Here is a 142,895-nt window from a genome sequence, read left to right as displayed (position 1 = left end):
CTTAAGAAGTGTAAAATGAGCTCCAGTACTTCTCCGCCCTTCCGCTGACCAGTTCCCGAGTCCCAAGGGATTTGATGTGAGCCTCGGCCGAAGTTGACTACGGGCTTGAAATCGGAAGCCCGTAGCCATCTATCGGCGGAATCATCCGCCTTCAGCCAACCCCGGACGGGTTATCACGTTCACCCATCGCTCTCTCGTCTCTCAGCTCCGGCTTAAATATTAATCAACGAAGGACACACCGCCGACCACTTGCCGGAAAGGAGAGTCGATTTCATCCTCTACGATATGTAAAACGACCGGTTTCGCGGGGGGATTTTAACGGAGTTGGATTAATCCCGAGATCCTGATTCTCTGGATGTTCTGATTGCTTCTTTGGCAATTTGTCGTACAGTGATTGAAATTAAAAATTTTATATTTGATCAAGTAAGACGGCTAATAAAATGTGAAATAAAAAATTCTATGAAAATTTTAGGATTTTAGCATCAATTTTTTATTTCTTCCATCAACGGACTGCGAATCTCTTGTAATTTGATAAATTTTACCGTTTTGTCACAAATTTCAAGAAACACTTTATCTTCTACAATTTACATTTCAAGTTTGTAAAAAGCAAGTGGCTGTAATGATTTCAGAACTTTCGAGGAAATATTCATTGATTGAGCGGTATATTTTCCGAGAATTCCACGATTTGCACATTTTTCAAGTTACTAAAAATTTTTCTCAATGATGTTAAACCAATCGTGTATTTCGAATGATGAAGCCACCCAATTATTGAAATAATAACAACTATAGAAAAGTGTCACATTATTGTAATTTATTTTCTTGATAAACTGAAAGCACAGTGTTAGTTAAATTTTTTATAAATAACAGCAAGCATTTTTTACTCGTATCACTAGAGACCACTTTCTTCGTTATAAATCATTAAATTTTTATTTTTATTTTTTTTCGAACGATAATTGTTTTCGATCTACTGGGTTTCATAGTTACAAGGAAAAAAAAAATTATGGACCGAATGAGAAATTAAATCACAAAAAATTACGCAGAGTTTTTCACGTTTGTTAGTTGTGAAAAGTTATTGAGGCAGTATTTAAAATCGAATTGATAACTACTCTCGGCTTTATGCGTATAATACGTATAACATACGCGTGTGTAATGTGTTATACAGACTGCCCTGAGCAGGAAAATCAGATTGACCAAATTGCTTTATTCTCTGTGGAGAAAAGAATGTAGAGAACTAAGTGGCGCTTTGGGTGTAACGATTCTCTGCAAATTTCATCCCTGTTAGTAACATACTTTATCAAATTGAATCATGTTTTCACATCACGTTTGAATTTCAATTATCTATACACGAATTATACAATCATTATATACGTACTTGAAAAACTTTGATTTCATTTTGCTTCGTCACGACTTACACTGAATATCACAGAAAAACCGTAACGTTGCAGAATAATGATTTTCATAGACGCATAAAATTCCTATACAAAGTAAACTCGATTCAGTTCTGATTTTTCAATGACTCGCCAGTTTTTTGGAATCAAAACTGGAAAGAGTTTCCTTTATAACCAAATTTTACGTGCCAGTGACCAGCGATGCAAGTGACAGGAGAAACAAACGACACGTTGATCATAGATACTCAAAATTTCTACATAAAGAAAGCTCGTTTCAGTTTTGATTAAAAAAAAAAAAAATAGTAAGTCACGGGTATCCTATTAACGAACAATGCTGTGCAATAAAATGTACAAATGCCTTAACCTTCCGTCTAACTTGTTTGCGGTCCGAAACAAGACGCAAGTTCGATTCTGTATAAATTATGTGACAATGACCAGTGAAAATGGAATGCATTGTCACATAATTGGTATGAAATCGAACTCGCGTTTTGTTTTGTATCAAAAACAAGTAAACTAAAGTTTTTGTGCGAAGAGAATTATTTTAATCACAGATAGTGATAGTTGGCAAGACCCAGAATAACCGAATTCACGGCTAGTGGAGAGATGATGAACGAGAAGCCCGAACGAACCGAATTTCTAATTTTTTCATAAAATGTGTTATAAAAATTAGAAATCAAGAATAAAATAAACAAAACATACATATGATTGAATAAAATTTTGTTTCCCTCAATTTGAAATAAAATCCCTATGGTCTCAAATTTTTCATTCCAAAAAGTTGGTCATGGACGTTAATCGGCTGTTACAATTAGAAACGTCGACTTAAACTGCAGAGTTTCCTCTTCGTGAGGATATTTCCTTCTAACAAACCTCAAGTTTTAAGCGATAAGAGAGGATGAAAAATCGAAATTGTATTTTTTATTTATTTTTTATTATTTTGTTTTTTGTTTTTTGTGACACTCTAGTGTACATATTGTACTCTCAACGGTAGCTCCGAACTTGTCTGCACGGGGATTGTTAAAACGAGAATCTTCGAGTCCTGCGTTTTAAATGCAGCACAGCAAAGCGCAAAGAAAACAAAAAAGAAAAAAAAAAAGAAAAACCGAAGATCTCACTGCAAAATAAATGCAAGCACGGACAACGGACACACCCACACATACCTTCCCAGGCTAGGTATAATACCTTCAGGAGCATCATGGATCAGGGTAGAAACACATGTACGTCATATCTCGCAGCTTATGAGCTATTCTATCCTACAGCAGCGTCTTGAAAACGGTACGAATCGCATGGTTGAATGCCGCCAGGGTGCCCGAATACTCAAGGCTCAAAGCTGAAGGCTGAAGGCTGAGGTCCTGCGCATGCGCGTCGTTTCTCTATTGATCATGGGCTCCGCGATTCAGTCTGGTTCAGACCACCGAGCCGGACAGATATCTGTGATCAGTTATTTTTCTACAGGCACGTGCCCGTCGAACCCCTGCAGTTTCATCCCTTGTGCAAAATAATATATCGCAATAGAGAAATACACACCAGGGAGAAATAGGCTTGAGAAATTTTTGGCCGTAGTTGTTACTCTGCAGTCCTTGAATATTTTTGAAATAGCCAAACGAATTATCTGACTTTTTTGATTCCTTAAGAAATTGTTTTTTGACACAATTCTGTAGAATCACATATCTGACACACCGGGGTCAATTGTAACCCAATGACAAAAACAGTTACGAAAAATTAACTATTACACATTTTCCCTTGAGAGTTCTTAAAGGGTTACTTTTTGAAACTATACATGTATAACAAAATATCAAAATACCAGATGGCGCAACAAACCCGATTTTTTTAGATTCGGGTACTTTATATTTACAAAGAAAAGGCGCGGGGTCGTTTATACCCAAGGGTGTCAGATAAGGGTTAAAATCCTAACTAATAGTGCCGATTTTAATATCGAATTACAGATAGAGCTCAGAATCGAGAATGAATCGGCGGTCAAAAATAAGTTTATGAATCGTTCAATCTTCATGGAATCAAGAACGTGGGAGAACAAAAATCTTTCTTCTCATTCTCGTTTCATACAGCAAAAAAATTTCTTGAACAATTGAAAAACTCGTAACTTTTCCTTGATTTCCCTGACTATTTTTCAAATTCCCTGACCAATCGTTAGTACTCGTATGTTTTTTTTTAGCCAGAACTGAAAAATATAGTTACGGATTTAAAATGAAACTGCCTTTTGTAGCGAAGAAATCTAGTACGCCTTACTATTTTATTTATTTATTTATTATTTTTTTTTTTATCACAGTCACTCGTACCATATTTTCCTGTTACTATGTATATATTGCGATAGTAAACTAAACGAATAGATTTAATCGTTACGGAAAAACTATAAAATTCAGTATTCAAAACTGTAATCGCACAACATAATTACTAATCGTAGTTCATTTCCTTGTGATTTCAACAATATTTAACCCGCTATAGTAACGATACTCATTTTACTAAAATTTTTCAGTAACCATAGGGAATAAAAAAAAAATTTTCTCAGTGTGATCCGGAATAACAATTCTTACAGAACTTGACACTGTTTTGATCAGTACAATTTTTTTTGCGACAAAACTTGATCGATCAAAACTTCAAGTACTTACGAATTTTTTCGACAAACGATTTTTACTTTCACGAATAACTCAGAAGTGGCTCAACAAATTTACTCAAAATCGGACCAGTTTTCGATTAATCGAAGCCAAATCGATAGACCAATTTCGAGATTGCAAATTTTCCAGACATCTCATGAATCCCACTATTTAAGCTTGACGAAATTTTCTGCACTATTACGATTTTCACGATACCGCAAAGTTTTGCGAGTTGTATCAAGGCATCGTGAATTAGGCACCGATTAAAAAGAATTCGCACTATTTTCTGTAACTTATCAAATCGATTAGAAAGCTTGACATATTTTTATTTTTTTTTTCACAAATAAGAAAAATCTGGTTAGAACTCAATTACCTAATCACGTATTACGATTTTGTAAATTTATCTGCGGTTATACAAACACTGTAATTAAAAGCAGATTTTTTATACGATTAACGCATGTAATAACAGAGAGAATTTCAAACCCATGATTAAACGTTCAAATGTATGGGAATGATCCCATCAAATTTTTAAATAAAATGAATAAAAATAATGATGAAAAATATTAATGTTATATGAATTTCATAATTTCCCAATAAAATTTTACATCCTTAACGGATTTTATATACTAATATTTGTCGTAAGATTTTTTTACCGAGATATAATTAATCAATAAATGTTGATGGTAATAAAAATGATTAGATTAATCTTCTTGATCAATTTAAGGTTAAACTAACATCGTGTATGTATGATATAACATTCCTGAGAAAAAATAATTAAACTCGCGAATACTTTTAATTATCCATCGCCAAGAATTTGTCAAGCATGCGTTATGACGCAATCGTTACAAAATTCAAAGCACCGCAAACAAGTCATTCAAGTTTCACCTGAGAAAAAAGAAACACACGTCTCCAACCCGACGTAGGTTAAGGAAAACTTATAGGTTGTAGAAAAAAAAGTATAAAAATAACCTAAGCGAACAAACTACGTAAAAAAGAAAAACCCAAAAAAAAAAAAAACAGAATAGCAGCAGCAGAGTGTAAAATAAGAAAAAAAAAAAAAAAATTCAAAGCTGTCGGTAATACGAGCACTCGGCCAACGCTAATGAATTTATTAATGCCTAATGATGAAAACGACAAGAGTAAAGCACAGCTCGTAAGTTTTCTTTCCTTTTTTTCTTCCTTACGTAACGTACCTACGCAGGCACCGCGTTGTGTGAAAAGTAATTATGGATTTAAGGGAAAACGCGTTGCTGAATATTTTACGCTTGCAACGTAAAAAAGCAAGCCAAACCTTTTGAAGTTATCCAAGTCTCCTTCTTTTTTTTTTTTTTTTTTTTTGGGGGGGGGAGGGTTAGATTTACAATTTCCAACTTTCACCGCAAGGTGACGAAAACGAGAAAAAAATAAAAATTTCAAGCACATTCTCGACATCGCCGTATTATACGGATACATACGCCGAAATGTAAGATTCGATTCAAAGTTACTTGATTTCACGTATAATTCCGTCGCGAGAATAATTTTGCAGAGATTTTGCTGAGAACAACGGAAACGCCTTCGAAAATATTGTCAACTGATCGCAATACAGTGAAGAACAGGGAAAATAAATTGAGACAAATGAATAAAAATTAATCTTTAAATAAACAAAAAAAAAAAAAAAAAAATACGGCATGAATCTAAAATTATTGTACATATGTTATGCCGCATGTACATGCAATAAGTAATCAGTTACAGTGTTAACCACACGACCAAAAACGCAGAGAGATTCTTAATGATAATACGATGTACGTAATATAAATTGTAAATAAATAAATTATTGCCATGCTGTAGCAACTTTTTACTAAAAAAAAGGTGCTTGCATAGTGGAATTACATATATTACACAGTATTACGTTTAATAATTACTAAACAAATTTGCTGGAGTCAAAAATTAATTGACTAATACGGTTTTCTGGCGGTTGAAATGGTTGACAAAAAAAAAAAATCCTATATATTTTAGTGTTTTCGCTGTTAAACTACGAAGGAGAGTGAATTTTTTTACACGAGTTCAAATTCAAGTTTGATTAACTATTGAAAGAGTTTACTTATCAAAAAATCACAAGAGACCTAAATTTGTAGATCATTAAATTCCCTACAAAAGCATGTGACGGAAATTTATGTTAAATCGCCTCGTTAACGAGCTAAAAAATTCAAAAATAACAAAAATTATTTTCTCGTGTTAATTAAATAGAAAATTGCTTTCAATAACCACTAAATATTAATATTAAGGGCTGAAATTATAACAGGCGTGTCATTTCCGCTTCCTACAACTAATATTAAACACTCCGCATTGAAAAAAAAAAGTCGTTTTATTTTTTGTACGAATCTAAATACACATACATTCAAATGTATAAATAAACATACGGAGAACAATTATTTTCTCGTAAAATTTTTCTTCCGTTTTAATTATAAAATGTAACATTTCTTCATTTGTCCTCGTTCCAATTTTTTTTTTCTTTTTCTTTTCTTTTTTTCCTTTCTCTCTCTCTCTCTCTCTCTCTCTCTCTCTCTTCTCATTATCTCATATTTTTACCATCGGTTTGTCGTGTTACTAAACTATTTTGTTTTTGTTTTTTTTTTCGTCTTTTTTTTCCGAAAGCACCTCACGTATATACAATGTTGTACATATTTACAACGTCCGCTAATTCCAGCACGACTTTGTCACGGTTCAACTCCTCCCCCGCTTCCTCTCCGCACCCTCCGATGAAAAATGGGCCAGGGGTGAAAAGGGGTTGATGGTTTTACCCCCGCGTCAATGAACAAAAAGAATACACGCACACAAGCAGAGAGAGAGAGAGAGAGAGAGAGAGAGACGTATAATATAGTAGAAGTCCTGAACCTCTGCAACCATACAGGATATATATATATATATATATATATAAATACATACGCAGGAAGGAGGAAAAAGCAACCCAACGACGGTGGCTCCAACTTTTTTATCACCCTGTCAGCCCCCCGCCCCTTTAGTAGCAAAAGCTTGGCGCATTTTAACCTGACAATTTTCATTCAAACACTGTACTAAAACGCCCGGCTAACATCTTTTGTCATTCGTCGAGCGTTAAAGCGCAAAGAAAAGAGTGGAAAAAAATTAATAAATTATGAACAATTGGAAAGAAAAACACACGGAAGGGAAGAAAAAAAAATTATTGGAAAGGTAATCAGCCTTTCCTTTATTTTTAGTTTTTTTTTTTTCCCCCTCTCCGCGTCAAAAGCATTCGCGTTACAATTAATATAAAGTCGCGGCATCGGAAGGAGAAAGAAATAGAAAAAGCGTCGCAGTGATGATTATACGTTTCAACTCGTAAGTAGGAATTATATGATCGATAAATAAATTAATCAGCATCAATGATGCGGAAAAAAAAAAAAAAAAGTCATACGCCAAAATATTTCGCGAGTCCCTTACAGATTGTTAGTTTCTGTTTCTTTGACTTAGTTTTTTTTTTTTTTTCTTCGTTTATTCGTCGGCGGTGAAAAATCTGTGTTATACAAACATTTTGCTATAAACCATTTATTTACAGCTATTGCACAAGTCGATTATAGATATGTTAATTATTAAACCCGTAAAATACGTTCAATGAAGAAAGTAGAAAATATCTCTAAAAAACAAAAATCTACCCAAGTACAATAATTTTGACTGCAGGGTTTCGATTTGCGGATGAAAATTGACGGAGGGTAGAGAGAGAGAAAAAACAGGAAAAAAAAATATGCGGAGAATTACGGAAAAAACCGGAATTCGGATCCGCAACTTTTCGTAACTTGAATTTTCGAAATCTTGCATTCCGGAACTTTGACCCGCCGTCTTTCCGACCGTTCGAAACTTTGTTGTTTCTTCAAAGTTTGATTTCTTTACTTCGAGTTTCAACGGAACATAATTCGGAATCGATCATTTTTTCCGAACTTTTAAAATTCGGAACTTCAACCCGACCCAAAGATTTATTTTGAAAACAAAGAAAAAAAAAACGGCACTCACGGCCTTTTTAATTTTTCCTTTTCAACTGATCGGAGAAATGGAGAGAGCGCAAAGGCTGACGGAGTCTTACACGCTCTATCGTAATGGAATAACCGCGCCAAGGAGCGTTAGAACGCACCCTTTACAAGCCTCCTTTCATCTTCCCCATATAGCTTGCAAGGAGCTTGCAAGGAGAATCTCGCTACGTGTTTCCCGGGCTGCTACAAGCGCCTTATACACCCAAGGTATGTACACCCCGTCCGAAGGACATTCACGCGTTTTCAAACCCTCGAGAAATTCGCTTCCGTGTACCTTCCATAACCAACCCCTACGGGAGTCTCTCCCCTCTTTGCCTATCGGGATATATGGGCCATTCCATCACGATTCGCGATCATGTTTACACCTTCGATTCGGAGCGGAGAAACCTTCTCCTTTTTTTCTTTTTTTTTTTCTCTCAAACCGTCCGGTTCTTTTATCGAGACACGAAAATTCAAACCGTTTCGCTGTTTTTCGATAATTTAACAAATTTTCAAAAATCACCCGTGCCTTTTTTGTTTTTTTTTGGTTTCTCAACAGTTTCAATAATTTTGCCATCGGCTTTACGTTCTGGTCACATTTTTCATCCCTTACAAAGCTACGTTGAAAGTTTTTTTTTTTTTGAACGATTCGGAAATATGAATTCTATTCGCTATTGCGAGAACAAAACTGAAAAAAATTATTAAATTTTTTCCGCGTTGATTATGACTGAAACGCGTTTCAATCTGATGAAAGAAGGTGAAATTGATTTCTAGAATTGTAAAATTTCTTGGAAATACGATGAGAAAAATATTATACAAATTAATTTTATCCTCGAACATAGTAAGTAATTTTCACACGTTTTCTGTAGAGTAAAAAAATCTGAGAACATGTTGTTTTTTTCCAACTTCAAAACGCATGTGTATCAATTTTTTCTGAACGCAAAGTTCTCAAAGGACAAAAAAGAACTGGAAAAATTTCGCCGTCACATAACCGATTTTTCTTTAAATTATCGAAAGGTTGATTAAAGATTTGTAGGAATTTTTTGAGAGTTTGGAATTAGTAAAAACGGGAAAAAAAAAAAAAACCAACAACGTTAATAATATTTGAATATTAGTACCTCTACGACAGTCGCGGATAAAAAAAATTGTGTGAATTTTAGAAGCGTAATAATCAACTGAAAAAATTTCACCCAAATCGAAAAATTGTGGAATCAAAATCTGATCGATTTTTCATGGAATACACCATATATGGCACACAACACGGCATATAACATATGACGGTGTTTAACTTGGAAGCTAAGAAAAGCTTCTTTTGCACGCTTCTTCGAACCGCCGGCTCACGGAACAATTACTACATATTTCCTTTTCCCGTTCTCGTTACATTTTTTCTACCCTTTTTCTACCTTATTCCTTTTCTTAACACCCTTAGACATTTCGATCCGCTTAGGATTTTTTTCTCAAAGAAATGAGATAAAAATTTCAAAGTTTCCAACTTTTTTGCTATTTTTTTTATTTTAATTTATTTATTTTTTTTTTTTTGTTATTGGAAAATTCTGCATGAAAATAATCAACAGCATTCACCTAATAACCATATAATTTACTTAAACACCAAATTACACGCTTAATCTTCGTATCTCGATTGCAGGAGTTATTTTTTTTATTGCTAATTAGTGCGAGATATTAAAAATTTCACAACACGGATATCAACGTTCGAAAAATCAGCCTTACAGATTTCGTTTCTCTGATTTTCTACCGCGTACACGTGGAAGATGAAAAGCAGGACAAAAATTCCTTCGGCAAAGATATCATACAAACATATAATATTTTGATCATTGCCCAACAGAAGCAAGAATACAAGCCTTGATGAAAACAAAAAAAAAAAAAAAAAAAAACAAATAACGAGAAACAAGTCGCATTTGTTCCACGAAAATGTGTCTGGAACGAAGAACGAGAAAAAAAAAAGAAAAAAAATTTGCCAATTTTCGATCGAACAAGTAAAATTAATTCAATCTCTATTCCCCTTAAAATTAATGTTACACAATAACGCGTGTAATTTTCCTCGACATTGGTGGAAAATTTAAACGGATAAAGGTCGGACCTCGGCGTTTTTCTAATTAGTGAAATCAATATGGAGAAGGGAGTCGAGTTCTGCAAAGGCACGATATCAGTTAATTAATACAATCTGAGGCACCCCGGGGATCACCCATATATAGGTGTGTTTGTGCGCGGGTAGAACGGATGCGGCATTATCGGAGGAACAGAAGGTGAGCCGAACCGTTGTTGTAACGAACCAACGACCCGAGGGACTCGTCTGAAACGCCATAATGTTGTCTTAACCACCTTCCGGCAAGGGCTGCCGTGCTTATCCGACTCCGGTTCGATTAACGGGGCAGGGCTTAATTTTCATTAATTTTCATTCACTCGGGTTATAATTCATTGTTGAATTCATTACCGACTGTTCAATCAACTGCTTTGCAGCACACCGAGAGAAATTTCATTTTCTTATCATCTCTTCTCGTCTACATCGTTACAGAGTGAATTCGTAACGACCGCATGGTCCGTCGTCTACAATCGTAAAATAACTATTTGTCAGGGTGACCAACCGTCTCTAACCTCAAAAGTTTTCACAGTTTTCGGTTGCAGTTGTGCTCAATTTACGGCTGTCAAAATTTTTGACTTTAGAGACGATATTAGTGCGTGCGGATTAAACTTTAGAAGACGATGGACCATGCAGTCGTTAGGAATTCACTCTATATATAAAACTCAACGTCTCTCTCTCTCTCTCTCCGTCTGTCTGTCATTAATCATCGCGTGTTCGCTTATAATTCCAGAACTACCGGACCGATGTGATTTTTTATTTTTTTTTCTTTCTGTGGATAGCTACAAAGTCCGATCAGATTTAAGACTATACTTCGTTACAACCGTATCAACATGTTTTGAGATATAACGATATTTGTAAGCCAAGTCGTTACTACAATTTAAAAAAAAAAAAATTGACAATTAGAAGGAAAAAAAAAAAAAAAACCTACGCATATTTACAATTTTGTGCGAAATAATACGAAATGTTCTGTATCTTCTGTAAAAATTCGTAGTATTAGAAATTTTCACCAGGATAGACGGGCTGCTGATACTTTATAACATACGATAAAACTGAACGCACGTACAAATCGAGAATGAAATTCCACTCACGGTGTTTGAACATTCATTTCTCAAGATTAAAATATCCCAGAATTATATAATATGAAACGTGAAAATTCTACAGTCATTTTCGCTATTCCTCTGATCACTGATCCCGTCACATACATCTCGTTTATCTCATTCGCTCATCTTACTTTTTCACAACGGTAAATTGTATAATATTTAACAGAATTCAGAAATTCATAGGAGTAACATTTCAATGGAATACAATGTGTGAGAAGAAGAAGTATGGTGGTGGTCGTTTGGTTGAAATCTCGAAGGAGACGTACCTTTTCCTTCCGGGTCGAGCGAGAAAGGAGAGAGAGAGAGAGAGAGAGAGAGAGAGAGAGAGAGAGAGAGAGAGAGAAGAGAGAGAAATCGAGAGAGGAGGTCGGGGGGGAGCGAGGCCCGCGGCCTTTCAGACAAATTAATGGATTCGAGTAGAATTTACGAGGGTGGGCGGTGGTTAATAAAGTGACATTAAATTACCGGTGATGTATCTGTCTGCCGTGCAGTTTGAATACGTGGAGTGTCGAAGAGAGTGATGAAACTTTTGTACAAGGTTTCGGAAAACCGTAACCTGCAGGGGAGAAAAAAAAAAAAAACCTGCACTTCGCCCGTGTCAAGCTTTTTACAACTTGTATCATCCGCGAACGTCTATTTGAAAATATACGTTAAATACGATATTTTATTTATTTATTTTATTTTATTTCTGGTACAAAAAAATTCTATAGAGATGCAGAAGCATCTGTACATAGAACCAGAAGTACATCTAGTTTAGAAAATGAACATTATGAAAATACAAAAAAAAAAAAAATTTGGAGTGAGATGATTTTTTGTCAACAATTTCAAAACACCGGAACCCTCCTTTTTGTTCGTTAGTATCGGTAAAGTTCTTTGTTGTGTTTTTTTTTTTTTTTTTTTTTTTACTTCACCTTTGTTGAAATTCATTAGCGAAATGTAAAGAGACGAACATTGCAGTAAATTCGGCAGTCAGAAATTACGTCACGTTACTGTCTCGCGTTGTCAGACAGTTCGAAGAGGTTCGTTTTTGCTAGAGTATCGTGGAAAAAATTTCATCGCTTTTGTACACTTTTGAAAAATGAAGAATGAATGAAAACCGATGAGAAAATGGTTTATTTCAACGTTTTCAATGTATTCAATAAATATCTGTCTGCGAAGGTTCCACTGACTTGAGATATATCGAAAAAGCAAAAATTCGACTCGAAAAATGTCGCAAAATCGACGAAAATGTTTTTTTTTTTTTTTTGTAGTTTTCGAATTACTTACGGGTTCGAAAATTCATCGAATCGAAAACGTTTAACTTGTGAAGGTTGTCGCAGAATTTTTTTTTTTAATTGTACTCTTTTCTAGACTCTCACATATATACGTAATGTACATAATTTCATCGTCGGTTTTTTAGAATCGGTTTTGACAAGTTTAAGAAAAAAACTGTCACCCTCGAAATGACAAAAAAATCGAAAAGCGTGAATTTTGATCGAAATAGTTCTGTAACTGATGAATTGAGATCGTTAAATTATCGATCGTCTTCTCTTAATGACAGATCCATATAATTTGTCCAATTTTATTGTACGACAAGTTATTTCGTTCGTAAGTAAATTCTATGCAAATTATCTGACACAAGTTTTTCGATAGCACGAAATATTTTTCGAATTAGTTCATTATTATATACATTTATAAATGCAATCTGCAGTATTAATTTTACACGATCCGTTTGTTCAGTCAATTAAAGAAGAGTTAATTAAAAATTCAAGTTCAGGAGACTCGAAGATGAAATCAATTAACTGAACACAAAATGAGCGACGATTTACTGAAACTGGATAAGCGAATACTTTTATTATTCTTTTTTCCACTCGCATCGAGCGGAGGCTATTAGATTTTTTGTTTCGTTCATTCTTTCGATCGGACGTTGATTTTTTTGTTTTTCATCTGAAACCCCTATGCAAATTATAAACAACGCCGAAGGCAAAGAAGCTCGAACATTTACCAGACAGTTCAATTAGCCCTGCAACCATCCTCGACAAATGGATGAAATCTAATTTACAAACTGAAGACTAAAACTTGACTAAGAAGGGTTCGCACCCTCCATTCGCAGGGCTCGTTGAATATAATTCGATGCACCATCGCGAGGAAAGTTCGTCAGTTTAATTTTGGGGAAATCTTGAAAGATCCTTTCTTCTGATGAGACAGGGTAATGGGGTTGAAATTCCAAATTTGAAAAGTTCCGAAAGCGCCAAATTCCCAATTTTTTGATGGATTTTGATGGAAACTTGAAGCAAGGAAGTCAAACTTTCGAATGGTCAAAATAAGTCAAAAAGTTCGAATGGTCTGAAACCCGTCACTCAAAGTTCAGAAAGTGCGAAAATTAGCAAAATTAAAAAATCTGAAACATCGACATTCCGAATGATCGAAAATTTTCAGTTTCGTGAATTTCTGACTCGGTGAAACTTCGCCATAAATTGGTATAAATTGGTTCGGGATAGGAACCAAAAATTGAAATCACTCCATAAAATAGAAGGGTGAAAACATCGAAATTCCAAAGAACCAAAAATCCGTTTCACAGAACTTCGTCATACGCATAAAAAGACGAACGAGGGAAATGTCAAAATGTATACAATACTCAGAAATCTGACGATTTTTTACTTTGGTTTTCTTTACTTCATAGCTTCTGCATTTAGAATTTTCTGTACTTCAACATCGTACGTCTTAAAATTGCAGCAAACTTCTTAATTGCTAAAACTCGTAAGAAAAAACAGATATTTCAATACTTTGGTTGTAATCGATGAGTCTGGATTCAATTAACACTAAGTTAATTAAAATATAATCAGATACATACCCGAGCTATTATCGTCATTATTATTGTACGCTCGTTAATGTAAAACTTTCCTTCGCTACGGAGAAATTGTATCGATGAAAATAGTTTGAGAAACGTCTGATAACAATTTTCACCTTTTACATTAATTGCAAATATTTTGAATGTAAATTTTTTGAACGCTGGCAAAAAAAAAAAAACGTCATCGAAACAGAAAGAGGAATAAAATTATAAAACAAACATAACAAAGCAGGTTGAATTCATTGAGAAAAAACAAATCGCATTAAGTATTTTAACAAAAACCATAACTGTTATAATATCAAACAAGACCCTTAATTTGGTTCTTTTTTTCTGTTTTTTTTTTTTTAATGTGTTTTATTTTTCATGTGTTTTTTAGATACATCTTAATACTTAGTGATTATCTTATTTCTGGCTTTTCGAATTCTATCTCATTCATTGTGTTTTTCTTCTTCTTCTTCTTCTTTTATAATATTATATATTTTTTTCTTCAATCTCTTTTTTCTCTCGCTCATTCTTCTTCAACGAATAATCGTTAATGTATAATATTCTTCAATTGTACATATTTATCTATATTATATGTATATGTACGTATATATATATATATATATTAGTTTTTAATAAATAAACGAATCTAATCGTCGAGCGTATAATAATTCAATATGAGTCGTTCACGGTAAAATCTTGCTCGCATTATATTATAATATATTGTATGACGTATATTATTATTATTATTATTATTGTTGTTGTTGTTGTTGTTGTTGTTGTTGTTCTTGTTGTTGTTGTTGTTGTTATTTTTATCATTATTATTATTTAACTGTTTATTTCGTACACCCGTATATATCATTATTCGAATTAGTATTACATTTGCTCATAAAATTTCATCGTCATCGGTTATTTCGCTCGGGAGTAAAACGTCTTCGGTGTCGAATTTGAACAAAAACACTCGCATCCCGTGATAACGTAATAAATCGTTCGATCTACACATCGTAAAATATATTATAATTATATCGTACCATTCGCGTATACGACGCAACGTATGTACGTACCGTATTATTATTATTATTATTATTATTATTTAAATTGCAACTTTCGCACAAGAAATAATTCAATGTCGACATGAAACACTATCGCAATAATAACGACTGGTCGCGATTTTCAATAATCAAACGAAAAGTAGAGACAAAAACGAGAAAAGAAAAAAAAAAACACATACTCGCGTTATGTTTTTTTTTTTTTTTTTAATACACTTCGATTCGTCGAAATAAAAACGCAATTATCCGTTTGTTTCTCGCACGCGTTCTCTACGTATATGTATAAAGAAACGACCGAACTCTCTAACATACCTTACACGTATATGCGTAACAGTGTGCACAGTAATATTCTCACCACATCAAGTAATTGTATGCGTTAATCTATCAATGTGACAAATGATATTTATAATAATAGTCTTATGTATGTCTGTTTATCTTATAGATTTTATTATTATCATTATTATTAAGGTTCTGTTTTCTTTTTTTTTTTTTTTTTTTTTTCTCTCTTTTTCTTTCCATCAATTAATTGTTTAAGAAACTGGAAGCTCCATGCTCTCTTCTTAACATCGCACACAACATGGTCGTTAATTCTTTTACATTACACTCCGTTGAACGGATAATGTATAAATACACAATAAAGGTGTATTCATATCTGTATATATAATTATATTTATTTATAAGTGATTTATGATCGTATAATATTTATTCATACTTCTCTTACGGATGTAATATATATATATGTGTGTGTGGGTATGCGTGTTCTATTTTTTTTTGTGTTTCTTTTTTCAAATTTTTTCATACCATCGTATAATTTATTATCAATTATGAAGCTGTACTGTTGTTTTATAATTTCTTCTTCTCATTTTTGTTTTTTCTTCCTTTTTTATTATACTATATACATATACAATACTATACGTTCGATAATATATAATATTATATCCATGATTATACACAATTTTCACATACACGTGTTATTATATACCTATACCTATACCGTGTGTATATATAATATTTATACCTAATATAATATATATATATTTTTATAACGTCAAGTCAAATCCACGATATATCTCGGTTTTAAACCAATTTATAATACGCGCCAAGTTGTGTGTAATGCAAATCAATGGGGGTCGAGAAGTTTTGGAAGATTTTTTTTGAAACCATATCGAAACTCATCCTTCCTTCTTATAATATTTTTTTCCTTCCTTTTTCTCGTTTTATTATTGTATGGTAAAAATGCGAGAATCGAATTTTGAAAATATAACAATAGATAAATAACACGTGCCTGTTTCAAATTCGAAATAAATTTCTCGTTACAAGGTTTTTACTTTCTGTTATTTATATATTTTTTTTCAACATTTATCGATTAAGCCTCGCTTCGTGTACCTGAATTAATTTTTTTTCGCGACCCCCACGGTTCCTGATAAAAACACGCAGGGTGGTACGAAAAATCATGATGACGTGTGCGATTATTAAATTTACACTCGTAAATTGCCAATCAATTTGGATTGGTCGGAAAATTTATCCACGAACGATAATTTGGAAAGGTAACACAACGAATTCGGAATACAAAATTAGACTGACTTCGAAATAAATGAACTCAACTTTCCATGTCACTTGAATTTATGATCTTGAAATTTGTTCAACCGCGTTGCAACTAATTTATTTTGATTACGTGGGGCGAAAGATGAAAATATAAAATGAAATGAAAAAAAATAATAAAAAAACAACAACAAAACAAAAGAAGGTGAAACGGATTGGTTTGCTAATCGGTTAATGGGATTCTGGTAGAATCGGGTTACAAGTGTGTAAATTGTCTTGAATACAGTTCGGATTTCAAGATGAGGCGGAAAGCATTTCCTTTCCTCCCTCTCGCTATCTCTGCAAGGGTGCAAAGGAAAAGAGCCAGAGTCCCTGATCCGCGATGCCCGGTTCTTATATACTTGACCCAGAAACTATTCCAATATTAAATTGCACCTCGGCGTGAGTATATATCTAAAGCTAAAGCTAAAGCTAGAGCTAAAGCTGAAGCGTAAGACCGGAGTTGGAGGTGAATTTGATTGGACTTTTTCAAAACTCTACCGTCAGCAATAAATGAATGATAAAATTGGCAAAAAAACCAAAATTTGGTCCTGTCAACGAAATTTCAAGGTTAATACATAATAAGTCAAATTAAAGGTTAATAACATTCGACCAAATATTATTTTCATACAACCAAAAATTTTGGGTCATTTTATAGTGAGCAAAAAGCGAAATTATTTAGTAGTGTCTCAGTAAAGAGGTTTGGCACCACAATCCCGTAGATTATGTTGCGATTTAGAAATCCGATCTACGCGGTGAAATCATTTTGTGAAGATTGATAGGATGATTGTTTAATTGTTGGAAGCTGACAAAATCATCGTGCGATTTTCATTTAAGCTACATAAATTATATGCCACGTCGAAGAACGACCAAGAAACATGCCATTGTGAACTGACAGGCTGATTCAATGGTGTCGGACCATAAATGATCAAGTTTTACCGATTGGACCGGACAAATACCTGGAGTCCCTACCGACAACTGCTCGTCTTATTTCTCTCGCGAGAAAGAATTTTCAACGCGTTACAGAGACTATTTTGCCATTTCGATCAAATTTTTTGTAAATTTACGATGTAACATATTATTTGATGGCGATAATCAATTGGTAGCTCCCATGATTTCGTAAATTTGACTAATCTTTATCCACCGAATAGATTTAGCGAACAGTATGAAACGATTTAGTTGAATCTACCAGAGGATGTTCAATATTTTGATAATACCGTGAAAAAAGTATTATTTAATTAAATTGTCTGAATTAAAATCGAGATTTCGTACCTATTTATAAGTATATTTTATGCAACTAAGTTTTTTTAAAATTTTTAAGCAATCGTTCAATTAATTTTGGTATTTACAACAAAATATTGTGTTCCCACGAGAAAATTCTCTACGAAATGCATCTACAAATTGATTTCTTTGAAAAAGCAACGAGTTTTCGTCGAGCGCAGAAAAAAGTGTAGAAATGGTGTACAAATAGTACGAACGTTGATCCGATATTCAGAAGGAAAAAAAATTAACGCAAAGAAAGAAAACTGCCCGAAGTGTTATAAACTTGGGATTGCAAAAATTATTGAAAACAAATTACCAGCAGCTACAGGCAGTAATTGGTATCAAAAATTCGATCCACCGCGATGATGAAAATTATCGAATAGAAATCCCAGCCTGACAATGAGTAAAAAGTATGCGAACGAGAAAAAAACCGTTTATAAAATCATGAGCAATTTTATTTGCGTCAATGACGACGATCGAGAAACGAACAACAACTCTGTTAGATATGATAGAAATGAATTGGAACAAATTTGAATAACAAAAGCTAATATATCTATAAGATAATTATTTCAAAAAAGGTTTTATAATTAATAACGTTACCGATGCGCTTTTAATGTTTTTTGCGTAATGAAGATGTTGTTTCATTCGCGTCTACTTTCATTGCTCAAGATCTTTTTTTTACAGTTTTTTTTTCTCATTTCCTAACTTTTTATACATACTGTGGTTCTCATTGACCCTTAATTTTGCAACCCTCATCAATCATGTTATTCCCTTTATTCTCTGAGCTTACGTTGAAGATTTTTTTCCTTTACTTTTTTCTATCGATCATTCAAAATCAAGGTAAATGAATTAAGAAACGAACTCTCTCTTTCGGAGTGAAATAAAAAATTAACGTATGGCCAACTCAACTCGCTTCGAGGTTTGTGATTAATTTTAGATTTTATTCCGCATCGTAGACGTTGTGTTTTTTTTTTTTTTCTTTTTACATTCTTTTTCGTCCGTTTTTTCTCCATCCCGATTTCATAAATCTTGAAAATCACTCGGCCGTGATATTCCGACGACCGCATCGTCCCATTGCATGATAAAAAAGCCTGAAAACTTTACGAATATTCGTGTGTCACGGTATATTGCGCGCAAGCGGCAAGGAGATGTTTTTGTTTTTTCTTTTATTTTTCTTTTTTTTCCTTTTTCTATTTCTATTTCCAGTCGGAATACGCGTATCTAAGAAAAGTAGAACAAGTACGCAAGAGACGAATGCACGAGAGAATTGAAGAAAGGGTCGATGAAAGTATGGAAAAGAAAACTTTAAAAAAAAAAAAAAAACGTACGAAAAGATTAGAAAAAATAAAAACCTTTTTCACATCCACCAGAAGACAGAAAAATAGAACATGAACAAAAAAAAAAAAAAACAAAAATTTCACTACGCAATTTCGAATATGTTATTTTGATCAGAAGTTTTGTTTCTTTTTTCCCCATATAACGCGCGTGTGTGTGTACATATATACATATATAAATAGTTTTACATTATGTATAATAACTTGACTAGTTTCAGGATAAAAATATCATAAATGGTTGTTATTTAAATATTACAATATTGGTCCGAATCGAGAATGCAGGTTGTGCTTCTTTTTTTTTTTTTTTTCTTTTCTTTTCTTTTCTTAGCGTTGCTTTGCTTCTTTGCATTGGTTTTTGGAGATATATATGAGATTTGGTTTCAGGTCTCGATTATACAATATCCTAATTCTATGCCGGGTGTAGGTACATGGATCAAGTAAAGTAATATAGGTGTAACTATTTCACTATTTTACTATTTGAACATTGAAATCTCGAGTCACCTCGAAACGATCCGTGAGATTGCGTATATTAAATTTAATAATTTCATGTATCACTCTATGTATAGTGTATACATTACATATAATAATATACTATATTTTACATATATATATATATTTCATTTTCGTTTATCTCCGAACTGTTTTTTTTTTTTTTTTTTTTTTTCATTTTAACCTAGAAACGAAAAAAACACAAGTTTCGACCCGAGGAAAATTAAGTTTTCTCTTATCGATAATCAAATGTAACGATGACTGTTCCATACCGAAAAAACCGAGAAAAACAAGAGAAAAAAAAACAGCAAAAGAAAGAAATCACTCCGAGTTGCGGCATCGGTATTATATTAATGTTCGAAACTATCGATTGGTTGGAGAAAAAAAAAAATTGATAATATCGTTCGCATGTTTGTAACAAACGTGTTGAAGGTACGTGTTTTTCATTTATTTTTGTTTTTTAATTTTTCATGTTTCGTCAATGGTATAACGGGCGCTAAAAACAGTCCCGTTAAAATTGTTTCGTTTTTCCTCTTTATCTCGAATTTTCATTTCGTTCGATACACAATACGCAAAAGATTGTACACGGAAGTTATTCAAAATTTCAACGGTTCCAGTTTCTCGACTTTATCCCACAGCAAATACCACGATAATAACTTTTTTGGTCCAAGCAGTCAAATTTCGGCTTTAAATTGTCTCACTCTCTCTCTTTCAATCGCTTTTATCTCGTCCTCTTGCAAAATTTATATCGATGATAATAATAATAATAATCACAATAACAATAATAGTAAATAATAGTAAATCAAAGTATCCCCATCCACACAATAACAGTTGATTTAAATTCAAGATTAATTTTTATCTTCCTTTACTAATTCATATAGTATATATATGTATTGTACTGATACAGATCAATACATTACGCTTATACATATTATTTTTATCATAATTATATTACTGTATTAATATCCACATATATTTTATATATGTATATTTGTGTGTAATTATGTATCTTCGATTTTCTCGCAGATTTTCTTTCTTACGGCAATATTCGTTATTGCTGATTTGATTCAAAGTATTTTTTCTTCTCTCTCTTTCGCCGATTGTCTCTCATTTTGTAATTTCTTTTTCCATAAATGATCGGTAAGAAAAATGATCGACGCAACAGATATCTCGTGTGTTTTATCGTATCACTGTAAAATAATTTTTGCATCGTCGATTCGAAAACAAATCGCTCAATCTCTTCGTTAATAGCCCGTTGATTTCCCTCGCCCAATTGATAGGAGATTTCCACCTCGCCGATACGGGTTCAGCTATTCCGCCATATAATCACACTTAATTCCGTCTCAATCCCACTTCCGACGGATTGTAGACCGTTGCAGAAAGAAAGAAAGGAAGGAAGGATCTTCTTCGCGATCGCGCGAATTTAACAGGCATGCAACAGCTGATCGACGCACGAACAGCCAGGAACGTATAATACAAAGGAACCAAAAAAGAAGTTTCCAGGATTTTCAATCCATTTTCATGGATGAAACAGAACACGACGAACAACAGTTTTTATCACACTTTCAAACGAGGACGAACGGATGTTGTTCATCCTGACCTTCGCCAATGAGAATTAGGACGTAGGTATAACCTTCGTGATCCATTCCATGTAACAGTTTTGAAGACCTTGTTTCATCTCACATGCAAGATCTTCGAGAGATTCCGACGATGATCGAAGCGTACCTTCACAAATTCAAGTTCATCGTTGGAGATTCGGATGTCAAAAATCATGAATTAACACGCAAGAGCGTACAAAAACGAAAAGGAACTTTCCAGGATTTTCTATCCATTTTCGACGAAACAAAACACGACGAACAACAGTTTTTATCACACTTTCAAACGAGGACGAACGGATGTCCCTCATCCTGACCCTTGCCAATGAGAATTAGGACATAGGTATAACCTTCATGATCCATTCCATGCAACAGTTTTGAAAACCTTGTTTCATCTCACATGCAAGATCTTCAAGAGGTTCCGACGAGGATCAAAGGGTATCTTCGCAAGTTCAAGTTCAAGTTTATCGTTGGAGATTCGGATATCGAAAATCAGGGATTACCTCACGGTAATCTCCAACATATCGGTCACGTGATAACAAGTCTTTGGATAACGAGATTGCAGATTTCAAGGCCTACTCGCGTACGAATACAAACTCGTTGTAATGGTTCCACCGATTCTCCTCGGCATCAACACCAGGTTTAAGTTGTTCGGTACTACCACCAGCAGTGCCGGATCCGCAGCTACCGGCAAGCCGAAATCCCTGTTCCTGAAGCATGTCGAAAGCCTGTTCAATGAAATTGTGTTTAAGAAAGAACCTCGACGTGTACCTATCGGACATTCCGTGATCAGGATCGCGGCTCTCGTTAAGAGTCTCGCCGAAGACGTCGCGGCAAAGAGCGACTCGTCCGCAGACGAGGATCCTGGAGAGTTTGCGGAACTTGACATCGGCCAGTCCGTCCCGACCAAAGGCGAAGCTTCCACGATACCCAACGGTTATGTAACCGGGTGGCCGTTTGCCGATCGCCGGCGATTCCGCGTGCTCTATGACCGCTTTCTCGAGTCCCGGAAGTCCGAAGAACTTGGCCTCCTGTCGAAGCCGTTCCCGCTCCCTGAAACCCTCGGGCAATACGAGAGCCTTGTTCCGCAGGAAGTCGAGAACGTAACGGAAAAGCACTCCGTCCCGATCCAGAAAGTACTTCCCCTTCGCGTCTCGCTCGACCGACGATTTCTCACCGAACATACCGGCCAGGTTAGAATCTCCCTCACCCGTCAAGGTCGATAACGACGTAGTGTAAAACACGCCGCCCACGTTCAATTCGACGACACTTCGAACGGTTGCACCACCGACATCCTGGGCCGCCTCCATGCTCCTTTAACGAGCCTCGCGTGGACTGCGGTGACTTAAAGGACCCTCGATATCACCTACGCGTTACGAACACTTCTTCCGCCTCTTCTTATTCCTCTCGACTTGTCACTCGACCCAAACTCGTTCCTTCCGATTCATGCACCGTCGTTGCGTTGTGCGTTTTATTGACCGTCTACAGAAGAGTGTCCTTTGTCGGTGTGTCAAATTTTCGTAAAAAGACTCTTGTATTCCTGACGTTACCAAGGCGGTACGTATTACACCGTAACACTTCTTTCCTTCAGCTCTCTGTGTGACGACGATGATCCGAGAACGCGGAAAACGCGCGTAAAATACAAGTTTTCTTGTTATCCCTTTGAAAATTTCGTCGACTAGCTCGCAAAGGCGGACTGGAACTGACTGATTGTTAGTCGGTCACGGTGCCCCAGTTACGGGTTCGACGTCGCCCTCCTCCCGGCTCCTGATGCTGATGCTCTGGTGCTGGTGTACGTTCTGCACGAGCAAAACGGCCAACGAACAAACCCGCGGGCGCAGGACGCCTGGAAACCAGCCGCCGTCCGGGGGAAACGCGCGCAGCATCCATCCAACCCCGCGTTCAACGTACATGTAATACCGTGGCTGTGTCGTTGTGTGTGTGTAGGTGCCTACGTATTTATATACCTCAACCTACCTGCCAGCTATTCCACGGAGGGCGACTGGCTAGGGGATTCGATACCGCGGTCACAGAGACTGCGGAGCATTTCCAAAAACTAGTGCCTGACAAGTGTCGCCTTGTCACGTTTCGAAATTCTCAATACTCGGACCGATCGAATGAACTTCGTTCTAGTTTTAACGGTCAAAACTCCGGTTAGATATCAAGTTTTCCCCATAACCGAAAAAAAAATTTCTCTTCGATGACCAAAATTTTGTCCTGGGAACGATATTTCAGGGTTAACATACGTCCGACCGAATATTATTTGCATACAACCAAAAATTTTGAGTCATTTTGTAGTGAGCAAAAAACGAAATTATTTAGCAGTGTCTTAGTAAAGAGGTTTGGCACCACAATCCCGTAGATTATGTTGCGATTTAGAAATCCGATCTACGCGGTGAAATCATTTTGTGAAGATTGATAGGATGATTGTTTAATTGTTGGAAGCTGAAAAAATCATCGTGCGATTTTCATTTAAGCTACATGAATTATATGCCACGTCGAAGAATGACCAAGAAACATGCCATTGTGAACCGACAGGCTGATTCAATGGTGTCGGACCATAAATGATCAAGTTTTACCGATTGGACCGGACAAATACCTGGATTCCCTACCGATAACTGCTCGTCTTACTTCTCTCGCGAAAAAGAATTTTCAACGCGTTACAGAGACTATTTTGCCATTTCGATTAAATTTTTTGTAAATTTACGATGTAACATATTATTTGATGGCGATAATCAATTGGTAGCTCCCATGATTTCGTAAATTTGACTAATCTTTATCCACCGAATAGATTTAGCGAACAGTATGAAACGATTTAGTTGAATCTACCAGAGGATGTTCAATATTTTGATAATACCGTGAAAAAAGTATTATTTAATTAAATTGTCTGAATTAAAATCGAGATTTCGTACCTATTTATAAGTATATTTTATGCAACTAAGTTTTTTTGAAATTTTTAAGCAATCGTTCAATCAATTTTGGTATTTACAACAAAATATTGTGTTCCCACGAGAAAATTCTCTACAAAATGCATCTACAGATTGATTTCTATGAAAAAGCAACAAGTTTTCTGTCAGCGCATTCTGGGTTTTAACTATTCGAGATTTGAAGAAATCGGAACAACACATTTCGAATGATCAACAGTTTCGACGATAAAATGACTATTCAGGTTTTCCACACTTCCACGAACACGACAGTTCGGAATTACTTACTATTCGAGAATTGAATGGTTGGAAACGAGGACATTAAATTTAAACAATCGGTATGAACTTTTTGTTCGACAACATACGGAATTGAATAAGGTGTACAGGCTGAATATGCATACGGAAGTGCAACAAATTTTAGTACACGGTCCATGATTATTTTCTACCTGCGTGTATGTACATTAACCCTGAAATATTGTTGCCAGGACAAAATTTTGGTCATTGAAGCGAAATTTTTTTTCGGGTTTGTGGAAAACTTGATACCTAACCGGCGTTTTGACCGTTCAAACTAGGACGAGGTTAATTCGATCAGTCCGAGCTTTAAGAATTTCGATTTTCGACCCATGGGGTATGAAATCATAGATCATCCCTTTTGATTCGTTGACATATGAGGAGATCTGAGCTTCATTCAAGAGGCCATCATTCGAGAAAGCCATAAGTTTAATAGTTGAAGAGCAAATTGTAAATCAAAGAAACTTTAATCACCGAAATATTCATTGACGTAACAAGGAATTAATCGAGATAAATCAAATGATTGTAAGTACGGAAATCAGTATATATGTCTTGTGGTAAACGCCAAATGGTTTAAATTTATTAGCATTCTGTGAATTTCTATCTCATTGTGTACTTTTGTCAATTTCTACTTTACCAAGCGATTTTCACTGATTTACAAATCCTTATTAACATTCTAGGTGATTTCCTGCGATTCTGTCAAATTCGGAAAACACTGAAATTTACCAAAAACACGCGGAAATCATTTACAGAAATTTCTTGATAAATTGGAAATCAATGAAAACCACGCGATGAGTTAGAAATCAATAGAAATTGCTCAAAATCAATTTGACGAATTGGGCTTATTCATTTCATTTCAAAACGAACTCTTGAATTACGGTGAACACGGGTATTAATAATAGATCCAGCCCCATGAATTATCCTGCAAAGTCCTTCGGAATCCCATTAAGCCTTCAAAGTTTTAAATACATGTACGAAATCTTTTCCAAGTTCGTAAAAATCCCATTATTTGTTAAAATCCCATGAATTCAACGAAATCCGTTCAAATCTTTCAACTATAATAAAGTTTTTTAATATCAAGTCCTCCATCAACTCCAATAAATTATCCCATTTATGCAGTCTCTCAAATCCTTGGTGTCTTATGTTAAGTACCGTACGCGATTTAATGAACTCCCACAAACTCTCATGATGTCCCATTAGATTTTACGAAATACCATACATTTCGGTAAAGGTACTGCTTCGCTCCGATTTCACTTAAAGTTTCTAAACGTCATACGATATTTGGAATCGATGAAAAATTAACAACTCGGATTCAAATCAACATGATGTTACTCATTTTTTACAATCAACAACAGTGATGGAAATTAATTTTACATGTTCTCTGTAAGAAACTGATTTTTATTTTAGTTTATTCTACTTCTTCTTCTTTCTATACTCATACTGATCTCCATAGAACTGAAACTAATCGTAAGTTTCAACAAATTTTGCCACTGCGTTTTAAATATGTAACGATAAATCAAGTATCGAATTGACAGATGTTATTTTTTTTTTTTTGCACAACTCATCTATAAATGACATTAAGAGTGAACCATTGATATTATAGATTACGATCAGCATAAGATCAAGAGTGGTGATTTTTGACGATATCGTTCTCACGTTTTTTCTCACCTCCTCACAGATATCTGATGCTTCATTTCTGACTAATTTGCATTCTTGTTGTTATTATTGTTCTTGCTACTATTATTTTCGGTATGTTATTGGATAAACAATTATTTAACGGATTACCATCGAGGATTAGGCATTACATGTATTCACCCTCGTTGGTGGTGTAGGGATGATTTATCGACTGAACGACTACACACCGTATCAGGGGTGATGAAATATATCTTATGATGCTTATAAATGTACCCAAGCAGGGTCATTTTTTTCTACCGACCCTCTGACCCCACTATCTGTTGCTTCTAGCTTATTAAAAAAGGTGTGAAAATTTACGAGGGGTGCATCGATCGACTAAAGTAGAGGATTAACCATTTCAGTAAGACAAACCGTTACATCAAGACTGAGAGTCACATTTTTTTTTTTCAATATTTGAACCATGTGCGAATCTTTTTAAACTATTTTCCGACCTTTAACTAGGCTTTCGAAATTTACAAACATTTAAATACAATATCTGTTCAACAATATAATACCAGAACATTACTTTATGAAATTTTTCATCATCTCATTTGGCAATATCACAATATATTTTTGTAAAAAGCAGTATTGAATTCTTCTCTATTCGGCAATAAAAACAATTTCCGGTCGAGTTTCAATACTTGGTCGAATATTATACTCATACAATGACCGCAACATTTCATTCGGAACAATTTAATCGGAGAAAACAGATACGATAATTCTTAAATCTCTTGTTCGAGATTTTTTGGTACAAAAATGTCAGCTATTGGTTTACAAAAAAAAAAAAAAAATACAAAATGTATCCCGATGTCTCAATACAAATCATAAGTACGCACAAATATAGGGCAGCATAATCAGCGTTGAAAAGGATTAATCTCGACTTTTTCTTCCTTTGTCTGTCTTTCCTGAATTTGCTTCAAAGTGAATTAAACTCACAAAATGCAATTGAATATGCAAATATACATTGCGAGGAGAATTTCAACAGCAATATCATACAAATCAATATCCACCTTGGGTTAATATTGCAACCATCAATTCAATACGACTTTCTTTTACCAAATTGGTGAAAATTATCTATGCAACCTAATTCGAAAACTGAACAGCATATTTACAATGCCATAAAAAATCACGGACATGTTACTTTTTATCATTCCTCTTCACTCTTTCACTCCCTCTCCACGTCGACTGCCGACACTAATTTGCGTGCTACGAATACCGGTAAGAGTCAGTTAGGTAGAGTCGATAGTGCAGAAAACTCGCACGTTTCAGTGTTAATTTCACTTTTCACATTTCCCACCATCCGAGCATTGTGATTAGGTTGCAAGGTTTAATCAACCAATCAGAATGTTTGGATGGTGGAAAATGTGAAAAGTAAAACTACATAATCGACCCATTGGTGTAACATCCGACCGTAATGTTCGTATATTTTATTCTTTATTACCATCACTGAACACCAACGAATCTATTTCGAAGTCTGTTGAACCTGTTGAAAGCTGGTTATCAAAATTTTCTCAGGAGTAACAATCTGGATGAATTTCGAACATACCGAAACCAGAGAGCCGAAACTAGCTCCCAGTGCTGTCAACAATCTACCTCTGTCCTAGGGAATTTTTAGCGCTGCCAGATAATTTCGGAACGCAGCCCAAGTATACCGTGCGATTCCCGCGTTAATTTGAAATGGTCCGATTAATCTCGAATTTCGAAATTTTTGTTCAACTCTTTCTTGCTTGTATTTCGATATGTAATTCTAGAAAATACAGCTGTATCTATGAAAAATGTTTTACAACCAGAGTTAATGGAAATTTGGAAATTAACCGTCCGAAAATGATTCGAATACATGATAACCTACTCCGATGTCCTTTCACAAACGCAAATAATATAATTTACTCGGTTCTATTGTTCAACTACATAATTCACAAATCCTACAGGCCATACTAACGACAGCGCAGTCTGCCTGTGAGGCCCCGAATTATTTACCTCGGCCGCCAAGTTTAGACATGGCATATGCCTGATATGAATTGTGTCCGTGCGCACTATCGCACACACTATCGGTGCTTTCACGTTGCTGAAAAAACAACTGTATGCATAGTAAACGCCTACATAGATAGAGAGAGGGAAGGACGAAGTGAATAGTGTGTCTCGAGGTCGCGTGGGTGTCGGTTGATCGCGATAATTTCGTAACGTAATCTCGAGGAGAAAATGCTGTGGCGATGATCGAGTAGACGAGTGTATTTTTGTGTCAGTCCGTATGGTACCTCGCGGTGAATAAGAGTTTTAAAATCTAGAAAATATATTAAAAATAAATCACCGCTGGATGAACGTAGGGACAACAATCCTCCGCGCGATATAATCGCCCTGGTTCATCTCGGCTGGCCCGCTGCGTCTGCTGTCGTTCACCAACCGCGGGCATCTAGTACCAGGAAAATGGCGGAGGGGTTGACAACGTCGGCGACGACGTCTTCTCGAGAGAAGAAAAAAAACAACACAACGGGCAGCAACAACGTTTTGCGAAACAACAGTTGGAGCCACGGTGATGACAGCGGGGATGACAGCGACTTGCTGAACGGGAATGAAAATGATCAGCCGAGGTTGGATCGAATTCTATTATTTTCCCCACTTTCTTTTGTTTCGTGAAAACGACCGCGCGACAAAGAAAACAAAAACAAAAGACGTTGGTGTTTCTGTTTCGTTCCTAATTTCAGTACAGACGAAAACCGCCAATTTTATCGTACTTGAAATATGGAACGTTAATTTACGTGGAGAAACTACGAACAATATAACCGTCGAGCTATTCGCGATAGAACAAAGAGAATGACAAGCTTGAAGTTAGTAACCTTATCGTAACGGAACATTGGGAAAAAATAATTTTTTTATTTTTACAATGATTTTGATGCAACTAAGACTGCAGAATATGAGTGCGTGTTTTCTGTTATTATATGAATTTCAAACAGTTCCAAAATTGCAAGATAAAACTTTCACCTCGGCATGAATCATTGCAATAACGTTACTAACTTCAACATGATTGAGAATGAGATTCAAATATGCTTCTCCGGTATAACGATTGCCTTATATTCTTTAATTTTCTTCATTGCCCCCCAAAACTTTGATAGTTCAGACAAACGAATTTTGTGTTCATATTTCATTGCTTAAAATGTCACGATATTGGATTATTTTTATCAAAACTACATCTTTTATGTTGTATAGTTTTGTTTAAAAGCGATCAAAGAGAAATAATGAAAGAGTTATTTCAATTTTGTCAATAAGAAATGTCTCACTTTGTTGTATAATTTCATGAGGATTTCTTTTTGCAGGGCCATGCAATCGAGTCCGCGACCGAGTCACCACTTCTATAGTTCGATGACTGCGGCGGAGAATATAATGCGACGCAAGCTGAGATTCTTCTTCATGAATCCTATAGAGAAGTGGCATGCCAAGCGTAGGATACCGTACAAATTTATTATCCAAGTGATCAAACTAATACTGGTCACGGTACAGCTATGCCTTTTCGCTCACAACAATTACATGCACGTCAATTACACATGGGATAACCGAATTGCATTTTCACACCTGTTTCTAAAGGGATGGGACAACACTCAGGAGGTGTGTGAAAATTAAAATCAGGAAAATTGGTACGAGTCGATGCAATGCCAGAGCCATTTTTATCAAACTGAGACTGTCCTTACAGTTTTTATAATTTGCGGTAATCAAGGATTAGACCATTGCTATGTGATCATCACTGATTAACGATAAGGAAAATAGAAACCCCCAATATTCGTTTACAACACTATTTTTATTTTCATTTTATTAAATTCGCAACTATGACCGACTGTGTATTTGCGCTGTTCATTTAAGTCAACTCGTACTGATCCCTTACAATAGAATTACTAAAAAATCAATGCAAATAAAACTCATCCGCACGATTCTTTTTTCCAGGTTGCCGCCTATCCGCCGGCAATTGGCCCACTTGCGCTGTACAGACAAGATGAATTTTTTCAGACGATAGATTACGCCTTGAAAGGTTACAACAACCTAAGCAACGCGATAGGCCCTTATTCTTATGTAGCTGAAGATAACTCGATAGTACCAGTTCAACTGTGTCTTCACCGTTACAAAGTGGGAAAGATATTTGGCTTCAACGAGAGCTACGTCTTCAACAGCGAAATCGTAGAGAAATGCTTCAATGTGACACACAATCTATCCAAAAGTTTTGAGTCCCGTAAATTTTTCCAAGAAAAACAAGAGCCCATCGATTTCCCTGCGTTAGTGAGGGCGTATTTGAAGTTTGCCATTAAAACTGTCAACTTCAAAGCAGCTGGAGCAATTACACCGCCTGATTGCTATCTGTTCAACATTACGATTGATTTTGACAATCGAGATCACGATGGACAAATGCTTTTGTCTTTGGACGCGGATCCGATAAGACTGCGTTGCAAGGAAGATGCAACTTACATAATGGATAATGAGATTGAAATGAAGCTGGGAACACTTCTGAATATGCTGGTAATCATTGTTTGCACGATATCGCTGATTCTCTGTTCGAGAGCAATATGCAAAGCACAGCTACTCAAGTATGAAACTGTAAGTTTCTTCCAAAACACGTATGGCAAAAAGCTGAGTGTTGAAGGCAGGCTTGAGTTCCTCAATTTATGGTACATCATGATAATCATCAACGATCTATTGATCATAATGGGATCCGCTATCAAGGAGCAAATTGAGAGAACACACTACGGAGGCGATCAGTGGAATACCTGCAGTGTTTTTCTCGGTACCGGTAATCTTTTGGTGTGGTTCGGAGTCCTAAGGTATTTGGGATTCTTTAAAACGTACAACGTCGTTATACTGACGTTGAAAAAGGCTGCACCCAAAGTAGCCAGGTTTTTAATTTGTGCAATATTGATATACGCTGGTTTCACTTTCTGCGGCTGGCTAATCCTTGGCCCGTATCACCTGAAGTTCCGCTCTTTAGCTACAACGTCGGAATGCCTCTTTGCCCTGATAAACGGTGACGATATGTTTGCAACATTTTCAATAATGTCGTTCAAATCGCCCATGCTCTGGTGGTACTCAAGGATATACCTATACACGTTTATTTCACTCTACATTTACGTGGTTCTAAGTCTTTTCATATCCGTGATAATGGATGCTTACGACACGATAAAACTCTACTATCGCGACGGTTTCCCAAAGAGCGATTTGCAATCCTTTGTCGCCAGTTGTACAGACGAGGCGTCGAGCGGTGCATACATGTCAGAGAACGAAGAATCTGAGAATATCACAGAATTGTTCGACAGATTTTTTTGTTGTCGTAAGAAACCGTATTCCAGTTTTGACGAATCGAGCACAGGCAGCAGTTCTGCCAAGTCAGAAACAGTTTGCAACACAGCTATCTGTATATAGTAAATTAATAAATTTTCAAAGATTGTGCAGAAAATACGGATCGTTGCCAGAAACTAAATTCTAGCAATCACGGTATTCGAAATTAATAGACGACATTTACTTCAACTCTAAACATACTCCGCAGATTTTGCTCATGATATATTATCGCATTTACCAATGCACTGTACGTAGATAATAGTTAGTAACAATTGGTACAGTGGACGGGTGCTATATCAATGTTATACATTTATTATCATACCAAATTATTACCAACGATTTGATGTGTATACAGCATACGTTATAATTGTATACACTTAACAGATTTATGTATACGTTTTTTATTCTGTAGTTTGTTATTGAAAGCTTTTTACAGTTTATAATTCGCGTTGCTCAAGTTTCCGTTTACTTAACAATCCCCAATATCGATAACATTCATTGAATAGAATGTTCGCCGAATCAAATCGCACAATTGATTCCACTTGTTATGGTTGCTACCATTTATTATTATGGATTAACAAACAAGTGCCTCGCTCACTTTGTGTACAATTTGTAAAGAATAAATCAGTGGCTGTATTTGTATTTTAAGACTTGTATATAAATTAATCTACTTAGTTGGAGACGGAAAGCATTCTCTTCATTTTGTATTTCGATACGAAATCAAGAAAAGATATCTTTGCAAAGTATTCGTTTTAAGCGTGTAAATAATATAACTGATATTGTAGCATTAAAATTTCAGAAACTAAAAAGGGTATAAAAGTCTGTATAATTTATAAATAAATAAATAAAAACGCCTAGCTATAACAAACGCACGATTAATTCATAGCTGGCTAAGTTGTGATACTGATGATCGTGTTTTGCAAAGGCAAAAGAATGGATTCAAAACTAGTTCGCCCTAGCTAAAAATGTAGATTGCTTGAAAAAAACTCAAACCGTTAATCTAACATTGTACACCCTATACTATACTATATTTGCTATAAATATATCAATATGTATCATATGTAAGTAGAGCAATGTCAACTATTGTCAATGACGGTAAAAATAATTCATTAAACATACACTGAAGAGGAAAACTTCCAGCGAAATTACCTTCAGAATGAAATTACTTTATAAAAAAATACACCAACTTCGAAAAAGTTGCTTCTTCACTAATTGCTTGAGTTAAACAATGAAATTTTAAATTCATGCGATTTCTTGTATAAACCCTATTAACAACTTTTTACTAGCTAATAGTTTGTAACTATTAATATTTCACAAGATGCATCTAAGGTGATTCATTTTTTTAATCGTAAATTTTTTTTTTTTTTTTATATATCAAAAGTCTTATTCTAAAATAGTACTTGAGATATTGATACTTCATTGCGCATCTAAAGAAATTAATAACCACTCCCAGTGCGATTAATTGGTGATCGTTCAATTTCACAAATAGCCACGAATCTTCAGACCTAATCCCAAATATATTATAATCAAGTAATTATGCGATACGCCTATTTTAATTTTTATTCCCTCCAGAATTCGTTTATGAACGCTTTATGCATTAGCTTGAATCGGTATTTAATTAACCATTAATCTAATAACGCCAATCAATTGCGCAGTTAATTCACTTTTCCAATACCCGCAGCAGTTTAGATAATACCTAATATTGCTGATTGTAATTATTTTGCCACGTTATTATACACATGTACCCAAGCAGCTAGTTGGCATTCATGAATTGTGAAGATAAAAACCAAACTGTAGGAATGTTTATCTTCATCATATACATATATACTTACACGCAAGTGATAAACTCATGACAATAATAATTATATCACCGTTATGGTTATTATTATCTAATATCTTTATTTGCATTGTTTGCTGACTTCTAAGTTCTCAATAATTCAGCATTTTCACCAGCATTCGTTCAGCAACAGTGACGTGAAAATCTTGGAAATCAGAAAAATTCTGTCTTCCTATTACGAAATGACGGTCACGATAGCCGTTGTCTGATTTTCAGGGTATTTATATTGTTGTCAATTTTTATGGACAAATGTTCCCACCCTGCTTCCACTTTTTTTTTTTTTTTTTTTGCTAATAAAGCAGTTCGTATCATGTCAGATAAGGCAAAAACCATATATGTTTAAATATAAACACCATAAATGTGCCAAAGAAATTGTTTTCTATTACGTTACCCATGTATTTGTAAAGTTATTACTGAATTAAAAAGTGTGCGTGAATTATACTGATTGAAATCTCATTTATCACCTTCTCCCTCTTATTACATAATTTCAATTAGCAAGAAGATAAGAGACAAATCAACTGTAATGATTCGAATCCTTTGTTTTAAATATGAATCCAGTCCACGATGCTGATGAAATTTGAAAATCGAAACAGCTGTAAGTTTGTTATTTTTCAATCTTCATTAAGGAGCCAACAAAATCTACAGAAAAATTCACATGTTGTCTCGATCAATTTCAGTGATGATTGAACAAAAATTGCGTTCTTATGCACCCAAATTAGATATCTTCAATCAACAAACTTGGCGAAAAAGAAAATAACAAGTATGTTAAAAATGTCCATCAATCTACCTATAGTTAGAAATCGGGTCATTGTACAGATTATTAAACAACCTAGTATTACTGAAAAATTTCATGAATTTGCATCAGCCGAAAACACTGTAAAATGGGATAACTTTTTGAAAATTGTGCCAAATTCGTTTCACGTTCAAATTTCCCGGGCAAAAGAAAATCCTATTTTTTGCGGAGGTTTGACGCATGCGCAATAAAATACGATGGCGTCAATTTGGGGGTTAAAAATTCGCGATCTATAGTGTCAAACGAGCATTAACAACGCGGCTGTCAAATTAAAGCAGAAGCAAATTGACAGCGTAACATCACCGTTGACCGTGATTTTAACAGAATGAAACCGGGCTACTGATATAAAATAACTTTTTTGAAAATTGTGCCAAATTCGTTTCACATTCAAATTTCCCGGGCAAAAGAAAATCCTATTATTGGCGGAGGTTTGACGCATGCGCAATAAAATACGATGGCGTCAATTTGGGGGTTAAAAATTCGCGATCTGTAGTGTCAAACGAGCATTGTTTACAACGCGGCTGTCAAATTAAAGTAGAAACAAAAAAACAGCGTAACATCACCGTTGAGTGTGATTTTGACAGAACGAAATGAAGCAAGCCCGCCCGATATTCGAAACTGATAATTAAGTCTGGGAAAAATATCGGAGATTATTTTAAACACGTGCAGCGACGATTACCTCGTTGTGTTTTTTGTTGGTTTGTTTTAATCGCGAGTTTTTTTAATTAGAAAATCCGCAATAATGCCGACAGCCCGTTCGAACAAAGGCGATCCGGAGATCCGTTTGAACAAAGCCGATACGGAAATCCGTTTTTCACAAAGAGAAGCATCGACGAGTGAGCAGAGCATATCCAGCATTGTGTCAAGCATTTCGATATCACAGGATGAAAACTTCCGGGTTCTCAAACATGCCGAGAATAGCCTCAAAGTTATGGATTCTTACTTCCAGAAGCAACAGCTCACCGATGTCACTTTGGTGGCAGGTAAGCCTGATGATCAGGCAAAGGAGATAACGCTCTTTATGTTGTTTTTTTTTCAGGCTGTATGTTTCAGCACTTCGCTTCTATCACAATACGAATGACGAATAAGTGTTAAAAAGCACACGTGAAAAACTCTGACCAATGTTGAAAATTAAAGAAAGAACTACACGTTCATTCAGCAACAGTGATGCAGGAAACCTTGAAAAGAAGAAAAAATTGTATCTAATCTATTTCAAGAAACTACTTTCTGAATGACGGAGAAGCGAAAAAAAATCATCCAGAAAATTCATTACACAAAGGAAATTTCAAATTTAGTTTCAAATATAAGCTAAACTAAAAGTTTTTCATATCTTTACATCAATTGTAAAGATAGATAAAAAATATAAACACAGAATAACCAGAAAAATCATGTTGCAAGGAGACTTGCAAACTCAACTGTCTCATGGTTTCATTTCACAATGTTAAATAGACAATTGCAGCCTACAACATAAACTATGCCAAAGTATAAACCAATGGAATAAAAACAAAAACATTAATAACGGTTTCCTCAATATCTGTCCGATAAAAGTTCATTACGATACAAATTTTAAATGCATCTTCACGATTTAGAGGACATCAGAAAAAAATTATGTAACAAATTGTATAGGAAAACGTACCAAATACATTGTTCCATGGAAACTTTCAATATTTGTCTTTGTAATATTTCCAGGCAACAGACGAATTCCTGCGCATCGTCTTGTTCTGAGCGCTGGCTCAGAATATTTTGCAGCAATGTTTACAAGCACCCTGAGAGAATCGGCACAGCATGAAATCGAGCTGATGGGAGTTGATGGAGATGCGCTCTTGGCACTCGTCCAGTACTGTTATACCGGTAATGAAAATTTAATTTGTATACGAGCGGAGTAAGGTCAAAAAGACTTGAACAGAGTTAATCTTAGAATCGTTGAGCCAGCAATCTAAAAATGGTACAATTTCCTCATAAGTTTCCCAATGTTGCAAGTTTATCAAAGATATTAATTGAATTTTATTTATTTCTAACAGGATGCATAGAACTGCGAGAAGATAGCGTCGAAACACTACTCGGAACTGCATGTCTGCTACAATTGAATCCGGTGGTGAAAGCCTGCTGTCACTTTTTAATAAAACAACTTCACCCAAGTAATTGTCTCGGTATAAGAATGTTCGCCGATACTCAAGGCTGCGCGCATTTATTAAGCGTCGCGCACGCCTACACGACAGAACATTTCATGGAAGTAATAAGCAATCAAGAATTTTTATCCCTATCCGGTAACGAAGTCGCTAAACTTTTGGAATCCGAGGATGTAAACGTTCCGTCGGAGGAAACGATTTTTCACGTACGATTAAAAAATACAAATACACTTTTATCTACATAATTTTTAAAAGTCCTTTACCTTTAATAAAAATATTTCCTTTTTTTTTTCTTTCAGGCTCTAATGACATGGTTGCAACATGATCCTGATAATCGGTGCAAGGATGCAAGCAAGTTACTAAGCTATGTTAAACTGCCGCTACTATCGCCTGCTGTAAGTTCAAATAAATTGATATTGCCCGCCCTTCAAATTTGAATGAGAAACTTTGAATTACTTCTGTCGTTTGCAATGCCAATAAATTTTTGGTGTTTAGTAAACGGTCTAATCCGTACCATACAAAACTCTCTTCCACTTTTATTGTATTTAACTGTGGAAGCTACCGATCACTGATGGATGATTTCTTCGGAATTTTAAGTCACTGCATTTAAAGAGGCTATCAACACAAGTCGAGACGCACCGTTCATTAAAAAATTGCCTCTTTCAAAATCACATGCATCTTATATCGTCCTTTACGCATCGCCTAGAACTCACTACTTACAGTAATCTCCTTTAATTATACCCTCAGTTCATAACCGACAACATTGAAAGCAACGAAGTATTCAGAGACCAAAGAGCTGCTCAAGATTTAGTCATGGAGGCTTTGAAGTACCATCTACTACCTGAACGCAGACCCTTATTGCAATCCGGTCGTACCAGACCTCGAAAAGCGACTGTAGGTTTATTGCTGGCCGTAGGAGGAATGGACGCTAACAAAGGTATCAATACCCGTATCGATAATTGTTGCAAAAATGATTTTACATCGACTTAATCTAATTTCTCTATGTATATCAAGGTGCTACATCTATTGATGCATTCTCACTGAGAGACAACGCGTGGAAAAACTTGGCAAACATGAGCGGAAGACGTTTGCAATTTGGTGCTGCAGTTGTTGAAAAAAAATTACTAGTCGTCGGAGGAAGGGATGGTCTCAAAACTTTGAACACCGTTGAGTGTTTCGACTTTTCTAGTTTAATTTGGAACACTTTGCCACCAATGAATACGCATCGACATGGATTAGGTATGACATACAGACTTTTTGCCAACTGGCTTCAAAGGAACGGCAAAGAGAAATTTGCAACGAATACTGAAACAATTTATATGAATAACTCTAGAGTTCTCTCAGAAATCATTTTCAATATAGATTGAGAAGAAATTTTGTTCTAAGAAAAATTATCCGACAATAACGAATGACAACTATTTCTTCCTGATCAAGGAGTCGCGGTATTAGAAGGACCTTTGTATGCTGTCGGAGGACATGATGGTTGGAGTTTTCTAAATACAGTAGAAAGGTGGGATCCAGCAGCGCGCCAATGGAGTTACATTGCCCCCATGTCGACGCAACGATCGACGGTTGGCGTAGCAGTGCTGAATAACAAGTGAGTGAAGTTAATCGACTCTTCTCGCGATTGTTAATTCTGATTTCCCAACGAAATGTTAATCATAATCGTCATTCCTACTGTTTTGTACCTTTCAGGCTATACGCTGTAGGTGGCAGAGATGGTAGCTCGTGTTTAAGAACAGTGGAATGCTACGATCCCCATACAAATAAATGGACACCATGCGCTCCAATGTCAAAACGCCGAGGAGGAGTTGGCGTAGGTGTTGTTAACGGTTATCTTTACGCTTTAGGAGGACACGACGCACCTGCAAGCAACCCCAGTGCGAGTCGATTCGACTGCGTTGAGAGGTGAAAATAAATCAGAAGTTATGAGCAATTGTTTATTAACTGCAAAGACCACTTTTTGGATTTATCCCGACCAGCGCCACTATTCGGCAAGTTCAAAAGCTTTTAAAAAAAGTAAAACTGTATTGTCAAATAGGTACGATCCTAAAACCGACACGTGGACGATGGTGGCAGCAATGAGCGTAGCCAGAGACGCAGTTGGCGTTTGTGTACTCGGCGACAGGCTTTTAGCTGTCGGTGGATACGATGGTCAACAATATCTTACTCTGGTTGAAGCTTACGATCCTCATCTAAACGAATGGCAAGAGGTAAATGTATGGTCCTTTTTCTTTCTCTCTACGTGTTACACTTCATTCAGCTTATTTCATACATGGGGGAATGGATTCTGACATGGCCAACTTTTTTGACAAGTCAGCTACGTTAACAAGGCAGATTCAGGGTGGAGTGCCACGGTCGGGCCAGCTGCTTCAGGCTGAACTGCATTGCCGACGTAGCTGTCTTGTCGAAAAAGTTAGACACCTCAGAATCCATTTTCCCCACATATAAACTATTCGTTGCAGTCATTCTGAGAAATATGTCAAATTCGAAATAATTATATTACCGATATGATTGATTTTTAGGTTTCACCATTAAAAATGGGCAGAGCAGGACCCTGTGTTGTTGTCAAAAATCTAATTGGAAAAACTTAAAAAATGTTCAATGTGAGAAGAGGTCAAATGGTATGCTTTATACGGGAAGATAGTAAAATTAGTATAATTTCAAATCAGTATTCAAAACATCACTCAATTATAGAACTGATACGATCTGACGCAGCTGTAAATTAAAATTAATTTATGAATCTGATAAAATACGTTTGGTGATAGAAATGAATCGATAATTAGAGATGTCTTATCGATTTGAATATGCACTGTATTCACGTTGAAGAAATTGTATCATATGCGTGATAAAACACACAATACGCTAAAATATCATGAAGTGAAAGAATTTCGGAGATTTGACGCTATTATATTTGGTAACTTTCAAAAGCCTGATAAGCACCAATAAAATTGAATCCTGCGTCAATTTTTCAGTGTTCAAAAAGCGCTGTGTTATAATTTGGTAGCTGTAATGGCAATTTTCGCTAATGTAGTTTTTAAATGATTAATAGTAACGAAGTCTGGATGATAATCATGTGTAAAAGATAATTCAGAATCCCGATTACCGTGTTTTCTTAGATCTTTTCAAATATCGAAATTATTCTGAGCTGAGTATTAATGTCAGTTTTAAGATTTTTCTAAACATATTTCCGTATTTTTGTAATTCCAGATATTATCACATAGAGTATTTTAAACTAGAGACTGCTTCTAAAGAGGATCAGTTCTGCGTATTATGATAGTTGCTAGTCTATTTGAATTATAAGGAAGAACTGAGCAATTTTTCTCGGTAGGATACTGTTAAGGTAAATCATTACAAGTTTAGTTCATAGACAATAAGAAATTACATCACTTCAATCTCTAAACAGTTAATTATTTCCATACGATTAACAATCCTAGGTGTAAAGGAAAATTAGAAATTTTTTGTTTGCTATAAATTTTCTCAAAGTATTCTAAACAAAGCTATTTTATTTATGAATTGTTCAATCAAATAACGAAAAGGTATCTAGTACTGAAACTGTAACCTTTTGAGAATATGCATTCACCCACACGTGTCACAAGAGCTTCAGCTCTGTTTTTCAATAGTGGAATAATTGAAAAATAGTTGTAAGATTTATTGATGTTATAACGATTTATTGTACTGTGAGTTTTTTTAAAAACATTTCAAGAGCTTTTCTCTCGTTTTTATACTTTTCATACTTTACTTTTAAATCATGACAATTTTTTATTGAGTTTAGTCAATTACTTTACGCATACTTGCGTTAGAAAGAAACTGAAATAAGTAAATGAGTTGCTATTTACAATCAATGATCGATAATAATTTAATCCCTACGACGACTAAAGATATCGAATCATTAATTGGCTTTACTGCCTGCCAACTCAGTATTCTATTGATGAAGTTTATAAAAATTTTAGAATAATTTCAAATATGTGTGCATGTGTGCATACACAGCGGCCAAAAAAACATTCCTGTTCGTTATTATCCTTGTAGTCGATTGTATAGAAACAATTTGTATCGATTAAGAAGGCCTTCTCTGTGTATATGCATAATATATGGAAGATGTATGTAAGATGTGTTTGAAATAACAGTGGATTTTTAATAAAACGTTTTTTCATTCATCTCTGGGAACGCTGTTTTTATTTCTACCTCATTCACATGATAACTATATTCCTGTCATTGCTGAGAATTCCCCGATATTTCCATTATCGCAAAAAAATAAATAAAACAAACCCCTCCCAAAGATTCGAGCAATTACCTTGTTATTCGTTGGATGTGAAACGCTACATACGTAGAATACTTGCATTTCTCTTCGTACAGGAAATTCTAACTCAACTTGTAGAAATATTTGACAGATCTCTCTGCTGAATAACAAAAAGTGTTTGCGATCTAACAAGATGGAAAATTTGATTGAGGTCTCGCTTGGACTCATAAGCCATTCATAAAAAATTAAAAACTTTTATAATCAAGTCGACGAATCTCTTTGTGATACTTACTAACATCTGCACGACGCTTTCGTGTTGAGAGTAAAAACTGGGAAGTTATCGTGTCGCCGCATACACGTTTATAATTCGAACCTAACTCGACTGTGTTTTACTTTACTCACGCGTATATCGCATACGAAACGCGGTTGCCAAGCAACGCGGTTAGAGAGAGAGAGAAGACCTGTGCTTACTTAGGCCAGATTTTCACGGGCAGCAAAATGCTTCGGCAGACAGATTTCGCCGTTTCGTAGAAATATTGAAAAAATGAAGGTCGCTTTCAAAAAAGTTACATCGTCAACGACCTCCAGTTGGGTTTAACAAAGAAAATTAAAGTTTTGAGTATGGTTATGCTATTGTTGTCAATATAAAGAGTAAAGTGAAGATTCTTACCTTATATTAAGTCGTCAATTCCGGGGCTCTCTGTAGCAATAGCAGTGAACGTAACTAGTTCCGTAATATTGTCATTCTTCACTTCTTGCAATAAACAAAACACCATCACCTTCAACACTGTCACCCGAATTTTTTTTGTTATTGTTTTATACGGAAGCGAAGAACGAAAGATCGCAACATTAAAAATTTACATTTGGAAGTTTTCCATTGCAACTTACGTGCCTGACGAATTCACTCTACGATCTTACAATGTCCTTGAATCCAAAATCCAATGCAAGGTGAACATACGTAGCACGAAGCACGTTCAGATTCGATGATATTGTAATATCATCAGTATTAAACTCCGCACACATTTCACACGTTTATTTCGTTTCAGAAAATTAAAAATTACGCCAAACAATCGACACGTCATAAATATGAAATAACAAATTCTATAATCTCGATTATTAACATCGGTATTTTTCGATTTGTCACTGTTTTGGAGCACACCTGTTATCTTTAAATCAATTTCAGTGCCAAAATGAAACAAGGTTTGATTATAAATATCCGAATAACTCGACACACCGTAATTATTACGATTTAAATAACGCGACGTTCCATCACATGGCTCCCCGCGCGCTTGCCATACGCGAATAACGCTTGTTCCGACCTGTAATCGGGTTGCACACACTCGGGCATGCGCAATATTAGAAAACATCAGACGTGAACTTGAAACGTGGTTTACCTTGCCGTATTGGCCCCATGGACAAAGAATATAAGATGTAATGCTTCTACGTAGCCATCTCTAAGAACAAATTGAAGTATATTGGAATCAATACGGGTCGATTATGACAAGAATAAACGTACTATATTATTATATAGCGAACGGTACAATACGACAAAGCGAAGTTAGCGTAGAGAAAAATTCTGTTTGCTGCCTCTGCTTTCGCGCCGTAGAGATACCCGCTCTAGGTTGCGTTGTGCTATCTGGTGCCTCAACTACGGAACTACGACACCAACTTCAAGGTGGACAGTCGCCATCTTTTTTTTTTTGGCAGCAGGCCACTTTTTAGCGGAAAATTTGAACGATCTAGTGGCGAATAGTTCGTACATCACATTAGTAAGTCAACGGTAAGTTTCTAAGATTGATAACTAAATGCTGTGACATATGGAGGGTTAAGAATGCAGCCAGTGGCATAAACAAGGCAGTATCGCATATTTCCAAAATGGCTTTCAAATAGAGCACGAGCAAATGATTATGATCTGCGCTTCTGCGTTGCAGAATGGGACGAAAATGCGTCCGCTGGAGGAGTACACTTGTATCTCTTCTTTGACTTGCATCGTGATTGGACCACCAAAGCAGGCGGCAAACGTTCAATTTCAACAACACGTGATCAACTATCGAAGGACAGGAACGCTTAAAAATAATGATAGATAATCATATCTTGCGGCCGGACGAATGTTGCCGCTTAAATACACGGTTCGCTGTTAAAATTGCAGTAAAGGAATAAAAGCAACAGTATCATCATTGCCGTCGTTGATTTAGGTTATGTAACAGTACTTAGACTTTTTTTCTTCCCCTTCATATATGACGGAGTTGATGTTTGTACCACTCTCTTATCTCTTTGTTAGTCGCTGTGACGTTCAATCTTACGAAAACAATACGACGCGAAGAACATATTGAGATAATTCTAATCAATTGGCATCATGTTTCGTAGAGTTTATTACTGTAAAAATTTGGTCAATGTCGCGTTTTTATCAACAGAAACGGCGACAGTGGTAAAGCAACAAACGTCGGTAAATATTAGGGTGAAAAAAAAAAGAAAAAATTACCTGCGATTAATCTCTAAAAATGTTTTGATTGATTTAATTCTTTGTTATTCCACTTTTTCAGATTCAAAAATTCAGGGAACGACTGAAGAACGACACAAGTCGCGGTATATTGACTGATACTTTTGGAAGACATCACACTTACCTCAGAATATCGTTAACTGAACGATGCAACTTGAGATGTAAGTCGAGGTGTTTACCTAATCTATTACCCAGTCCCAAATTGGAAACCTGTATTTAATTTCCACTTACATTTTTTAATGGTTTTACATATCTTTTTTTTACAGGCACGTACTGCATGCCTGCCGAAGGTGTTTCATTGACAAAGAGAGACGGCATTTTAACTACAGACGAAATTGTTCACATTGCAAGTCTCTTTGTCAAGGAAGGTGTCCAAAAAATACGTCTTACTGGCGGCGAGCCTACAGTTCGTCAGGATTTAGTAGAAATAGTTGGTAAGATACCGAATCACACTAACTTCTGATATAATACATCGATGTTAGTGATTAAAAGTTCATTTGAAATAAACAAGAATGTTGAATCATGATTTTACTCTTTTCACAGGTCGTCTGAAAGAGTTAGAAGGTTTGGAACAAGTAGCGATAACAACAAACGGGTTGACATTGACGCGGCAGCTATCGACGCTCCAAAGAGCTGGTCTTGACGGACTCAACATTTCCTTGGACACTCTCAAAGAAGATCGTTTTGAAAAGTTCACTAGAAGAAAAGGGTGGCCTAGAGTCATGGCAGCTATTGACTTAGCCGTTCAGCTAGGATACGATCCAGTCAAAGTGAGATGAATTATTACTGCTAACAATGTGATAATTTTTTGAGTTTAGTTATCTATACCTATGTGCGTCATTTTTCTTGTTTTTTCAATTTATAGATAAACTGTGTTATCATGAGGAATTACAACGACGATGAGCTGGTCGATTTTGTCACATTTACCAAGGACAGACCTATAGATGTACGCTTCATCGAATACATGCCGTTTTCAGGCAATAAATGGCAGCAGAATAAAATGGTTTCGTTTCAAGATATGAAGGAAATGATAAGAAAAGTGTACCCTGAGTTTAGAGCTCTTGAAAATGGTCCCAATGATACATCGAAGGTGAACTAGATGTGTTAAAAAACCTTTGATTATTCACTTTTAGTTACTAGTCTTTCAAAATACGAACTGAAGTAAAATACAACTTGAAATTTATTTAACATTCAAACTGGTGAACCAGAATTCGATATTTCACATTCGAAACACCTTTCTTTTATGATCATTAAACTTGAGCAAGTCATGTTTTCTGCACAGGCATACAAAGTACCCGGATTTGTGGGTCAAGTGGGTTTCATTACATCGATGAGTGAGCATTTTTGCAGCTCATGTAACCGATTACGCATCACTGCAGATGGCAACTTGAAAGTATGTCTATTTGAAGGAAAAGGCGAAGTTTCATTGAGAGATGCACTTAGGAGTGGAGCTTCTGAAGAATATTTGCGCGAAATTATAAGCGGGGCAGTATTGAGAAAAAAGAAACAACACGCAGGTGTGTTCACTTCAGAAAATATAGAAAATGCGAATTTAATCTGAACTCCCTTGGTATAATCACCGTTTATTTCACTCAGTACGAAAGAAAACCTAAAATTTTTTCTCTATTTTGCTCTCAGATTCTCGTAATACTAATCTAGCGATAACGGTCACGTTAATATCACTTGTGTTACAGGAATGTTCAATCTTTCCCAGATGGAGAATAGACCTATGATTCTGATCGGCGGTTAACGCGAGGCAAGTGAAATAGCTGGTCTCTACCCTATTTCCCACAAGAGACGTTATCGCTAAATTATGAACATGTTTAATAAACAATACAAAAATACCAAGCTACACACAGCTAATCACAACATCATCAATTTTCACGGATTCATTTTTAAATCCACATATCAATTACAGATCACCTTGAAGAACACGTGTATTCGGAGAGGCATAATAATCGCAATTGGAGTTCAAAGTACAAGGGCAATATCCACGCAAGAGAAAGAAGCACAACAAAACTTTCTGCAATTCGACAGTTTTCCACACTGACTCACGTAGATACGAAAAGTGGAAAAGCCAGCATGGTGGATGTGGGTGAAAAACAAATTAGCAATCGAATAGCCAAGGCTAAAGGATCAATTTGTGTGGGGGAAACTATTTGCAGATTAATAAAAGAGAATAGTTTGCAAAAGGGAGATGTTTTGACAGTCGCACAATTGGCAGGAATAATGGCTGCTAAACGCACTTCAGATTTGATACCTCTTTGTCATCCATTAGCTTTAAATTACGTTGATGTGCGCCTGACATTGAACGAGACGCTGAACGTAGTAGAAATTGAGTCGGAAGTACGATGTACAGGAAAAACGGGAGTTGAAATGGAAGCGTTAACGGCTGTTAGTGTAGCCGCACTAACGATATACGACATGTGCAAGTCTGTAACTCCCCGATATTCTATGGTTATATCTGATATTTGTCTGCTTTCAAAAACTGGAGGGAGTAAAGGCAATTTTAACAGATGAGATCTCGAAATCGATGGTTCAGATTGAAGTTTACAAACTGATCGAAGAAAATCCACATTCTCTGTATACTTGTTTATTATCATTGTTATTCCTTAGCTGCTGTTATTCTAAGGAGTACGATTAACTTACCTTAAATTAAAATTTAATTTACGAGTGCACTAATATTATCATCATCAAAGAATACAGTTATAAGTCAATTTATTTTTTCTGGACTGAAACAGGTATCGAATTATCGCAATTGCTTCACGCAAAATATGATCTACTTTCTGTAGTAATTTGGAAATGCATTTACGATATAGTAAAAATATGAACATAATGTTTTAAATTGAACTAGCTCTTGAGTATTACGAGGAAAACAAACGAATCAAATTGTTTTTGCTGGCAGAGATCAATATTGATTTGTTAATAAATAAAAAAAAAGATTTATTTAGTTGATAAAAATTCACGAAAATTGTTGTTGCATTATTTAAGCTGATATACACCTATACGTATATCATTGTCAAGTTATATATATTTTATATATTTTTATACTCCAATGTTATACTTTATATTGAAACGTTACTAGAAAATATACTATTATATATATATTTTAATAATGGCATACTAAATTTGTTTTGAAGTCACGAGCGTCTATCGTTTCATAATTATTTCAATACCTAGCTCCACACATTCTTCTCCCTCATTTTCTAGCCTGCTTGCAACACATTGAATGCAAGTTCTCTTGCCGGAGGAGACACAATGAATACTTACTTTTGGAATCTATTCCAGCGCAGTATCTGTCATCTTCTGCTCTAATTTATCTCAAGTATTTTGCACAGATCAAGGTAATTTCCGTTTTGTAGGTTCCTCGTGCACTCGAACTTGAAGAGTCGAACGAGGTCCACACTTCCACACATTCCCAGCTTTATCCAGAATACTCGCACTGGCAGTCACTTGATATTGTCCGCCACCGCTTCCGCTTGTGCTGCCTCCACAAACAGCAGCTGCCGCCCCAGGACTTCCTAAAGAGAGTAGAAACTCACAGGCGAAGAAGTCACGGTGAGGTATCACTGTTTGCTGCAGTTCGTTCATATTCGTATCCTGTAAACAACAAGCAATATACAATCATCGTCCCGATTTCACTAATCAGGTAAAATTTGGAGTAAACAAAATCGTACCTTTTGATCTATGTTGATTTTTGATGGAGGGGCAGTGGATATGGAAATGCAGACTGCAGCGACGGACCGAAACAGAGATGCACGTCTGCCGTGTCTCAGTACACCCTCAACTTTGAGGGCAAGCTGGCTCCCTTGAGGTAGAGAAACGGGCTCACCAAGAACACGAGGTTGTGGAGAAACGGAGAGCTTCACGCTGGTGGCCTGCAGTGCTTGGAAAAAGTAACGGGGCAATGGAAGCCTGACTTTACCCCCAGCCAGCAGCGTCACCTGCGCTATTAAACACCCGACTCTTACGTGACTAATCGCCCCTCCTTCTCCGTCGCCTTCTCTACCACAGCTCGGCGCCAATCTGTACACTTCTGTGCAACAGCGTGCCAGTTGTCTCATCTCAACGGATTCACCAAAATTGAATTCAGTTTCGTTAGGCTGACACATCGCTGCTCCGACACCCCCACAGACTCGTTCTACGCTATTTGCCATCAAACGACACATTTCTTGCAAACTGTAGCGTTTTCATTGAGGAATTTTAACAAAAAAACCCGATTGTTGAATCAGGCAGGATTGATAACCAATATCTTCCCTTACTTTTATTCCTTTTTCAAATTCAAGGACTACTTTTTGTTTTTCTTTTTTGACGAAAAGTCATATTTTTTAAAGCAATCGTCTTACGTGACTGTGAAACTTTATTCATTTTTGTAAGCGATGATTTACTGATTGCAAATGAATACTGAAATTTCATACACTTTCAAATAACTATAATAAATAGGATTTTTAAATCAGAAAGGTCATTGTTTTCACTTGCGTAAGCAAGATTTCCGGCTACTAGGCTTGTTAACGCGATTTTCATATAAAAAGGATACGCTCTGATGTTTGCTAATGATCCTGGATCAGCGTCAAAAGCAGATTGATAAAGCGTTTGGTAATTCTCTGCGCAATTCCTCAACTCTTTTGCAGACTTTCTCAGCTGGTTGAAGGGGAAAAATACGTTTCTTATTAGGCAAGATAAATTTTTTTTACCAAAAATAATGCGATTGATATTCACCTGTTGAGTAACACGTCCAAAACGTTGCAAGTCATCTCTAGTGGCTAAAACAACTGTGGCTGCAATTGCTGGTGGTGGAGCAGTACACAGAGACCTGCGACCAACAGAGATATACTGAGTCAATATCTAAATTAATCCATGTTGGCAATAAATTACGTGTCACAAAATGCGTCTTTGCCACAGCGTAAGATTTTGACAGAATGCAACATTGACCTGCAGGAATGTAGAAGCTGCACCATACACTGAAGAAATTCACATCGCAATTTTGAATACTCGCTAGCGAATTGTAGACTCCGTAATGGTGTGCTGGCTGCTTTAAGGGATGCACATGCGCTAGCATACCGGGCAATTGCTCCATTTAATCTTTCAACTGTGCCCAGTTTTTTCTTGACTCCGTCGCTCTCTTTTGGGTCGTCCCTGAATTATAGTAAGCCACAAACAGTCAGTTCCGTTGTAATTTAGAGAATAAACGAAAAAATGGAAATTTGTCAATTGTTAATTGATACTTACAACAGATGACTCTCTGCGCTGGTGACCAAGTAAAGACCGGACAGCCAAAAGTGTAACTGTTCAGAAGCGACGGTTTCCTTAAGGCTTTGAAATATTTTTGTAGACACACTATGGTGGCCGTACCTCGCAGCTCCACGAGCGATGCGGTATTTTGCCCATCCGTCAACGCTAACAACGACTTTCTCGATCGCTTTCAAACACTCTGCGTTCCACTCGTAACCACCTGCCACAGTTTGGAACAGTAGAGTGCACAGCATCACCTAACAAGCAAAAGATGTTCATTTCGAAATTCTAACAATGCTACTGCACTTAAGGGGAAATCTACGAGCAGAAATCCAAAAAAGTGGGTGAATTTGGGAATTTATTTGGAATTTGTTTTAATTAAGAGCATGTAGATTTGATTGATTTAAATTATTTTTTTTTAATTACAATCAAATGGAAGCATTGTTATTGACAATAACATCAACCATTTCGCTTAATGACATCTTTTGCAGTGCCGATAATATTGCAAAAACGGCTGATCCGATGTATCATAAATTTCGAGCCAGCATTCTTGGATAATTTATCCTTTTTGCTATAACTGTAAATTTATTTTTTCCTTTGTTTAACAAAACGTCAACCTTTCGTAATTGAAATTCGATTTTTCGTAGAAAATTTCAAACTTTTTTTGTAATCAACAAATAAATATGATGATTATAAAACAAGTTGGATCGTAACAGAGAGAATAAACTATCCAAGAATACTATCCCCAATCTTGAAGTAAATCGGTTCAGTCATTTCTGAGATATAGTCGCTAATTGTTCGTCGACACTGCAAAACATATCAAGGAGCATAATTGTTCACACTATCGTCAATAAAAATGCTTTCTATTACTTGATTTTAGTACAATAAATATTTAAATAAAGCTCGATCTACATATTTTTCAACAAAAAAAACCTCAATTCAATGAAATCATTTTCAGCAGCTTACTCGTATACCCTCTCAATTAAAATATCCATACACCCGGAACTTTTTGCTACCTTTGTGTGAACGTGAGAAGTTTGTTCAAGCTTTAACAGAATGTCAGGAAGGAGCGGAAGCAACGCATTTTCACTCAAACTGCCTATAGCCCCCAATGCTTCGCACAGTGCCACAGTTTGACCCTTGTCTTGCCCTCCTTCAGTGTTAGCATTTATCAGAGTTGATCCAATGGCGTCAACGAATATAGGGCAATGTTTCGGATTAGCCTCACACAGCTTCACCGTTGATCGCAGGCATACTTTTAACTGGCGCAGATGACCCTCGTCCAACGCCAACAAAACGATCAGCGACTCAAGGCAAGACACCACGTCAGCATCTCCATACGCCGGCAAACCTTCTTCGTAACTAGTTGAATGTAAAATCGTTATTAATCACAGTTTAAGCATTTACGGGATTTCCTAATAGAGAGATAAAGTGTTTGTTTACCAGTAGCAAGCTACTCTAGCCAGGATTGTAACTGCTTTAACAGCAACGAGAAGATCAGGTGAGTAACATGCATTGACACACAGACAGAGTAGCGGGCTATCTTTCTCCATATTCGCGTCACAGGTTACCGCACTTTGACTAAGTACCTGTAATTTTTGAAAATTAGTTTTGAGCCTTACAATTGATTTCACTTGAACTTTTTTTGGAACTAACTTTCTTTGCAAATGTTCAAAAAATATGAAAAACATTACATCACCTCAATTACATCCAAAGTTCTAATTAGAAGACCAGAGTTAACGGTTCCATCTTGTAACAGTGTTGTTGTGCTATCTTTAACAGGAAATAAATATATCAGACTTATTGGCTAAACTTAAACCCATAGAATTTAGAATCTCCATAAATGTCAGTTTTAAAATTACATTACTTCTCATCTACATCCAGACTAGTCCACACGTAAATCGAAGATAAAATTTACTGCCTTGTTTACTTCTTCATTTGCTCGATCATCTTTAATAATCCTGAATCACTTCTGTCACGAAATATAATTTGCAAAAATTTATCGACTAACATACCGATCAGACTTGTGAGTGCTCCCTGTGGCCAGAGATGCGCACCTCTCCTAGCCAAAGAGTGCAGAAGATCGAGAGCATGGCGTTTAATGAATGCTCTTGGGTCGTCGTGTAAGTAGCGTAATAGCAACGCAACTTGTTCTGGGACGTCTACTAAAGTGGCAGAGGCCAGCGTGGTCAAAGCGCTTAATGTTACCCTTACAAATTCCACCGCTGGATAACTTCCCAGTAATTCCATGCACAAGTCGTTTACCTGTGTGTCAATGAAAACAGAGGAAATAAACGATTATTGGACAAAATATTTTGGATACAAAATTTTGCCCATCAACTATTCTGATGTGAAAACAAGAACGATGTAAGATTATTAGTACCATCGAAGCGGTTGACGTATCGTGATGCATGTATTGCAAAATTGGTATCAACTGTAACTTCATTGTAGCAGGAGTAGCTTGTCCTCTAATCATGTCCGATATCTTACTGCACATTGAAACTGCAAAGAGCTTCGATTGGGCGGCAAACATCTGGGCAGCATAAATTGCAGCTTCAACTTCGACGGAGTCGTGAGAATCGAGCGATCTTCTTATACTGTGATGCACCTTGACAGAATTGACAATAAATTATTTATTTATTTAGATCAACGAGCATTAAATGTCTTTTAAGAAAGATAGAATATACAAAATATTAAGATAGGTGAGGCATTTACAAGGAAACTTAGATAAGGAATAATAAGTAAAGGTCGCTAACTTTAACAAACGTTTAAACGTAGTATTATCAAAGTAATTATGATTTCGTAAAATAGATGAAAATAAAAAGTTTACAGATTTTGGTTTAAATTTAGGACTAATAGGTAACATTTTGGCTATCAAAAAATCTTTAAGGCTTCACACAAAACGTTTTTTCCACTATTTTAATTGAATTAAATTTAATAAGGTAATGTTTAATTTTCTCTACTCTTTGTTATAAATAACTCTACATAATTGGACATGCATATTAAAATTTGTTGTATGTTTTTACATTTTTTATAGCACAATTTTTTATACTTTAATGGAAGTCGTACTCGTATATAATAGATAAGTGAATGAATGACAGTTGCATAATTACCTGTTGTCTTTCTGGTATGATCCCGGCAACACTGCCTAAGGTACGCAGAGTAAGCGCTCTTGCAACTGGATCGTTGGAATGAATAACGCTAAAAATTCGTCTGACAAATTCATCAACATTAAGAATTTTGTCCAAGTGTTTTTCACTTTGTTGGCAAACCCTCAATACCCAGACGCGCAGAAAGTTGCTGCCTATCCGAAAGACGTCAGCCAACTTGAGCAGCGAAGAGTTTATCAGGATTGGAAAAGGATATTTTTCGAATAGGCGGGGAAATCGTACGATAGCTTCGCACTGCTCCCCTATCTTGTTCGACCGAAGACCTAAAACATTAAAACTTTGTCACAGGATGTCCAGATTTCCCGAATAGTTTAGAAATTTGAATTTTTAATCATCCAGTCATTCGGCCCGTTAAAGGGTTAAGATTTTTTCATCTGTAAACACAAGCTGTTACTCTCATCACTATCAAGTGTTCGACAATTTATTACTGACTTGTTTGAAAATTTCAATCAACTTTAGCATTAAATTTGGATGCTATAGAGTTTTATCTATGTTGAATAAAAATTCCGATACGAATTGTTCTGTAATAACACCGAATATTTGTTTGAAAACCAGAAATGCATAAGCTAACCTCAAATTCAATAACACGTCATATCCCGGCGAAGATTCTAACATTTTTGAGCATTCGAGTAGTCCTACAGGAAGTAAGATTGAGGAGAATATTAAGACTACGAAGATGCTGCAAATTTAGTTAATCTTCTGCCTTACCATCGAAATTCAACGTGGTAGCTTTGACAATCAAAGTAGTTAACCTACAATTTTGATTTTGCAATTACCTTTATCCAGCTCGATTAGAGCTGAATTTGCATCTTGCTCCGGCTCTCCTAAACCTGTATCGTTGAATGCGTTCATCCTCATGCCGATCATCTTACAAAATGATGTATTTTATTTCAGTTTTATAGAAATTGAAAACGTTTGCTCTTTTCCGGCACTATCCAAATATGTTTACTTCTGCAGTGAGTACAAAATATAATTACTACCCGTAAGGTCCCTAGGCAATTTTCAGTTTATCGATATGGCTCGAAGTTTGAATCTCCAGAAGAAGTGACATTTCCATATAGTGTAAATATTATGTTTGCCATTATCTGACGATCCTAATTAACTAATTGCTTTCGATATTCCGTTTTCAAAGAAACAATTCAATCGAATTTAATTGTTCGCTGATAACGAAATAAAATTATTCTTTTCAAATGGCTGCAGGGCTGTCTCACTGGTGCCTGGCAGAGAGAATCCTGAGAGAGCCCACCGTGCACGTCTTTTGTGTTCTCTATTTTGTAGCGCTATCAATCACGAGATAGGTATTTGGAACAAATCTTCGAGGTGCATGTTCAGTAATCGAATGTCGGTAAGCGATTAGCATTCTACCGTATTTAGAATCACGGGGGCCGTAAATGTTTGTAAATTGTTCAGTTTCGTCCGTTTCGTCTACGACCGGGTATCAGGGTGTTCTATATCTTATGCTGACAACGGCAGAGTTCAGTCCACGGCAGAGTATTGGTCACCTACTGACACATGCTTACCGACCGATCACCGTGGAAATTAGTCCTAAAAATGAATTTCTCATAGAGGGCGCTATGATATCAGGGACACGAAAAATGCTAGTGTAGGCCATCTCAGGCTCCTCGCTGCAGCTGGCTTTGAAGAAAATGGGGGAAAGCAACTAGTTATAACATGTCAAAAACTAGTGTGGCGGCGATGTTAAAGGTTAGTTGTCATTAAATAACCGCAAATAATAGGTAAACGGTGAAGGGATTTTGCTAATGACGGAGAAAATATCAATCACCAACAACTGAGTAGACCCAAATTTTGGGCGAACGAATTCCCATGATACTCGAGCTATTCGACTGAAAATGACTCATCTGGCATTGAAAATCAAATTCGATCACTGAACAAACCGCCGATATTGAGTGAATTGCGACTAAGCTGATACTATTCATCACGAAATATTCAAAATTTCTCACCTGCGTGCCTACTGATCTCGTTTTTCATCGTCTATTTATGCAGGACCGGAATCAGTTTAGCTTCGCAGGAAAATGGCCATGCATGCGCCCAGTAATATTGAAATTACTGAAACAAGAAGCTGTTACACAAGGGGAATGGCAGGATCTATTTTATTCAGTTCACTTGGTCTGCCTATGGGACGACAAAGGTCCTCCCAAATTAAGGGACACTCTCAAAGTGGACATAATGGATTTCATACAACAAGCACAGCAGGTAATCAATGTTGTAATTAGCATTTTCCCTCTCGGAATCTGCGAGTGACTCGCTTCCAATTTATGTATGTTATAATCCTTGCCTTACGTTGATTCAGAGAGTATTGGCGCATCAGGAAGAGCAGGCGTTGCTTAAAGCCTACATAACTGAATGGCGCAAATTTTTTACCCAATGTAATTATTTGCCAACACCGTTTAGGCAACTGGAAACTTCGCTTGCTGGAAAGACTACTACACAGAAAAGGAATCAAGCGGAGGAAAGTATAGTTAGAAAGGTAATACTCATTCCTTATTTTTGATGGATTTCTGCTGCTAGATTTATTAATCAAGTCAATATTTATTTCTGAGCAATAGTTGATGCTGGACAGTTGGAACCAGAGTATATTTGGAGACATAAAACAAAGGCTACAGGATTCAGCCATGAAGCTGGTGCGGGCGGAAAGAAATGGGGAGGCGTTTGATTCGCAGTTGGTCATTGGTGTTAGAGAATCTTATGGTGAGGCCTATGCAAGTGAAAGAGGAGTTTTCAGTAAAAACAAATGGGAATTAAAAAGAAAATTTCACAATTAATTCAATCAAACACATTATTGATTCAACAATAGTTATTGTAAGAATAATATTGTCTCAAACAAAACTTGAACTATGATCTGAAGTGGAAAACTTGATGTAGAACGTTTTATAGGATGTCTTGTTAAAATAAATCCTGACTTATATTTCAAGAAATTAAAAGTAAAGTTGAAGATTAATTGTTAATTTCACTTTTATCTCTTACAGTTAATCTGTGTTCAAATACAATGGACAAGCTGCAAATATACAGAGATAATTTTGAGGCATCGTACATAAAAGCCACGGAAGAATTTTACAAAATAAAAGCTCCTGAGCAACTTTCTCTGCATGGAGTAGAGACTTACATGCGATATGCAGAGGTAAAGTTGAGAGAAGAAGAATTGAGAGCTCAAAAATATTTGGAGCCAAATAGTGCAAGTGTACAGTTGTTGACGGATTGCTGTGTTTCTGTACTTGTCGCTACCTTCAAGTCAGCCATCCTTGCCGAATGTCCTCGCATGATTCAGCATCATGAAACAGAAAGTAATTTGAGAAAGAGACTAATAATCTTAGACAATATAAACTTTGCTAACATTAAATACATTACAAATTTTTCACACAATTTTTATTTACAGAGCTCAGACTCATGCTCAAGTTGATGGATCGCGTACCAGATGGAGTGAGTCCAATGTTAAAAGACCTGGAAGATCACATAGCGAGTGCCGGTCTTGCCGATATGATGGCAGCAGTCGATGTGATAACCCAAGACTCTGAAAAATACGTAGAAAGATTGTTGGATCTCTTTAGACGATTTTCTACTCTGGTTAAGGAGGCGTTTGACGACGATCCGCGATTCCTCACAGCCAGAGACAAGGCATATAAATTAGTTGTCAATGATTCAACTGTATTCAGACTTGAACTGCCTGTTAGACAAGGTACCGGTGTAACTGCTCCAGTCATCCCAACTAAACCTGTAAACAGCAATAATGGACAGCCAGAATCCAAGTGTCCTGAACTACTGGCAAATTACTGCGATATGTTGCTCAGAAAAACACCGTTAAGTAAGAAACTTACTTCGGATGAAATCGAGAGCAAACTTCGGGACGTGGTGAGCTCAGTTGTGTTTCATATATTTCCAGGGGATGTTTAAGTGCTATTGGCTAAGTGCTTTGTGATAATTGAAGTGAAATGTAAACATCACAATATTCAAATTTTATTCTAGCTGCTCGTGCTAAAGTACGTTCAAAACAAAGACGTATTCATGAGATACCATAAGGCTCACCTCACTCGGAGATTGATTCTGGATACTTCAGCAGATTCTGAGAAGGAAGAAAATATGGTGGAGTGGTTACGAGAAGTCGGCATGCCTGCGGACTATGTAAATAAATTAGCACGCATGTTCCAAGACGTCAAAATTTCCCAAGATCTCAATCAACAATTCAAAGAACAGTGCCGCGCTACCATTGCCGACAGCATTAATATAAAGGTGAAGCAAATCAAGTCGTTGTTTTTTTTTTTTTTATTATAGGAGTCGTACTTTCGTTTCTCCACTATTCACCCTGTTCACTGTCTTACATTATACAAAATATATTTATCAATTATTTATATGCATTTTGCAATAGATATTGAATGCTGGCGCATGGGCAAGAGGCAGCGAGCGTGTCACTGTCAGTTTACCCCTTCAATTAGAAGATTACATCCCCGAAGTTGAAGAGTTTTACAAAAAGAAGCACAGTGGCCGTAAACTGCAATGGTATCATCACATGTCAAATGGAACGGTAAATGCATTTACATTTATAAGAAGTTGATTTAAAAACTTTTCTTAGCACTATGTGCGAATTACAATCCAGTTTGTAGTCTAAGTAAACATCAATACTGCACAATCTCAAAGATTCAAACAGGCAATAACATAAAATGAGTTTACAGATAACATTTTGCAATAAAATGGGGCGATTTGATGTTGACGTGACAACATTTCAAATGGCTGTTCTATTTGCTTGGAATCAACGACCTTTCGAAAAGATTTCATACGAAAATCTTCGATTAGCAACCGAGTTACCAGATACAGAATTAAGGCGTACACTGTGGTCGTTGTGCGCTTTTCCTAAACTTAGACGTCAACTCCTTCTAGTCGAACCTAGCACTTACAGCCCGAAAGAATTCGCGCATGACACTCGTTTCTGGGTGAATCACGAGTTTGCTATTGTGTGAGTAAAAATAAATGAGTGAAATCTCCGAATAATCAGACGGAAATAATGTGTACTTATTCCTAATCGAAATAAATTATCATTTGTTAGAAAAAATGGAAAGTTGCAGAAGAGGGGGAAGATTAATTTGATTGGTCGGTTACAACTGTCAACTGAGCGAAGCAAAGAAGAGGACAACCAATCTATCGTACAGCTAAGGATATTGCGAGTACAGGTATGATTTTTCTAATGTCGAACAAAAAAAAGAGAGTGAAAAGAACATTTCGATGTTTAGATTGTTCTCGAATTAATTCGTTTTAATATTTTACAGGAAGCTATCATTAAAATTTTGAAAATGCGAAAGACGATAAATAACGCCCAATTGCAGACGGAATTGGTCGATATATTGAAAAATATGTTCCTGCCGAGTAAAAAGATGATCAAAGAACAAATTGAGTGGCTAATAGAGCACAAATATATTCGGAGGCATGAGGATGACATCAATACTTTTGTCTACATGGCGTAACCAATAACCAACACATGTGCAAACAGAATTTTTTAAGTATTCAGTACTATATTTTTATATAGAGTTCAGTTTTCCTCGGTTAGATGTGTATGCTGACGAATATAACCATGCGATATGACTATGGTCCGTGTATCTGGAAGTAAATAATCAACTGATTAGGAAAGAGTCACATACCATAGCAGTCCAGTTAACGTATCGTAGAATCAAATTAAACACTGCAATGTATCTAGTGGTATAATCGTTGCATACGTATCAGATTTAGGTAAGCGTCAAGTCAACGAATGAATTTTTTTCTTTTTCCCCGTTTGACTTCGTCAACGTATCGACAGCACTAGTAATTACTTATACAGAACGGAGGTTGACGGTAATCTCAGTTTTACTGTTTAAACTAAAATATTCGGACTAATTTCTAAGAACTGTTTGTTCTACGATCGACCGGGCTATTATATTTGCATAGTGTATATAAGGACATTATATTTGCTAGCCGGTTAAGTCTCAGCGACGAACGTATTGTTGTCAAATCCGAGTATCCACCTATTTTTTCTCCTATTTTCATATCTAAGTATAGGTATGTATATTGTCAGCGACATAATGACGTACAACGCTATCCAAGTTCCACCGATTTTTATTTCTTTTTTCTTTTTTTTCTTCTTTTTTACTGGAAGGTGGAATATAAAATACGATGTTAATGGTATTTTAGAGAAAATCTTTGAGTTTCATGCGTGTAAACTAGTGACGAAGAAAAAAATGTATTCTACGTAAGCTGCATCGATTCAAATCTGCATATTGTATAAAGCCTTGGTAATATTTTAAAAAATTATACCAGATTGTAAAATATAGAACTTGTGATTCCCCATGAATTGGAAGCGAAAAAAAAAATGGCATTTTTCAAGACAAACTTGTGGCATATATCACGTGGTAAATGATATTACATTTACCAAATCTTTACTCATTGAGCATACTATTGTTTGACATATCAAATGAAAATAAAAATTGCAATTCATGATAATAAAGAAAGTCCTACTTCCGTTTGAATAATAAATCGCTTCAAAACATACACAAGCACTTCTTGTAAATTCGTTCCAATCTGTGACAAAAAGGATTCATTTAACTGAAAGTAAGACTGTATGAAAATTAATAATTCCCCGAACCATATGGACTATCTCTTCAAATATAAATTGACATGTTGACGATAGATTTTACTATGCAACTATCTTATATGTATGTCATTCGGCTCAATTGCAATTCTTACATTGTTTAGAAAAGAAAAAAAAAAAAGAAAATGATTTGACACACATTTATCGCCCTTTATTATGAATATGATTTAATTATTAATTTTTCGCGCAAAATTTTTTATGCATATTTCGTATTGAAATATACAATCTTTTTACAGGAACTATAAAATTTCTTTTCTCCATCACGATATTAATCTGCGTAGCTTACAATCGTGTTCAGATATACATATGTGAGTAAAAATAATTTTTATTTTTTTTGTCAGCTCTAATTTCCAGCAGATATTAGCAGAGTTTATTTTTATCATTTATTTCATCAACAGTCAACTGTTCTAATTGCCTATTAAATACATAGTTCGATGACTGATTTCCTAACGAGTAAGCTTTTTAATATTATAGATATAATATCTGAGACCGATTTATAAATGCGGTACATATTTCTTTGTAACTATAAAATAATACAAACACAGCTGGCGGTAATCGAGAGAAAAATCTTTGTTTTTATGAACTTTATTTTCACGAATTCAATCTTAAACATTAAGAGGCCGTGTTTAGATTAATTTTTTTTCTTTTTCTTTTTTCTTTTCAACAACAATCCGTCTGAATGGATCCCTAAATATTTTAAATACAACTTAATGCATAATTGATCTTAAGTAATAACTATATGCAGAAAAAGTGACGTAATATATCAAGTATTTTAAAAGAAACGTGTTCAGTTTGATATATCATTGTATAATGATAAGCAAATGTTAAAACGAATTAATGGAAGGAACGTGTATAGAGTTGGTAAAAAAAAAATTCGACAATCAAAGATCAGATTGCTAATATAGATTTAATGAGTGTATAGGTATAGCGTAATTTGGAATTCTGTCGAATACAATATTTGAATCTCTTTTTTTTCAAGAGAAATGATTTCCACTTCTATCGCTTTATCTAAAACAAAAACATTTTCGCTAACGATACCGTGAACTTTTGCGAAATTGATTGTTTCAAACTGAACAAGTTTTTTTCGTTTCACCTGATATGTATCATGTAGATAATTGTATATATATACAATAGATTTAAAACATACAAGAAGACATTCACACACTCATTTCAACATCAAAATGCAACATCTCCAAAGTTACATTGAATACGAGGAGAAGCCACTTGGCTGTTTAAATTTTTTCGTCTATTCTCTTTGTAACTCAAGTTACAAATACCTCATAAACAAGCTCGATTTGATGACTCAACCACCGTAGTGGTGCACTTTATTAGGACAGGTATATAGACCGAAAATTCCCAATTTCTCAGCAATATAATTTGGTTTCTCACTTTGCCTTTTGAGCTGTTATCCATTTATCCAAGAAAAAGCATAGTTGAAATAGACCTAATCGGTTTCATCCACCCGCCTCTAGAGTTTTCTTATATTGGAATTACTATCCAGATTAATGACACAAAATATTTTTGAAAATTTTTTTTGTAATACCTAACTGTGAGATTTAAACACGTAGTAAGACCTGGCCTAGCTTTGCGGAACTGTTCTAAGTATGTACCTAGTAATACATATGAATTTTCTCCGAACGTTGTAATTAACGTTTAATAATTGAAATCTTCCGACTAATAATGATTATTAGAATTTCAATAGTCAACACTGAAATATAGAAAAAATTTTCGGCTTCGCGTAGCTTTTACACATTAACAAAAATAATGTTAATCGTAACAACAAATGTCATCACTGTTAATGACGTCGAGACAATTAACGATTATTATTAAAGGATTTCGGGGCGGGGGGGGCAATGCAATGCTAAGCCATATTTTGTCATGGTGCTAACTAGAACCAGTAATTTACCGTACCCTAAGTTACATGCAACTTTCGAATGATCATCCAGGTTAACTATGTTTTCGCGAAATTCGAACAGACGAAAGATCAATATTTCAGTATTTTAGATATTTCAATTCTTCCTAACCGGAAATGGAAGGAATATACTTAAAGAAATCGACAAAATACGTGCTTTCGTAACGAACAAGAAAAAAAATTTAGCATTATTATACAAATTAAATTTATGCATAATATCAATTTTCTTTAACGAGAAAGTCCTATTTTACATTACTCAAGATTTATAATAAATACTCAATGAACGACCTCATGGCAACGCATGTTTGGTGCACCATTTGAAAATTGCGATAAATAACAATTTTAAATTACCTATTTTTTCTCTTTATTTACAGATTTGTTAAAGCTTTTATTGTAAACACCATATATTATCTGTTGCAAAACATGACTTCGCTATGCGATAATTTATGATTATGAATTATCTTCTCGCCGTTTGGATGGAGTAAGCAATTCAATATCGTCTAGTGGACGATCAATAAAAATAAGAAATAAAAGTTTTACGGAAAGTTAATACTCTGGACAACGTGTGTGCTGTATACGAGGACCACTTTTCATAGGATTCGTTGTCTCACAGACGTGGACAACTATACCAGGTTGACCAGATCCGCCTGGATGGAGTTCGTGGGTCGCACCTGAAACAAATACGTTGATAAATTCAAGCCAATATAAAACATTTTATGCTGAGTAAGGAACAATGATGCTTTTCATTGTAAAGCGTAAGTAAATCTGAGACCTGGTGATAGGTTGGCAATTGCTGCGAGTAAGTCATGGTTCACGAGCGGCTCGCCTTCTTCCCGAGGCTCCCAACCAACTGGCGGTGATGCCGGAGGTGAAATTAGGAACTGTTTAGTTGGTGCTGGCGGGTGGAGATGCTGATCTTCCATATCTAAAATCGAATCATTAATTCATTATTTGCAGAAGAGTTATCAGATTTTAGAAGTCCTAACAACTCAATTTCTGGTCAAAATAGAAGCTAAAGTAAAAATTAGTTACTAAGCAAAAGACTGAATTGACAACAACTTCATCAATAATATTGGATTTAATGATTTTTAAAATTTTTAAACACTCTTTATCCAATAATTACTTGTAAAATGAAGAAGTGGACAAAATGTTGTTTCATAAATAGGCAGAGAATGTTGCATAAATATTTCAGGCTAAGTGACAGAGCAGTTAAAAATATTCTGAGACTCAAGTTTTAGTCATTAAATTTGAAAAATAAACATGTTTTTTCTCTTTACTAAATGGTCTCTGTGTTAAATAAAACTTTTTTATTATGAACCTTGTGCATAACAAATATCGCTGCAGGTGAGAAGGCATAGAAAAAAAGTTGGAAAAAAGGTTAAATATTTGATGGCACAAGGAAAGTCTTTTCCAAATACAGAAGTGTTTTCTCGGAATTGAAAAACTTGATTTCTAAATTGGTCGATGTGCTTGGGATGCTTCCTTGCTACTTCAAAAACTTTATGCAAAGAAACTCATGAATACGTCAAGCAGGATTACTGCATACTCAATTGGTTTAGGTACTAAAAGCTGTAACGCTTCTAATTTTAACCTTGTTAGTAAATTGGTTTAAAAACTTTTTGAAGCTTGTACCAAAATGCATAACGTTTTCAAGCAAAATTTGTCAAATATTACTGAGCGATTGAAATTCTGGATAAATCACATAAATAAAAAATGAGTGGATAATATTAGGAACTGTGAACCTATTGGCGTGACAGGTTGAGCAAAGTAGCAGTTGATATCCGTCTCTCCATAACGTGTTTGGTGCAGCTGTATCCTGGCATGAGCAGCGGCGCTGGGCGAACTGTAGTTGACCCTCATTCGTCTAAAAGATCTGAAGTACTGAAAAGTGGCGTTTTCTCCGAACTGTTTGAATAGTGTTTCTATGCCACTCTGTGAATAAAAAAAACAGATTTAAGTTGAGAAAACTTGAGCGATAGATCCTTGGATTTTGAAGATTTTTATCAAAGAATAGTCACCATTATCTGAGGATCTTTGAAAACTCTGGGGTCTACATTGGTGACAATTACTGAAGTTGGGAGATCTTCGTCTCTGACTAATTCGTCTATCGTTCTCATGTTCGCGTCTCCGCGATCCTGGTCAGCTTCCAATTCTAGTTCAAGCTGTTGGTAATTGGGATGCAAGTTTGGCAGGCCGTCGACCTCGTTAATTATTATATTCTCCGTATTCTCCGAGGACCCATGCTCACTATCGAGGTTCGCCTCTCGTTTATCCTCCATTTTTACCCCCTGGAGTAGAACTGTGAATGAAGAAAAGCAATCGTGACAAAAGGGGATACACCTGTACAATGTGGTACAAAATTTTCTTACGGATTCCACGCCAGTTATTTTCCAAGTGGCAAAGATTACCACTGACACAGACGAGAGGCTAGTTAGCTTGAATTTTACAGTGGCATTTTATCTATAATCTTTCATATATATAAAAGAATTCAGGTCTTAACGACAAAATTTTCAACCAGGGAATTGAACGGATGGAGAGTAAATTGAAAGAAGCTAACTGGGAAATTTTGCCCTGAATTCACGGCGACGAAACGCGGTGATGACAGATGAAAACACATTCAATGATGATTACGAGTAGAATTATTGTTGTTGCATGCGGGCTGTTTTACGATTGTTTTCGAATTTTACGAGGCGAATTATCGGGGCGATAACATCGTCGTCAATTGATATCGATCAAGATTCAAAAAATTGTTGTTAATTATCATTGTGTACAAAGAATAGTCGGATATAATTTATTTCCCTGTAATTTACCTGTCTTCAGACGTTGTGTCCGCGTAACGAATGCAGTTTCAGTCCGACTTCTCTTCTCTTTCGAGAAGAAATCACACAACAATCTGTCAATTCGTCCGAGCGAACTGCCGACCGTCTGCTAATTAACACACTGCTCGTGTTTACACGGCTGTACGAACCTCCTATTCGATTATTTCAGGACGCTTTTGCCCTTTCAAATTTGTCAATGTATTTATATTATTTTTATTGTTGTTGAATCTAGACCGATCAGCGGTAGATTACCCATTGAGCCTACAGACACGAAGGTAGCATCCTAATGTCGTATGCCAGAGTCCAGGGTTACCAGATAAGTAGTACCACAAGCCGCCACAAGAAGCGCACAGGTAGCCAAATATGGCCAATCTCCCAGCCAAATAACCCGTAGTAACAAAGAATTTTGCTACCACGCGTCTCGAATCAAAGTATTAGGGGAGACGATGACTGGATTAATGATATCGGCCCCTTATAATCTTCTTTTTTTATGTCCAGGCTCTACCCATTTCAGAACGTTCCGAAATATCGCCTGTGCGCAAACACATTTCAAAATACGCTCATTCATCCTTATCCCTATGCATATTACCGACGTACATGTTTTGTTTTTTTTTAGCTTGCAGGGTGAAAAAAGATAAGAGATCTGAAGTGTTGGCATTACGGTGCGTTCCGAACTGGCTGGCAGCGCTAAAAACTTCCTAGGACAGGGCAGAGCCTGGCAGAGCTACTCACAAACTCGGCAGCGCAGTGACCAGAAGTTGTCTGTCTTGCAGTTTTGAATCTAACGCCGGGGGCGAAAAAATTCAGTCATTTCAACTACGCCATATTTACTTTAAAATCATGTCCAATTTCATGTTCAGATATTTATATTGAGTATGTACTGACTTAAGTGATTCACATGGCGATTTTCCGTGACTAGGAAGATAATTGTGAGTGTAAATGTTCATTAATTTGATGTCCAAAATCAACTGAAAAAAATAATCTCACGATAGCCGTTGTCCGATTTTATCAACGTAAGATGGAAGTTTTATTCGAGACTTACTCAGGTTCTAAATATATTGTACAGAACAAAGATCCGAATAACATCATGGAATTTTGAAAGAAAGTTGGTAATAGCTAAAGCGCATTCAATTGGCATTCGTTATCAATTCTTTGTCAACGCCTTACTTCGTGGTCGATGTATTTTGGCGGGATTCGCGAGTTATGCAGCAAAGTTCGGGTCGTTCGGGTACAAACAACTGACAATCGGTAGAAAATTTTTCTTCTCATCTCCAGTTTAACGGACGGGTCTTGGGGTGCCGTTATCGTAAGATTGTTTTTTCTCGTTATTGAAGTGAAAGAAATATGAAAAGTAGGCGAGAATATTCTGTTTTAGATTCGAAATTTGTCGCGTGCAGTGATTTGGGTCGCAGAGATATAAATATAGCAGTCAACTGGCACCGCGAAGTCGCTTAGGCTACGAAAAATTCACACCGTCAATTTTTCTTCGTTGCGAGTTAAACTCAGGTAACATTCGAAATTATTTACGCAAGTCCGAATCCTCTGTACTCGATCTTCTAATCAAAATGTAGTCACGTTGAATCTTAGCAAGTGCAGTGCGTATTTTAGAGAACGAGTTTATTATATTTGCCGGGTGAAAAATTATCGTGGGCTCTCCATCGGTGATATTCTTTGTCGCGTGATGCAGTCATCGATTCGATTGCCATTTCAGTGATAATTCCGAGTGCAATACAAAATTTGGTGAGTGTTCTCCACAGGAATATAAAATTTATTCAGTGTTCTGCGGAGGAATATTTAATTCACGCCCGAAAGGATACACTTGAGACGGTGAGGCTGGACCGATTTTCAAGATGTAGCGTCGGTGAGTCGCATGAATTTAAAATCACTGATTATTTCCAACTGTCCACTATTTGAAAATTTTCAGTTGTACGATGACAAAAGTATTCGAAACTTACATTTGTAATTTAGTTACTAATGTCAAAGCGGCAATAGAAAAAGTTTTTAAGCGTTTCAAATGTTGGCCAAATTCAATTTGGCAACTTTTTAACTTGAGCTGGTGATTAATTTTATTGAAAAATTAACGGCTCGTTGATTTGAAATAATTTTATGGTGAACTATTCAACCGAAAAGCAAATGTCCCGATCGGTGCGTAATAAGATGATTTGAATATGTACACTATTTCTGTTGCATTTTTTTCTCGATTAGCAAATATGTTATATTTAATTCTGTCGACAAAATTCTTGAGACTCAACTTTAGTACAAATAGGATTAATTACTGAGCACATACTTTGCGCAATTTAATGGAAACTAATTAATTTCGAATTAGCTTCTTAATATAGTTACAATCTAATAGTTAAAAAAAAAAAAAAAAAAAACTCGTTTATTAAAAAATTATAGTTTCGGTTACACGGTTGTGCAGAACATAAATAAATTTTTCTCTTACAAGTAGTGAAAATGTGTTTCCATTTTGTGCAAGTTTAGTAGCCAAGTTTTATACAAAATGAACCAGAAATTTTTGTCATCGGATAATTAATTTCCTACGATGCGGCGTCACGCATAATTTTTGAAGAACACTTTCTTTTGTTCCTCGTGTTTACGGTATTCTTGGAGTGTAGGGACAATTTTTTTGCCATTTACGACACATTGATTCAAGGTGGGCTGGATTAGTTAATATTTTTCACAATATTCAGTACACAATATATTACAACTTATACGATGCTTTTATAGATTGTGTATATTTTATCCCAAGGCGTAAAGATAGTGAAAGAAAATTTGGAATCGGTAATTGGGTCTTACTTGAGAAAAATTACGCATGTTCTTGAATGAATATAAAAATGAACAATGAAAATGAATCTATCACGAGGTTCGTTGCAAATTAACCGGAACGAAGAATAGAATACTTGTGGATTCATTTAAAATTTTAATAAACTGTTCAAATCAGCTTTCAGTAATACGACTTTTTAAAAACGTGACGAAAAACAGCTGATAAGAATTTATTTTACTTTCTGTATAATATTGACGTAATTATCACACCATATTTTTCTTCTCAATTGTTAAAATCCTAAATAACGATTATTGTCAATTCGTAGTTTTCCAAGGCGCTAGAAAATATGGGAAAAAATCTCCTTCTCACAGGGAAAATTTTGAAATGTTCAAAATTACATAAATGACATAATTGAAAAATCAACGGTTGCTTCTCTATAATAAGTTGAAGCGAGGATAGTTAGACGTTGCACTGTTGCACATTTATTTAATTTCAGTTGATAATATCGAAGAGGTTGTTCAAAAAAAGATACGTGATTTGTAGTCACCTAAAATAAAAAGAGTACCGAAAACGATAATCGAAGGTAGTATAGCAAGAAGATAACCCGAGAATTTCCTTGCGCGTATCTATAATTTAACATGCAGATCACTTTGTCACAAACCATAGTCATCCTTATCGTAAGAAAATTTTTTTTTCATTTAATATTTAGTGTCACAAGTGCGCGTCGTAGATTTTTATTATCGTCAAGTGAAAAACGTGTCGGCGCAAAAAGTAGAAACACGAAGCTTTAGAATTTGATACACGTGACAAAAAAAAAGTTGATGATCGATTGCAAAATCTTCGGAAAGTTTGGAGTCTCGTGTGCAAAATAATTCAATAATTGATGAAATTTAAAACTTTGAAAAATATCGAAAAACTTGACTACCAGGAGTTTAGATGTGCATATATGTATATGATTTTAGTAATGGGTGAAGCAAGGTGGAAAACTATAGCCCAAAATTTGCAAAGAAATTAAAATTATTTAATTCACTTAACAGCAACATTCGTCAAATCCCAGAATCAACTTTGTTCGAATAACAATTTCATACTCAACGGTGATCGATATCAATTTAAACTAGTTTTGCCATTTCATACGAATTCTTTAGTCATGAATTTATTCATTTTTATATTTATTTATTCATAAATTTATAAATTTTGCAGGATAAAAGTCGTTTTTACGTAGATCAGTACAAATTGGCGTTGATAGGTAATTAGCCAGTGCTTACTTGAATTTAGAATTGAAGTATCAACTCTGAATTGTTTTTTATCACTTATTGTACTCCAAGAAATTGATGTCGGAATTATTTTTAATTTTCAGAATTATTTTTTACTTTTTTATTCGAAAAATTTTATTGGTAATCTGTTTAAATTCCCTTGATTCGAAACATTGAATAAAGTAGCAGTTGTTTATTTTGAAAATTAGAAAAACTTAACTGAGAATTAATTCTTCCCCTTCGACGAGCAAATTCGTATCATTATACAATTACGTTCAATATTTAAATTAAAAAACTCAAATCAGGAATTTTTCGGAAAATTTTTATTCTATCACCGCAATTAAAAATTAACGCTGTTAATCGTAATTTTTAGTTTGAAACTGAAGAATAGCCCGACACTGTTACTTTGTATTACGTAATTGTGTAAAAAATGTGCAGGCAGCGGGTTGCAAGACGATGCGTTCGCCGGGTGCCAAATACCTTATTTGAAACCATCCGTATACAATTGATAACGATTTGATTACAAATAATCCGGAAAATCCATCTCGGGACACTCGGCCGAAATTCCGAGAGGGGACGCTGTAACGAATAGCGAATAAGATATTCCAGGCTTTTTGTTTCTTTTGTCTTTCGGTTCCGAGCAATTATTGCTGGTAGCGTTGAAGCGTCCAGGTTTCGAATTGAGAGTTGCGCGCTTGAGGTTTGTAAAACATGTTCATCCTTTGGTTAACTTCTTCGGCTATTTCTCCTATCGTTTGCATCAACGAAAGATTTCCAACTCTGTTAACAGTAAACCAAGTGTATGTTTATTGTGCATCTATTTAGATAACACAATTTTTGTCGATCCGATGGAGTTACATTAGCATTGCTGAATTTGGTTCGGAGTGATCTTGCATAGTTGAAACGTATACGGCGTCGTCACGGGGTTGTATGAAAATTTCAGTCTGTTCCGGTTCGTCTTTTCCATAGGCATAATAATATTCATTCGACTCTGAAAAATCTGGATATACGCGGTAAACGATGGTAACGTCAGTTCTCGTCGTCTTTACGTACCGACCATTTGTCGGATTGGGTTGCGTGTGCAAGAAAGGCCGCAGAGAGCGCCACGTGACGATCAATTTATCACGTACACATTTCATTACGAAAAGTCTCATAAGGCTTTCAGTCTTTACGTGTCCCTCAGTCAACGTCTGTTGACGAACAGAGTTGCATCGGTTCGTGCTGTACAACTTGGGGAAGAAGTCACCAGAAGTCAAGGATACTTTGAACAAGGTAAGTTGTAAACATATTAGGAATAATTATTACCGTGCCTCAATTTTTCTTTCTGGTGCAAGTGAATCGTACACCAAAGACAAACTTTCTCGCGAGCAACAGTTTATTGTCATTTTTCCTTTTATTATTTGTACCGTAATTTGAATTATTCTACTCCAATCGTCCGGTCTAGGGACTATTCTTGGCCGGCCGGTGGCATCCCTGCTATTTACGAGACAATCCGACAAATGGCGGAAACGACGGATCTTGGTCGGTGTTTGACAATTTGAAACGTCGTACTTTTTGCTCGGATTTTTAGCGTCGCGAATGAATCGAAATATCAGAAATTCAGTAGCGATCTTAACATTAATCGCAGATGCCTACATTTAGTGAAACCCACTAGCCATATTTTGTAAGTATTTTACTTTTGATAATCCACTGGGTTATAAAATTTTTCGGATGCTTTCGCCTTCAGTCAACTCGTGTACATAACCTCAAACAACAAATGTTGGTGTGTGTTGAGTGGGAAAATTATTAGTGGCAATCAAGGAGACTTGATTGAATTGACGTCACTTATTGCATCCTCCCTACACGCAATTTGGCGTATTTCCAGAGCTGCGAGATTATTTTTAACATTCCGAATAATCTTAACGCCAGAATAAAATTCAATACGGCAACCCAGCGCATACTATCGGATGCCTTAACCTCTAAAATTATTTGTTCGATTCCATGTCTATGGTTTAATTCAACAGGAAAATCTGGATAATGGGGCGAACGAAAAGGGAACGCAAGGCTAGCAGTTCAGAGAACGAGTCTGATAGTTCCAAGGACGAAGGTTCGTCGAATTCAAGTGATGCCAAAGAACAAGCACCGCCTTCGCCGAAGCAGCGCAAGAGGCAGATGGAGAAAGAAGAACGTGTAAGGCCAAAGGAAATGCGCCAGGACAGAAACGTAGAAAGATCAAGATGGGAAAGCCCGGACGGAAGGAAGCGGAAGCACAGTCCTCAGTCTCAGAACCAACGGTACCCGGCGTCACGCGACGACAGAAGAAAGGGTCACAGAGAGCGCCAGGACGGCGGAGAGGCCAGAACCAAGTGGGAGAAAAAGGAGAGAGATAGAGATATAGACAGAGATTTGGAAAAGCGAAGGAAGGAGGATAACCGCAGCCAAAATGAATCTGACAACCAGCGGAGGCGGGAACGAGATGCTCCGGAAAGGTCGAACAGAAACTACAACGGTGAAAATCGACCCGTCGATAGGTTTGACGGCAGAAGGCAGAACGAAAGGAAGTCCCCTCGGCGAGACGAGAGGAACAGGGGGTTTGAAGAGCGAGAACGAGGTAGACATAACAGCGGTAGAGGTGGCAGGCGAGGGGGTAGAGGAAACAGATTCGGGGATGGCGATGGGCCGAGAAGCAGTTTCGACGGCTCCAGAGTAAAGGGTGAGCCGTCGCCGGAATGGGGAAAAGCGGATATGAAAAAGGAGAACAATGGGAAGCCAATTGAGAAGGAGAAGCCAAATTTCGAGCCTTCTGGAAAGTTGACGGAAGACGCAAATACTGTGAACGGTGTGGTGATAAAATACACAGAACCAATGGAGGCGCGAAAGCCGAAGCGCCGTTGGAGACTCTATCCCTTCAAGGGTGAGAAGGCGTTGCCCACCCTCTACGTCCATAGGCAGTCTGCTTACCTGATGGGCAGGGATCGCAAGGTTGCGGATATTCCTCTGGACCATCCGTCTTGCTCCAAACAGCATGCCGCTCTGCAGTTTAGGCTTGTCTCATTCCAGAGGGAAGATGGTGGCGAAGGAAAGAGGGTCAGACCGTATTTGATAGACCTAGAATCTGCCAACGGCACTCATGTTAATGACATCAAACTCGAGCCTAAAAGGTATCACGAGCTCTTGGAGAGGGATGTTCTGCGCTTTGGATTCAGCTCTCGGGAATACGTTCTTCTGCACGAACAGAGTAAGGATGATGCTCTGGATGATGACGTCCCATTTACATCTGCTGTTCCGGTGAGAAATTATTAATGACTTTTGTTCTTTCGTCTTTCTACTTGATGTCAAGTTTCCGTACAGTTGTAATTTACCTTTCATACTTTGACAGCGATAAAACGATATAATCTCAAAATTTTACGAAACAAGACATAAAACCAGGCAACTAATGAATAATAAATCTTGGATTTAAATTTCTCTTTGCTCCAAAACTGTCAAAGATTTGTCATCAGAAGGATACTTTTAACCGAGCAGTTTTTCTGTTATATTGCAATAATCCACAGCGCACTGTATATTTTGTTGTTGGCTCTACATATTTACCATAGAATTCAGTAAAATTCCCCAAAGAAATTTGCGGGCTCAAATTAGTTGATGAGAATGTAGTTTCCTTAATTTTATTTCATCATTTTTGTTTGCAGAAATGAGCTTAACGGGCTTACTGAGCATACGCGGTGCTCGAAGAGGTGGAATGTCAATGTAGAACGATGATATTGCAATTTTATGGAACGCAGGTGTATCGCTAGATTGCATCGGTAGTTTGTTGGCAACGAGCGCTGGAAGAGTGTTTTGAAGTTTTAGAAAGATTAAATGTAAATCAATAGATCTTGATGAAATATTTTATAGATATTTTAAGATCAAGGAATCGAGAAATTTGGATTGTTATTTCTTCAGAATTGTTTACTTTATTGTCAATCCTGATTCACAAACTTTGTAATGTTCTATCCGGTAAGACATGGCGTACAAAATTGAATCTGTACACTACCAATGTGAAAAATAAAACAATCGCATAAATTAAAAATATAAAATGTCATGAATCTGTGTTACCTCTTCATTTCACTGTCGGTTATTTTATTTATTTACATCGTTACTTCCTACGTTACGCATTAGGACGTAGACGGATAGTGGCCAAGTATCAGATACGTTGGGGTAATTTTGGTCACCATTTTCGGCCCACGAATCTTTGGATATTTATTACTTAAACAATATACGAGCAATTTTTCACTGACGCAAAGTAATATTTACAAAAGTAATTACATCATTCAATTATAATCGTTTATATTCCATGTAATGATTCCTTCTTTCATTTTTTATACAATATAATAAAATTAGTATCAAATGATCAAGGAACAATACAAATGTTACGTATGCAAAATGACATTTGAAATGGAAATGAAGAAAAATAACTACAATAAGACATGAAATGATTATTTTAAGCGAACTCGTTTTCAAGTTTATTCAAGTTGACTGGAAGATGCTTAATACTTGAGCATGTGTGTGAAAATGTGGTGTAAGTTGATGGATGAAAATCTAATGATGACATACTAGAAAAACATTTAAAAATATAATTATTTACAATTTGATTCACGCTAGCTTATATTTATTCATTTATCTTAATTATTATCGTTTAAAAGGCACTTTAAAAGTTAAATATATGAGCAGCACGTTGAAATAATTTAATTACAGCAATATCGGTACACGCCTTTAATATACGTTTTTAAAGCTTGATAAAATATCTCAACCTTCAACTTTGCGTATAATAATATTGTTGTCTATGATAAATTTAAACTTAACAATTTCGTATACATCGTCGCAATCGTTTGCCTTTGATTTCAACAACACGTACGTACGTCAATTCATAGTTCGGCATTTTAAAACAGGTTCCAATGTTTCTTACCGATTACTTATCATAATAGTAACGAAATTATGTACTACACAAATGATCAATCATGGCAGTCAAGGCTCTAAATATCTACACTATAATATCCAGTTTCTCAAATATCACCTTTCATCATTACCCATTTACTCTGACCGCGTCAGAGTTTATATTTGTATAGGTAGCGATCTCATTTCCATCTTCACCTGTATCTGGTGTTTGCCTGAGAGAATTCAGTAAGGCACTATTTATTGCTAAAGGTATATTCGCTTTCCCGTTTTGCAGAATCGAATGTGTCCTGCTTAATTTCGAAATTGTATTTCTTCCACCATTCGTATCGCTCGATAGAATGTTTTGCTTAGTTGCCCCATTCTTCTTCAATGGCAAAGTATTCTGAGAATTTAATAACGACGAGCTTGGCCTAGAAGGAGTCAAGCTTGTCGACGAGCCGTGGGAGCTGCTGCTTCTACCGCTCAAACTAGTCAGCGATCCTCTGATTTCTGTTGAGATTTTTTCGCTCTTGCGACTGTCGTCAATGGAACTCGGAGAGTTCGTCGCGGCTATACATTTGGAAACATGATTAGCCAACCTTGAGCTATCCAAAATGCAGAATTTTTCTCCTGTGCTGGAAATGGAGGCTCTTTTTGGTTCCGTCAAGTCAAAGTTATTCGCCGATTCTCTTTTTTGATTTACAACATCTTCCAATTGTTCACGATCCAAGTTTGAGCTTTCATTTTGCGAATCTGATAGTTCTGGTATTTTGCTTTCCTTTTGAACTTCATTTTTATCCAGGCACTGTACGGGTCTCGGTACTTCATAGCCACCAGTCGGAGTATCTCTAACATCAGGTACGTCGTTATCTGCTATTAATTCTAAATATTTCGGAATTTCTCCGGACGCTAAAAGTGCCGTCGTGTTGCAAGAATCGGGTAAAAATGGCTGCATGTCTCTACTGCCTTCGGAGCTTGTAGATTTCCAGGAGTTGCCTAAACAAATTTTAAACGACTGTCAACAATCTTGTATTAGCTCACAACGCCGGCGACCACTTCGGAGCTTGCAAAGTATATTCCAATTTCTTTGATGGTTAGTCGCTGTATTCCTTACGCGTTGGGGAGTGTTAAGGTTTGTTAACTTTGATGGATATTCTGTCGTAATGACAATAACGTAAATTTATGTGAAGACGCTCATAGCCGGTTAAATAAATGGGCTAAATGACATTAAACATGAAACCTACCTGAGTGGTTATGATTTTGATTCTCATCAGCAAAGTAAGCCATGTTAGACACGCCTGCAAGCACAAGCCATGCGATGGTCATTTCAAAATTTTTTCAAGCAATGTTAATCAAGAATAAACGGGAAATTTTCTCAAGTCAATAGAACAGTTTAATCCCCTTTTAAAATTGACATGAAACAGACGTTCCAATTTGGCGGAATTTTCAATTATAACCGAACGAAAAACTTTTGCTTCTTCGTCACAGAGTAAGATAATCGTGTTTCTTGAATTGAATCGAAGCGAAACGGCTTTCAGTAGCATCGTATAGATATTTTCACAATGAATGTAACATATTCATGCAAGATAGAGATCAATGCGAATGAGGTTGAGGCACGATTGAATGGAGTTGGAACAAACCTTGTTTAGATAAGTAATGGCCAGCATGTGCAGGGCTGATCGCGGCATCTTCTGTTCTGCTTCTGAGCGTTATTATATGATCCAAACAAGCCTTAAAACTGGGTCTAGCATCCGCCGTGCTCCAGCAGCGCAGCATCAACTGATGTAACGGCGTTGGACAATTTAGCGGCTTTGGCAGTCTTCCGCCAGCTCTAACGTGGTATAGCACTTCCAGATTTGTTCTTGCCGGGTATGGCTGCTGGCCCAGGGAAGTGATTTCCCACATCAAAACACCGAACGCCCACACGTCACTTTGAGAGGTAAATACCCCATCCACTAGAGACTCCGGTGCCATCCATCGTACCGGCAGTAGGCCTTCGCCCTCCTACGAAATAAGCATAACTTGTTAAATATTCGTGAATTCGGACTTTGTTTTTTAATAGAATCGGTCAATGAAAAGTATTGCTTTTAACAATAACGTCAAACCTTTCGCTCAGTGAGATGTTTTCTACTGCGTATGATATTTCAAACACGTCGCAACAACCGGCTTACCTCAAATTTTCGAGACAATATTCTTCGCTGATCTATTCTCTTTGCCATGATCTAAATTTTTTTTCTTTCGCATTCTTTCTCAACGATGTGTTAACCGTTTAAATTTGACGTTCGATTCTTCTTTCCAAATTGGCGACTATTTTATTTAATTAACAAAAATGAACAGTACGATGAATAAAAAAAAACCCTGGTCATGAAAAAGAGGACTACTCAAGGATATTGTCTCCAAATCTGAAATAAATCGGATGAGCCGTTTTTTAGATATAGCGGGCGCAGTAAAACGTCTTACCGAGCATAGTAGATGTTACTGTCAATAACAATACTTCCTGTTCGTTGATTTTAATTTTTAAAAAATTTTTAAATGATGCTTGATCTACGTACTTTTGAGCAAAACCCCAATCTATGCGAATCATTTTTTGTCGAGGTATAAATACCCAAAATTTAGCCACTATTTCGACCGTCTGCCCACATATTAAACCCCCTTAAATGCAGTGCGGACGAATTACCTTGCGGTAGTAATCGTTTTTATAGATGTCTCTTGCGAGTCCAAAGTCTCCAATTTTTACCACACGGTTCTCTCTGTCCCTGGCGGATACCAGGCAGTTCCTGCAAGCTAGGTCTCTGTGAACAAAATGAAGTTCCTCCAGGTATTGGCAGCCTCTCGCCACATCTTCGCACATAGCAAGAAGATCTTGAAGTCGAAGAGCGCAGGGATCCGATGGCTGTAGACAGCGGCTGGCTCTCAAATACGTCAACAGATCCCCAGCCTTCATTAGCTCCAACACCAGCAGCGGCGGATCTGTGTCTAGGCAAACTCCAAGCAGTCGAAGAACGTGCTTGTGCCTGAAGGGACTCATAAGTCGAGCCTCGCGTAAAAATTCAGTCTTCTCTTGCGCAGACGCCCCTTTTCTAAGAGTCTTTATAGCCACTCCAGTTATTCCAGGACCGTCCAGGTCCTTCGCAATGCCTTGAAAAACCTGGTACAAGACACGAGCATTGTTTTAGAAACTGAATCTTCGTTTCAGTACGTATTTCAAGAGGTAAACTCACCTCTCCGAATGCACCGCTACCCAGGAATTTGGCCAGCGTTATTTGCTCCCTTTTTATCTTTGGCAGCGAAGAGTCGTCCGGGTCGTCTTGCGTCGCAGTTGCGTACAACGTGTTTGACTGCATAAAATTTCCGCGCGGAATTTCACGTAACGTTGCTAATTCAACGTCCGGCGCAGCTGGTGGAATCACTGCCTTTTTATCCTCTTTACGTTGCCGGTAGACTGCTAAAATATCGGAAAAATTTTAGTCCTTTCAAATCATGCCGAACAGTAGTTTTGTCCTTAAATTCAAATTATTCACGGTAAATCGACACTCACGACAAAGGAAAAAGCCAAAACATAATAGCATCACTCCGAGGATCAGAGGAACACTGAGTCCTAGTATCAATCCCAGGTGTTGCGGAGGGACAAATATCCCACTCCCAGCCTCACTTAAGTCAACCACTGCGCTGGCTTTACTCCAAGTTCCAAGGCCATACGCGTTCTTTGCTTGAACTCGAAATTGGTACTTTTGCACCATTTCGTCTGGGATTATCCAGTAAGTGTCTGTCCCGTTATAGTAGAGGCGCCATTCGCTAGTTTCGTTGCGACGTTTATCCATAGTATCGGAATCTTCTAAGATGGTTCCTTCAAGACGATACAACGTGATCGAAGATCCACGAGCGTGTGCAGGCTCCCAATTAACTTGATAGACCGGACCACGCACCTTTGTTATTGTGGGAGTTCCAGGAGCGCTTGGAACATCGCCTGGAAGACGAGAGGGACAAACATCGATTAAGTTCAACCTCGAAAGATGGGGAGAAACAGGCAACTTACCTGATGTTTGGAAAGTAAATCTCGCGTCTGACGGCCAGGTGACGTTAACCTTATAAATTGGATACCTTAGCGTCAATTTAAATCTGTAGAAAGTTTTCGGTTGCAGTTTACGAATGTGGAATTCCACCTTATCATTTCGAAGTATCGGATTGACAACTGTCTGCCATTTGTCCGATCCCACTATCGAGTACTGCAGACTGTAGTCAATAGTCAGATTTTTATTCGGCACCCATGATATGTTCATCGAGTTGACACTGGTACCAGTCAGCGTCAAGTTGTTTGGTTCTGGATACATTTTCAGGAATTGAGGAAGGCTTTCGTTGTAAATAGCACTGGAAGTCGAGTAAGCGCGAACACATATCAGGTAATCTTGTCCCGGCAATAATGACTGCAGCGTCGCAGATAGTTTTCCATCCGAAGATTGCTCGGTGTGTTTAATCGACTGTTCGCCGTTGTGTCTCATTCCGTTAACAAGCTGCACTGGTCTCCAATGAATTTCATAGCGAACAGCTGCTCCGTTTAATATTTTTGGTGGGAGCCAACTAACCGCCGCTAAAGTTGGCGTTAGTGCTTGAACTTCGACATTTTCTGGCCTCGTTGGAACTCCTGCCTCCGTTATTATTACTACTCCCTGGTGTGGTTCAGGACTGGAAGACTCCAAGCCACTGTAGTAGTTGCTCAAACTCAGCTGAAACATGTATCTACTAAACGGTTTAAGATTTTCAACTTCGATTTCCTTCTTGAAAGTCTTCAGTTTCATATTTTCTCTGTTGTTGCTACACTTAGTAGAATCTACCGCGGAGCATTCGGTAATGTAAATGGTATACAGTGTTGCCGGAAGATTATATTTCTCACATGCGAAGTGGGGCACAGGTTCAGGTAACTTGATCTTGATGGAGTTTGAAAATTTCTTCAGAACTTCAACATTATCAGATACTTGTCTCGGAACCAAGCATTCGGCAACTGGATAAGGCTGCAAAGATTTTCCAATGGCTTTAAGACTACGCGGGCTCTGCAAGTAAAGTCTTTTGATTCTGGTGTCATCCGGATTGGCCTTTTCCACGTAATAAACACTGTCCTTATCCGCGTTTGACCAGTAAAGATTGATCTTGTCCACTGTCAATGACGTCGGTGGTAAACCTCTGTTAAAACCTGAAATCGTGACGAACCAGTTCAACGCTGCATTCGATATTATATATGTTACAATTTTCACCAAGGTTCTTCATAGCCTGGAACGTACCTGGACCGAGCACCATATTACAAGTACATCCATCCATGTCTGCGATGTTCAAGTGGCCTTCCATTGAGACCCAATAAATTACAGGAGTAGAGGCGTCCGTATTGTCGACCGCCATGACCGGTCTCACAATCGGCGCATAATGACACGAGCAGTCGTCAATTTGGTTGAAGAAATACTGAACATTTTCTCCGTTCAAATTTGATTGCATCGTCACTCCACGATCGGCTTGAACTAACTCGATCCAATACAATGTTCTGTGTCGGCAAAGATAAAACAGTTAACAAAAATGCTAATTAATTTCAACACTTTGTGCTGTTAAAAATTAATCTTTTCTCACCCTGTCAGAGGTGATATATCCAAATTCAACGTTGCGTTCCTAGTGGTTATTATTTTCTCGGCGATTGTATAGCCTGCTTCCCACGCTGTTAAATCCAGTCGCATAATATTTCTACTAACAGATTCTCCGTAATCTGCTTCCGTCCAAAATAAGGTCCTGGTAACCCAATTGACGCATAAACTTGACGCGGTATTGTTCAATTTAAGAATTTTTGTTACGTTCGGACTATCGATATCCGCGAGCATCATCTCCTGCATTTCGTTTATTCCATATACTTTATTCTCCACCGCAGAGTAGGCCACTTCAATAGCGACATGTCTGGTTATCGTGTCGTTGATTTGTCTGTCCAAATCTGAAATTCTCACAGCCTCTGGTGTAGCCACCAATATTTTCGGTACAGGATTTTCGTAATCAGTTGATATATTGACGATGTCGGTGAACCATCCGCCACCGACTTCTGTGTATGCCTGCACTCGGAAGTAGTAAGTTGTGTTCGGCAGCAACTGATACAATCGGTATTCCAACATTGTCGAATTTACATTGAGACAGTTGCAAATGTCTATGTTCATACCTTCCAGCATGTACCAACAGTCTATTGCGTAAACTTGGATCAAGCCGTTGGGATGATCGGGTGGATCCCATCTGTAAGCGAAAGAACTTGACTTAGAATACGAATAATATGAGGAGTCACGTTTCGGTTGATAACTGCCGATTTAGCGTACCTGAACACCGCGGAAATATTAGTCTCGTCGCTAAGTGGTTTCTTATCAAATTCAACGAATCCTCTTGCGTTTGTTGGTTGACTAGGTTTCGCTTGAGGAGATCTCAGAATTTTTCGTGTGTTATGTGACATTCCCCAATAAGTGAACGCTTTTATGGTTACTTCCAATATGGCGTATGGTGAAAATATTTCGGAATTGTGGTAAGGTATCGTTGTTTCCTTAGTGATTTCTGAATTCGTATTCGTGTTTATATAATCCGCGAATTTCACCTCGTAAAAGACCGTTCCGTAGTTTACATTCTTCACAGGGTTCCACGAGACGTTGAAATTGTTCCATTTACCTTCCACTCTTATGCTGTCTATGCTTACCGCAGACGGTAATACAACAATGCTATTCGCAGATAAATTCTTCGGATACTTGTGAAGAGCGTGATCCATTATGGCAACCATCTGAAGACCGGACAAGGTTATTCCGTTGATAATGGCTGTGTTTTGACCAGACAAATCTCCGATAACTGCATTTCTATCATCTTGGAGCCACAGCAAGTGCTCCGAAAAGTAACAAAGTGGCCCTTGTATGTTAGGATATTGTAACGCTGAAACCTGAAATTCCAAATATTTCTTAAACAGTCGATAAGGGACCGTTGGAATTGGATAAAACCGAATCTGGAAGAAATAAATTCAAACCTGCTCTGGAATAATTTTATCATTCAAAGGTATTCTTTCGGACGTTGGTGCTTTGTAGAGTATCGATCCGCTTTCGTAACTCCTGACAATCCAATACACAAATTTGTTCTCCGTATCCAACGTCAAACCCATTACTTGCTTACCGATAAATATTTCATCGGAATAATAGAATCTTCTGTCTTGGCCATTAAGTCTCGATACTTCGACCGCATATCCAGTCGACCAATACAAATAGGCTTCCAACGAGTCTATCATCAATTCCTTGACAATTGCCAGTATTGACATTGGTTCTTGATGAGTTCCATCCAAGTTTGCTCTGGTTATCTAAATATCATATTTCCATCAGTTTCGGTATTCCCTAAAACTTGTACGCAATGTTTCATGAGATATTATTATTCGTGCTCACTATTTGCTGATTTGGATTTGCCCAGTAGAGTTTTTTCGATATCCAATCGACAGCGACGCTTCCAACGGAATTTATGTGCATTCTGTTATTCTCATGGCTAGTCGTGTTATAGCAGTACAAAACCGAGTTATTACCGACCAAGTAGAGCAGGTCTTTGTACCACGCAACGTCGACAATGTGATACTGCATTTCAGAGTCCTTCCAGCTTGCCCTGTGTATCAAAGTCTCCACGTTTTCTCCGGTCACGTCACTCTTCAATAATCCTTCAGTCGCGGACCACAATATAGAAGCGTAGGGCTCGCCTTTTGGATCTCTGCAAAACGAATCTTGCTAATAAATAAAACTAGCTCGCATTTTTTACCTGCAACTGAATACAATTATTCCCAATCTGCTCACCTCAATGTTCGTCCTCGAAATTCTGTAGACCAGGGACCTCGTCCGGCGCTCGTATATGCCGCAGCCTTTATCGAATACTTAGTTCTCTCTCTCAATCGATGAACAGTGTGAGACAATAAACGGATTCCTTTTTGATGAACAGCTTTCCCGGTTATTTCATCTTTGATTTCTAATTCGTAGGACCAGTTTTGCCAAGCTCCTTTACCCTGTCCTCCGAGCAGATACGGCGCTCTCCAAGAAACCTTTGCCATTTCGGCTCCAAGAACAGCCTGAACACCGGTCGGTGGATTGACAGGAACTGGAGCTGGTTGACTGGCGTCCATCAGCACATTTACGCTGTAGCAAGACCTGTCGAATCGATTGGATTAGTTTTGAGCCTGTATTTTTCACCAAAAGGTATTTCTGGAAATCTATAAATCTGCTTACTTGTAGGGATACGAGTTATGAAAGTATCTGTTCTGGCCTGGATGATAGTCTTCCGTCAGTATATCCCTTCCGTTTGCCCAATAAAACAAACCGTTGGCCATAGCCAGTGAAACGACGTTCTGAAATTGCGGCTGCTGAGTGTTCGCTCGGAGATTCGAGACTTCTCTACCATCCAAAGTAACCGACAACACCGTGTTTTGCATAGGATGTGGTATCAGCAGACGAAAATTTCTGTGATCGACCATAAATGCCTCCAGATGCGAATCTTCGAGTATAAGGTCTGGCTGTGTCTGTAGGTCATGAAATTATTGTTCAATCAACGAATTCGGTAGTGCATCTATCCTCACCCGCGCCGATCGTGTCTAAAATTTACCTCGTGCTTCACACCGTTGCTAATATCGGCTAAATCCAACCGAGATAATCCATCTTTGCTGACCCAAAACAGGTACCCGTTGTACGGATCAACTTCGATGTGCGAAGGCTTGGACAAAAAAGCTGCGACCGCAACGGTCAGTCCCCGTCCATCCAGGTTGCAACGAGCTATTTGCCAGACGGTCGTTGCGTGTTTGACTTCTCCCAAGACGTACAGATGCAAGTTCAGCCAATCAACGGATAAACTCAGTGGCTTGAAGTTCACTTGGTCCGGGCTCAGCACGACAATAGGATCGGTTTTTTCATCAACCGATGTTCGATAAACGTAGCCACCTGAATCCGATACGAATACTTGTCCAGAGGCAACGTGTATCGCGACACCGCAAATTTTGTTGGCCGTTTCATAGATCAAGACTGGATTTTCTAACAAGTCGGCGACCTGCTTCTTCACCTGGTGCTCTCCTCCAAGAATCAGTATCGGTAGTTGCATGTCTGTAACTGAATTAAAGGATAAATTGTGACGATTCGAACAGGTACAACGATTAAGACTAGATCTGAGGATTAATTTTTACCAGCTGGCTCGGGCGTTGTTGAAATGTATATTACGGCAGGAGGTCCCTCCCCTTCGCTATTCCTCATCGTTATGCTCACAGAATAGTTTTGATGTGGCGTCAGATTTTGAAACATGTAATGGTCTGTCACATTTTCAACAGCTGAAATATCCTGTAGGTGAAGTAGGAAAATTGTTCAACGACTCGCAATTTGTTGCTCGTAACTTTTACCCAAACATGTATTTATATATATATAATTGATCCCTGTTAGAAAACGATCGAGTATTTGAAGCGCAGGATAGAACGCCATGCCAGAATCTGCTGCCTAAGTGAATTGGTTCGAACAAGCTGGAAGTGTTAATGTTAGTTATGAGAAGATGGCGGATTTGAAGCTTGAAAATAATTCAAATACCAAGTTTGTTACCGTGCTGTAAGTCTGACGAATAGATATTGTTTCTTTTTCCAATTCTTAGCTCAATATTCGTTCAATTACATAGAAACGGTGACACGCTAAGCCTGAGTATTATGCTAGCCTAGGAAAGATACGTTCACAAAACGTCGCGAGCAGATCTCAAATTAGCAAAAGACATTCTACTTTTAGACGTCTACTCGAACCACCTATTCGTCTTCCATTACTGCCGTTACAAGCTTGTAAAAATTGACGATACACCAATTGTTTATCCTCAGGCAATTTGAATTTGTTCTACTACGACTAAGAATAAAACGCATGCATGCATAACGGGTGAAAAGTTGTAGCTTGCCGAACCAGTCTCACATGTAATTGATTGTAATATATAGTAATAAGCATCGTGACAGACTGTAAGACATTGAAGAAGTGTAATTGACAAGGTGAAGCGTGGTAACGTACGTGGCAGAGTAAGCAAATATCGCAAATAGATAGGTATGGAAAGTGGATTATAATCACAATGTTATATGCGCACAATATAAAGCACTGTCAATAAAAGAAATAGCGCTAGCTTGCTTCTGATTCTCCGATGAAATCGAAACAAGGAACTACAAACGTAACGGGAAAAGTTTATCTTCTGGCGTGGCGTGTATACCTTAAGCGTGGAATAATTGCCCCCTTGCAGCCGCAGGACATAGGACAAAAGTGGGCCGTTTGGAAACGGTCCCGGTTCCCAAGACACGGACACGCGGCAGCAATCTACCGCTGCCGCCCTAACAATTACCGGTGGTGACAATGGAAAACCCTCGGGTTTAGTCAAGATTGGAACACTAGGAGCTGAAGCAATTGATTCCCTAGAGTGCTGAGTCGATTTCAGGATCACGGCTACGCGAAACTGAAAAAAAAAAATGGGATAAATAATTTTTGTTACAGCGTCACATCGTCGTACATTTCAACATTGGATTAGGTACGTCGAGTGAAGTTTGATCTCCAATAATATAACAATTCCAATCGAGTGATCCACATACCCTGTACTTTGTGTAAGGCTGTAAATTTTTTATTAAGATCTGATTGTCTTTTTCCCACGATTCGTTTCTGCAGTATTGCCAAGATTCCGCGAGCTCCTCGTACATCCATTGTACCACGTAGGATAATTTGGCACCTCGTTTCGCTAAGTCGATGCCCTTCCATTCCAGCCTCAGGGAGGTGGCTGTTAGACTGTCGGCGACTAGTGCCGGAGCAGGTGGAGTGCCTATTTCCTCTGAAATGATTCGCAGTGATGATTACCCGAGTACACATTGGATTTGATTCCATGCTGTGTATCATCTTTTTAATTCTCTCCATTGAACAGATGATCGACTCTGAGTGAGTCTAGAATTTTTTTAACAAATGCCAGAGCGTTTCGACTCCAAGCTATGAAACAACTTCTCCTGCCAGTCGTTAACCTTCTACTTCGTTGCACCCCAAATGCGGGAAAATATATGGATTCTAATTGAGTGAACTGGTTAATTATGAACGAACGTGACTTGGATAAATCTTTTATCGAGTACGAGCAGATTTTGGAGGGATTGAAGACGAATTTCACAGAGAACTGGAAGACGAAAAGGAAGCCGAACCAATCGCTCGACGATTTCGTGCGGTATAGAACCCTGGGAACCGGAGCCTTTGGTCGAGTGATGCTCGTGAAGCAAAAAGCTACCGGCGTATACTACGCGATGAAGATATTGGAGAAGGCGAAGTTGGTGAAACTGAAGCAAGTCGAGCATACCGGGAATGAGAAGAGGATACTGGAGTGTGTGCGATTCCCGTTTGTTATCTACATGGAGTTTTGCTTCAAAGATAACTCCTACATATACTTGATCCTACCATTCGTGACCGGCGGTGAAATGTTTTCTCATTTAAGAAGGATGGGAAAGTTCGATGAGGGATTGTCAAGATTTTACGCTGCTCAAGTCACTTTAGCTCTTGAGTATCTGCATCATTGCGGTTTGGTTTATCGCGACCTGAAGCCAGAGAATATATTGATAGAAAGCAATGGCTACCTGAAAATAACAGATTTTGGCTTCTGCAAATTGGTAGACGGTAGAACTTGGACGTTGTGCGGTACGCCGGAATATCTGGCTCCTGAAATAATCCTTTCAAAAGGATACGGTAAGTCGGTGGATTGGTGGAGTTTCGGAGTTCTGATTTACGAAATGAACGCCGGATACCCGCCTTTTTACGCTCGAGATCCGATGAAGATATACGAGAAGATCGTTTCCGGAAAGTACAAGTTCGCAAGCAACTTTGGCGAGGACTTGCGAGACCTGTTGAAGAACATTCTACAAGTGGATTTGTCCAGACGTTACGGGAACTTGAAGGATGGCGCGGTGGACGTCAAGAAGCATCGTTGGTTTCGCTCTGTTAATTGGCTACTGATATACCAGCAGAAGGTAGAGCCTGGCTTCATACCTAAAACCGGTAGCGTCGGAGATACGAGCAACTACGATCACTATGATGAGGAAGAGCTAATCATTGACAAAGTGGATCGTTTTGCCAAGGAGTTTGCTGACTTTTGATAGCTGGGTTTAGTTGATGATAAGCTATTTCCTGCAATACCGCAAATTCCATTAGACACAGCGCACAGTAAAACGTTAACAACAGCACATCGTGGGTAGCTTACATGGTCTGTCTATTCAAGCCTGTCGAAACGCTAAGCTACATTAATATTACTTATTCCTCCGTTAAAATTACCTTTAAGCTGCTGAAAATATCTGTTCACGGCATCTTGACATCCCAATACGCAGTAGAGTTGTTTAGGTGGTAGTAGTTCTTGCGTTACATTCTGAAACGTTTGGAATAATATTTTCAGTCCTGAATGTTGCGGTGCTGATTTATCGCCGTAGAAATTACATACATATCATAGATTTATTCGTAAGGAATACAATAAAGACTTATTGTAAAAAAGTACGCTACGAACGTTGCGTCGAAATCATTCCTGCAATTTTAACTTTGTAATTCTATGATCGAACTTTTTTTTTTTCAACAATGCGCGAATACCGCAGACTATTTCAACAAGCTTTCGACGTCGTTGGCAATGTTTAATGATAAAATAACAACTTCAGACAATTGATGTCACATAATTCTCATCATTTACTTGCATTTACACTTCATTGCATTATTCAAATGTAGTAAAAAAAAATCGTCGTTTTAACTCCAAGTACAATATTAAGTGTACTTTGACCAGTTGTAAACGTAACATTTTAATCTGCGGTGCACCGAAGGCTGTAAGTCTAGAGAAAAAATTTACTGACAACAAAGCTATCTTGGTGATGATTTTTGCTTAGTAAATTCTTCGCCAGAATTGTGTGTTCGGTATTTCAGACAAGTTTCTCTGATTTATTCTGCAACTTATCAATTCCCATACTTTTGTCTGTAGGAAAAATTTTTGCAAAATCAACTTCAGCCTCTGAATTTTTCTGAATTATAATACCTAATTTGGAAGATTTCAAACATAAATAAATATTTCATCATTTTTTTTTTTTTATCAGGTCTCTGTGAAAAATTATTACCGGAAGGGGTAATGTTTATAAATTGCCAAGTTATTCGTAATTAGTATTAGAAATACGTTTAATGGTTCTAGGTAAGCGGTCGTTTCAAAAATCGTTGTTCCCGCCCGAAAACAATATCAGATCGTTAGCGTGTGTTCGTGAACGTGATTAAAACTGGCAACAGTTTGGTGATCGTCTATTTTCCCGCCAATTAATCGGTGATCGTTATTCGTTTTCGCGGTTATAGTTTAAATTTAAATCCTTTTTCGTTCGATGTGTAAGAATGTGTAAAATTTAATAATTCACGTCCGATTCCATATAAAAATGGGTCGAGGAGGAAGAGAGAATTTACTTGCCTTCAGTTTATCAAAACTGTGACGTACGTTTTTCATCGAATTTAACCCCTTGACGTAAAATGACGTCTGGAAGATGTCAAAAATAAAGTGTTCAGTTTCTTAACCTTACACATCAACTGTTCAGTTGAGTCAAATTAAATAACATTTTTCGAACGCATCGAATTCCATTTATTTATATGTCAAGGGGTTAATGAATTACTGTTGATATTTTTTTTTTTTTTTTGCGACGGGGGTTTAAAATACTCACGCAAACAGCCTGACAGTTAGTCTCCAGCGCTAATTCCCACGCCGCGCATCCTATCGTACACTGGAACAAAACCAAAGAGAATTATCACTTAAAATTAGGTTAAAAGTGTGAATTTAATTTGTTCGTAGCTGTAAAAATAGCGCAAATTAATTTTGTCTACGTACGGAGTTAATTGTTATTTGTCAAATTTCTGCCGATTAATTCGGGTTGCTATATTGTTGCTTATTTTATTCGTCGTAAAAATGCTACGAACCAAATTTCGCATTCATTTTGATCTTCGACAATTCGAAAAACTCTTGAAGGGTAAGTATTGCATCAATTTGATAATGTTTATACACAATTTGAGTACTTGAGAAATTGAGAATAACAGAAACGAAAATAATCAATATTTTTTCGCCTACTGAAAATACGCCATTTTTTATTTGGAAAAATCAAATCCTAAATTAATCTTTGTCAAATTACGAACGTTTCAAGCCCTCGTGCACCATGGAATAACGATTTTTCAATTTTTTACACAACATTTTAGAAAAAAGAACAATTCTAAAAAATATTGCTACGAAAATCTTTTTTATTTTTCTGTCACATATTTTTATTATAATTGAATATTTATTTATTATATATTCGTGATTATAAATTCTTAAGCATTACTCGTGAAAAACATATTTAATAAAATAAAATATAAATGTGCGTGAAAAATTTTTTTTTTTTAAATTTCGTAGCAATATTTTTTCGGATTTTTCTTTCTAAAATATTGTATAAAATATCGAAAAATCGTTATTCCATGGCGTATGAGGGCTTGAAACGTTCCTAATTTGACAAAGATTAATTTAGGATTTAATTTTTCCAAATGAAAAATGGCGTATTTTCAGTGCGCGAAAAAATTTTGATCATCTTCGTTTCTGCTGGTTTTTATGATATCGCAGATTTTCTTCTTGAAAACTACGTTCAAAAACCAAACCTTTTTGCCGTCGATGTTTCTTTTGAAATATCGCCATTTCTTCTATTCGAAACTTGGTCTCGAATGTGAAATCTTTCAAACCGACCGAGAGTGATTCTGTCGGAACAAAGGTGGCGAGTAAAAAATCCCTCCGGGAGTATATTTCCAAACTCAAAAACGTTTTCGAAAAAAAAAAAAAAGAAATATATGACTGAAATAAAAAAAAATATATGGCTCGGCAGTTTCTTTCTGAAATGCCCCATACAACGTATACCCATGGTGTAAGAAGAAAAAGAGATGCGTATTCTCAGGTTACGTTACGGTGCATCAGTGCGGCGTAACTTAGTGATGAGTGTAACACTTCCGTTTAAAACTCTGGTAAATGATGTTTTAATTTCTCACAAGACATTATTACGGTTATTAATACCTACGTACAGCATGATACATATCGCAGTATGTTCTTACGCACGTAAAATACACACGCGTCAAGTCTGCGGTGGCACGTGCCGTTTTCACCGCCCACACTGTTACAATAATCATATTCGTTTGTAAAGTACGCGGTAGCTTCTGTTTACTTTTTCTTTTCACTTTATTTATCCAGTACTTTTTACCCGGAAAATAGAAGCTAATTTTTATGATTAATGCCTGAGCCACCACGCGAGATGCTGCAACGGAAGTTCCCCTGCCGTTCTTTCAGATTGAGTCGAATGCTGCACCTACTCGTATATATTTATTACACACATACGTACATATTTATCTGCGTCATTGAATGAAACAAGCGAGCAGAGTCATCGCGATTCTCAGGTATGCCTCGCTCTAATACACACATCCGCTACATCATACCGTGTATTTAAAATCTATCGAAAAATCGACTATTGTGATTTTTTTTTTTCTTAATTTTTTTTTTTATCAAACTTCAACATGAAAAGTATTGTGCCAAATGACGAGAAGAAGACACTGTCCAAATTTTACCTCTTAATAATTAATATTTAGAGGTACAAATCATCGCCACTTTCTATTTGATTGATTCTTTGTTTTTTCTTTTTTGTTTTTTTTTTTGTTAAATTTGAAATTTTCCAACTCGTCAACCCTATTAGTGTACCGATAAGACCAGAACGTGGAACAATATTCTTTTTTTATACAGTCTACTGTACATACATGAAATATTTCGACTGTTGGAACGCGAGTACGATCAAAATTTTTACATTTTATACCGTATTTTTTTTTTTGATTTTTTCAAAACTTATTTCTTTCGCAGTCGTATGCGTAACATTGTGTATACCTAACTATATACCTACATGTATCGCATACACACGTGCTATACTTGTGCAAGTGATTATCACGTTCATTATTATACCTACATATATATATATATATATATACACATATATATATATATATCGCCATATTAATTGAATTTCGAGCGATAAGAAGTAGGCGGAGAAAGCGTTTGTTTGTCTCTCAGATATACACGCGTTTCTCTTGATTCTTCTGAACTTTTACAATGCATGCAAGAGCTGTCAGCGCAAACCACTACAGATAATCTGCGAAGTATTTTTTATTTTATTTTATTTCATTTTTTTTTGTCGTGTACTAATCCTAGAAAGTCAATTTTCAAAAAATGATGTCAGTATTATGCACAGTTTGTACTCCTGTAAAAAATGTATATCAATATTGTTACTGGTATGAAAAGCGGAACGGTACAAAAAAACAAAATGAAAAAAAAAAACAAAAATCTGGATAATCTGGAGTATAGATTGATCGTAAAAGTATTAAATTTGAAAACAATACAGAAATTGAACGATATAGTCGTTGAGATTTGATAGTTCGAAAAGTTTAGGAAAACCTTGAAAAATCGTATCTGGGATGTAGGAAGTGTTTTGAAAATATTAAATCGATCCGGGCAGGGTAAAAAAACGTATTTGTGATTTGCATCGTTCAATTTTACTTTCTTTTTATTTTATACAATCACAAGTGTGAACAAAATTTGAGCTGAATTTCTCGCACTTTCGTTTTGATGATTTTTTCGAATACGTTGCATCGAAACATGCAAGTACGGTGTATAAAAATAATAACAATCTTTGAGGATTGCGATGTGTCGAAAGGTTAGAAACATTGATACATTGACGCTGGATAAGTAATGAAATTTTGTAAACATAATTCAATCTCCGCTGTCGCGTAATGAAATTAATAATTTATCATTGTAACACACGGATTATACTTGCTCGTTATACGGTTAAAAAAATGTTTATTAATATTTTTGAATCTCGTTGCGGGGACGGGAAAGCCGAATTTTACAAACAATAACAGAATATTATCAACTATTCAAACTTACGGCTGGTTGTGTGTAGCATTATATTATTAACTGGTGAAAACTGTTTAAAATGAAAAATAAAAAATGCAGCTTTGAAGAACGTAATTCAAACGGTTGCTTTGAGGAGATTTAAAATGTTAAACTCAAAATGTCATTTAAATATTTTAAATCGAACCATTTCAAATATTACCCACCAGTTAATAATATTTAGGATATATGTATGTTGTATAAAAGTGTTAATTATAAGACACATGCGATAACATCGGTGTGTTTACGTCGTTCATGGTGTTGCGTTTGTCGTTGGTTACGAGCTAGGTACGTATTCGTATGGAAGCTGGAATTCACGGTGCCGGTATCTCGTTTCTTAGACGATGGCATCGTCGTATGGAAATTCCATTCCATCGTACACAAAACGGTCCGTAAAGCACGCATCGCGATCCACGGGTCAATTCACAATCTGTAAAGGTCGCCGGGCGATAAACGATAAGGACATTATTAATTTCAGTTTTCATTTATATTATCACTGAACAATTCCCCCGCCTTTCGAATTCTATTCGCTTCGCTCGTGCATTTTATTACACACACATACGTATACATACGCGAGTCGCTTTTTGTTCAATTTATAACAAGTCTTACGAGTCTGTGGCCGTTTATGTGCACGATACGTTGGAGGCTACGATTTTTTCAACCCTTATTTTAAGTGAAATTATCGACTGATTTATTTTCGTCATGTTTTTCTCCCGTCAATTGGTATAAGAAAATTTTCATCCGCGATGCTTGTTATCGATCATCCAACAGTTGACAAGGATGAACGATTTTTTCTTTTTTTCTTTGTATGGAGTACATTGTTATTAATTATTACTAGAGAAAAGAGAAACACGTATTGTTACGAAGGTTAGAATCAATTTTTCAATATCATCTGATCGATGAAGTCACTTAATTGAGTATAATTTAGTCGAATTATGCTCTGTGAAGTGATTTTTATTCACTTGGATTCTTTTGAGTCTGAGCGATCAGACGATTATTGGATTGTGACAAACGACATTTATTGCAGTATCTCTTGGGTGGGGTTGAAATTGAAAATTTGAAAAATTCCGAAAGCGCCAAAGTCTCAATTTTTTGGCGGCGAATCTGAGTGGGTTAAGAAATCAGAAAAATCGAAAATCAGAATGGCCAGAATTCCGAATTTAATAAACTCGAATAACAAATATGAGAGAACAGATACTATCAGAAATTTTAAATCCCGAATGGTGCCCAATAAAAACCTGCAGCTTACCTAAAATGTATGTATTTTAGGCTCTATTATCCGAATCCACTTACTTCGGAAAACGTTAATCCAAGAATTCAGAAATGCGGAATTTAATAACGTACGTAGTCAATGTTCCAGAGAACGAATCTGTAGAAAGTTTCATATTCTCAAGTGTTCAAATGTTATAAAAATAAAAGTTAGAACTTCATCGTCTAGAAACGGCGGTAAACGGATATCCAGAATGTAGAAGGGTCATTATTCAGAATCGTACGATTCGGAACGATCGGTATTTCGAAAGTAACCGTATAGATGGCTTGCCACCAGAATTTCACATTCCGAATCTATCCAACTGATCTATTTTGAATCGTAAAATATTTCATACACAGGATCGAAAAAATTCTGCAATATTTTTATCTCATTAAAAGATTGAATACCACTTTTGATGTCATAAGCTTGTATTTCTCGGCTTCTAATATGATACGAGTTATTGACTCTTCTCATATATTGCGACTCTTCGTTCCGACGATTCTGATATACCGCAATTCTATATTCCGAGCCTTCCACGAGACAACTACTCGGAGTTCTAACCGTTCTGATTCTTGATCCTTCGCATTTACGAATTCGAACAGATGAAAATTCTACTTTACGATCAATCCGAAGGTTATTCATTTGTGTTCGCGAGCAATCGCATTTGCCTGATTCTGCCAACGGCCTTTCGGAATTTTCACCGGTTGTGTATTCAAAATTTTATAACTTCACAAATTCCGATACTTTTATATTCTATTTCCATTATTTCTGTCTTAACGAAGATTCATCACTTTCTTCTTTCGTGATTGTGAGTTTTCGACGTATATTTATGTTCGGAATTCCGACCATTTTTATTTTTGGTTTTTCTCATCTTTTACCCGTACTCAGTGAAACTTGAAGCAAAGAAATCAAACTTTGACGAAACATCGAAGTTTCGAGTGGTCCGAAACCCGGCGCGCAAAGTTTCGTAGGGCAAAATTCTGACAAATCAAAGTTCCGAAAGTAAAAAAACTAAAAAATCTGAAAAATCGTTGATCCTAGATTTTCAGTTCCCTGAATTTGTAGCTTGGTAAAATTTTGTCACTTTGATTTTCGGTTTTTCTCATATTTTCCACCCTCTCGTTGAGTAAACCACGCTGTCTGAGTTAATTTTAATTTTCCAAATTTTGCTCCATCGAATCTTTATTTCTCAGAATTTTTCTCCATCGGAACGTTTACTTTTCGTAACTTTGCTCAATCGTAACTTGAATTTTCGAAATCTTGCATTTCGGAACTTTGACCGGGCGTGTTTCCGACCATTCGAAACTCTGTTGTTTCTTCAAAGTTTCGTTACTTTCCTTCAAAGTTTCGCCACCAAATAATGCGGAATTTTTCAAATTCGGAACTTCAACCCTGCCCCGTATCTCTTGGGTGTAATGCTAATAATTGACACGATTTCGATGATAACTTATGTCGGTAAGGCCGATGATGACCTTCCTCATACCGACCCTGCACGAGACTTGAACGACGTACATGATCACGCGTCACGTCACGTCCGGTTTTTCTGCACCACGCGTCGTGTCGACACCGCGCACGCAATTGACGCGCGGCAATGATACGACTATAAAATTTCATTTCTAAGTAGCCACGTCGAAGCGTGACTTCCGTTATAAATTAGAAAAAAAAAAAAAGAAAACGTTCGTCCAACGAGGGTAAATGCGCTAAAGTATCTTCTACTCTTTTTCAAGCTCAACGAAAGTACCAAAAAGTTGCCAAAAATTTCGTGTGACTAATTAAGAATGAGCAAAAATAATCAATTTTCGATTCGAGCTTAATGGCCATCGCTAAGTGACTGTACATTTTTAGTTTTGCCAGAATTGGTCGATATTAGGATTCGTGTTGGTATAGAACAAATTTTGTACTTTCGGCAAATTTCGGGAAAAATACTTATTTTGAAGTCTATTGAGAAATCCGAGAGATTTCGGAAAATTTGACTGCAGAAAATTTGGTGTGGTTAGAATAATGTACCTCTTAATTGCTAAATCTTACGTACAGACAAAATTGAATTCTACTGTGTTTCAAACGAAATTCTTTCAAATTCGCGTTCGCTATTGTCGAAACAACGAAGAGAACCAAGCGACCAAATAATTTTTCACAAAATGAAGAAAAATTCATAAAACTTAATTCGTATTGACGTGACAAGTAGTCGTTTCCTGGGCAGTGCAATTCTCCGCTATATATACGTATTTATTATATTCGTCGTCTCTGCAGCGTAATTCGCAGATTCTTTTAAACAGTAAATTTTTCTCTTCCACGCAGGATTTGTCACTGTATAAAGTATTTTCGACCTCACAGCGAATAAGTGACGCAGTTTTTAAACGGACTTATTTTCATCACAGCCATGCGGAAAAATACAGTTTTCGATACACGATATTTGAAATTATTCGAATTTTCGAACCAAAATCCCGTGTATAATTATTGGAATTGTAACTCTGCTCAGCGTCATCTGGTGGAAAAAAAAAATCAAACTAATACAACCAGGCTTACAGGTGACCGTTGTCCGTCTTTATTGGCGTATGGATAGTGGAACGGGTATATTATGGCTTATGTTTCGTTAATTTATACGTGACACGAGTAGTCTAAAACCCGGATAATTACGATTTGCCTCCATTAAAATGAAAAACTTGGGTTATACGGTGATAAAATGGCGCCAAAAACCAGCCTCTGACTTAACGAGGACATTTTCCAGTACCCCTATATTTATAGTGCATGCACCCAGTTGATCGGTGTTGATTGATGCGTCGAACGGCGTGTCTCGATCGTCGCAACGTTTATTTACGAATTACGATAGTTGGTAGATGATACCGAATTAGTGCCGAGCGACTAGCCGATAACGATGACGACCCTCAAAAGTTAGACATCCCTCACAGCGAAGTTCTCGAGGGTTGGCGGAACGGTTCGAACGGCCCTCCGTCTCTGCAGCAGCAGTGTAGGTACACTGCCTCCGCGTACTCTCGCTAATTCCTCACTTCCTCATTAAATCCTCGACACACATTACGCCCCCTTCTGTTCCCCTCCATCTCTTACTCTCTCTCTCTCTCTCTCTCTCTCCCCCTCACTTGGTTTATCCGAGCTCTCTTTGCTCTCGTTCGCGGCTTCATTCACTCACACTCCGAACCTGCACCGTCTGTGCGTTCTGGGCATATGTGGTGTGAGTCCATCATGGCGGTAGGTAAATCTACGGCGTTAATCTCTACTTATCCGCAGATCGGCCCACGTGTACCCTAAATAGTAAATACACCCACGATGGTTTCGACTCGATTATGCATGGACGCATAGGTATCTGTGGATACTCATTGATGGCTTGGTCATATGAACTTTCATCACTGCTGAATTTCACTGGTCAACCAATTATTATGGGTACCATTTTCAAGTCATCGTATAACGTCGATCGAGTCCACGTGAAATCAGTTGCAAGTCAAAGCGTTTATGGAGTCACGTTCAAGTCTTCCAAGTCACTGATAGTGTTCGATTTGGAAGTCAGGTGCACTTTACTGTACAGATTACTCAACACCATTTTATTGTTACTATGTACAGTGATTGGAGTCCACGTGGAGTCATGGTTAACGTCGTGTTCTGTGTGGATTCACTTTGAAGTCTTCCAAGACACTGATAGTATTCAGCTTTGAAGTCAGGTATAATGATTGAGATGAACCTTAAAGTCTTCCAAGACATCGATAGATCGATAGTGTTCGATTTGGAAGTCAGGTGCACTTTACCGTACAGATTACTCAGCACCATTTTATTGTTACGATGTAAAGTGATTGGAGTCCACGTGGAGTTATGGTTAACGTCGTATGATGTATGGATTCACCTTTAAGTCTTATAAAACACTTTGAATTCGTATTCAGCTTTGAAGTCAGGTACAATGATCATCGTGTCGAATCTTGAAATCCTTTCAAAATATTGATAGCATTCAGCTTCGAGATCGTATATAATGATTGTTGTAATGAAGTGGTAACAGTTTTAACGCTACAGACAATAAATTTTATGAAACAGAAGAGAAGGAGGAGAGTAAAAGGAGGAAGAAGAATCTCCGTGATTAATTATATATCACTGCAGTTTTATGCTGCACGGTCTTTGAAAGATTTCAGTTTGTTGTTTACTAATATTATATGATGGATCGGTAATCAAAACTGAGTAAATTGATTGTTGAAAGTATAGCAACGCTTTGATTCTCTAACATCAGTTACCTACTTCTGCGCTCCGCGAACGAGTGGAAATTAATTTTCGCGGATATTAAGCGAATTTAATCAGAATTTAGACCCTTGTGAATTTTCCTTTCTATGTGAAATCCGAATCAGTATGTATACTTCTTGACACCGATTTTCATGCTCTATAAGAATTGTTAACTGTACTGTAGACTTATAGAAAATGGTTGGTAATTCTGTTGGAGATTAGACTGAAAAAAATAAAAAATGAAAAGAAAAGAAAAACGCACCAACAAATAGAATAAAAGATGAATAATATGAAACAAGATATATTAATTTATGACGATAAATATATGTCGGATAATTAAAGCACGTAGTGTAAAATATACCGAAAGAGATATCCGCAAGACAGTTTAGATAACAAAAATACTACATATTCAAATTAGAGTACGATTTATCATCGAAAGTAGGGATCAAGAAATTTTGTCGCTATACATGAATTTCTTAAATTAACTTCAACTAGTAATAAATATTGTTCGTTTATTATACATTTACCACGGTCAAGATTATTCGAGAAATATTATCTGTCCGTAAAAATATCACATGTCTTAAAATAACTAATGTCCCTGGAGCAAATGTTCGGTACAATCAAGTAGTGAAAAATTGATTTCGGTGAACCCTAAAAAGGCCACCGTGATTATTCATAAGAGAATATACCGTCACTAATTGCGTCAAAAGGTGAGATAGCGAGAGAAAAGTAAGCCAACCGCAAATGAAAAGAGAAAGATAAAAGAGAAATTGTTCGTTTAATGTTGTAAGATACAAAGTTTAGTTCATTGCAATGAAATGGTGGTTTTTTCATTATCGTTATACGTTTTTTTCATGCAAACACCTTGTATTTTACAAAAATACCGTACGTGATGTCGGGAAATGGAAGTGATTTTAGGATTCGGCAGACTCGAAAACATAATATTTACCAAAAAACGTCCCGTGCAGCTGAAATTAAATATTTTTCTTTTTGTTTTTGCAGACCGTGTAATCCAAGTTGCGTCTCTTGAGGGTGGTCCGCTATCGCGGTGCAGAGTGAACCAGGCACGTATACAAACCTCTGGACGAGTGCTCTCCGGTGTACGGGTAAGAAACCCTTGAGCCACTTGAAGTCTTAGCTACCAATTTCGACTCTGTTTCCACATAATTTATACACACTGCTCAAGGATCGCAACCACTTGTGAAACGAAAGGAAAAAGCACCCACCGTGACATGGTGTAACCGTAAGCTTCCATCAGGCACAGTTCAACAGTCTCCTGGTATTATTCTCTCCCATTTACGAGCGCAGCTACCGCATACATGCTTTTCAAAAGTACAACAGTGCTGGATTCTCCGTCCGCCTCGTGGAGTTCCAGCGTTCCTGAAGCCCAAGGAGCGTGTAATGACCCTCGGGAATTCCATGTTAATTTAGAAAAAATGCGTTGCGGCTATGGCGTTGCGCTTCAACTGCGGAATTCGCAGAGGGTTGTAGCAAAACGGCACAGTCACGTGGCCGGACTTCCTTGACTAACGTATAACGACACACTTGATTCGCATTCGCGCGTCACGTTCGAGTGTTGTTCTACAAACACATCGCGTGCCCCTGGACACAATGAATCCGGCACTCAATTTTCCTGATTTACTTATTGCCGATGGCTCGTAAGTGATTCGACCACGCTAGGCACACCGTGTCTGCATCCCGTACCTCCTCATCCTCCTCCTCCTCCTCCTCCTCCTCCTCCTCCTCTTCCTCCTCTTCCTCGTCGTTATTGTCGTTGTCGTGGAGATACGGACTGCTGACTACGTATCCGGCTTTTCAAACTTTTTCCTCCTCATCTAAAGCCGAAATGATTTCCGTTGGGAAACGCCAACGCCTCTAATTGGATTTCTCAGGTTCCTGTACGTACATACTGCAACGTTCGTCAATGCCTTAACCTTCCGGCTATCTTGTTTTCAATACGAAATAAAATGCGAGTTTGATTCTATACGAATTATGTGACGATGACTGGCGATGCAACCGACGTGAGAGATTGGGAGTCATTGTCACACAACCTCGTATTTAATCAAACTCGCACTTTGTTTCGGACCGAAAACAATTAGTTAGACGGAAGGTCTGGGCATTAACGAATATCACTGTACTGTGAGAATGACTCCCAATCTCTGACATCGGCAACAAGAGATTGGGAGTCATTGTCGCGTAATTCATATAGAGTCGAACTCGCATTTTGTTTCGGATCGAAAACAATTAGTTAGCCGGAAGCTTAAGGCACCAATGAATACAACTGTACCGAAGATTGCGTCGTGGATTTGTTCCAATCTGATCTAGTGATGATAAAATTGGAGGTCAAGTTTTACGAAACGTTCGACAAAACTGAGGTTCTTATTTTCCACACATCGGCTTTCACCGGTGTCTCGTTTCCACAATTTAAGCCTGTATCGCCATCCCGAAGTCGCACGTCAATTTGGCAACATCCGTTAATGAGGCCGAGACCGTCTGCTTTGCCGGCTGCACTTGTATTGCACGCGTTCCAATTTAAAACGTGGAGCACCCAGCAGCCCTACGTAGTTAATACTGGATGTTCATCCACTGGGTTCACAACGATCCTTGATTCATTCATGCATTCGTTCATTCGTTACATTTTGTTCCACACACGGCAAGCAGCGAGCCCTTGTTACACTACCGCGCTCGTATTTGTTGTTGCCCTGCCATGTTTCACTCGCGGCCCTCGTATATTCATCTTCGTGTCGAAGGGTGTAGGGATCTCCTCCGTCCATCCTGAACCGGAAGTTCAAACTTTATTGTTCCCCGCTGTGGTCAGAACAACGAAAAGGAAACGGACACCCAGTCTCGCCCTCCCTCACTGTCTCCGGTTCCAATTTTACAGCTCGTGCAATAATTTGACTCGCGTTTATTCGGACCAGTTTTTGCGTCGAATAAATGACTAAGAATTCATCTGGAGGAAAAAACGAAGGGAACGAACCAAAGGTGACGTTAACGGCGCAGGCGCGAATCGACTTACCTTATCCAATCTGCAATTGGCACCACATCCGACTTCGGAGTTGACCTCGTCAGTTCGACTCTGAAACCCCAAAAACATGAAAACTGATTAACACTTGTATATACTTGGTGTGATTTGCATCAAATTTGAAAAAAGTCATCGATGCATATGGATTCGTTTGTCAGGATACCGTTGATCGTTCGTTGAGTCTGGATATCGATGATTTGGAAAATTACCGGTTCCCAGGAACCTGATATTTAAATTTCGCCCGTTGTAAACTGGAATTCTCATGCTGAAACGGGGCTGCTGCCGCACGCATCGCTTGCCACCCTTACATCGTGAGTGTAGAAGCAAATAAACCCATTACAGAGTCGCGCAATGCATATTCAACGTGCGTGTAGGACGCACTCAAGCACACGGCTGCATTATACCTAAACGTAATCCGTGTAAACGTGTAACAAGAAATACCCGAATAATTACCATACCTGGGTTACGGATCAAAAATTGACTGGGGGAATTTCGAGCTGGGTGTTGCAGTTGTACAATTTTCATTCCATTACACACTTCACGCAACTATTCCGAGGGCGTGTAACCTGCAGCCCTCGTTATACTTGCAAAGCCGGAAGTACACCTGTGTCCGGAAGCTCACGGACAATGAGTTTAACTGCACAGGTCGCACAGGTGGACTGTAGAAATTAGATTTACCGGTAAAAATTCCTGTAGTTTCCACGTGACAAATCCTCATTTCATTTCGGTTCAATGACGTCTGATTAACAATGTTTTTCAATAATGCTCGGATACTTGCGTGATACAATGTGGTGGGAATTTTTACAAGTATCGTTGAGATTTTGGAATAGTAGGACAATATTTTACCGAATCTTTTTTGTTTCCAAGAAAGTTGACTCAAAAATTTTACATCAATTTACTCGAAAAATTTGGCCGTTAAGAAACAAATTATTTACATCGCGATCTACCTTGTCAATATTGTATATGTATACGTATGCGTACCTACCATTTACCGACTCTCTATACAGCTTTTTACTCGATGATTTATTGCACGAATGGACGCAGCTACCGGGGGGGTTAGAATTGAACCGGATACAACAGTTTACCGTTCTTTTAACCACCGCCAAGCGATTCAATTTAGGTTTTCAATGCTCCGCAAGCTTCGTAGTTCCCCTCTGACGTATAATAGAAGCTGTGAAAATATGTACGTCATACAGCTTTCGTGATTTTTCAGCATGAAGAATAAAATGCTCTCACCTCGTGTATTGTTTTACTTTCCGAGGGTATATATATATGATACTCGAAATATTTTTTAAAAGTTTTGATTCTAATGAATTCACGTCATGATTTCCAATGGTATCACTTTGCGTTACACGACTTCGAGTGACTATAAAGTATAAACCATGGATTCAATGATTTTAAACAGACTTTGAATGATTTCAAATGACTTCAAAAGATTTCGACTGCCTTGTAAATACTTGAAGCTTGAAAATACTTCATAAGTATCTCACACGATCACTTATCATTAATTACCACAATGTGCCAATTTGAAATATTCCAAATGAAGTCAGGTGGCTGATTACATGAATTCAAATCACAATGTCTATCGCGAATTAAAATGTATTCACCTGAGTTTGAAAAATTTCACATGAATCAGACCTGACTCATTCTCAATCGACCAGAAACTATATTTTATCACAGACCTTTCTAAACTTAAGATTCAACCACCAGTCCGATAATACGTTACGGGATTAAATTCGGGTGCATCATTTCCACAAGGTACCATAGCACCTGATTGCGGAACCTTCGAGTCATTATTACCGTACACAAACCCTAAGCTTCCTGTCTCAGAAAGAGAAGAAGAAAAAAAATAAAAAAACAAACACGGTAAAATATAACATCCACCTGCGTTTTCGATCAGACCGTAACGTCAGAGAATATATAAGACACGGCGGAGGAAATTGGAAAGGCTTCTCATGATGTTAAAGCAGAAAAAACTAACGACCATTCAGCGAAATACATTCGGGTACCTATTGCGGGAATTTATATGTAACGGGTTAAACATTGTGATCGCACGTGTATTTTTCTCCGTGGTATATTACGTGACACTGACACAACACACGCGACTATCGTGATCCCCTAATCGCGCCCACCTGATCTGCACCCGCCTAGTTCCACCCCAACTAAACGACTCGCCGCAGTCTTCGTCTTGGTCACGGTTGGCCGCGTCGACCAACTGTTGCACCCTTCCGGAAGCAGGTATAGACGACTTGGACGTTGAACGTGAAGGTGCACGGACTCGGAATTCTTCCGTACCCTGCGAAGGATTCGAGCCAATTTCACCCGAGGACTTACAACGGTGAAATTGGCGCTTCCTGCTGTCCTGATTTTCAACGGCTTTTCTGTCGCCGAGCAGTTGCGTGGACTATAATTTAAAACCCCTGCCTTCTTCTGATACGTCATTTTTTGATTTGTCTAACATTTTTTTTTGGATTCACCGATGGTTCGAGAGCGGAAAAGTCACTTATCGTATACTGTACAAATTTAACCTACGACTAACCAGAGCTTACAATAGTTGAAGAAGTGTCGAGATGTTAGTTTCTCACTCCATTGGAAGCTTGAAATATTTAGGCACTGTGGAGAAGAATATGAAAAGCGAGGGACGGGGAGAAAAAGTAGTCGGTGTTCCATCCGAGTGAATTTAGGAGGTGGGATTGGTGGGTGCAAGGTGTAGGTATACACCGATGGGCAATCAACACCGTGCGACTCTGAAAACGAGGAGAAACGCGGCGCGGATAAAACCCGACACCGTTCACCTCAAACTCGAAACTTCGCCTCACCGTTCGCCAACACGTTTCGTAGTGTTGGTAGAACACACTCTTCCAGAGGGACCATGGCTCCCGTTTGGTTGGACGGCCGACCAGTTCCCGGTTGGAACTACTCGACCGAGGTCAAATTTCTAAAGAATTCTCGGTAATGAGAAGGGGAGGGACATCGTTGGATAGCCGTGACCAAATCAATCTGGCTGGATGGATGTATAACGGATCGATTTGAAAGATGAAACCGTTTCGGGGTTCCCCAACTTGGGGATGAATTTTACGCCGGTCGTCAGCGTTGGTGCTCCATTAAAGTGACTTGTTTACGTAACCACTAATTTACTTGCAGTAATCGAACGTTGTAATAGTCGAACTCTTCGTGCTTTTAAGCCATGGAGTTCATTCTCGGTTTATAAAAGTGGCGTACATAGACTTGGATTAGATTGAGTACACGTGATTACAAACATTTCAAGGATTACCAGAAGACTACAGAGATTGAAAAAAGATTACACGGGTTACAATGAGATTACATGAATTACAAAGAATTCAGAGTTAGGTCGTAGGTTACGAGAAGATTGGACGGATTGCAAAGAGATTACAATGATTATCGAGAGATTACAAGAATTACAAAGATTACAGAGACGGCAAGGATTATAAAGATTACCAAAATACTGCAAAGATTACAAAAGGATTACACTGATTGCATACAGATTAGAATGATTATCAAGAGATTACAAGAATCACAAAGATTACAGAGACGGCAAGGATTATAAAGATTACCAAAATACTGCAAAGATTACAAAAGGATTACACTGATTGCATAGAGATTACAATAATTACAAAGGTTACAGAAACGGCAAAGGTTAGGATTAAAATTACGAACTACCCAAAGATTGCAAAAAGATTACACTGATTGCAAAGAGATTACAAGGATTACAAAACGATTGCAGCCGATTACAAATATTACAAGAATTTCAAGAATTATGAAGACATCACGACGAATACAAAAAGAATGCAAAGATCACAAACGATTACAAGAAATTACAGCGATTACATGACCTACGTACACCAGATTACAAAAGTGATTAATTCCTTGTTTTAAACATCTATTTAAACTCCGAGCTTACATTGAAGGTAGATACAAGGTATAATCATCTCTGTAGTTCATTGTATCACGAGCTTTTTAATCGGATCTTGTTCGGTGAATGATCAATACAGTTAATTTCTGTAAAACCATCGTTATAGATTTCCTTTGATAATTGCTGCAATTGAGAAATGATCTGTAACAAGGTTCGAACTTCTCCTTACTGTCATCCGGTCAGGCACGTTTCATTCGGAAAGAGTTACATCGGTTTACGAGAGTTTCACGTACCATAAACATGAGTTTCAATATTGACGAATCGTAACCGCGTATTCCAAGTAAGCAATAACGAATTGTTGTAGAATTCCCTGAAGTCGATGGTCGAATTGATGAATAACGATTCGAGGCGTCAGGACCACCGGGAATTTGACTCTTCTCTCTCTCTCTCTCTCTCCCCTTTTTTTCCTTTATGGAACTTCGCGTCCTCTCCTCCAGTTCGATCCAACACACGTGGTCCCGGCCATGCGTGTGTATATGAATAATTATTGTGTGGATACCGGAGAGGCCTTAATTGGCATTACGTCATACGAACGAACGAACAAACGAACTGACCGCGGGCTGCTTTATGAGCAAACCGTTGCTGCACCCAACTATGTACGGTACGTTCCCAGGATTTGTTTACTACGTACGGCTTAAATTATAAATTGGAGAAGCAAGCGAACCGATGTTCAGTTTGTTTGGCTTCAAGTGCGCAGGCTTCCCAAAAAAACTGACCAACTGGGTCAATTCCTCGCCTTCGCACGTCTCGTATATATATATATATATATATATATATACCTTTATTAACCAAACGTTGAAAAGGAAAAAAAGAAATCAAAAAACAAAAACATTTTCACGACTATCGTTTGCTTCGTTATCTATAATACGTCACGATTTCGAAACTTTTTACTGGCGAATTATTAAACCGAATTTCATCTCTTATCACTTTTGTTAATTTGAAGACTGGTTAGTATGGAAATCAACATTTTTTTTATTGATTTTATTACTGGTATAGATAAGCCCACGTTTAGTATTCGTAAAATTAAAATATTCAGGAAAAGGTGGTTTGTGTATGATTTTTTACAAACTGTTGTCTAAAACGACATATTTTGTACAACCAGAAATAATATTAAACAGTCGAGAGTACGATTAAAAAAAAAAATGCGTTATCGTAGAGAACATAATATATGGAGCGTGTAGTGTAAGGATAGAGTTTATATAAATGATATCTACTTAATATTGTAACAAACATAATTCCGGCAAAACATTACGTTTTAACTTTTTCTCGTTGTCTCTTTTATTCGGTTTGTTTCTCCTCGCCTTTGACCTCATATAAAAATTTGATAATAGAATACCGCAGACTTCTGCTTATAAAGATATAACGACTTTATATCACAAGCGTTTAACGCGACATCTTTTCCCTAGACCGCGAATATTAATACAATTATCGCAATTTGTCTTAATATCTCAAGAATTTATTATCTCGATAAGTAACGCGCAGGCCTTTCGTATTATACACTAAACATCATTTATCTCGCGTTTATAATTATTACAAGTCTCGCGCGAATATTGATCTATCACGCGATACGTGTATGGATAATTAGAATATTTTTATAAAAAAATTCAAACCAACTATCCGTATGTAGGTATACATCTCGTTTTTTCGTAATTCTAACAATATTCAAACAGTTTTTTTTTTAACGATACCTGTTTTACTGAATTTTTCTATAGTTACTGTCACAAATGAAATTTTTCTCAGTGTACGTAATTTTATTCTTCAAACGACGCGAATTATCACGCGTACACACACATACACACCTGTACATGTCATATGTTTTTTACACACCGTTTCAGGCAACAGGATATGAGGCCCAGCCGGAAGTCCATTGTGCCCAGTGTGTCCAGAGGAGCTTATATACGCGCGTGTATTTGAAATTGCTTTGATTTTTTTCTTTTATCGTGTTTGTTTTTTTAAACCATGTTTTTTAAAATTAATTTTTAACAGAACAGTTTAAGTGAGTAGTAATTAGAAAACAGAAAAAAGGAAAAAGTGTATTAGTATTTTTATTATCGCGAGAAAACGGAGGCTGGGAACAAATAAATCGTTTTCGTCGATGTTATTTTTGATACGCGATTCGTGAAATTAATATTTAAACAAGTCGACCGTTTTGATGACAATTTTGCTCAAAAATCAAGTAAGATATTATTCGACAAGGGTGGATTTTTCAAATTTTTACGATTTCGAAAATTTACTATTGTAACTTCTTGTTACACGATTGGAAGAAATGATAGTTAGTCCAATTTTTCGTATGCGGAATATAAACGCGTGCTGATTTCTTCGAGTCGAATAACATTTGTTTCTCAGCCTAACGAATATCAGAAAGCAGAAAAAAAAAAAAAAACTGTCATTACGCTGAATTTCTTTTTGGTATTTATAATTTTCCTAAATTCGGGAGACAAAAAAAAATATTGATAAACAAGATTTATTTGTAATCTTCATAACGTGCTCCACGTCCTTTACTTTTTCGTATTTTGGGACAGGATTGGAATTCCGAATTTGAGAAATTTCGAAAACGTTAAATTCCGAATTTTTCGGTGGCGAAACTTGATGTAAAGAAATGAAACTTTTACGAAACATGAAAATTCCGAGAGGACAAAACGCCAAAAAGGCGTAACTGCGACATGTAAAAATTCCGAAACAGCAAAAGTGAGAAAATTAAAAAATCCGAAACATCGAAATTCCGAATGATCCAAGATTTTCATTTGTGCAAATATTTGGCTCGATGAAATTTCACCAATTTGATCTTTCGTTGTTTTAGGTATTTTCGATATTTTTACATTCTCAATTTTTCCACCCACTCGTCGAGTAAACTCTGACCGTCCGATTACATTTCAACTTTCCGAATTTTACTCCATCGAAACTTTATTTCTCAGAATTTTTCGTCATCGGAACATTTACTTACCGTATCTTTGCTCAATCGTAACTTAAATTTTCGGAATTTTGACCCAACGTGTTTCCGACCATTCGAAACTTTGTTGTTTCTTCAAAGTTTCATTTCTTTCCTTCATGTTTCGCCACAAAATGATGCAGAATTAATTCCTTTCGGAACTTCAACCCCCCCCCCCATATTTTCATATCTTTCAATCGTTCACGGTGATACAAAATTCTGCATTTTGGCCTGTGAATGTCGATGATCGTCGTCATTGAACGCGGGAATGGGTGAAGGATGATCTGTTACGCAACTAGAGCAGGTCACTCAGCGGGCCAACATTGACAAGATAAGAATTTTCCTACTCGTGCTGCGACTGTCAATAGATGTTCCACGTTTTTCTACACATCTCTGAAGTATTCACACACGCACACACATTATACATGCATACATGTACCGCAATACCGTGTAGATGATTTATTCACGCCATTCCCCGTCGATATAACAACGACGTTGCATCGACGAATCGTTTTCAAGTCCCATAAATCACGTACAACTTCGATGAAATGAAAATTACAATTAGAAAAACAAAAAACAAAAAAAAAGAAAAACACTCGGATCACTTACAAACGTACGGGGCTGGGTGTGAATGAATTTAGGCGCCTCAGTTATAAATATAAATATGTTTCTCGTTATCGCGTTATTACATATAATTTATGAAATTTCTTATCTCCGCATGGTGCATTCGTATATAATGTATACCGTAAAAATATACACGAATGCACCGTGCGGAGATAAGGAATTCCATAAATTATAATGTACAACGTGTAATGTAGGTACAACATACACACCGCCCTGCATTAAAACCTTTTCATTATCCATTCTGGTTACGATGGTCTTAGATATTTAGGGAATCATTTCAACTGATAACAACCGCGAAGACATGCGTCACGAATGTAGTATATAACTTGACTCTTGAACCCATTTGTATAGTGTAACGGTCACGTTTCTTTTTTTTTCATTCTCTTTTTTTCACTTTCGTCTCCTCTTCTATCTCTAAAAGTTCTTCCGATCTCGGTCAAAATGAATAATAAATTTTTGTATATATTTATATATACTATATAATATTTATATATATATAGCCTTTAATACAGAAACTGCGTAAAACTACATTTTTTTTTTAAACTGCATCAAATCCATAGTTTGTAAGATCTCAACAATAACTTTATGCGATTAAAACTGGTCAACGGAAGTTTCCGGTTTTCTTTTTTTTTCTTCTTTCGAATTACAGCATCACAAGTAGTTTGACCTTTTTTTTTTTTTTATTGTTTTTTCAAGCGATCGAATTCGAGGGTATAAAAATTAGGCTGTACAAAGTCGATCGAATCAGATTCAGATTCGTTCATTTTACATACAAAAACAGTTTTAGCAAATATTCTTCATTAATTGAATGTATGTACACAGTAGTGATAATGAAAGGGGCAGAAAAATTCGCACAACATTAAACGCAAGAGAAAAAATCGATTCGCGTTACTAATTGCGAGGGTGAGAAAGAAGAAGAAGTGTAAAAAAAAACAAAAAAAAAGAACTCGCGATATTTCAAAGCCTACCGATTTTTTTTCAATTAAAAAGAAGAAGAAGAAAGCTTTGAACGAATACTGGAAAAACAAAAAAAAAAAACACCCCCCGTCAAGATTGATTCAATCCCTTTTTTCCACCGTGTACAATGCTTGAAATCACAGACAGATGACAGATTATATATCTCTCGCTCTCTCTCTCTCTCTCTCTCTCTCTCTCTCTCTCTCCTACTCTTCGCAAGGAAGTTTTTCTGATCATTTACTGTTCTCGAGCGAAAGGAAAAAAGAAAAAAAAACAGAAAAAGAAAAAAAAAACAATACAAAAAATTGAGAGAAACGTTTAATCCAAGCCTCTCGTCAATCGACGCGATAATTACAGTCCTTGGACAGAAAACGACAGGCTGAGGATGAGGAGGATTAATTGAGTACGGTTGAAAAAAAAAAAAAAAACATCCCTCCCCCCACATACAACCCATCAAATCCTTTGCTCCTCATCTTTTTTCGTATCTATTATACCAACTCAGCTCCGAGACATTAATCTTTAAAAATACTCGATTTACGGCTGTGAACTGTCATTGATCGCGCGTGTGTGTTTTTTTTTAATTTATTTCTATTCGTTTTTCGTCAAATTAACGCACCGGCTTGGTTTCTCTTTTTGCAAAATTGATTGGTTTGTTGTTTTTTTTTTTTTTGTTTTTATTTCACGTTCGTTTGTCGTTATCCAGCGTTCATTGTTCGACGATACAAATTTCCCTTCTCGTCCTACGTGACGAATATTCAAAGCTTGTTAAATTTCGCGCCATTTTCGCGTCTTCCGTGTGAAAATTCATTCGTACGATCTCTTTGCGATTAGGCTGCGCGGATCTCGAGATGTACGAGGAGCTTAAGCTTAAGGCCACCGTTCCGTGGTCTATGGTTTAACTTAATTAATGAATATATACTACCGTCGTTACATGTCGTAGTCGTTAGTGGGGGGGGGATGGAGAGTGAAGAGCAACTCAATTGATACGTCCTTCGTAGACGGCCATTTTCCTCTCTCCCTCTCTCTCTCTCTCCTTTTCTTTCCACTCGATTTTTTTTTTTTTTTTTATTTTTTTATTTTATTTTTCATCTCTTATATTCGATTCAACGCGTAACTTTATAATGTATTTGAACAGAGAAATTTACGATATTGCTTCGATCCTTCTCTCTATCCGTCTCTCGTGTCATAATTTTTTCTAACAATTAACAAACTGTGACGTAATTTGAAGAAAAGAAAAAAAAAAAAAAAAAAAAAAAGAACCGAACTGCGAAAGAAAAGAATCGAATTTCGTATCGGAGAATAGAGATGAGAGAGAGAGAAAAAAACAAAAAAAAAAAAAAAAGTACCACCAAGAGATAAAATAATTCCTAACATGAGAAAATAATTTGTTTTTGATTAAACACACAATATTATTATATAACGTATCACCGCTTCTAATTGGGAGAAGATTGATGATGATTGCCAACGTGGATCGCAGTGTAATATAAATAACGTACGATATATATATATATATATATGATGAGTTTTTATTTTTTAATTAACACTTTGGAAGAAAAAAATTGTAAACATCGAGCTCGTATCGCGACGTTCGTCGTGTCGAATTTTTTTTTTTTTTTTACCAAAACTTTTTTTACCTTCAATTTTTACCACCGATTCGGCAACGCTTATCGTTGGAAGAAAAAATGTGCTATTTACAGTCGATTTGTGCAAAATTGCAATGAATAACTTTCTTTCTTTTTTTTTTCTTTTTGCTTACGAATTTCGTACAACTCTTGGTCTTGTATTCACACATATGTATGTATGTATGTATGTATGTATGTATAAGTCGTACAGTTTTGAAAAATTTGCCGCTGTAACGTTAATTAAAATTTAATCGCCGAAATAAAATTAATCTCGAAATAGTATACGTATAAAATATTATTTATAATTATATCGAAAGTATTGAGGTCGTATGATATTACGTTGTTCTTGTTATATTCGATCTGTACCTTTCTGCAAATCAATAATTATTATTCATAATATCTGATTTATTCAACATTGTTTTCCTCGTTTGTAACTTTTACCATTATAATATATGTATACATATTTGCAGTTATTTAATTTTTCACTAATCGTTTCTATCGCATAACCGAAGGTCTTCTTAAATGCAACGTTCGATAAATCGCGACTCGTTTGCGGTGATAAGAAATGCGTTAAATTTTTCCAAACGGTTCACCTTGTGAAATACTTCGATTATCCCACGTATAAGCGAGATGTAACAAAACCTCGTTGTCAATTACTATTTAGAAATTAACGATCCGCTTATAATTAGTAAAAAATCAAAAATAATCAACGGGGAACGTTTTTCTCTGGTTGACTTTTCGTTCCAAAGAATCTGTAAGAGAGGTAGGAAAAAACAGTCGCGGAAAGAGAGGATCGGCTGAAAATCCCGTTCAATAAAGTGAGGCGAACTTGTCGGCGAAGAATCTTCAAGTACAATCGATAAATCTTACGAAGAACCGAGTTGTTTTTTTTTTTTTTTTTTCTCTTGTTTCTATTTCTATACCCACCTGGTTGACGTCGAGATCGCGACACCAGGCGATGCAATCCTGTTCAAAGCTCGTGGGGCTTCCGACGTCGAAGTCCTCCGGAAGGAGTCCCACTAGTCCAGGAATCAGGGCCCAGAGCCTGATCAAAACGCATATCCGCAGCCCTACCATAATATCACCCGCTTTCGTTCACCCCCTGCATAATACGTACACGTGACTAGGCGTTCATGTACATAAGGATGCCTTCAACCTGCAGCTCTCTATATCCTCAGATTCATTTTTCTAGTCCTTTTGTTCCTCGGATCGATTGTGAAAAGCAAAAGAAAAAAAAAAAAAAAAAAAAAAAGAAAGTTGCAGCAGTAGTCGAAATTCGTTCAACTATCACAGAACGACACAGACACAAACACAGGTCAAAGAACACTAAATTTTCCAAATTCGTGCGTCGTCCAACATTTTTTATCTACTTGTCCGTATCCAACGTCTTCGCAAGGTTGCGATTCTTCTTCGGGTAACGCGCACGACGAGACACTTGACTTTTGGTAGTGCGATTTGAATCCAGGACAATTTCGTTCCTCTTCGTTGGTTCCTCTTCGTTCGCGTTTACTCTTCTTCGACAAACAAGCTCGGTTCTTTCAGATCTGGGCAACGTGGGTCAAGGCGATGAACCTTTAATATCTACTCCGACTCGAGCAAGTTGCGGGTGCGCGCACAAGCGAGCAACTGGCTAGTTTGCCTCCGCTCTGGGGGCCTCGAACACCAACGAAAGTCCAAGCAAAGAGTCGTTCGGTGCGCACCCCACTACGGCCGTTGGCTTGCCTTCCAAGTTGGCGTAGCTCACCACTTTGAATGCTCTGGATTCGGCCCTTATTTACTCCACTCCCCTCGACGGTCGTCAACTTGAAACACTCGGGACGAAAGACACGGAAAGAGAGTCATCGTATTTAAAGCGAGACCGAGAGAGAGAGAGAGAGAGAGAGAGAGAGAGATAGAGAAGACACACTCGCATAACGATGAACTATCATCAACTTTGCTCTCCGTCCAATGGAACTGGAAACTTTCATCAACGTAAACAGTGTCTTGTTATACTATAGCTTGAAACGCGATAAACAATTATCCGAGGGTTAATAACAGCTCGATTCAGATTGTAATTAACTCGTTATTCCGCAGTGAAGTTTCATTGGACAAATCAAGGCAGAATCGAATACCTACTCGAACGTGGATAACGGATTGAATTTAAGTTAAACACGACCGTACCCATCGATTCGAGACCGTCTTCAAGTTACTTACCGAAAACTTTTTCTTACCACGATCATCCGACTTTTTGCATGTCAGGCTAAATATTTGCTGGTCACGGTCCAAGAGACCGGTGGTGAACCGTCTTCATTAGCCAGCGTCCTGGAACAATTGCCTGAGAGACACGTAACAGTCCTCCAGAAGTATCATAACGCTCTTTCTCTCTATCATGCGAGCAATGAGCTGAGAAGGACCTGACGATACGCGGCAGATGCTGAAGCACTCGATTTATAATGGCACTTGGTGGTATCGTCGCGACTCTTTATACTCTCGTATAACGCAATGCACATGTACCTACACTCCGCGTTTTATCTACATCGCCCAGGCATCCATACGTGTAATCCGTATGGGCAAATGGACAATGGTCAATTGGCAGGTTGACCCGCTCTTCTCGTAATGCACTTACAATGTCCATTCACCAATTTGTATACTCGGTATGTACCCAAATTGAATCGGACGACCTATGTCCTATTCACCTACTTAAATGTACCAAGACTCTGGAATGAATTTATGCGCTCAATCTGGACACCTCGGCAACTAAACGTCAATCATTTCGGAAACATCGATCGTTTACGCTACGTGTAATTGCAATTATTTATCCTTTTTGTTTGTATCCGTTTGATTCTTGGCTCTAAATCTACCTAAAAATAAATATGTGTCGTTTAACCATCTGGCAATTGGTTTTAATCATCGAGAGATTGACAATTTTTGCCCTGAGTTTATAACATTTACAAAATAAAATCCTCCGTAACTGGGTCTAAACGTGTCACTCACCTTACATCTACGAAGATATCTTCCCACCATTTAACTCGACACCCCGCGAACTCTTTGAAGCGTCTATGATCCACCCCGACATCAGTAGTTTCACCTAACGGTCGCCAAAATGGTCCGCTTTCCATCTTCGCCGAAGAATTCCAAGAATTGGGTCGCAAGCCTATCCAATTCTCAACTCTGAATTAAGATCCGAGTCCATGACCGCATCATCGTGTTCCTCACGAATATTGTTCCCAAGTAGATCCCAGTTTTAAGATTGTAGGTTCAGCCAAGGGGCAGATGGATGAATTTGCGAGTTTGGGTCGCGTGCGCTCTTCTTCTGTATCGTTTACACCGACGTCCCGACTCCTCTCTTCTCTTCGTCGCAAGTCAAGGCATTGTGACCACGTATTAGATGCATCTCGACGCGTGTGTGCGTCTTCTCCGCGTCTGTTCCTCCTCCTCGTATGCGGGTCCGGACCGCATCTTCTCTTGCGGTTGGTTCTTGGTCGGTACGTGAGGTCGTACTTGTGTAAAAAGGCGGGCGGTGCCGACGACTGTCTGACCTTTGCCTTTCGGTCCATTGTGTCGATCACACTTCGTAGGGACAAAACAAACGGAGAAAAGATCGTCAAACAAACCTTTTTCTCCGCGTTTTTTCCCTCCGCGTTCTTCTTCTTCTTCTTTTTTTTTTATTTTCGTCGTCTTGTAATATATTCTCTCGTTCTTCTTTATTATACTCTCCCTGCAGCCGCATCTTCGACAAGGACAAACACGTGACTTTCTGAAATGTTTGCGGGACGAAGAAACGAGGGAAACACACATATATATATACATACATATCCTTCGCCGTCTGATGTTTGCTACGAAATTTTATTATTTACTCTCGATTTTTCGAACCCCTCGGCATGCTGGTTGCCTCAACGAATGGTCAATAATTAGAGAACCTTTCAGACTTCCTTTTCCCCCATAGCCGACACAATTAGGGTATGTAAATACGAAAATCAAATCCCTGCGAGCCGCAGGGTCTGCATTTGAACCAAAGTCGTGATTTGTTAACCGAGAATCTGCAGTTTCGAGGAATTATTTACCATCAATTTTTTGTCTTTCTATTGTTTGTACATACCTTTGTATAAAGTTAGTATAATTTAAACATTGGCGCAAATTTCAAGGCTGTTTTCTAACAGATGAAAGAGCGAACAATAAATTCAATGAATCCGTTGATAATTTATCGTTCCAAATCAATTATACTCGGTTCGGTAATTGACCGTTAAACTAATAGTTTCAGGGTTTACGAGATGTACAGTAAGCTGAAAAATGTGTTGCAAAAAAAAAAATTTCAAAAAGTACGACCGTCAAAGCTGCAGATCTAATGAAATCTGATTTGCAAAAAATGTTTAAACCCTGAACGTGAGTTTTAACGAACATATCGATTTTTTTATTATATACCAACGATCGCGGATAAAATCAACAGGAATGTTTTTTCGGTGATGAAAAATAGTAAAATCTTACGATTTACCTTCGGACGTTGTTAAAAATAAGGTGTCTATATTTGTAATCGAGTGTTTCACAAAAACAATACCGCGTATCACCGATTCTTTTCAAATTAGATTCGAGTTGATTGGCTCGAGTAGCACTTTTCATACTTTCGTTTTCCAACGTTCAGCGTTTCGCACAGATTTTTGGCCTGACTACGTCCCATGCATCCTGAGCAAAGTTTTGGTACATACCAGATTGGTCTCCGTTGGGATTTGCAAACCTTAATTGAGTAGCTCTTTAAGCGGTGTGTAGGTAGGTAGCGACCGATCTCTTTCGATAACTATGCGGGACATATTGAATTGGACGTCGACCATGAACGACCGGAGGAGGTGAAACGAGATCGATGCATTACGTAGGAAACATATAGCGAGCTCAATTCCAATCTCAACGACCGTTACAGTACAGGTTGGTAGCTGGACTTCCTGCGGAAATGGCCAATGTACGAGCTTACTCCTATCCTATCCATCGGCCGCGGAGCCTCAGCCATTCACCAACGGCCAGAGTGCCGCTCCTGTTTGCTATCTGCAACCGACATCGCGACACCCGGATCACGAGCCTCGCCGTACAGATATAACGGAGAATCGTTAATCTCACCGCAGACGGAGATGAGAATGAGAGCGCAGATTTTACTCAAAACTTGAAGGAAAAAGGTGAAAACAAAAAACGATACCTATAAATTTCAACCGTATTTTTAACCGTAAATGTACAGCAGATTTTAGTCTTCGACGGAGTGATTTTCGTTATTCACACTGACAATGAGGGATATTTTTAGTTCCGGTTACCGCTCGGTCCATATAACTGTTTTCATTTTTTACCACAATCGAAAAATATAGTTCGAGGTAGAAAATGAAAATTAGTTTTCTACCTGTTACCGAAAAGTCTACTATCCGTTACTATTCTTTCTCATTACTAGTATCATAAATAAATAAGAAATTGTAAATTTCTAGATTGACCTTAAAAATTGTTCTACCTATGCATAAAGTCCATGTTGGCTAATTTTTACACCAAAAATTATTATATTTCACCAAAAAATCTTACGTGTTCATCTTTTCCCGCAGTTTTTAGTAATATTTATGCTCTTTCGTTCTCTCGACTTCTGTCACGTAATTCAAGAGTCAGAGCATTGTCTCTGCGCCGTTTTGTTCATTGAATTAGATTTCGTACCAAACGTATTCTGACAATAATCAAAAACGTCAACAGTTGATTTTCATCCGCCATGTCGGATCCAAAGCGAAAAGAATAATAATTAAAAACATAATAGTGTGTGTGTGTGTGTGTGTGTGTGTGTGTGTGTGTGTGTATTATATTGGATACTAATTGTCAATAGAAAATGAAGAGAATTGAAATAAAATTCAACACTGAAAAACAAGTATTGTGGAATTTTACGATACGGTAGCCTGCAAAGAAGAAATTCTACGAGTATAGCGTGGATTAACTCGGTTATTAAAACACTGAGATAAAGTGAGAGAGAGAGAGAGAGTGAATACGATGTCTGAAGAGGGTGAAGAGATCTATTAGCGCTATTAGGGATGTGGGAGATAATACGCTGTGCTCCAGGCAAGTCAATCCATCCGTCTGGAGCTGCACGATGCTCATAATATGCGGGGTGCGGGTGCGGATTGCATGACACTCGTCATTTATATACATATATGTACAAAGCGTAGATACATACGTAATATATTGTGTATGCATATGTATACATACATGTATAATAAATGTGAGAGCGTGCAGCGTGTGTGTCTGGCCCAAAGAACCGCGATTGCTGTTTATTAATTCCTCAAAAAATTTTTATCCATTATCCTGATCGTTTTTCCACTAAAATATTCGATCAGATGGATTTGTCTTCTCGATGACAAATTCTATTTCAAGCATTCTCTGTCGAAACGTACGGGAATGAGAATTCGAATTTTTCATTTCACCAAATTTCAACGAAATTTCAAATTCGATAGGAAAAAAGAAAAAAGAAGAAGAAAAAAAACAGAATGAGATGTGACCCCGCGATAAATCTGACGGCATGATTTGTAAAAAAAAAAAACTTCATACATTGATTTTTATAAGAAGTTAGAAAAATAAAAAAAAATAAATAAATAAAAAATGTCCAAACTCTCGAAATCGCGAAGTTTGATCTTTAAATCAAAAAATCGTATCGCAATTGATGAGTTCAAAGATTATAAGAAAACAAAGAAAACAACTCATATGGTCAATCTTTCAGGAAGCTGTGATTTTCGATAAAAAAAATTTGTTTTTTTTTAAATTCATATATCAAGAGCACACGAACGAAAAAAAAATTGAAAAAAATCGCGACAATTTCTCACAACAGCTGTAATCACCCGTAAAAATTTTGATGGAATTAAAAATTCGAATTGTTATTTATAGGAAATACAAATTTATCTATTGAATGATAACAAATACCTATTACAGAGTAAAGAAATGATATTCAAAACGACTGAGGGATTTTTTTCCAAGCTTAGAATGGGAGGTTTTGATCTTTGTATAATTTACTTTATTCAATTGTCTTATGGGCAATCATCGTGTCCTGTTTTGACGTGCTTCCATCAGAATTCTCCTGTGTTTCACTGTGAAATTTCCCATGTCCTTGCAATAAGTAGGTACTTTAGTAAATTCTGAATTCTTAATGTTTACGGAAAAAGGAGACAAGCCAATTCACTCCCCCCTTTTATACACCAATTCCGTCAATTGGCCGCAATACACGAATCAGCACCTGATGGACGCAGGTGGATCTAATTCGTATAAATTAGAGTCGCGAGTAATTGCGCTGTTATAGAAACGGTCGTTTATCGTCGGTTTGATGAGCAGCTAGACGTTACATAAAACGGTTTAATTTAAGAGTATAGCTCTGGCGCGTGGTCAGATGTTGGGAATAATCGTCATGCAACGTACCAGTGATACTTATATTATGGTCCCAGTCCCCCATTATCTTGACGAATAAAACTAGTAAAATACGCGTCGTAAATGTGTTTACTAACTTTTCAGACTCTCAATTTACTTACACCAAATTTCATTCGGTGTTTATTCCTCGGATTAAAGTGAAATAATAGTACTCTGTAAGTTGCGAGCAAACGACGTTATGCCGCATCATTGATGCTTTAAGTCGAAAAAACGTCTATCGGTTTTTGTCAGATCGAAATTAACTCTATTAAAAGATCACGATCGTTGTAGCAAAGACGAATCATCCGACTCACGGAGAAAATATGCATATTTAACTATGGCCATATCGTGACTATGTACTGCAGTGTGTCATCGTGATCATTAATCACGGACTGATCTTCGAATGATTCGAGTTATTTTTTTCTTCGATATTGCAAAATTGCTCGTGCCGACTGTGTCAAAGTCCTTCCAGATTCTAACTGCGCAGCTCGTGAGAGAAATGCATCAAATCAGTACTGCGATCGTGTGATTAAAAAATGCTACTTCAGCATTATTGAGGTTTCTAAACGAAGCGAGATGCTCAAGTAATTCTTCTTTCAACGCGGAAAAAAAAAAATACTTTTAATCAAAATATTTCTACTGATATTTGAAAAAGAAGATCACTCGGTAAACAATAATTCAGACTTTATTTCATTAGTATCACATAGATTAAACAGTTTTGCAGATGATTACGTTTTCCATTTAGTTAAAAACTAGAATCTTCTACGCCTTATTTACATTATTTTTTCTCAATTTTTCATTCTACTAATTTCAAGAATAATGCGCGCTTTTTCTTCGTTGTGAATTTAAAGTGAAGAAGTAAGAAGAGAAATAACGGTAAAAATTTATTTCAATTCTGAATCCACTCATCATACATTCGACAATTTAACTCAAAACTATCTTACAATGAAACATCAATCCGTTATTTCGAAATACACGATAGAGGAAAAAAACGAATTATTAGAGGCGAAACCTAATTGTCGGTCCCTGTCTTACCGATGGAAGGAAGAAGCGAGACAATGAAGTTAGATGTAAGCGAGGCCGAATATCGCGATACGTTGTCCCCTCTACAACACAGCAGATAAACCGTGGAAATTCGCACGAATCGACACCGACACGCGAGAACGGCGATTTGATCTGCTTAGAGTGATTAAGAAAATAGAATAAAGGTAGAAAATATCAACATGGAGGAAGGTACTAATAATCTAGAGACCAAGCTAGGAGGTGAAAAAAAATCATACGCCGGAATACCGGAGGCAGACTTCGTGGTAAGTGATAATTTCAAACTAACTTCCCAACATCCCTTTTACCGATCGTGAAAGATCCACTCGATCTGCTCCGATACGAATTTAAGATCTAAAAACTATCACTTACGTTCTTTATCTGTTTATCTTTCCGATCAATTGTTAAGCGAAACCATTCTTGAGATAATAATTTACCGGCGCCCAAAACGCGGGCAGCAATAACACCGTGCGATTATCGATCTTACTTGCGTAATTTCTTTCACCATCGCATTTCCTTGCCTTATATGGTTTCATTCGTTTTTTCGACCCTCCAATTTGATAGAGACAATCTTTTGTCTCGCTCAATCACTTGAAGTTGTCTCGTTTTCGTCGCATTTTCAAAGGACATTTATTCGCCCAAAGATCGAGTCCCCGAAGCGTGATATTTTTCTTTTTCAAACAAGTATCGGAAAAATGATTCTTTCGTTCTTTACTCGTCAGTTTTCGCTTTGTCTTTTAGATTTCTAAAAAAATTTTCTCCGCTGCGTCAAGGATTAACGTACCCATCTCGTTACAAATATATATCAGTTCGTCGCTTCAGATTGGTGTTTACGTGTCGATAAATACTTTTCCAAGTTTTTGGTACAGAATAGACACAAAATAGCAGAATTGATTCGTCAATTTGTTTCAGTATTTTTTGACTGTTGATTGAAAAGTTTGAGGAACTAATTGGAGCGAATTTATTTCTTCTTTTCTGAATAAGACAACCTGATATTCCAACCTCGGCCGATAGTTCTGGCTTAATGTTTGTATTAAAAAATCGTAAGATATGATGGAGAAAATTTTTGCATGGCAGGAAGATGTAGACGCATTTATGGCGAAACCAGATAACGAAGGATCGGTGGACAAGGTGTTGAAGAAGCTGGACGAGCAGCACAGTAAATACAAATTCATGGAGTGTAATTTATCGAACAAACGTCGGAGGCTAAGAACGCAAATACCGGAGTTGGAGCGGTCACTTGAAATGATTGAGAAGCTTCAGGCGGAGAAGAACAGCAGCCAGGATCTAGAGACCCAGTTTTTACTGTCAGAGCAAGTCTTTGCCAGGGCCCTGGTACCGCCGACCAATAAAGTCTGCCTCTGGCTGGGAGCCAACGTGATGCTGGAATACATGCTGGATGACGCCCAAGAGCTGCTAGTCAAAAACATTGAGGCTGCTAAGAGAAATCTTAGCTATCTAGAGCACGATTTGGACTTTTTGCGCGACCAGTTTACAACGACGGAAGTCAACATGGCTAGGGTTTATAATTGGGATGTTAAACGTAGACAGGCTATGAAGTCGACGTGAAACTTTTCTTCTAAGATTTGACAAATTAATATCGTCGCTCCAGGAACTGATGGTGTTGTTTGTTTTTTTTTATTATTTAAACTCACCTTGCTTGCACGCAACTGTGCGTCGAAAAGAACAAATTAAAGTTAATTCCTCGGGGAAATTTCCATTAACACAAAAAGTTATCGTTAGCATGCGAATGTATCAAGTCGTGGTCTCGATTCGTTGTTTTCATGTCTGAGGAGGACATTTGTAACAATTTTCGCATATCTAAAAAATCAATTTCATTCTAAACTAACTCAAATATCATGCTGCCTTCACTGCGTACACTACCAATGCTACGCTATCAACATTCGCTGTTATTTTAATGTTTTCAAAGAGTGCGCAATAATAACTCTTACCTGAATTTGCGTGCAACCAAATTTATTCATCCGTGCGTTGATTGCTGAATTTTAGGTTTTGCACTATTTTAAGCGTTACTTTATCGATCGTAGGCTTTTCCGATTATTTTATTCCTTTTTCACATCTGCGTATCTCAAACTCGGTCTCCCGAAAATTACAGCCATAATTAGACAAAACAGAACTTCGAGACTTCCGAGGAGGTTTAGAAATATCTGAGGAAACGCTTGATTGTTGGAACATTGTCGATTGGTATCTTGAAAACTGTACGCATAATTTATACTTTTAAAAATTGTGTCGATGCAAAACATACCGCCAATTTCACAAGCTTCGTAATCTTTTAATAATAGTAATTTAAAAAAAAAAACCAAAAAAAAAAAAAGAATTCAACAAAGACCGAAAACTGTACCATATTAAAAGCGAAGGAAGAATAAAACCAATGAATAAACAAGACAAGCTGCATTCTGTATAAAAAGAGTTTATTCACTTATTTATACATTATATTATTTCATCTCGAAATCAACGGTAGCTAACTTAGATTATGTCTTAATATAATATATTAATAATAATAATAACATTTAATGGTATGTACTATGCAGATAGTACGTAACAAATGCCATTTATCTTTTCTTGAATAGGAACGAATGATGAAAGTCAAGAGAAAAGCGAAGAGGTTTAATATTTAGTTTTGAACTTGTTTGCCAAACCATCTCAACACGCAGCTAGACGTTTTAATCGACCGATGTTCCACTTCTAGTAAAGAATGTACTATGCCTACTTCTAATGGAAATAACACATTTCTCAAAATGTCTACACGTTACAATTTTAATACTAAGTTTTGAAAGTTCACTCCTAGACATATAATAATTAAGGCACATCGGTAGTTGGAATATTTTTATATATATATATGTATTTATATATATATATTCATATTTCTTTTCTTGAGGTTTTTAGTTTTCTGTCCAGCTTAACGCGTAAGACAAGCAACGGACTAGTATTTGACGACTTGTATTGCCACAAGAACTTGTTACTCCGCTCCTTCGTCAGACTCATACTTGACTAATTTCTCTTTCAAACTAGTGATCGTCATCCTTGCCTCTTCCAACTCTTTCCTCAGTGTCTCGGTTTCTAATACTGCGTCCGTTATGCCGCCCAAATTTTTCCGGACGTATCTGTTGTTTCCAGTTAAGTTCAATATTCTCAATACCAAGTTTATTACCCGCTCTTTTTATACTGGCAAAAGTGAAATTCCAAAAAAGGGATACTTTCTTTGTGTCAATAGGGTCGGGATTCGCATCTTGTGCCGAATATATTTAGACAATAACTCGTGGAACATTTCACGCAAAAAATTTGAGAACATTTAGAAGACTAAGGATGTTTCAGATCGGAGAGCACTGTGACGTTACATGAAAATTATCAGCAAGTATTTCTTGTCGAAAAAATTCTTTTGCAAAGGATACTCTAAAGCGTCATCAGGCTTTTCGGTCTCCTCGTACAACGAAACCAGCACCTTTGTCAAAGCATCCATAACTCCGGCACGTTCCAAATATTTTCTGAACTCCTCTCGCTTTGAATCGATTGGCTGAAGGACAGAAAGCACAAGATTTTGAAAGATAAATTGAAGCAAGAGAAAAATCGAGAAATCAAATCGCACAGGAATATTCGATATCTATTAAATTGGTGAAATTCCATCACGTGAGAATTTCCCGAAGACAAGAATACTCGTAACTAGCAGAAAAAAAAAAAGAGTGTTGTCACAGGTGTACTATTGATCGATTTTGTGTAATGTGTTATGGTTTCTGGATTAGGTTAGACTCTGTCTTCTCTAATGATCCCTGTACGATCTTACCTTGTTGAATTCTTGTTTGTAGTTAGACATGTCGAAATAATACTTTGAGCGTCGTTATTTGCTACTTAAGAACGATTGATTTACTAATTATGAATTAATCCTATCCTAAAGAATCGTGCCTGCGAAACCTTTCGACATCCGAACAGCGTCCGCAAATACTGATTGCGTTCGATAGCGCACGATATAGTTTTATCATACGTAATCTATGGCCTAGTTGGAGTTGAAAGTCGAAAGTTGTCGCTGTCGCAGTTTCGTTTTGGCGACGTTATCGTGCCATGGGAAAATTGGGCCCACTCATTGGGCCGGCAGGCGTGTTTTGGTACACATGGAACTATCTGTTATCTTCAGCCAATAACAGCGCTAGATTTCTTTCGTCGCGTGGTAATGCCGCTAAATAGAAACGGGTCTCAAGTTGCTTTATTTTCGTATACTGTAATTCCAAGCTGTCGACAATAACAATTTAACGATCATCACCCTTCGAGAAGTACTTAATATTCCATCTACAACAGATTTAGAAAAAAAGATGCCGGATAAATTATCAAAGCATAGAATTAGATATTGATTCAAACGCCTGACGAAGTCATCAAAAATCGAGGAGTAAATATTCTTACCGACCGAAGAAGTTGGACGTTTCGCGAGATTCGAGTAAATATTTCAGACAAGCTCGAATCTATTGCGTAAAAAAAAAGTGACAATCGGGAATGGGAAAATCTTGGTAAATCCGAGGTTCGAAAACGCAACCGCTCGTTTTCTGTCGGTAAAAAAAAAAAACTACCGGGACATTAATCTGACACGTGCGATGCGCGATGCGTGAACTGTGACTAGTCAACGACGACCGCGTGGTGCGTAATAATTACACGTAAAATGGAGCGGAAACTTAACATTTTCTTGATTCCAAGTTGAATCGTATCGAAGATTAAAGTGAATCCGCGACGTGGGTCGAAGTCAAGAGCAGCGTCTTGCGTCTAGAATGTTCTTTCTGCGGGCTGAAACCGTCGTTCGCATTCTCCTGACCATCCTAATAGGAGGAACGTCGCGGATCGGTGACGTTCTACTTTACCGGCTAAGCAGTCTCGAGCTACGCGCGGTATCCGATAACCTGACACATGCTATCGTCGGCGGCCTGAGCTGGTCCCTTATCGTCGCACTCTCGGGTAAATCGATAGTTCGCAACGCGTTCGGCATAGCGTTGTGCTTCGTAATATCATCGCTCATAGATTTGGATCATTTTTTGTTAGCCAAAAGTTGGAGATTGCGCGTGAGTATTTCACCTTAATATCTTATATTAATTAACTCTATAAAACGCGACATTTTCTCGGCGAAAATTTTTTGCAATGCGTATTTTTTACCAAATACATTGGCACGTTTACTGCGTTTAAAATATTTTTAACAAATGCCGGGATGTTAGCCAGATCAGATGTTAACGTACAACGTATGTTAATCACAAAGCGAAGGGTAATTGAAATTGCTAAAGTAGAGTTCAAATCGAAGGGCTTTCAAAACATCATCAAGAAATCAAGCCAATTATTTATAAAGTCTGAAAAGGCATTTAAACAAATTTTAGCAGCTGCTGCGGTTACTGATATAGTTCTATTTTACTTTCCGGCTTCCGAATGTCCGCGCTAAATTTTCGATACAACTTTTAAATACACCTGTATGGTTTGCCATTTTTTTTTTAATTTTTTTTTTTTTTTTTCGCCTGACAACACGGAGCTTGAATTTATTTGAAACTATGCGGAGACAAATGAGGAAAACGAGGACGAGAAAAATTCTTGAAAAATTCTGGATAAGAAATTGCTTGGCAAGATATTGAAGCGTTTTAGAGAGAATCAAAAGAAAACCCTAATCATTTCGAGTAATGTTTTTTTTATTTTTTGCAAAAATTAGAAAGATTCATCTGATAAAATCCGGATACACGATTATAGATTAGCACAATGGTAAAAAAAAAAAGATAAAAAAATGCAATTTTGTCACTTCGCACGTACATTTTTAACACATCGTTAATTGAGAATGAGAATGTAAATCTGAATTAATGGTAATGGAATTTTGATCTAGATTGTAATCAACGTTATGTACTCACTCGAGCCATCGTAACTCGCGTCCAAATATCCAACACCAAAAAAGCCCGCTTGATATGCGTTGACGAAAAGCAGTAATAAGTGTATGGAATAATTTCCCCTTTATTCTCTATTTTTGCGCAATATTTAAGCCACGTTATTCAATTTTGAAAATGATTTGACAGCAGGGTCGAGCGAGTCAAAAACAAGAGACGGAACCAGTTTCAATTTTTATTTCGATCCGTGTTATAGGGTGACAAAAAAAAAAAAAAAAAAATAGAGGTGTATAACATTCTTTTACGTTATACGTATAATAATTTTGTCAGACGATAAAAACAATTTTTTTATCAAGTGCTCGGACATTTTTGTACAGGCAATTTAAATTACACGAGTATGCTGCACAATCATTACAAAAGTTTTAATCCAGTTATGGCTCGTGAAAAAGTTAACGAAAAGATGCTCATTTTCTTCGGGAAAAAACCTTAAACGTTACGATTTCCTCGTCGCCGAAATATGTATAAGGCACACTGTAGTGGCAACCCTGAGAAAACAAGCAGATTTGTAAACCACGATGATCGTTATTCACAGGACGCTCGGAACTTGGGAGGGCAGAGGCCGATCTTACATTGCTCATCGATACCTTTGCTGCTCTTGCTGATTAGCGCGATAAGCTACAAGGTGTTCCACCATTCGGCGTCCGGCTATTACTTATGGGTAATTATAACCGGTTTCCTCAGTCACCACATCCGCGATGCCACCAGAAGAGGGATGTGGTTCCTCTTCGTCGGATCAACGTCGCCTCTGCCCTACCATCTCTACCTCTTCATGGCCATGGCTTTGCCCTACTCTCTGCATTGGCTAATGCCCCAAGATTTCATCCAAGAGGATCACCGCCTGCAGCCTTCGGTCCTTCACGTTTGAGCTTTAACAAGTCCTTGACGTCTTGGAAATGTCCTTGAACTTTTCTCGTCCTTATAAAGTCCTAGCGATATTCTATTTTAAAGTTTATCGCGAACGATATTATTTATTTGCTTTCAACGAGTAGCTGTTTTTAAAATGTCGATTTCCGCCTCGAATTCCATTTTTCGTCTTTCTCTGCTAACGGGTTGTTGCATAAGTATTTTTATTTTTCCTGAATGTCCTGAAGTGACCCGAACACGTCCTGGAAATATCCTTGAAATTGTTACGGATTTTTTACTCGACACCACGATGAAGACGAACCAGAGTGTATGCTTTCTCCAAAATTCTGGACACCTCGAACTCTCGGAAAATTTCGATTTCACGCGTTTTATTGTTAGTAGACATCCTGCACTTTCGATTTAGTCATTCAACTGAAATTTAATCGAGCTCTCTAGTCGTGTTGTTAATTATAGAAGAAATGTCGCGTCGATCCATCGTCGAAAAGTCAAGAAAGAAATCAAAAATATATTTTCTTACCGTCTCGTACACATTATAGCATGAAAATTCATACAAGTAATCTTCAACTTTTAAAATTATCGGTTATGTTAATCATTTTCTGGGCATTTGAAAATGTTTATTTGTATATCGTTATACGTATGCCTACTACAATATCACTTTTCCCAAGATTTTCCACATTAATTATTGATCTAGTTCCGCCGCTATTCGATTTCTCGAAATCAATTATTTTTTGTGGAAAAAGACGATTTTACCTACCAATTTTTTTTTTTTTTTTTGCAACCAGAATTAAAATTCAAATTGGGAAACTTACAAGAGTAATCAAACTCTGAACTCAGTATTACCACAACGGCTTACGATCTGTTATTTTACCATAACGATTCCATACGTAGATTACTTCTGATACTGTACCTTGTACTTAATTAATTCTTTTTTTTCCACATATTTATCTTAAAACGAAAGTGCGGCAAGAAAACCTTGCAAATCCGCACTCGCTAATTTTTTTATAACTAAAATATTGTAGAAAATAAAGAAATTCGACAGATTTAAACGCACATAACTTACCTGTATTGAAATTTGTGAAATTTTTTTTACCAATTTCAAAAAGTTTTCCATGAAAATCCTCCTTCCTAAAAGCGGCATCTGTATTATATTGATACATTGTTGTTAAAAACTTCTACAATATTGTATTGTATTTATAATATGATGTTTCATTTGGAAAACTTGACGAGTGCAGCAAATTTACTTTTTCTTTTAAACACGCAGCAAAATTTCGGTATATAGAGCATTTGAATTAAAATATCTCAGCGAAATATGAGCTCTTAATATTGATATTCAGAGGTGCCTATTTTATTGTTTCCATTTTCGAATATTCCCTTCTCGCAAACGGCTTGACTTATAAACCATCTAAACACAGATTCTTGCAGGAAATTTAACGCTCTATAAAAAAAAAGTACTTACGCAAAATTTTCCCAACTCGATTTCAACGCAAAATTAGTTTGTGAGGCTGACTCTCCTTTTTTAGTTAAACGAGGCTTCAACGTCAATTTATCGTTGCACAAGAATTAAATTTTCGGATACTAGAATTTCCGGTAACGGCTGTAAAACTAATTTTCAATATCTACCTAGAACTATATTTTTCGATTGTGGTAAAAAATGAAAATAGTCAAGGACTGAGCGGTAAAAGCAACTAAAAATTTCTCTCAGCTTACAAACGTTGAGTCATATTGAATTTTAGCGCATGCGCATTAAAATCATGCGCAGGCATCAATTGTCACAAAAACCGTTCGGTCGTTAGAAATTCACTCCGTATAACACAAGTGCGTATAATAAGTATATGTAACACCCTATATACTAGAAGCATGTATTGTATAAAATTGAGTTGCAATGTTTACACTCCGTGCGATGTTACGTATTATAAAGACGGCTGCTATTTGTTTACACAGAATTCAAAACACCTGTATTTACAGTTTACGTACGTCTTTCCTCCGATATTCTCCCCCCTCCCCCCCCCCCCCCTCTCTCTCTCTTTTACACGAGTTCTCAGTTATTGGATCAAACACACGCATTCGCATAAGATATCCTGTATAAATAATACAACGCGCGTTCACTAAACTGTCCGTTATTAATATCCACGTAAACTGACATTCCGAGTTGAAGTTCGCTTCAGTTCCCCGTTTACAGATGGACTAAAAAAAATATCATCACAGTTCTAAGAATCGAAGAATCGACGAATCGAAGATGAAATAAAATCGTATCTAAAGTCACTTTTTATCCTCAATTTTTGGTGCATATTTTCGCATATCTCACCTCATAACAGAACTGAAGAATTAAGTTACAGGTTTCAACGAATGTTTCAGAATTATTATAAACTACGCTGTTAAAAATTTCGCCACACGTTCACTGTTCATGTTCAATTTACATATACAATAAGTTTACTATAAAAATATTGTAAATTGAGACGAAATTTTTCTAGTTTCTCTTAAAATTGTTTTTTTTTTTATTAAAATCTAATAATTTTTATAGTAAATTTGGCACGCGAATAGATCGAAATCAACGTCGCTATATCAAATTTGTAATGTTTTCAACCTGATTTCGTAATTCGACGATAGTTTCGCGCGGTACTAAATTTTCAATCATTCGAGCTGAAAATTGTAATCACCGGCTTGTCACGCGGCTATAATAAACGAGAAGAGTCACTCGGCCAGTCACGAGTATAATACTATTACAATTCCGGTACGCGATGGAAGTACGAAAACGAACGGTGGGGATTATCAACGCGTGTAATCCATTCCTCGGTGTGTTGCCGTTGCACTTTACTCGACGTAACGACGATTCGTCGGTTGCTTAGCTGGCGGCAGGTATATTCGGAACGTCAGTCGTACGTGATACGGACAGAGACTCGAACGGGGTGAAAGAAAATTTTCCCGACGACGATTGTCGGCGGTTGTATACACCTGGAGTGCAGTGTCATGCAAATTGACACCGAGAGAAGTTCTCTCTTTGGCAAAGTACCGCGGATATTACCTCGGAGTGAAACGAAACGACGAAAACCGATCAAGAACGGTTCGGACGTTATCGCGACACTCGTTATACAGAGTGGCTACATCCACCACGTGTAATCAGTGATAAGCGGCATGGTGTCGTCGTAGTTTTTGGATCATGGTGGGGGGCCTTCGGCGTCCCGCTCGAGGAGGATCTGCGCTACGCCTTTCTTGTATCTCGCGTATAAAGTGAACGATGATAACCAGCTGATACCGAATGCCTCAACGTCGCGAGGTGGGACCTTATTCTTTGTGAATCGTATGTCAATCGCACTGCCTCGCGGTTCTTCGTTGCCATCGTTATCGAGCTGTTATGGTAAGTTTAACGATTTCTTTTTTTTTTTTTTCTTCATACCTCATTCACCTCAAGTACCTTACACATACTTTGTGCGTCCTCGACGATTTTCGAACTTGCGTAACGTCTCGTCGTCGTTGTCGCGTATTTTCACGTCAACTACCCGTCGAACGATGCCGATATACACGTCAGATCGTTTCGAACCATTCGCGGTTGATGAGTCATATTTACGCTATAATCGAAGCTAATCTTAGTCACACGAATCAGTTTTTATTCACCTTGTTTCCCACGAGGATCATGTTGCACTGCAACGATGCACGTTTAACGGATAAATCGGTAGTTCGCATCCTTAGGAACGTCAGGGATTTGGTAAACCGTTATAAAGAAAATGTAGTTTAATTTCGAATAGCCAGTTTCTTGAAAATCTTTATCAAATTGACCGATTGTGATGATTTTATAGCCTGAGGTTTCGTTTCCGTAACGTTGATAACTTCGGCCGGATTCCTTCGTCACGATTCGTATGTTAATATTCTCTCCGTGTTATAGTTTGTTGTGTAACACGGAGGCAAACTCGATCTTTTTGGGGAAAGACGGTTGCCTCCTTGTTCCCAACGATTCTTTATACGACGAGAATATGTTGCGCGTTTTTTCACGACGCATGAAATTGAGGTTAGGGTCGCGTAATGTTAGATTTCTTCGCGACCGCGCGTGCGCGCAAATCGAAATTGGTATTTTCAGCGCTCTGCGCATGCGCATTGACTGACTCGCTTTATCGTCGTAGAAACGGGTACTTTGTGTACGGAAAACACGCGTGAAAAAACGTGTGAAAACATGCTCGCGTTGCATGAAACAAATTATGAGCTTCGCTGTAGAATCGCGAGGTGAACGGTTTTTGCCTTGTTCATTCTTTAACTGCCGAGGAGACGCGACTGAATCAATGAATTCCTTTGCTTGTTCATCTGGCATTTCGTATCTTATTTCACGTCCACACGTATCGTATGCGATCTCAACAAATACAGACAGTTTTTCGCTAATATTTTCTGTTCAGACCGAAAGCGAAAAGGTTTTACAACGAAGATGCTTTCCTCCGGGTGGGGATAAAAATTTGGAAAGATGAAAAAATTGAAGGGCCACAATATCGAATTTTCAAAGAAGCGAAAACTTATATTTATACAATTTAGAAATTTTCAACGTATAAATATGGGGAAGTAAAAGAATAGAAGAATAATTATAATTTCTGGGTGTCTAGCGACCCGAAAAAACCTGTAAATTTTTGAACGTTACGAAATTCGATGCGACCCTTAAAACGTCATGAAATTTTACTAATGCATTTGAAAATTTTACTCTCAGGTTAATTATTAACTTAGATTTCAGCAATATACGGAATATTTATACTCGTTTACATTTTTTATTTTCAATTTTGAGTCTCATGTATTGTTATATCGATTTAAACAAAATTTTATCTTTTTTCTTTCTACGTACGTAACATATTGTTACATTTATCCCGGTTATTGCTAAAGTGACGTGAAAGTCGAAAAATATTACTCTTAAATATTTGATAAAAATCACATTTAAGAACATTTTAACGTAGTTATGGGCAGTCGAAAAGTTAATGAAAAAATCTCATTTTCTTCCCGAACAAACCTTAAACCTCGTGACTTCCTGGTCGCCGAAAAAATTAGACTAACCCTGAATTTTCTATCCTCAGACCTTCCAAATTTTTAAATAATACGAATAAGACTTTGGCGCCTATGAAAATTCGACATACCTGTCCTCCAATTTTTTCATCCCCAAATTTTTCTCCGCGAACGCTTTTAACATTCATTATGTACGCACCTGAACGCGCTAAATTGCGAAACGTTTTCCGGAAGTGTCGTGCAGTCGTGCGTGATGGCACGAGAATAAATAAACAAGCTTGGCAATAAGACGGGTTATAGGCAGCAGGTAGCGGGAGTGAAATAGTATATACTTGAAAAGTATTGCCAAGCATCCAAAGTTGTGTCATTTCCTGCAAAGCGAATCGCTCCGTCCTTCTCCTTGGGTCTTGACTGCTTGCTTGCAGAGATATTCGCTCATGCGAAACCGCGATAACGTAACACGTGTGTGCGTGTGTGTTTGTGTCTGCTAATCCCGCGGCCTTAACTCTGTCAACCATTAACATTAACAACGCATTCGGATTTTAGGTTGTATAGTGAAAATAACTTGCTTGATTCACCTGATAAACTTGTTTCTCATCCATTTTTTAGTTGGTATCGCAGTCTGCAGATAATGCCAGAGAATATTATCGCTGTTTGATCGCTTGTTCGTACAATTATAGTCATTTTAGCGCTACTCGCAGTACACTGCAATCACTGTTTAAATTTTCTTTTTCACTTTTGGCTTTTCCTTCTTTCTACTTTCATCATTAACCTTTCTCGTAACTTCATCTTCATCTTTATTAATTCATACAAGTTTTCGGGCCTGTTATCAACGAGTTTCAAGTTATCTCGAACCGATGACGGGACGTCGCGATGACGAATCGGCTTTGACAGACTTACAAATTTGACAGAGAATTACAAGTGTAAATGACGTTTTGGTTAATTGATTACAGTTTGCAAAAAACGAATAAGAATTTTCACCGAAGCGAAGAATTTTCACCGAAGCGTATATCGGCTATTTTTCTAACACGCTGTTGCTTAAATCGTTTCTCCTCTCACCTGAAGAGTCGGAGACTTCGAGCAGTTGGAATCGGACCAATTTTTCGCCAAGAAAGTAAATCAATTCGCATCTTTAAAAAAAAAAAAAAAAAAAAAAAAAATACATATAAATTAGAAATCTGTATTAGAGAAAACTTCAGTTTCCGATCGATCGAAACTTCGTTCAAATAAATATTTTCGGTTTGCGGATGATATTTCTGGCAAACTATCGAGTATATGTGGTTTTACTCACAGTTATTGAATAAATCGTTGAAGATTAATGAACTGAAACACGCAGAATCAGCGACGCTTCAACCTTCGATCAAGCTTCTTTTCCTTTCACTTTACGCAGCCGATCGATTCCCGAATATCATCATTTGTACCGCACACTGAGAAAAATTTCATTAGTTACAGTAACTAGAAAAATTCCGTAAAACAGGTATCGTTAAAAAACCTGTTCGAATATTGTTGGAATAACGAAAAACGAGGTACGCCTAACTTTTTTGTCAATTGCAACGCAAAATCAGTTTCTTCGGTTTACTCTGCTTTTTTAGTTAAACGAGGCTTTAACGTCAATTTATCGTTGCGCAAGCGTTAAATTTTCGCAACGGTTGCAAGAAAATCTATCAACAGTGATCGTAATGAGAAAGAATAGCAACGGATACCAGACTTTCCGGTAACGGCTAGAAAACTAATTTTCGTTTTCTACCTAGAACTATATTTTGTCGATCGTGGTAGAAAATGATAATAGTCAAGGACCGAGCGGTAACTGAAACTAAAAATTTCTCTCAGTGCAGATAATTGACCAATTATCCTAATTTCTGTTATTTCGAAAAAAGAAGTAAAAAAAGGATAAAAAAAAAGAAAAAGAAAACAATCGTAACGCCGCTCTTTTCAGACGACCGTCGAAGATCTCGCATTGTATTTTTACATCGCTAGTGGGATCGCCGCGGCGGTGTTAATCATCCTGTTTATCCTCGTCGCCGTTCTATTCGTCAGGGTAAACAGGCTCATCTCCGACAAGTAAGTACACCAGGTATACCGCGTTTGAAAGGAAATACGCGATGTCTTTAGAAAATCCAGATGCAGACACTCCGCATTGTTCATTCTAGGTGTAATGTAACGTCTTTCGCTCGAGTAGATGCACGATATGCAATTAACGGTGCCTTTATCAACTGGTTGAAAAAGGTGTGTCTCAAGTTCTTTTTCTTTCATCTCTGTTCCTCTTCAAATCGTTGGTACAAATAAATTCTTTCAACTTTTATCATGATGCTGTTCGTAAACGATTATCTCGACTATAATGATTAATGGAAGTATCGATTCTCGGTTTTTTTCCATTTTTGTACACTTTCATTCCTCACCTGGATAAGTCCGTATCGATTTTTTCCCTAAACAAAATTTTTGGGCCTTGTAAAGCTTCAATTTTTACGAGGCTGCATACTGCGATTCTTTGATAATTTAAACTTTAAATTAATTATTCTCAACTTTTGACTTTTCAAACTTGCGCCCAAGGTTTCTCGTGTAAAGTTTTTTTTACCGATTCGTCTGAAATTTTCACACATTTTCATAGGATTTGGCCCTACCCTAAATCTTATGTTGAAAAATGGCTAATTTTTCTGTCAGGATTTTTAAAAACGATGTATTTTCTTTCAAAACGAATCTGTTGAAAAACTTCTATAAAAATTTGTGGGTATTTTTAAGTAAATTATGTCGGAAAAATCCGTATGCTGTGCGACAAATATTAAGTGAGAAATCTTTCGTGCAGTGAATTTTCACCTTTTTACAATCTATTAAAATTGCACTCTTGGTTTGTCACCTTGGTACATTTAAATGAGAATCTAATTAGCCAAATTTACTCTAAAAGATGTGAGAAATGCGTACCTAAAATCTCTAAATTTTTTAAAACTCTTCCTGCATGAAATAATAATTAACTAAAATACCCAGGAAATTCCTGAAATTCCTCTAAATGTCCCCTTAACGATGTAATTTTCCCCCGTTGCTCATTGCAGTCTTGAGAAGATAGAAGTACTCGTTTATCTGATCATCAAGCATACAGTGAATGAGTAATATATTAAATTCAAAGGATGACGAAGTATTGCGATATCTTATCTTTACTACGTTTCGAACGATTGTTTGTTTAATTTAGCATTGTAACAAAGATATTAACGTTACACGTAGTTACTGCCCTACAGATCCTGCGTCTTACAGACCTGCTAGACGAAACGGTGATCGTTGTCTGTCGAGCCTTGAATTGTATAAAATAAGTAAAGAAAAGCTTGTGTATATTATTGTTTGCTTAACTTAACACCGGACTCGTTTAGTAAATTATTATTCGGGCGGGAAACTTTTTGGAGAACTGAAAAAGTGTTTGGAGGAATAATTTTTACCAACAGTTCTTACAGTATGTACGTATATACGTATGGATTGCAGATCGAATCAACTTGCGAGACAAAAAGAAATGATGGCTGATTTTTGTTACACTAATCCGACGATTGTACCTGGCGAAGAATTATCGAGGAGAGGATTCTCCATGTACAGCGGTTCAAATCACTTCACCTCTGACGAGATCGACACTCACCATCACGCCAAAGATTATTCCAATCACGATGAAAGCAGGTCTAAATTTTAGGCGGATCTTTAAAATACCGTTAAATTCAAATATCAATACAACGCCAACGTCTTCGAAACCAGAGGAATCAAGGAATTAAAGAAAATGAAGCGAGGGATCGATCGATCAATTTCAAACGCGGAAAGTCGCGGGAAATAAATGAAAGCGAGACAGAAATACCCGTTCAGTCGGTAATCACTTATCGATAAAACGTCGGTAAGGCGATTTTCTATTGGCAACTTATCGACTGGTTAAAATATCACCGCAATCTTACCAACCGCGCGAGGATTGTCGGTAAAAAAAATATTCGAAATCTTTTTCTTAGTGATTCGATTGAATTAGTTACGAAACGACGATTATTCTCGTCAGGTTTTTTTCTTTCACCAAACGAACCCTCTTACGATTGCAAAAAAAAACAATATATTTTTTATACAACTTACAGGGAAAATTGAAGCTAACAAAATTGTCAAACAAGATTCAATATCTGTTGTAGGACTTGGGCTGAATTGAATCTGACCTAATTAGAAAACTGACGGGGGAAAAAAAAGTTTCAATACGAAATCGTATAATTCATAAATTTCGTATTAATTAACCTACCAAAGAAGATTTTACATATTATTTTAATACAAAGATCACCTGCTGTATTATCCTAGAATAACTAGAGATAGAATGTTTACTATATTTATAACGTATGTTTAATAATAATTAAACTCAAAGATTAAATCTATTAAATCATATAAATTACGTAAATTTTCAACTATCCGCAACCCGAATCCTTATACAAATCGAGATTATTATAAAACTTGTGCATTTATTGGTCAGTTCTTTCTACAAATATCTCCACATCGATTCAGAGTTACACAACCTTCGTATAAAAATTTCAGAAATTTTAACGATGATTATTATTTTAATGACTAACAGAATTTGAATTGAGCAGAAAAAATTTAGACAAATTGGGCTTATATTATAGTATTCAGAAATTTACGAAAAATGCAAGTCCAACGTTTTGACAGAGACGGTGATATGAAGTGTTGAATAAGTTCGCTCGTTAAGCATTTATATAATAATAATATTAATAATATTAATAAAAAATTGAGGCACAGCGGAAACTTTGAGGCAAATAAAAAATAAAATTTTAGTAAAGAGATTCACAGGACAACATTTCGTATATTTCCTGAAAAGAAATTTGCGTTATAATTTCTGTACATGTAAAATTTACCTATAGAAGTTACACACTGAGAAGAGAATTTATTTATTATCAACAAATGTATATTTGAATATGGCGAAATAAATGTTTCGTTACAGCTGTCAAATTTTAGTCGAGCCAAACATGATTTGTTAACTAATGAAAAATTTCTATCGATCGTTATTTGGATCAACTGAAATTTGATAATTATAAAAAAATATTTATCTCACCATATTCAAATATGCATTTGTTAACAATAAGGGAGGGGTACAGCTTGGACAGTCTGAAATCTATATATATTTCCAAGAGTTTCATTATTTTATTTTCAAAGAAAACGAAAACACTTGGAGCAATTTAAGTTCGAGGGTTTTGTTATTTATAGGTTCAAGAATATGTTAGAATTATTTCGTTTGGATTAATAACAAAATCGTGGCAACAAGAAATTTCATTTTGCGATCAAAAATTTGTTAAAAAAATTTCTACAAAAAAATTTTGGGACTGGATTCAAAAATCTAGCCACGATCTCGAATCGGATAAACAAGCTTTAAAGATTGCGTCAAAATTTCAAGTCGATAGGATCAAAAATTGACCGAGAAATTTTCGCCAACGGATCGAAAACGTGGTCGTTCGCTACTTGTATGCGGCATGCCGCCATTTTGTTATTAATTTCGATGCAAAAATTCCACAATGTTCCCGAAACTATAAATAATAAAGTCCTCAAACTAAAGCTGCTCAAAGTGTTTTCATTTTCTTTTAAAAAAAAAAAAAAAAAAAAAAAACTTTCCCCTAAAATAAACTTTTCTCAGTGTATTCTCGCCGTTTTACTATTTCGAACCCGTTCTTCCCTCTCCTTTTCCATTTTTAATTCATCGGTACGCACCGCGCGTCTTGGCTCGTGATTATAGGTGAAAATTAATTGAAGTTGATTTTCACCCTCCGTTGAAGGGAGATTGTAAGCTGAATACACGCTGCAGGGGCTTTGAGAGAGGATGATTTAACACATTAGCGAAATCGATTAGGCTCTTGAAGCGGTCGTTCAGTTGGCTCGAAACGGAGTCGTCTGTCATCGCGGGTCTGAAAAAAGCCAGAGAACAAAGGGGCTGGAGGGGGTGAGAAGAGGAAGAGGAAGAGGAAGAGGAAGAGGAAGAGGGAAAGAATCAACCACCCCGCACGCACGTTTATCGACAACTTCGCCTCATTATTATACCAACCTTGGGTATATTACGTGCAATATATTCGCGGTTAGTTATACTTGTAATGCGCGTGAGAGTGTCGAGGAAAAACCAATGGCGAATGAAATCCGAATCCATTTAGGGGGTGTCGTAAGAGGTCCTTGCGTCAGCTGTTACGAGCCTCTATTGTCTCAGGGCACTCGACGTAACGGGTGTTTCCGAAGCCCGCAGATTCGGTTTCATCCTCAACGCGTACGTACACTGAGAGAAATTTTTAGTTCCGCTAACTATTTTCATTTTTTACCACAATCGACAAAATATAGTGACACGCACACTTTAGGCTCTATCGGAAATGTCATGGGAATTATATAATCGATTGCCGATTTATAGATATAAGTTTCAAAGCATTGAATTATGGTAAATTAATCAAACTAAAAGTACGACTTTTGTTCAACCCTGTCATATACAACCTGATGTGTATAATTACGTACAAAATTTTCTTCCTTACTTTGAGTAAAAAAAAAAATAATCTAAAACGAAAATTTTACCGTCTTCACAGTAATAATAATATTCGTTTTCATTGAATGAATGCAAGTTTTTCGTAACAGAAATTATCAGGGAAAAACGATTGTTACATCCAATCGAGAAAAGTTAAATACCATAAAGAAAGTGTGAGACGAACAATTAATTTGTCGAAATGTTACTGGTTGATGATCAAGAGAGCAATAATTCTCGTCGGTTGGAAAACAGAAATAAACAACAACTTTGGACGGTTGGTTTTTTTTGTAATTTTAAACGGAAGTTTGATATTCTAACGTCATAAAAATGAACAATAAAAACCCGCTAAAAGCAGGTTCTATTCAATTGGAATGGGACCCGAAACGAGCAATCCCTGCAGCAATTAATTAATCCCGTTAAAATACGTAACGACTAAATGCCTCGGTGGAAAATTTTCTACAACCTACTACAAATTTTTACAGAACTTGAAACATTGCGCATTATTCCGTAAAAAATTGAAAATATGCATATTTTTTCGTATGAAAAACTATACATGCTTGCAATTCTTTACGAAAACAATTTTCACGAAATGTTCCAATTTCCTTCAAAAAATTCGTGTATAAACGTAGAAATCATTTTCACCAGGGGTACAAAGTTTGCGTTTTCACCAATTCGGGATAGAGATGGTGGCCAAGAAAAAAAGAAAGGGTACGATACGTTAAAATATAACAGGTAGGCGTGCATATACCTGAAAAAATGAAATTTTCGAAAAATAAAAAGAACGGTGATGAAAAGATGAAAAAAAAAAAAAAAATAAAAAAAAAATGGGAAATACGCGTGCTGTTTATTATAAACACGCATGTCGCGACTTTCCAAGGGTTCAAGGGCGGCAGAGAGAGAGAGAGAGAGAGGGGAACGAACGAATCGCGTGTGTTGGTATGCAGGACTGATGCAGGGTGGGTAGGCACAAGGGGTAGGCAGGCATCGGGTGGTAGTAGGCTGTAATTGGTATGAAATCGTTGAGCAAACACATCGGACAAGACAGCCGGAGGGTTGTGGGCGGCCTGACGTGCCGTCGCCTTGGTTACCGACCGAGTTTCTCGCCGCGGGAGCAAAGCGGCAACCAGCGACGCACGAGCGGCATCCCCGTCGACGCTCGTTATTTGGACTACTGCGCCACCCTCCGCCCCCCCCCCCCCTTCCCTCGCCCCCCACCTCTTCTCCCGACCCTATTCCCCCCTCTTCGGTCCATAGACGCGCGCCGATTTGACGCAATGCTAGAAACGTTTGGGTATGTAGGTAAGGTAGGTACCTGTGTTGACTCTCTTTGGGATCTGGACACCCACGCGTGTCACATGTACGTACGGATGTGACGCGTGTAAAGTCAGTAGGGTGGCTCGCAGCTGTCCTGGATATCCTTCGAGTCCTGGAAATATGGGCAGGTATATATATATATATATATATATAGATTGATGTTTTTTTTAATCCGCAACGAAAGAAAGGATCGATCGGATGTGGAACGTCTGGATCTGATGTCAGGGAAAGAGGAAGGAGACTTTTAAATAAATCGTTGATACGGTTGATCTTGGATCCGTTTCGTGGTAGTAGATCATTCGAAAATGGAATCTTGTTTTTTTTTTCATCGATTTTGATTGGTGTTCAATTGAATCGTAAACCGCTGGACCGAACGAAGATCTGAGTAGAAAAATGCCTCGTTGTTTCAGAAATAAATCATTCAAAATTCGTTCATCGTTCCCGAGATATAGTTGGACGATAAATTCATCAGACGCAATACAAGCACCACACTGAGAATGGTTAGAGATGATTTTTTTAACAACTCGAAACGTCGATATCCAATCGAAACTCTAAACGTTTCATTCTCGGTTTGTAGATTATAATAACAAGCTTTGTATTCGCTTTCTTCTTGAAAAAAATATATTCAAAAGTATTAACACGTACTATAGATCTTCCGGTTCACAGATACAGAAGTGATTCTCATTTTGAACCCATAACTAAAAGCATATTTTTCGATTATCGTATCGAATGAAAATAACACCGATCAACAAGAATTTTTTGTCTGTGTTTTGATTTCTTTCAACATGCTGTTCTATTTGCCGTTTGTACAAAAAAAAAATCAACCAAAAACTTTGAAACTATTATTCGATCTAAACAATCAAAACTCAATTAATTCGAATATAAACTCGATAAAAAAAATGTTTCCGTCATCCCGTATAATTGACGACCGTATTTACATCCACCAACCTCGACTAAAAATTTTTAAAAATCGCCAGCGTGAAAAAATCCTCGCGCTAATGCCTGCTGAAATAAAAACCATGCACGTACATGGTATTATATGGTATACCTACACATATCGCGAGTGTTTTTGCCTGATTGAATTTACATAAGGAAATCCGCGTTAAATCCCATCGAAGGCGCGTCGATTTTGGCGGCGGAGGGGGGAGGATTTAATGCTCGTATGTGCGCATACATATTATATTGTATACCCATTCCGAACGAGAGGAGCGACGAACCCCTGGCGTATAATTCAGGGTGGTGGTCGAAGGTTGGTAAGCGTGGATGGTCCTACGGTGCGGTTGTATAATGCACTATAATATCAGGGGTTTATGTACAACCTCACACTTGCACCTCGCGCCCGAGTGTTGCCGCAACGCACGCCGTCGTTTCAAGTGTTTATTTTATTTTATGGGCTGACGGCTCTGCGCCCATCAGGTATTACCGATATACGAACCCATTCTCGTTACCGTTCCACAGAATTACTACGAATTACTTAGAGAACCAACACGGTCCTCTATCCCTCCTCCCCGATCTCCATCTGTTAACACACGCGATTCGATAAACCATTTGTGTGCACTCTGTATTATACTGTATACGACGCATACATGCAGCGTCGTTGATGGCTCAACTTATAGCCTTGGTAAACATCGATATATACATATATATATATATATATATAGATACATTATATATAGATATATAGACACATTCTTCACTGTTTTCTCTATTCTATTTATAGCCGTCCTTCTCTCTCATTTTTGTACCATTCAATTTCAATTCCTTCTTTTCTTTTTCTGGCATCTACCTAATTCTGTTTTCTAAATTGAAGAAAAAAAGGAAAAATTCCTTGCAAGAAAAAGAACGAGAGTTAAATGCGTGGAATACAGATGAGAAATTCACGTGTCATTTTAGCCCCCTCACACTCGTTGTTAGACATATAGTTAGACGTATAGTATAGCTAGTCATGGTGAAATTCTTCACTTTTTTCTCTAGTCTGTTTATAGCCTTCCTTCTCTCTCATTTTTGTACCATTCAATTTCAATTCCTTCTTTCGTAACTTCTTCTTTTCTTTTTTTGGCATCTACCTAATTCTGTTTTCTAAATTGAAGAAAAAAAGAAAAAATTCCTGTATTCAGATGTTCAGAAGCTTCTTTAAACGGGGTCCAGAGCCTAGGATTGTTAATTCATTATACATCTGATCGAAGTAGCAAATATAGTAATGATTTAAAAAAAATTTCTGTCCAGTATTTAAATCACACAACCTGAGTAATTTAAAACTTTGAGAAATCACCAAGGCAATGAATCCGTAGTTGGTTAGGAATAGGTTCGGGTTTGGTTTCTCGAGTTTTGCAAAACGATGAAAAGAAAGAAAGTAAGAGAGAGAGAGAGGAAAAAAAAAACACACACACACACACACAAATAAAACAAAAACCAAGAACAAGAAAATGTTCAGCGTGGGTAATTGATTAGGTGTACTCGACGTGTGGAGTACCTATACATACATATCTAAAATAAAACGGCACGGACAAAAGTTTGAAGAATTTTTTCACGGCTGTACACATATACAGGGACCGAGTCTCATTATTTTCTCGGCCCAGCCGTTCACGGCTTACGCCAGAAGTGTGGACGTGTGGGTGAAAAGCTTAGGTGTGTTTTAACGCTGGACTCTTTCGCAACGACGAGAATGCGGACCGTGTAAGCTCCGAGCAATATAAAGGCTTGAAACCTTTCAGGTTTCATATTTTTACGAGCGACCAGCGCGAAAGGCAACAAAACTTGACTTCGTGCCACGGGAATCGCCCTCCTCCTCTTCATCTCCTTCTCCGCCATCTCCTTGTTTTCACAATATCGACGCGACGTTTTTACGCGCAATAGTGTAACATTGAGCTGCAGTGCAAAAGGTGCGCGCGCACAGGCTCACAGTGTCGCAAAATGGACAAAAGTCCGGACGGGGCTTAATTCATAACGGATTTAAACGATATCAAATTTGAAGTAGGTACTTGGCAGGGAATATGATGTAACTTTTTTAATTTCCCTTTCGTTCCGCGTTACCGAAACTGTGCGCAACGGCATCTGTTGAAACTTAATGTTGAAGAAGTTGAAACCTGATTGATCAAAATTTTACAACCGACGGTTGAAGATTTATAAATAAATCAATACTAATTCCACGTGATTCATAAATTCTTGAATTCATGTAACCTGGGTCATAGACCCGAATCACGCAAAACCAAAGCCTGCGATATCTAACCTGTCAATATCCAGTCTCTCGATATAAGGTCTCACTTATGTTAGCCTATCCCGTGACTCTCAGAATTATAAAACTTTTTATGGTATCAAAAATACTTTCTGCTAATAGCAGGCCTACAATAACCTAACCCACAAAACTTAGACCTGCAACACTGACTCAATACGTAATTATATAAATCGTATCCTCTGATCACATGTTATTTCACACGACGAACTCTTACACTATTTTTATGGATTAAACATACAATTATTAAAAATCGCACTGGAATAAGTTAGCAGACTCCCGACCAAGTACTTTAAATTTTATTTTCTTCAAATCCTTTAAGAATCAAGTCGCGGCCGGACTTTCGTCCATTTTGCCACGCATGACCGATTATTATTTATATTACCGCGACGTGTTTCATCCCAGAAACGCGTTTCATTACATGCTTTGATGTGTACAACGTTATTACGATTTTTCATATTTACCCAAATTCTGCCGAAGTAGACGCATTTGTCAACGGCTTATGGCCATGGCTGTTATTACTTCAACCAGGATTATCTCTGCGCTCTGACCCGTTTCCCCGAATGCTACGTATTAAGTATAACCTGCATTATCCGATTATTTGGACACAACGTATGTCGTGATACGCATTTTTTCTCATTCCTTCCTTCACGTTACAACTGCTGCACATGTCGATTTCGGAGTCGATCGAAATCAGTGCTCGGAGTGCGATTTTTCACCCTCAGATCATGAAAACTAGGCGCGGTGCCTTGTTTTAGAAAGAGATGGACATGCGTAGTCAAAATCTTTGTCGATATTAAAGTTAGTAGCGTTATCGTAACGAAACATTCCGGAAAGAAGACTATTTTCTTATTTTTACAGTGACATTCAACGAACTAAGATTTCAAAATACGATCAGGTTTTTTTTTTTTTTTTTTATTACAGTTTCACTGAATTTCAAACAATTCCAAAATCGCGAAACGACGGTTTTCCCTGAGCATGAATCGTTACTACAACTTCAACACGGTAATTTTTGGATGTCTAATTTTAACACCGAGGAATACTAGAAACTGCACTTCGGATGTTGTAAAGGAAAAAATGGTGCTCGTTAATAATTATTAACACTGTTATGAGCGTAGACTATAAATTGACACCCGGTGGTTACGAACGGTTGGTTTTAGTGTAAATTGCGGTACAAACTGTTTATTGTTATTGCACTGTCTCTACACCGCGATACGTTTCTTTCCGCACCAGCAGAGAGTGTTTTTTAGTTAGATTTAGTTAGAGGATTAGTTAGTTTTGACTGGGATAATTCAGGGTTACAGGCTTACTCGACGCTTGTGTTGTTCCATTGCTTTATGGGATTACAAGTACCTGGGACGGCTAAAACTAGGCTTATGTTTAAGAATTTTTCTCGTCTATGAAACTGAACGTTATTCGACAACCGTTGTACATATTTTAAAGTATGAAATTTTATCTCTACTTTGTGCAAAATTTGGTTGATAAATCTCAAACGGTACAAAAGTCACAGTCATTTTCCTGAGACGTGTTTTTGTTGATAACGTTTGCTGTACCAGACATGCCTCCGTCATTCTTTGTCTGAAAAAAAAGAAACATTTCTTACAGTAGACGGATAAAACTAGCACTTATAGAAACGGAATTTAAAATTTCAATTTTCTCTGATCATGGCAGTCTCTGAAATAAAACAAGTGATTTTTTGCCCGGAAAATTGTTTAATGCTTATGATAGACAACGAAAAAAAAAAAAAAACCTATGCCAGGTATCGAAAAAACGGCTCGACAATAACTAGATTATTGTGTGAAACATGACCGTGCAAAACTAGATCTCGATCGGTCCAAAAATCGCGGAGATATTTCTGGTACGGATTTTAAAAACGCGTTCAAAGTTTTCAGTTCAGTTTACAACTGACGACGAAACTACCGGTTTATTTCAAACTCACGTGAAATCGTCGATTCCTGGGTCATATATGACGGATCATTCCGAGACGTCGATTCCACCGTCAGATCTTTTTTATGCTGTGTCGATCTCATTCTTCCTTCTTATTTTCTATATAAAATTTCCAGGGAAGACACTCAAAGGATAGTGCTTTCGAATGAGCACCTTTTTTAAAAATCGAATTTTTTTTTTCTCCCAACCAGGTGTACGGAACTCCTAAAACTAAACTAAATTCGAATTATAAACAAGTACCGCGGTTGGCCACCAGGCGGCGACTGACACTTGTTTCTCCCGCAACAAATAGCGCTCAACGATGTAACAAATCTGACGAAGCGGCACATCTAAATTACTCAAAATTTCAATCGAGTGTACGTGTTCGTCCGTGGATCATCGTGTGGCCTCGAATTAGGCTCGTTGTTGCGAGTTTGTAAGTGTAACAAGCTGCAACAATGTATCAAAAGTTGAAGATGCAACTGAAACATCATTTACATTGACACGAAAGTTAATGCGAATTTCTTAACTTCGAATACGTCGCCTGTGTAACCTCTTGCAAAAAGTTGATAAAGTAATTATTGACACTAGTTACCCAGCCAAGTGTTAATTTCCCATTCCGATGACAAAAACTCGGTCGAGTGCCAACGTACAATGTTACGATTTAGTATCCATTGGATTCGGTGTTAATCGCAAACCATTTTAGCACCGCGTGTAGTTCCAAGAAGTCGACTAAACTCCGTTTGTAATGTTGATAGGCAGCGTAAAAAGCTTGGTATTCGAACCGGTGTTTACTATTAAACACGAAGCTTTTGCCACTGCTGATGAAAACCACAAACGGGGTTACTTGACTTCTTGGGACTACGTGGGGTGTTGCAATTTTGCGACTTTGTAGCGACTTGCAAGTTTATAAAAAAAAAAAAAAAAAAAAGAAAAGAAAAGAATTACACATACCGCCTTGCGTTATTAAAATTTACCGAATTTCAGACCCTATGAATAACTTCAGCCTCACAAATGTCCGCAACCAAACCGAGAAAGGGACGAAGAGCGGACCTGAAGTCAGTCCACTCGCAAATCAGTCAGTCAGTCGGAATAAAATAAGTCGCGTGACCCGAACCGAGGGTAAAACGAGTCCCATAATGATCTATCGGGGGATGATTTTCGGCGTAGTTTGTCGTTTGTTTCTCTCCCATTCATCGTCAGTGAGAAGCGAGTAATTACGGTATAGAAAAGAAAGCGTGGATCCCTTACGCGCATCGACAAACAACGTATTCGGCATTACCGCGCAGCCATTATTATACTTGACAACTGATCGCACAATTTCACAGGATCCTGCGGCGTGTCACGAGCCGAAGAATTTAACAAGGGGAAACGAGGCTGTTAAAACAGCTTTTGCCCGCACCTTGCCTATGTTCCCTTGGTATAATAGTCCTCCTTCTCTCCTTCCATCTTTCTCTCTCTTTTTCCCTTTTCTACGTCCTCTGACTTGACTAGTCAAACGCCTATTTTATCCTCCCCCCCATTAAGACGCGACTGTTCTCCGATTGTTATACTGGTCACGTGTCCCACCCGCTGAGCCGCACGCGTTTGCCAAACTTTTGCCCATGGTATACATATATATATATACACACACACACTTTTTCCCCCCATGGAGCGAAATAATTGCCTTCGTCGAACAATTAGTTGAGCTCTTGTTTTTTTTTTTTTTTTCTTATATTCGTTATTCGTTATTCTTCTTAGTTTTAATTGATCGATATTATATTCCTTTGTATTTATCGTCGTGCGTGATAATTTTTTCATATTTTATAACACGTACAGGGTAACATTTCGTCATTAATTAGTTTCACCATTCTGAGTGAAATTTTGCTTCAAACTGCACGTTGACTTGAGACATGTTTTGCTTTGCTATCCAAAAATCCGGTGCAGATATTGTTTCATTCAAATTGAGTGTTTCGGTAGAGTGGAAAATATGCATTCTCTGCGCTAAACGAAAAAAACAAACAAAGAATTGCAACAGCTCGTTTGACTGATTCGAGTTTAAAAAGTGATAAAAAAAAAAAATGTTCACTCAATCCAAAGGAGTTGAGAACACGGGGGAAGAAAGTCCTGAGTTACAGTTCTTTTGTCTCGAACGCAGTTCCGGCAACGAGTGAAATTGAAAGCTCCTTTCGTTCCTGTCGCGTCAGAATGTCTCTTGAGGAAAATCCTTCGGCGGTTAAACGCAGAGGATTCCCAAGGGTCAGGTAGCCGCGGTTTCCAAAGCTGGTAGGTAGATGATTTTCTTGACGGGTGGTTAAACGGCTTTGGATTACCATGGACGAATGAGCGTAAGCGTGGCAAACACCAGCGTCAGGGTGTCTCCGCAATTAAACAGCTGATTACCTTATACAGCTTTTCGGCCGAAACGTCACCAGGGAATTTCCCGCTTTCTGTCCTTCGTCAATCCGTCAGTTACTCCAAGTGACCCGGATTTAAGCCCTATTACGGTAAGTCTGACGGAGGGACGTTCACGTGC

At 37.2% G+C, this 142,895-nt stretch overlaps 13 protein-coding genes and 1 long non-coding RNA gene across 23 annotated transcripts; 9 read left to right on the top strand and 5 right to left on the bottom strand.

Annotated features, from left to right (window-relative positions):
- Positions 1-18,810: 18,810 nt before the first annotated feature.
- LOC107220867 (BTB/POZ domain-containing protein KCTD12) lies at positions 18,811-23,111 on the bottom strand. Its single transcript, XM_046744637.1, has one exon. The coding sequence runs from the start codon at positions 22,630-22,632 to the stop codon at positions 21,898-21,900; it is 735 nt and encodes a 244-aa protein (XP_046600593.1). The 5' UTR covers positions 22,633-23,111; the 3' UTR covers positions 18,811-21,897.
- Positions 23,112-28,246: 5,135 nt separating this feature from the next.
- LOC107220874 (mucolipin-3) lies at positions 28,247-33,064 on the top strand. The gene is made up of 3 exons (XM_015659642.2): positions 28,247-28,799; positions 29,523-29,811; positions 30,145-33,064. Exons 1-3 carry the CDS (start codon positions 28,636-28,638, stop codon positions 31,606-31,608), a joined length of 1,917 nt encoding a protein of 638 aa, XP_015515128.2. The 5' UTR covers positions 28,247-28,635; the 3' UTR covers positions 31,609-33,064.
- Positions 33,065-34,631: 1,567 nt separating this feature from the next.
- LOC107220875 (kelch-like protein 5) lies at positions 34,632-40,440 on the top strand. Of its 3 annotated transcripts, XM_046744624.1 has the most exons (11): positions 34,998-35,137; positions 35,194-35,636; positions 35,844-36,005; positions 36,176-36,489; positions 36,583-36,678; positions 37,031-37,220; positions 37,298-37,522; positions 37,718-37,880; positions 37,979-38,191; positions 38,325-38,502; positions 38,809-40,440. In XM_046744624.1, the coding sequence occupies exons 3-11, from the start codon at positions 35,906-35,908 to the stop codon at positions 38,875-38,877; spliced, it is 1,548 nt and encodes a 515-aa protein (XP_046600580.1). In that variant the 5' UTR covers positions 34,998-35,137; positions 35,194-35,636; positions 35,844-35,905; the 3' UTR covers positions 38,878-40,440. The 3 variants fall into 3 exon arrangements, with proteins under 3 accessions (XP_015515130.1, XP_015515129.1, XP_046600580.1); XM_015659644.2 differs by lacking the exon at positions 35,194-35,636 and having other exon boundaries at positions 34,632-35,137; positions 38,325-38,496; XM_015659643.2 differs by lacking the exon at positions 35,194-35,636 and having other exon boundaries at positions 34,632-35,137.
- A 2,088-nt stretch (positions 40,441-42,528) lies between these two features.
- On the top strand, positions 42,529-46,170 carry LOC107220882 (molybdenum cofactor biosynthesis protein 1). 2 transcript variants are annotated; one of them, XM_015659653.2, is made up of 8 exons: positions 42,529-42,969; positions 43,067-43,184; positions 43,290-43,457; positions 43,567-43,793; positions 43,889-44,113; positions 44,306-44,540; positions 44,718-44,779; positions 44,942-45,075. In XM_015659653.2, exons 1-7 carry the CDS (start codon positions 42,880-42,882, stop codon positions 44,771-44,773), a joined length of 1,119 nt encoding a protein of 372 aa, XP_015515139.1. In that variant the 5' UTR covers positions 42,529-42,879; the 3' UTR covers positions 44,774-44,779; positions 44,942-45,075. The 2 variants fall into 2 exon arrangements, with proteins under 2 accessions (XP_015515139.1, XP_015515138.2); XM_015659652.2 differs by lacking the exon at positions 44,718-44,779 and having other exon boundaries at positions 42,531-42,969; positions 44,942-46,170.
- On the bottom strand, positions 46,146-52,367 carry LOC107220883 (integrator complex subunit 7). The gene is made up of 13 exons (XM_015659654.2): positions 52,202-52,367; positions 51,369-51,688; positions 50,639-50,863; positions 50,271-50,520; positions 49,955-50,028; positions 49,699-49,844; positions 49,272-49,617; positions 48,253-48,512; positions 47,956-48,159; positions 47,743-47,836; positions 47,561-47,664; positions 46,701-47,202; positions 46,146-46,623 (listed from the first exon to the last, which is right to left on the bottom strand). Exons 1-13 carry the CDS (start codon positions 52,290-52,292, stop codon positions 46,363-46,365), a joined length of 2,877 nt encoding a protein of 958 aa, XP_015515140.1. The 5' UTR covers positions 52,293-52,367; the 3' UTR covers positions 46,146-46,362.
- Positions 52,368-53,035: 668 nt separating this feature from the next.
- Positions 53,036-57,953, top strand: LOC107220880 (cullin-5). Its single transcript, XM_015659649.2, has 11 exons — positions 53,036-53,129; positions 53,430-53,639; positions 53,737-53,913; positions 53,993-54,134; positions 54,413-54,727; positions 54,820-55,292; positions 55,407-55,670; positions 55,807-55,962; positions 56,111-56,391; positions 56,482-56,605; positions 56,702-57,953. Exons 1-11 carry the CDS (start codon positions 53,097-53,099, stop codon positions 56,894-56,896), a joined length of 2,370 nt encoding a protein of 789 aa, XP_015515135.1. The 5' UTR covers positions 53,036-53,096; the 3' UTR covers positions 56,897-57,953.
- Positions 56,941-63,046, bottom strand: LOC107220869 (protein sarah). Its single transcript, XM_015659634.2, has 5 exons — positions 62,776-63,046; positions 61,984-62,264; positions 61,708-61,897; positions 60,738-60,890; positions 56,941-60,636 (listed from the first exon to the last, which is right to left on the bottom strand). Exons 2-5 carry the CDS (start codon positions 62,242-62,244, stop codon positions 60,512-60,514), a joined length of 729 nt encoding a protein of 242 aa, XP_015515120.1. The 5' UTR covers positions 62,245-62,264; positions 62,776-63,046; the 3' UTR covers positions 56,941-60,511.
- A 4,942-nt stretch (positions 63,047-67,988) lies between these two features.
- Positions 67,989-70,862, top strand: LOC107220881 (FHA domain-containing protein DDL). Of its 2 annotated transcripts, none has more exons than XM_015659651.2 (3): positions 67,989-68,073; positions 68,805-70,068; positions 70,467-70,862. In XM_015659651.2, exons 2-3 carry the CDS (start codon positions 68,818-68,820, stop codon positions 70,470-70,472), a joined length of 1,257 nt encoding a protein of 418 aa, XP_015515137.1. In that variant the 5' UTR covers positions 67,989-68,073; positions 68,805-68,817; the 3' UTR covers positions 70,473-70,862. The 2 variants fall into 2 exon arrangements, with proteins under 2 accessions (XP_015515137.1, XP_015515136.1); XM_015659650.2 differs by lacking the exon at positions 67,989-68,073 and adding an exon at positions 68,301-68,464.
- Positions 70,863-71,086: 224 nt separating this feature from the next.
- Positions 71,087-109,056, bottom strand: LOC107220870 (proto-oncogene tyrosine-protein kinase ROS). 6 transcript variants are annotated; one of them, XM_046744673.1, is made up of 22 exons: positions 108,166-109,056; positions 97,167-97,226; positions 85,403-85,462; positions 84,003-84,093; positions 82,298-82,530; positions 81,925-82,164; positions 80,885-81,035; positions 80,314-80,810; positions 79,941-80,230; positions 79,515-79,862; positions 79,119-79,431; positions 78,713-79,036; positions 78,027-78,646; positions 77,305-77,946; positions 76,968-77,221; positions 75,728-76,879; positions 75,230-75,658; positions 74,913-75,136; positions 74,369-74,839; positions 73,332-73,695; positions 72,936-72,989; positions 71,087-72,687 (listed from the first exon to the last, which is right to left on the bottom strand). In XM_046744673.1, the coding sequence occupies exons 1-22, from the start codon at positions 108,313-108,315 to the stop codon at positions 71,840-71,842; spliced, it is 7,815 nt and encodes a 2,604-aa protein (XP_046600629.1). In that variant the 5' UTR covers positions 108,316-109,056; the 3' UTR covers positions 71,087-71,839. The 6 variants fall into 6 exon arrangements, with proteins under 6 accessions (XP_046600629.1, XP_046600630.1, XP_015515122.2 ...); XM_046744674.1 differs by having other exon boundaries at positions 78,027-78,634; XM_015659636.2 differs by having other exon boundaries at positions 78,027-78,628; positions 108,166-109,055.
- Positions 82,776-83,854, top strand: LOC107220864 (cAMP-dependent protein kinase catalytic subunit beta-like). The gene has a single exon (XM_015659630.2). The coding sequence runs from the start codon at positions 82,781-82,783 to the stop codon at positions 83,825-83,827; it is 1,047 nt and encodes a 348-aa protein (XP_015515116.1). The 5' UTR covers positions 82,776-82,780; the 3' UTR covers positions 83,828-83,854.
- A 6,679-nt stretch (positions 109,057-115,735) lies between the features above and the next one.
- LOC107220878 (prefoldin subunit 3) lies at positions 115,736-118,028 on the top strand. Its single transcript, XM_015659646.2, has 2 exons — positions 115,736-115,925; positions 116,737-118,028. The coding sequence occupies exons 1-2, from the start codon at positions 115,842-115,844 to the stop codon at positions 117,226-117,228; spliced, it is 576 nt and encodes a 191-aa protein (XP_015515132.1). The 5' UTR covers positions 115,736-115,841; the 3' UTR covers positions 117,229-118,028.
- Positions 118,029-118,094: 66 nt separating this feature from the next.
- On the bottom strand, positions 118,095-119,651 carry LOC107220879 (c-Myc-binding protein). The gene is made up of 3 exons (XM_015659648.2): positions 119,459-119,651; positions 119,070-119,191; positions 118,095-118,781 (listed from the first exon to the last, which is right to left on the bottom strand). The coding sequence occupies exons 1-3, from the start codon at positions 119,486-119,488 to the stop codon at positions 118,637-118,639; spliced, it is 297 nt and encodes a 98-aa protein (XP_015515134.1). The 5' UTR covers positions 119,489-119,651; the 3' UTR covers positions 118,095-118,636.
- Positions 119,651-123,481, top strand: LOC107220877 (transmembrane protein 267). The gene is made up of 2 exons (XM_015659645.2): positions 119,651-120,716; positions 122,104-123,481. Exons 1-2 carry the CDS (start codon positions 120,429-120,431, stop codon positions 122,434-122,436), a joined length of 621 nt encoding a protein of 206 aa, XP_015515131.1. The 5' UTR covers positions 119,651-120,428; the 3' UTR covers positions 122,437-123,481.
- A 2,295-nt stretch (positions 123,482-125,776) lies between these two features.
- Positions 125,777-130,868, top strand: LOC107220884. The gene is made up of 3 exons (XR_006905269.1): positions 125,777-125,790; positions 129,343-129,467; positions 129,557-130,868. It is a non-coding gene; the product is annotated as an uncharacterized LOC107220884 (long non-coding RNA).
- Positions 130,869-142,895: the final 12,027 nt, after the last annotated feature.

The sequence above is a fragment of the Neodiprion lecontei genome, chromosome 7, assembly GCF_021901455.1.
Source record: "Neodiprion lecontei isolate iyNeoLeco1 chromosome 7, iyNeoLeco1.1, whole genome shotgun sequence".
In the NCBI taxonomy this organism is placed as follows: Eukaryota; Metazoa; Arthropoda; class Insecta; order Hymenoptera; family Diprionidae; genus Neodiprion; species Neodiprion lecontei.
Note: the sequence above shows the minus strand (reverse complement) of the source record. Positions and strands in the feature narration are given on the sequence as shown.

Coding starts and splice junctions, on each gene's coding strand:
- LOC107220870 (XM_046744673.1), bottom strand. CDS start 108,315: ATGGTAGGGCTGCGGATATGCGTTTTGATCAGGCTCTGGGCCCTGATT. Junction 85,463..97,166: donor CCAATTGCAGATTGGATAAG/GTAAGTCGATTC, acceptor GTTTTGTTCCAG/TGTACGATAGGATGCGCGGC. Junction 76,880..76,967: donor TAATATGGTGCTCGGTCCAG/GTACGTTCCAGG, acceptor TCACGATTTCAG/GTTTTAACAGAGGTTTACCA.
- LOC107220878 (XM_015659646.2), top strand. CDS start 115,842: ATGGAGGAAGGTACTAATAATCTAGAGACCAAGCTAGGAGGTGAAAAA. Junction 115,926..116,736: donor TACCGGAGGCAGACTTCGTG/GTAAGTGATAAT, acceptor TTTGCATGGCAG/GAAGATGTAGACGCATTTAT.
- LOC107220875 (XM_015659643.2), top strand. CDS start 34,897: ATGCCGACAGCCCGTTCGAACAAAGGCGATCCGGAGATCCGTTTGAAC. Junction 35,138..35,843: donor CGATGTCACTTTGGTGGCAG/GTAAGCCTGATG, acceptor TAATATTTCCAG/GCAACAGACGAATTCCTGCG. Junction 37,523..37,717: donor TACGCATCGACATGGATTAG/GTATGACATACA, acceptor TTCCTGATCAAG/GAGTCGCGGTATTAGAAGGA.
- LOC107220874 (XM_015659642.2), top strand. CDS start 28,636: ATGGCGGAGGGGTTGACAACGTCGGCGACGACGTCTTCTCGAGAGAAG. Junction 28,800..29,522: donor AATGAAAATGATCAGCCGAG/GTTGGATCGAAT, acceptor TTCTTTTTGCAG/GGCCATGCAATCGAGTCCGC. Junction 29,812..30,144: donor GATGGGACAACACTCAGGAG/GTGTGTGAAAAT, acceptor TCTTTTTTCCAG/GTTGCCGCCTATCCGCCGGC.
- LOC107220877 (XM_015659645.2), top strand. CDS start 120,429: ATGTTCTTTCTGCGGGCTGAAACCGTCGTTCGCATTCTCCTGACCATC. Junction 120,717..122,103: donor CCAAAAGTTGGAGATTGCGC/GTGAGTATTTCA, acceptor CGTTATTCACAG/GACGCTCGGAACTTGGGAGG.
- LOC107220881 (XM_015659651.2), top strand. CDS start 68,818: ATGGGGCGAACGAAAAGGGAACGCAAGGCTAGCAGTTCAGAGAACGAG.
- LOC107220883 (XM_015659654.2), bottom strand. CDS start 52,292: ATGATCGGCATGAGGATGAACGCATTCAACGATACAGGTTTAGGAGAG. Junction 51,689..52,201: donor TCTAATCGAGCTGGATAAAG/GTAATTGCAAAA, acceptor TTAATGTTTTAG/GTCTTCGGTCGAACAAGATA. Junction 46,624..46,700: donor AAATCAACATAGATCAAAAG/GTACGATTTTGT, acceptor TGTTGTTTACAG/GATACGAATATGAACGAACT.
- LOC107220867 (XM_046744637.1), bottom strand. CDS start 22,632: ATGGAGGCGGCCCAGGATGTCGGTGGTGCAACCGTTCGAAGTGTCGTC.
- LOC107220882 (XM_015659652.2), top strand. CDS start 42,880: ATGTTTCGTAGAGTTTATTACTGTAAAAATTTGGTCAATGTCGCGTTT. Junction 42,970..43,066: donor TGGTAAAGCAACAAACGTCG/GTAAATATTAGG, acceptor CCACTTTTTCAG/ATTCAAAAATTCAGGGAACG. Junction 43,185..43,289: donor TGAACGATGCAACTTGAGAT/GTAAGTCGAGGT, acceptor TTTTTTTTACAG/GCACGTACTGCATGCCTGCC.
- LOC107220869 (XM_015659634.2), bottom strand. CDS start 62,244: ATGGAGGATAAACGAGAGGCGAACCTCGATAGTGAGCATGGGTCCTCG. Junction 60,891..61,707: donor TCAACCTGTCACGCCAATAG/GTTCACAGTTCC, acceptor ATTCGATTTTAG/ATATGGAAGATCAGCATCTC. Junction 60,637..60,737: donor AATTGCCAACCTATCACCAG/GTCTCAGATTTA, acceptor TATTTGTTTCAG/GTGCGACCCACGAACTCCAT.
- LOC107220864 (XM_015659630.2), top strand. CDS start 82,781: ATGAACGAACGTGACTTGGATAAATCTTTTATCGAGTACGAGCAGATT.
- LOC107220879 (XM_015659648.2), bottom strand. CDS start 119,488: ATGTCTAACTACAAACAAGAATTCAACAAG. Junction 119,192..119,458: donor ACAAACAAGAATTCAACAAG/GTAAGATCGTAC, acceptor TCTGTCCTTCAG/CCAATCGATTCAAAGCGAGA. Junction 118,782..119,069: donor AAGCCTGATGACGCTTTAGA/GTATCCTTTGCA, acceptor TGGAAACAACAG/ATACGTCCGGAAAAATTTGG.
- LOC107220880 (XM_015659649.2), top strand. CDS start 53,097: ATGTCAAAAACTAGTGTGGCGGCGATGTTAAAG. Junction 53,640..53,736: donor TCATACAACAAGCACAGCAG/GTAATCAATGTT, acceptor ACGTTGATTCAG/AGAGTATTGGCGCATCAGGA. Junction 54,728..54,819: donor TCAGCATCATGAAACAGAAA/GTAATTTGAGAA, acceptor TTTTATTTACAG/AGCTCAGACTCATGCTCAAG.